This window comes from Balaenoptera acutorostrata, chromosome 1 (genome assembly GCF_949987535.1).
Source record: "Balaenoptera acutorostrata chromosome 1, mBalAcu1.1, whole genome shotgun sequence".
Lineage (NCBI taxonomy): Eukaryota > Metazoa > Chordata > Mammalia > Artiodactyla > Balaenopteridae > Balaenoptera > Balaenoptera acutorostrata.
Window position 1 is genome coordinate 35689216 of NC_080064.1, and position 142490 is coordinate 35831705.

A 142490-nucleotide genomic window follows, 5' to 3' on the forward strand; every position below is an offset into this window, starting at 1 on the left:
TGCCCATTTTTGGATTGGGGTGTTTGTTTCTTTAATATTGAGCTGCATGAGCTGTTTATATATTTTGGAGATTAATCCTTTGTCCATTGATTCATTTGCAAATATTTTCTCCCATTCTGAGGGTTGTCTTTTCATCTTGTTTATGGTTTCCTTTGCTGTGCAAAAGCTTTGAAGTTTCATTAGGTCCCATTTGTTTATTTTTGTTTTTATTTCCATTATTCTAGGAGGTGGATCAAAAAGTTTCTTTCCCTCAAGACTGCTTTGGCTCTTCGGGGTCTTTTGTGTCTCCATACAAATTTTAAGATGATTTGTTCTAGTTCTGTAAAAAATGCCATTGGTAATTTGATAGGGATTGCATTGAATCTGTAGATTGCTTTGGGTAGTATAGTCATTTTCACAATATTGATTCTTCCAATCCAAGACCATGGCATATCTCTCCATCTGTTGGTATCATCTTTAATTTCTCTCATCAGTGTCTTATAGTTTTCTGCATACAGGTCTTTTGTCTCCCTAGGTAGGTTTATTCCTAGGTATTTTATTCTTTTTGTTGCAATGGTAAATGGGAGTGTTTCCTTAATTTCTCTTTCAGATTTTTCATCATTAGTGTATAGGAATGCAAGAGATTTCTGTGAATTCATTTTGTATCCTGCAACTTTACCAAGTTCATTGATTAGCTCTAGTAGATTTCTGGTGGCATTTTTTAGGATTCTCTATGTATAGTATCATATCATCTGCAAACAGTGACAGTTTTACTTCTTCTTTTCCAATTTGTATTCCTTTTATTTCTTTTTCTTCTCTGATTGCCGTGGCTAGGACTTCCAAAACTATGTTGAATAATAGTGGTGAGAGTGGACATCCTTGTCTTGTTCCTGATCTTAGAGGAAATGCTTTCAGTTTTTCACCGTTGAGAATGATGTTTGCTGTGGGTTTGTCATATATGGCCTTTATTATGTTGAGGTAGGTTCCCTCTATGCCCACTTTCTGGAGAGTATTTATCATAAATGGGTGTTGAATTTTGTCAAAAGCTTTTTCTGCATCTATTGAGATGATCATACGGTTTTTATTCTTCAATTTGTTAATATGGTGTATCACAGCGATTGATTTGCGTATATTGAAGAATCCTTGCATCCCTGGGATAAATCCCATTGATTGTGGTGTATGATCCTTTTAATGTGTTGTTGGATTCTGTTTGCTAGTATTTTGTTGAGGATTTTTCATCTATATTCATCAGTGATATTGGTCTGTAATTTTCTTTTTTTGTAGTATCTTTGTCCGGTTTTGGTATCAGGGTGATGGTGGCCTCATAGAATGAATTTGGGAGTGTTCCTTTCTCTGCAATTTTTTGGAAGAGTTTGAGAAGGATGGGTGTTAGCTCTTCTCTAAATGTTTGATAGAATTCACCTGTGAAGCCATCTGGTCCTGGACTTTGGTTTGTTGGAAGATTTTTAATCACAATTTCAATTTCATTACTTGTGATTGGTCTGTTCATATTTTCTGTTTCTTCCTGGTTCAGTCTTGGAAGTTTATACCTTTCTAAGAATTTTCCATTTCTTCCAGGTTGTCCATTTTATTGGCATAGAGTTGCTTGTAGTAGTCTCTTAGGATGCTTTGTATTTCTGCAGTGTCTGTTGTAACTTCTCCTTTTTCATTTCGAATTTTATTGACTTGAGTCCCCTCCCTCTTTTTCTTGATGGGTCTGGCTAATGGCTTATCAATTTTGTTTATCTTCTCAAAGAACCAGCTTTTAGTTTTATTGATCTTTGCTATTGTTTTCTTTGTTTCTATTTCATTTATTTCCGCTCTGATCTTTATGATTTCTTTCCTTCTGCTAACTTTGGGTTTTGTTTGTTCTTCTTTCTCTAGTTCTTTTAGGTGTAAGGTTAGATTGTTTACTTGAGATTTTTCTTGTTTCTTTAGGTAGGCTCGTATAGCTATAAACTTCCCTTTTAGAACTGCTTTTGCTGCATCCCTTAGGTTTTGGATCATCGTGTTTTCTTTGTCATTTGTCTCTAGGTATTTTTTGATTTCCTCTTTGATTTCTTCAGTGGTCTCTTGGTTATTTAGTAACGTATTGTTTAGCCTCCATGTGTTTGTGCTTTTTATGTTTTCTCCCTTGTAATTCATTTCTAATCTCATAGCGTTGTGGTCAGAAAAGATGCTTGATATGATTTCAATTTTCTTAAATTTACTGAGGCTTGATTTGTGACCTGAGATATGATCTATCCTGGAGAATGTTCCGTGCGCACTTGAGAAGAAAGTGTAATCTGCTGTTTTTGGATGGAATGTCCTATAAATATCACTTAAATCTATCTGGTCTATTGTGTCATTTAAAGCTTCTGTTTCCTTATTTATTTTCATTTTGGATGATCTGTCCATTGGTGTAAGTGAGGTGTTAAAGTCCCCCACTATTATTGTGTTACTGTCGATTTCCTCTTTTATAGCTGTTAGCAGTTGCCTTATCTATTGAGGTGCTCCTATGTTGGGTGCATATATACTTATAATTGTTATATCTTCTTCTTGGATTGATCCCTTGATCATTATGTAGTGTCCTTCCTTGTCTCTTGTAACATTCTTTATTTGAAAGTCTATTTTATCTGATATGAGTATTGCTACTCCAGCTTTCTTTTTATTTCCATTTGCATGGAATATCTTTTTCCATCCCCTCACTTTCAGTCTGTATGTGTCCCTAGGTCTGAAGGGGGTCTCTTGTAGACAGCATATAGATGGGTCTTGTTTTTGTATCCATTCAGCAAGCGTGTGTCTTTTGGTTGGAGCATTTAATCCATTCACGTTTAAGGAAATTATCGATATGTATGTTCCTATGACCATTTTCTTAATTGTTTTGTGTTTGTTTTTGTAGGTCCTATTCTTCTCTTGTGTTTCCCACTTAGAGAAGTTCCTTTAGCATTTGTTGTAGAGCTGGTTTGGTGGTGCTGAATTCTCTTAGCTTTTGCTTGTCTGTAAAGCTTTTGATTTCTCCATCAAATCTAAATGAGATCCTTGCTGGGTAGAGTAATCTTGGTTGTAGGTTCTTCCCTTTCATCACTTTAAGTATATCATGCCACTCCCTTCTGGCTTGTAGAGTTTCTGCTGAGAAATCAGCTGTTAACCTTATGGGAGCTCCCTTGTATGTTATTTGTCGTTTTTCCCTTGCTGCTTTCAATAATTTTTCTTTGTCTTTAATTTTTGCCAATTTGATTAATATGTATCTCAGCATGTTTCTCCTTGGGTTTGTCCTGTATGGGACTCTCTATGCTTCCTGGACTTGGGTGGCTATTTCCTTTCCCATGTTAGGGAAGTTTTCGACTATAATCTCTTCAAATATTTTCTCTGGTCCTTTCTCTCTCTCTTCTCCTTCTGGGACCCCTATAATGAGAATGTTGTTGTGTTTAATGTTGTCCCAGAGGTCTCTTAGGCTGTCTTCATTTCTTTTCATTCTTTTTTTCTTTATTCTGTTCTGCAGCAGTGAATTCCACCATTCTGTCTTCCAGGTTGCTTATCAGTTCTTCTGCCTCAGTTATTCTGCTATTGATTCCTTCTAGTGTAGTTTTCATTTCAGTTATTGTATCGTTCATCTCTGTTTGTTTGTTCTTTAATTCTTCTAGGTCTTTGTTAAACATTTCTTGCATCTTCTCTATCTTTGCCTCCATTCTTTTTCCGACGTCCTGGATCATCTTTACTATCATTATTCTGAATTCTTTTTCTGGAAGGTTGCCTATCTCCACTTCATTTAGTTGTTTTTCTGAGGTTTTATCTTGTTCCTTCATCTGGTATATAGCCGTCTGCCTTTTCATCTTCTCTATCTTTCTGTCAATGTGGTTTTTGTTCCACAGGCTGCAGGATTGTAGTTCTTCTTGCTTCTGCTGTCTGCTCTCTGGTGTTTGAGGCTATCTAATAGGCTTGATAGGAGGCTCTGGTGGTGGGTAGAGCTGACTGTTGCTGTGGTGGTCAGAGCTCAGTAAAACTTTAATCCACTTGACTGTTGATGGGTGGGGCTGGGTTCCCTCCCTGTTGGTTGTTTTGCCTGAGGCAACCCAACACTGGAGCCTACCTAGGCTCTTTGGTGGGGCTAATGACAGACTCTGGGAGGGCTCACGCCAAGGAGTACTTCCCAGAACTTCTGCTGCCAGTGTCCTTGTCCCCACAGTGAAACAGAGCCACCCCCCGCCTCTGCAGGAGACCTTCCAACACTAGCAGGTAGGTCTGGTTCAGTCTCCCCCGGGTTCACTGCTCCTTCCCCTGGGTCCCGATGCACACACTATTTTGTGTGTGCCCTCCAAGAGTGGGGTCTCTGTTTCCTCCAGTCCTGTCGAAGTCCTGCAATCAATCCCCACTAGGCTTCAAAGTCTGATTCTCTATGAATTCCTCCTCCCATTGCCGGACCCCCAGGTTGGGAAGCCTGACGTAGGGTGCAGAACCTTCACTCCACTGGGTGGACTTCGGTGGTATAAGTGTTCACCAGTCTGTGTGTCACCCACCCACCAGTTATGGGATTTGATTTTACTCTGATTGCGCCCCTCCTACCTTCTCATTTTGGCTTCTCCTTTGTCTTTGGATGTGGGGTATCTTTTTTGGTGAGTTCCAGTGTCTTCCTGTTGATGATTGTTCAGCAGCTAGTTGTGATTCTGGTGTTCTCGAAAGAGGGAGTGAGAGCACGTCCTTCTACTCCGCCATCTTGGTTCCTCTCCCTATCAATTACATCACCACTGGTGATTGATTCAACCTCCAACCCCTCTCCTGACCCCAGAGGTAAAGGGGGTGGGACTAAATGTTTCATTCTTCTAGTCACATGATTGGTTCCCCTGGCAACCAGCACCTATCTTTGATGCTTTCCAAAAGTCACCTCATTAACATAAGCCCAGCTGTGGTGGAAAGGGGGGATCTTGAATGACAAGACACCCATTTCATTTCATGGCTCTAAAGTGATTTCAGGACCTGAGGACAAGAGGCTAAATATAACAAAAGATACTCCCACTGCTCTTATTGCTCAGGAAAACCCAAGGGTTTTGAGAGCTGTGATCCAGGAACTGTGAATGAAGATCAAATATAGCTAAGAAATATATTTTGGTCAACTGAATGACCAAATATATATATTCCTTTTAAATCACAATATTACATGTTTTACTTCTTTTCATCTCTTTGTTCTATCTCTTGTTTATTTACCCCCTCTTTCTCTCTTCAATGGCATCTAATCTCAAGTTTATCCTGTTCACTGAGGTTTTCTTATTACTGTTTCAATGACCATATTTTTCATTCTGGTATTAGAAATTGTTGTCCAAACTAAAGTTTATCCTGTCCACTGAGTTTTTTATTTCAATGACCATATCATTCATTCTTAATTTTTTCTGCCATCTACTCTTTAGTATCTTATTCCTTTTTTTTGTTTGTTTTGGAATTTCAAGTCCTTATTATATGACTTTAATTATATAAAATTTTTATGAAGTATGTACAAATATTCTCTTTGTTGTATCTGCTGACTATCATTCATATGAATTGCTTACTCATGTGTCTTGTAATTTTGTCTTAAGAGGGACTTTCCTATGAGAAATTTTATGGCCTGAGTTATGGTAGTGTTCCTACAGAGTGATAAACTTTGCATCTTTCTAACACCTCAGAGGTAATATTGACCTGCAACTAATGTAATTACTGGCTATAGGTTTCTACATAATGTAGTTTAAATTTTGGACTCAAAACCAGGGCAAGAGGTAGGCACAGAATTTCAATATCTCAAGAGAAACTTTTAAAACTAGGATCCCAGTCAGAGACCTTATCATTTCCCTGTGATGTGAATAGATTTTTAGCTCCATCTAGATAAGCACCAAAAGCCAAGCCCCTGGTAAACTCAAATTCACTAATCCACCACCCACCTCATTCTAGGCTGCCATAATATCACCTCAAGTACTTACATCTCTTTATATTTTGCATCTGGATATTTCCTTTTCATATCCCATGGTGTGGCTGCACCATAATTTACTTAAACAGTTATTTATAAGTATTTAGATTGTTTTCCTTTTTTTTTACTCTATTAAGCAGTATTGACATAAATATTCTCATAGTTATTGGTTTTTGTGGATATTGTTTAGCATAGAGTTGAAATTAGACTATTAATTTAGTACCAATATTTCAGGTTGTATGAGATTTTTTTTCCAGCAGCATTCAGCAACACAGGGAAGTCAAATAGTTGGAATCGTCCAGGTAGGGGTTCCCCACTCAGGAAAATGCAATAAAAAGATATTCTGGCAAGAGAGTTTAGAACTAGGGTAAGAAAGTCACTGACATTTTGAATCATAGATTCTGAAGTGGGTAAGGAGAGAAATAAAAACAGAGGAATCAGAGTTGGTAGATTAGAAGAAAGTAAGAGTCAGTGAGTTGGAGTCCCCAGGGAAATGGGAGAAATGGAATGATTACACCATAAGTACAGGAAGTAGTGTTCAGAGAATAGAATGTCTGAACAAGTGGGAAAATTTTTCAGTAATGGAAAAGACCAGGTGTGACCATAGGTGGCTGAAGTAGAATATCAGTGGTGGACTTTTTCGTGATAAAGAAATCAAAGAAAAGAGAGGCCAGAGCATTGAATGGGGTCATCTACATGGACACTGAAGTCACTCAGGATGATGGACTCAAGACTAAGACGTTGAGACAAGTACAAAGTTTTCATAGAAAAAGGGTGTATCCAGGAGGTCTAAAGGTGACAATACCAGGAAAATGGTGGTGGGTAGCACCAGCTTCTAAGGAATGAGGGATCTCCTAATTGGAAGGAATAATGGTTTAGAAGGAGTCAGAAGGAACAAGGAGAATACACCTCATTCCCACCCTGAAGTACCTTAGAGTTTGAGGGAATGAACAGTCTCTACTTGAGAGATATACAGGGAAACAATGTCCTCAAGGGAAATCCAGGTTACGGTTAAAGCTGGGAGATGCAAAGAACAGTCAATGAAGAAACAATCTAAGGAATAGGGAAGTTTTCCAGTCATGTAGCTAGACTTCCAGAGAGTACCAGGAAAAGTTTTGTGAAACCTGGGAGGCAAAAGTATTGGGTCAAGGGAGAATAATCAGAATATAATGTTATAAGAGAGAATAGGAGACCAAATGGGAATTATGATTTGGATGGTAATCAAAGAAACAAGGAATGCTAAGCAGAGAGAATTGCTAAATCAGACAGAGGGGAAAGGGAGTTGCAGTAGCCTCCTGAATCATCTGACGTGTAGTTAGGAGTCTCAGGTAGTGAACAGAAAAGTCCAAACCTAGTCATTAGGCACTCAGGAATGGTCAGTCATCCTATCAGCTTTGGCCTTGTGTTTCTTATTCCATATAAGGGTCAGGCAAAATACCAAGTGATCACAAGGACCAAGAGGAAAGCTATATTGTAAAATTCTGCTCTGAAGGACCCCTACAAGATTCTGTCCAGAAACATGCGAGGGGGTCATGATGACTGTCAGTGCTCTGTGTCATTTTGTGCTCCCTCCTGCATGCCCCCTACTTCCTGACTTTGTCACCCACTCTGTTTACCTCATCTTCATGGAGTGATATAAATGATGTGAAAGGGCTTTGGAAAATGTAGTAAGTTAAATACATGGGGGCACTGACTTCTCCCCACTTTGGTCATTTCTGCTTCAGATCCATTCTCTTTGGTCCCAACCCCCAACTCTATCCTAGCCCATGGATCAATCTCTGCCTACTGAGGGGAAAAACTACATGTTATCCCAAGGAATAGGGACTACTCTTATAGCTCCATTTCTTCTCTTTGCCATTTCCCATAACCACTCTTCAACCTAGAAACTGGGACCATTGCTCTGGTTTGTGGGGCCTTCTTATTGGCTCCAAAGGGAGGAGTATGTACGCTTCATAATGGGCATTCCAACATGGGGAGATGCGAGTGGTAGTGTGTGAGCTTCTGCCAGTTTCTCATTTTCACATGATGACTAACGAGACATATGCCATTTGAAAAAATGACAAGAAGTTACCTCTAATTTCCCCATCTCAACCCCAGCTTCCACCTCCTCTTTCTGTTCCTTTTGTTCTCATTATCCAATGCAGCTTCCTCCCTTGTCTCCTCAATCTTTTAGCCCTCAGCCTACTCCCGAGCCCCATCCACCTCTTTCAGACTTCAGCCCTACCCATTTCCCTCCTGCCACAGGAAGTGTCATCCCTTCCTGCCACCCTACCTTAATGACATCCATGTCCAGCTCTTTCCCTGTCCCTTCCATACCATCTACTTGCCACCTGTTCATGCTGCCCCTTTTCCTATTACTCCTTTATCTGTGCCCCTATTCCCCCTCCTAGCCCTTCTTTCTAGTCCCTTGAACTCTGGTCTTCACCTACACTCCAGCCACTCCCAGCCAGACCTGTTGATTCACAAATCTCATTCTGGAGAGATAGTTACTCTACTACTGGGACAGATCTGGTACAGTTCAGAATTGCCAGGACTTTGGATTCCCAGAAGCCTTCCCTAGTGGACCTAGAGAATTCAAGATGATGGCCAAACAACATTCAGCTAGAAGGTAAGCTTAGTTCCTTGCAGGAGTCCTTTTCCATGATGGTGTTTTCAGCCATGAGCAGATCCTGGTTATCTTACTATCTGTATTTTGCCTTCATCCTAATCTTATCAATCCTCTTCAGATGCCAATCGAAATCCTAATAGATATTTTCAGGGAACTCAAAAAGCAATTTATATGGGAAGGCAAAAGGCCAAGAATAGCCAAGAACTGGTAGGAAAAATTTCTGTATGAAATATCATAACCTATTATAAAAATTATAGTAATTAATATAGTGTAGTACTGGTACAAAAATAGACAAATGGCATAGAACAGAGTCCAGAAACAGATTTATACCTACATGAACACTTGATTTAAGACAAAAGTATCACAGAAGAAAAGTAGGGCTAGGACTATCTATTCAATAAATTGATTCTGGGTCAACTGGATACTCTTATGGAAAAAAAACAAAGCTAGTTTCCTACTTCACACTACACTCAAAAATCAGTTTCAAGTAGAACCTAGATTTAAAGTGAAAAGGTAAAAACATAAATCTTTTAGAATTGCTGTAGTCATACTTGGCTATTGAGCACTTGAGATGTGCTATTAAGTGGATTTTAAACACTTGTACTGGATTTTAAACACTTAGTATGAAAAAATAAAATACCTTAATGTTTATATTGAAATGTTGAACTGATAATAATTTGAATATATTAGGTCAAGTAAAACATTTTTAAATTTTATCTGTTTGTTTTTGCTCTTTTAGATACTAGAACATTTTAAATTGTGACTTGCTTCATGTTATTGGACTGCACTGATCTAGAAGGTAATATAAGAAAATATCTTCACAATATCAAATTAGGAAGAAATTTCTTGTGACATTAAAAAGCACTAATCACAAAGGGAAAGACTGATACATTTGATCACATGTAAATTTTTAAAAGACAGTCTTAGTTGTCTTCTAAGTTATCAAAAAGACAATGTTAAGAGACTGAAAAGGCAAGCCATGCAGTGGGAAAAATAAATTTGTAGCACATGCAACTCTCAAAGGGCTTATATCAATAATATATAAAGAACTCCAACAAATTGGTAAAAAAAAAAAAAAGACAAACAATCCAAAAGAAAAATAGGAAAAGATTTGGAACTGTCATTTCACAAAAGAGGCTTTTCAAATGACCAATAAATATACAAAAAATAAAAGTTGGTCAATCTCACCACTCAGTAGGAAAATGCAAATTAAACCATAGTGAGATGCCACTACATACCCACCAGAATGGCCATAATTAAAAAGACTGACAATGTCAAGTGTTGGCAAAGATGGGAACAATAAGAACCTAGTAGAGTAAATCAGTTCCACTATTTTGTAAAACAACTTGATACCATCTACTAAAACTGAACCATAGGCAGTCCCTACAATCCAGTAATTCCACTTCTAAGTATATATCCAACAAAATGTTTGTATGTGTGCACCAAGAGACATCTACTAAAATGTTCATACAGCATTATTTTTTATAGTTTGTATTGAAAAATCCAATGTTCATCAGTATTAAAATGAATAAATAAATTGCGGTATAATCACAAAAGGGAGCACCACACAGAAATAAAAAGTAATGAAACCATAGCTATCTACATGCAACAGCAACGGTGAATTTCACAAACAAAATGTTGACCAAAAGAAGCCAGACACAAAGCATGTATACCATATGATTCCATTTATAGAAAGTGAAAAAACAGCCAAAGTAATCTATAGTGTTAAAAGTCAGGACAGTGGTTACCTTTGAGGAGAAAGAAGAAGACAGTGTTTGGGAAGGGGCATGAGAGAGGCTTCTGGGGTGCTGTCAATATCTATTTCTTGGCTTGTGTGATGGTGACAAATGATTTATCACTTTGTGATAAATCAGTATGAGCTATATATTTTGGAGAAGAACATTTTTCTACATCTATGTGTGATATTTCACAAGAAAAAGGTTTTGTTTTATATTGTTTTTTACATGTGAGTGCTTATCAAGAATTCCTAAATTGGAAATCTGATTTCTGACAATTTATGGTGCCAGGAGGGAAATGCAAGGGTCTCTCATAACCCAGAAGCTCTCCACTTTAACTTTCCTCCTCATCTGCCAGCTGTATAGAGGGGATCATATGGCTTTTCTCTTTTATGTGTTAATATGGTGATATTCAAAATATGGTGAGTATTTCCAAATATTGAACCAACTTTGCATCTCTGAAAAATCTCATTTGGTCATGATGTATTATTCTTTTTATATGTTACTGGATATTATTTTCTAATACTTGGTTAAGAATTTTTGCATCTATATTCATAAGGTATATTTATCCTTAACTGTCCTTTTTGTAATAACTTGTCTGGTTTTAGTATCAATGTAATGCTCATCTCATAAAATGAGTTGGGAATTATTCCCTCAACCTCTGTTTTCTGAGAGAGTGTGTGTAGTATTGGTATTTTCTTCAATTTGTGTTTGACAGATTAATCAGAAAAACCATCTGGCCCTGGAAGGTATGTTGCAGAAAGTTTTTCAACTACAAATTCAATTTTTAAATAGATATAAAGTTATGCATAGTCTCTCTCTCTCTTTCTCTCTCTCTTTTCTGTTCTGGAAATTTATATCTTCACAAAAGTTATCCATTTCATCTAAGTTGTCAAATTTATTGACAAAATTCTTTATGATATTTCCTTTCTCTCCAATTAATGTCTGTAGGATGTGTAGTGATGTCCCACTTTTATTCATTATATAGATCATTTGTGTCTTCTTTTTTTCTCTTGATTAGTTTATCTGTATTGTTGAATTTTCTACAAACCAGCTTTTGATTTTATTGGTTTTATCTATTGAGTACTTGTTTTCCATATTATTCATTTCTACTCTTTATTATTTCTTTAATTCTACTTATTTTTTATTAAAATTTGCTCTTCTTTTACCACCTTCCAAGGTATAAGCCTAGTACATCAATATTGTACTTTGGTTCTTTCCTAGTACCAGCAATTAAAGCTATAAATTCCACTCTAAGCACTGGTTTATATATATTCTAAAAGTCTTAATAGTTGTGTGTTCATTTTTTATCAGTTCAAAATATTTTCTAATTTATCATGATTTTCTTTGATTCAAGACATTTAGGAATGTGTTGTGTAATTTACAAGTAATTTGAATTTTCTATCTTTTGGTAATTGACCTCTAAATTAAATTTGTTGTGGTCAGAGTACATATTTGTATGATTCATTCCTTTTAAATTTACTGAAACTTGTTTTCTGGCATAACATATGGTTTATATTGGTTAGTAGCCTACATGCAATTTAAAAGAATGTGTAGCCTGATATCGATGGGTCAGTATGCTCTAATTGTCAATTAGTTCAAATGATTGGTAGTGTTTTCAAGTCTTCTATATACTCACAGATTTTCTGTTTACTTGCTTTATCAGTTACTAAGATAGAAACTTTGGCAGTTCTGCAGTTTTTGCTTTATGTGTTTCATTTTGTTTTTTAATTTTATTACTTTTTTTTTTTGGCTGCCTTGGGTCTTCGCTGCCGCATGCAGGCTTTCTCTAGTTGCGGCGAGCAGGGGCTATTCTTCATTGCGGTGCACAGACTTCTCATTGCAGTGGCTTCTCTTGTTGTGGAGCATGGGCTCTAGGCGTGTGGGCTTCAGTAGTTGTGGTGCGTGGGCTCAGTAGTTGTGGCTTTCAGGCTCTAGAGTGCAGGCTCAGTAGTGGTGGCTGCCAAGGGATAGGAATAGGAGGCAATGGGGAGTTGTTTAATGCATATAAAAACTTTCTGGAGATCGGTTTCACACAATGTGACTATACATTACTGAACTACAATACTTAAAAATGGTTCAGATGGTAAATTTTATGTGTGTTTACCACAATTTTAAAAATTTAAATAAATAAACTGTAAAGTCCCTAAGGTACTTTTAGGGTTAAGAAAGGGTTATTCTGTCTATATTATCACATGGCTGATATGGGCCAGAATGTCTTCTCAGATAGGAAACCTCCACTGTTTGTGAGACAGACATAGAGGGTCTCAGTTCTGGGCATCTGCTTTAAAGTGGGAGAGGATGGGACTTCCCTGGTGGTCCAGTGGTTAAGACTCCAGCTTCCAATGCAGGGTGCACAGGTTCAATCCCTGGTTGGGCAACTAAGATCCCACATGCCACAGCGCTGCCAAAACAAAAAAACAAAAACAGAAAACAAACAAACAAAAAAACACAAATGGGAGAGGTTTCTGACTACTTCCAAAATCTTTTTTAGGAAATGACTGGCCAAGGTGAGGTCCAATCCTAAGCTTGTTACCTCTCGGGTCTATCACTTCATGGCCAGTCGTTTTCTGGCGGTGTGCAGCCGCGATTCTGTAACCAGACTAGGTCCTGAGAAGCTGGGAAGGTGAGTTGAGCAGCCAAAGGGGCGGGCCGTGCGTTACAAGATTTGGGGAGGAGGGGGGTGGACGGGCAGGAGTGAGGTCCAAGGGAGGAGAGTGAGCTAGCGTGTGTTGCCTGGAGACGGCTTGGGACTCTGTTGCCTGGAGACCTGGCAGCCAGTGAGCGTCCAAAGGGCAGTGAGAGGGGGGTAGGTATTGACCAGACACAGCAGAGCCAAGGCCATGGCTGGACACCAGAAGGAGAAGGCGATCGCAGATGAGGTCCACCAGAACCAGATCCTGCGGGAATTGTACCTCAAAGAGTTACGAACCCAGAAACTCCACACGCAGTATCATGTGAATCCACTCCGCAAGGGTGAGGGGAGCTGCGGGATGGAGGAAGGGAAAGGGAGCGCCCCCAGGAAGGAGCCGGCAGAGGTGCGGGCGGGGTGCTGGGTGGAGCACAGTAGACGCCTCCTGTGACCTCTCATCCCTTCATAGCCTTCAGGAACTATGACTTTGGGGTTGGAGAGGGGTCTCACCCCCCATCACATCGAACGCATTAGATACATTAAAATGCATCCACGTCCTGATTAAGTAACATTTTATTGTAAAAAATTTGAAAGGCTTTTTATAAATTTGCTTTTGTAATATTTTGCAGGTTTTATGTTTTCTTTTGCATGTGTTTTGGTTTGTTGCTATTAAAGGATTTCTTTCCATCTTCTAACATTGTCTTAAGACCTTCAGAAAGTTCAAGGGGAGCAGACTCAGGGTCCAACGTGCCCCTTGATAAAATGGCCGCACCCCCACTCCTCACTTTGCACATTCCTGGGCCGGTTTCATCTGGTCCTGTAACATCAGCTCCCCCTAAATGCCACCGAGTCTCAAATGGAGCCCCAGACCCACGTCCCCAGCCACCTCCTGGCTCCCTTCCCCTGGACATCCCTTAGGCACCTCAGACGCACCGGTTCAGAAAACCGGGCTCATTCCGCACCCCTCCCCCACCTGCAGCTACTCCAGAATATTTGGTTTTAGCCAAAGGCACCACAGCCCTTCTCTCTCCCAAATTAGAAGCTTGGGAGTCATCCTCAGTCCCTCTCTCCCTCCCTCCACACAGCTGAGTAGGCACTGTCCTGTTTGTTCCTTATCCTTTCTCTCACATGATGGTTCCCATGTTCCCGCCTCAGTGGGAAACACCATCATGCATGGCGAGGTCTCTCTGCCTCACCGCACTTATCTCCGCTCTCTCTCCATCCTCACTCCCAGGCCCTCGTCAATCCTGCCTGCATTGGTCTGATGGGCTCTTAACTCTCTCTTTCCCTCCAGGCCCAGCTCTCCAACCCTCCCCTACACCACTGCTGGCGAAAGCTGTGCTAAAGGGGATTTGATCATCCAGTCTCTCTGTAAAATCCTCAGTGGTCCCACAGATTCTGAGCTAAGGTTTAACCTGATCAGTACCTAAGGCCCCCGTGGATCTAGCTCTGCTGCCCACCCAGCTTCATCCTGACTCCCCTCCCAACCCGCACACTGTTCCTTTAATAAAAATTTTAGTGCCTGTTCTGCACCAGCCACAGCTCTTTTCTATCCCACCATATTTAGATGCATGGATTTCCTACATCATCTTCAGTTTCATAAATATTGTTCCTTCTTTTCGAACTTCTCCCCCAGTCCTGGACCTGATTAACTGTAGTCCACTGCAGCCCAGCTTTGTAAAGAAAATGTAATGTTATTTTTTAAAATGGAATTTGCATATAGTTAAGGTGTACCACGTGATGTTTAGATATACATATACATATACACAGTGAAGTGATGACGACAGTCAGCTAAGGAGCATATCCACCTTCTCACGTACTTACCTTTGCGGGGGGCGGGGTGAGAGTACAGAAAATGTACATCTTCATTTAGCTTATAACTAACATGGTTTTCCTCTGGAGCCGCCAACTACTAATTCCAAGAAAACCACTTAACGTCCAATTCTGTTTAAACTTGGTCTATTTCAACAATTTAAATAATCCCTTCAAGCGGCGTCCAGGCTTCCTAGGAAAAGCGCTTGGTCTCCCAGCTCATGGTCCTTGGGCACATGATTAATATGATCCATTGGGATTAAGTGAGGAAATATTAGAATTTGTATCTATGTTTACACTTATGTATAAAGAAAGAAATGATGCTTTGTTAGTATATGACAATAGTGCCTAGAGACTATATAAATATTCACATGCGGAAGTTTTTTTACTGGTAGGAGTTTGAGATAAAACACTTGGAGATCACTGGTTCCTTCTGGTCTCTGCTCATTTACTACTACTCTTCTCCTAGCTCCTTCCACTAGAGTTACTCTGCCTCTCGATGTTTCTCTAACTCACCAACCTCACTCTTGGATCCTTCCCACGTATCCTCACACAGCAAATTTATTCAGGACTCTGCTCTAATGTATGTCCTTAGAGACATATCACCCACACTACACCCCACCATCAACATGGGTTTACCCATGTAACCTGCTTTATGTTGTTGTGCATCCCATTTATATTTGCTTGATATTATATATCTGCTTATTGAGTGTCACCACAAATAGAGTGGAAGCCCAGGGAGTACGGGGACCTTCTCTTTCTTGTTTGCAGCCCTATCTCCAGTGCACCAGTAATTACGGGCTGAATAGATGTCCGTGGATCCTACACCTCTGTTATCACATGGCCTGCTGGGTATATATCACTATCTCTGGCTGCCCGGGATGTCTGCATCCCCATAGACCAGTCTGTCCCAGAGAACATTCTGTGATGATGAGTCTCTATCTGTGCTGCCCTAAATGGTAGCCAGTAGCCACATGTGGCTGCTGATCACTTGAAATACAGCTGATGGGACTGAGGAATGAACTTTCAATTGTATTAAATTTAAATTATTCAAGTTCAAGTCGCCGCATGTGGCTGGTGGCCACCATACAGGACAGTGCCTCTCAGATTGTGAGGTCCCTGAAGGTCTTATGCCCTAGTGCCCAGCACAATACCTGACACATGACAGACGCTCAGAAAATGCTGACTGGGTGTCTGGCCTAGGGTGGGTCTTGGAGAGGCCAGGAAGATCATTTTTTAACTTGAATCTGTGATGCTGTTTTTCTCTAGTTCACACAATCGCCAGAAAGCCCATGTCTTGGCATGATAACCTGGAGGAACCTGCAGATGGTAAGTCTGGGGTCTGAGAACACCGTTGAGATAGAGCATAGAGAGGCAGGCAGCTGGGAGCCTCTCAGGGCAGTGGTTCTTTGGGGCAGGCCTCAGTCTTCTGTTTGATCATTTGAAAACGGGGCTCATACTGACAAAGCTCACAAGAGACTGACACATTCAAATAAACAGCCAGTTTATTAACCGTCAAACCAAAAAACATGTTCCTATTGGCCCTGACATTACGGTCATTCATCCATCCAATACTTAGCTGTTACAAGCACAGGTTCTGGAGTCCTACTAACTGAGTTTAAATCCTGGTTCTGCCACTCGTTAACTGTGTGACTTCGAGCAAGTTTTTTAACCCCTCTGAGCCTACCTGTTAGGGGCATTGTGAGGATTAAACAGAATAACCCAAGTGCTTAGAAGAGTATCTGGTACACTGGCGATCAGGACATGTTATTATTTTCATTATTACCATGTGATAGTCACTAGGATGGGGCTGGGATCTCATACCATAGTCAAGGAGACAGACTAGTCAATACACAGGTAAACAGAGAACAAGACTGGGATGGCAGCAGCATAGAAAACAGGTGCCCACCTCAGGCAGTGGAGTTCTGGGAAGTCTTCTTGGAGGAGGGAATAAGAGGGTGAGGTGGAGTATGTCAGGGTGAGAAGAATGTGGAAGGACATTCCAGGTATATGGAAAAGCATAGAAATGAGATACCAGCATGGCCCACAGACTGTGAGTAGTTTGGCATGGCTGGAATGTACGGGTGAATAGGGGCCACGTTTGGGAATGAGGGAAGAGAGATACTTGACGGGAAGCCTAATCCTTCCGGCAAGCTCTCCTCCTTCCCCTCTACCTTCTTAGAGTGGAGTTTGATAGAGGAAAGATGTGTAATTTTTGTAGAAGGACAGGGTGGGAAGTGAGGGGTGGGAAGGAGGAGTCAGGATCTCATAGCATCACAGAGACAGACAAGTAAATAGACAAGAGAACAATCCAAGAAAGTAAGGTTGTTATCTGCAGTGGAGACATCAGCCTGGCTAGAATAAAGGATAGGAGCTGGAGACTTGCAGCAATAAGGAAAATAACAGGTGGTGAGGGGCTCAAACACCAGGCAGCAGTTCATTACTAGCTGCCTTGTATTCAGGATGAGCTCAGCCCGAGGCCAGGTCCTGTATTCACAGTCCTTCATTTACTTCTCAGACATCTTGCTGAGGTAGATATTTTCCTCGCATTTTGCAGATGAACAAAGTGAGACCCAGAGAATTAAACCACCTGTCAAGCTAGTAGTGGAAGGGTCACGAATGCCCATCTACAAAGCCAGCTTCTTCCCCTTGTCAGACTGCCTCTCTCAAATTGAGACTGGATAGGGTAGATTGCAAATGAAATTTGTGTAAGTCCTTAAGCCGTGGAGTTACAGATACACCTGGTGTTGACAGCCATGCTGATTTCAATCCAGAAGGATCTGACCTCACTTGGTACAGCCCAGCTCCTCACTCTCTCTGCTGCAGCTACATTGCCCAAACTCGCTCATGCCCCAGGACATTTGTTCTTGCTGCCTGTGACGTGCTTTTCCTCTGCCTCTCTCAGGGCTGGCTCCTGCGAGCCTTCCTACTGAGTAGCCAGCCCTGCCCCGAAATGCCCCTTTGCCAACTCCCTTCTTCAGAGTTTGCATCACTGTCTGCCACCACTGGGTTTGTTTTTATAGGTGTATATTGTGTCCCCTGTCCCCTCACCTAGACTACATCTCCAGGAGACCAGGGACCATGTCTATCTCACTCTGCTCTACCTCCAGGGCCCAAACAGTGCCTGGCACAGAGTTTGTGCTCAACAAATGTTTGTTGAGAGATGAGTGGAGGAACCAGATACCTGTGTCGCGAGGCCTAGGCAAGCCTCTGAGGCCGATGCTCTGCCTCTAAGAAAGGATGTGCCGGAGTCAAGGGCACAGGATCTCTCGTTTGGTCCCAAAGCCTGACGCCTTCCTAACTCGTGCCTCGTCTCCCAGCCAGGTTTCTAAATCTTATCCACCATGCTGCCCAGGGACCAAGGAAGAAATACCCCGAGACACAGACTGAAAGTCAAGAGATTGGATGGGACTCAGAGCCCTTGGTAAGTGTGTCTCCTTCACTTGGAAGGTCAGAGGTAATCCAGTGGTGGCTCAGAGAACAGAGTATGGAGCTGACCGCCTGGGCTTGACCTCTGGCTACCACGTACTAGCTGTGTGACCCTGGTAAGCGACTAAGCTCTTTTGTGACTAAGTTTCCTCCTAGTACAGTGGAGATATTACAGCACTTATCTCATAAGATTGTTCCGAGGCTTAAATGGGGTGGTGTTTGTAAGGTGCTTAGAACAGTGCATGGCATGTAGTGAATGTTGGTAAGTGTGGATTAAGCAAAGCTTGCTGATGACAGAAGGCCTGAGTTTGCTCTCCCAGGTGTTAGTAGAGTGGTCTCGGGCATATCACCTACATCTCTAAATTCTGTCCCCTTCTCTGGAGAATGCAAATGCCCGTAACATATTTGCCTCATTGATTGGAGCAAGGAGCCTGGCAAACGCAGTCTTTAGCACATGATCTCCCTAAATGATATAGGGCTTCTGTTCCTGAGGAAGAAATGCAGGATTTTGAATAAACAACTTGAAGAGCTTCCTGCTACACTTGTCTTTCAACTCTGATTATGTCTTTCCTCATATAGAAGGTTTTAATTTTTAAGTAGTCAAATGTGCCAATTGTTTCCATTTTGGCTTCTGGGTTTTGTACCTTACTTAGGAAAACCTTCAAAAACCAGTTACAAAACACCTAACTTTGCTCTGTATTTCCCCCTAAGTTGTTATTACTCTTGTTGTTGTTAACATTTGGCTATGAGCCCATCTGTTTCTTTTGTGGAAGATGTGAGGCTGGAGACACTGTTCCTCAACTGTGTCAGAATTTCCCTCATTACCTCAAAGGCACCAAGACCTGCACAACCTGTCTTTATATTTGCTGCCCTGCCGATGCCTCCTGGCCCCCAGCCCTCACTCCTTGAGAAGTCCCACTCACCCTTCATGAAATCCAGGAGTCACCTCTTCCCTAAAGCCCGTTAAGACACTTCTGTCCCCCACTTCCCCTGGGCTTCTTGAGCACCATGTGCTCCTGCTGAGCTCTAGCTCAGTATCAGTGCATCAGTGTAACCTGGCGACCCTGGAGCCAGACAGCCTGCGTTCAAATCCCAGCTCCAACGCTCTCTAGCTTCGTGAACTTAACCTCTCTTAACTTCCATTTATCTGCCTTAACATGGAGATAATAGTATCAACACTTGAAGGTTTGTTGTGAGGATGAACTGCGACATATATAAACTGCTTAGGATGGTACCTAGCACACAGCACGTGCTCAGTAAATGCGGGCTACTGTGATGCAGAGGGGAAAGAATAGACAAGAGGGCACGGGGCCCAGCTGAGGACCAGCTCGGTGCTTCTCCTGGCCTGTTGTCTTAATCCCTGTTGTCTTTATCTGGTGAGTAATTTTCTAGCGTGCTCCCTTCCCAAGAACTCCCCACACCCTGTAGTCCTCATATTTCTACAGGCGCCTGTCTTTCTCACCCATTTATACAACTCCGGTCTGGGCATGGCTCTGCAACCCCTGGTTCTGCGCAGGGCTACTACATGGAGATTGGAATAAACAGCTCAGTGAGTCGGGTTTTACCAGTGAAGAGCGCAAATAGCCGCTCATTTGTAATAGCCCCTCTTCAGATATGGGGCATCGCATTGGAGGGAGGAGACTGTGTAAGACAGGGAGAGGCTTCCAGCAGGAGCCCTCACCTCTTACCCAAGGAGGACTGCGTCCAGAGGGAGAGGCGCTGTGGGGCAGCTGGGGAAGAGATAAATGCTCAAAGGGTAAAGGAGGAGGATGGGAGGCGGGCCACATAATTTACAGTGAATAAGGGAATGGAGAGGGGGCTTGTGAATGAAGAAAGGCGGAGTGAAGAAAAAATCCTCCAAGTGAGATAACTAAGCAATGTAGAAAAATATCACAAAGCACAAGTCATCTAACTCACTACTCTTCATTTTCTTAAAGAGAAAAGGCCTGGCTCCCATGGGTACAAAGTGTATGGGTAGAAGTGTTGCATCTTTGACCAGCACATCTCAGGGCAGGCCCACCAGCCATGATAGGAAGGAGAAGTGAGACTGGCTTGGCCAGCCCTGCCCTGCGTGGGCCTCCAGATCACTAGTCACTATGGGGTCTCAGAGGGTCTGGAAATACACCACGCCTGTTCATTTTAAACCTGGGGACAATGCCATCAGATGGCACTGGTGGCAAAGTAAGAAAGCGTACCCAGAAAACTTAGATCCAGGGGTCATGCAACCATAAAAGGTAATTAAGCTTTCAGAATGATGTGTTTGGGGGCGGAAGAGGTTTGATCAGCCCCAACTTAACACAGGGCTCCTGCCCCCAGCGGCACCTCGCCCCACACAGGCAGAGAACTCCAACCCCAATACTGGGACTCTGGGGAAGCCACACTCAGTGAGTATCACTCAGCCTCTGGTCTCCTGGTAACATTTGCTGAAAGTATAACCTTTTAGTTAATGACACAGTGTAGCTTCTGTGAGATTTGTGTGTCCCGGGGCTCATTCCTACTCAGTTCTCTGTGTAACTACTTCAGCAACATCCAATCTTTCATTCAGCAAATATGTGTTGAGTCCCGTGTGTGTGCTGGATACTGTTCCAGGTGCGGGGATACAGATGCAGCACCTCCCCTCAAGGAGCTTCCATGCCAGTGCGGGGAAGAGTCCACAGGCCTCCACCATAGGCAGCGGGAAAGGGCAGTGCAGCAACTCTGCACAGTTGAGATTCTCATGCAACCCTGCAAGTCTTTTGGTGGAAATGTTGTCTTCATTTCACAAAGAGGGTTTAGCAAGGAAAAGCACCAGAGGCTGCACATCAGGAGACTGAGGCCTGATTCAAGTCCAGGTCCCTACAAGCCCAGGTCTTCCCCCTTCCCCACTGGCTTCTTTCTGATATCTGCATTCCCCTCTCTAGGTCAACCCGCAACGCGATGACCACAGGCTGAACCACTTCAGGGTCTACAATGACATCACTCTGTACAAGGCTAAAATGTGGAGCTTGGGAGATGATTACCACAAGTAGTATTCCCGCAGTGCTGTCAATCACTGTCATTAATGCCCAAAGTGTGTGCTTCCCAGGTAAAAAAAAAGACACTTTAAAGCCTAGGTCTGACTTTTAGTGTCCTGAGTCTCACATTTCTCCCTTCTGGTTCATATCCTTAATTTAATAAACTAGGGGGAGAACTCCAGTTAAAGATGGCAAACTAAAGGCCTACAATATCTCCTCTGCCTTCCGGACCCCAGTAAAGGATAATACATGGATTTCTTAAAAGGTATGAACCCACAACAGAGAAAATGAGAGAGACACATTAGCAGCCAAGAAGACTGAAGCCATGTTTAAAAGATGGAAGGCTGATGGAAGAGGGTGGAGGAAACCGCGAGCGCGACACCTTTGAGCACAGAGCTCCGCCCCCCAGAACTCTGGAGGGAGGTCAGGACTCTGGACAGAGTGGGGTGTGTTGGAGGGAACTGAAATGGCCACTGGGAGGGGGTCTGCAGGGAGTCTCCTCCACACACCCCAGCGCCAGGCGTGTAACAGCTCCCACGCTGGAGGTTTACTCTTGGAGAAATGGGCAAAGCCCAGGGCTCAGGGACACTAAGTAAGACGTGGGGTAGGAGGGAGGTGCAAGGCTGCAGACAACGGCCATCTGTGAAAGGAAGGTTGGACCCCTCACCCTGCACATGCTGCATTCTTACTCTGGGTTTGAAGCTAGAGGGCTCCTTTCTGAAAAAGTGAAACAGCTCTAAAGAAAAGACCCCCCCACGTGATACCATTTGAAGGTCCTGGGGAACAAGAACCGGGGAACGTCCAGGCGGGTGGACACACGAAGGTGCCGGGAGAGTCACTTGCCCAGGGGGGGCGTGGACGCCCTGTGCACTGCCCCCACCCTGTCCCCAAATCCCTTGCTCTCTGTATCTCTTCCATCTGGCTCTTCCTGACTTATGCCTTGAAGGGTGAAGCCATATATTGCTGCGGTCACTCCTGCTTTTGTATCCTGACAAGATTGAATGGAAGCTCCAACGCTGAGTGGCCTCACCCTGACAGCCATTTGCATACAAGACTGGACTAGACCAATTATTAATGACTACATGGGAATCTAGAAGGGTGCTCGTAACTGTTACAACCTTTTTGCTCTAAGGAATCCACGGTCAATGACCAAAGGGTGACCTGTGATATCATAGAAAGAGATTTGGTCTTTTCCTGGTTCCTGACGCAGAGCTCCTAAATCCTCTGTAATTTCCTAAAGGATAGGGGTGGTAGGAGGGTCTTTTGTTCTAATGAGGTGACTCTTAGCAGCCTCTAGACAGCTTCAGCATAGGGGCTGCTCCCCAGGAAGACCAAGCCTTGGTTAGAAACTTGCAACTTTCAGCCCCACCACCCAACCTCTGGGGAGGGAGGAGGAGCTCAAGATTGAATTAATCACCAGTGGCCCATGATTTCATCAATCATGCCCACATAGTGAAACCTCCAAAGACCCCCTAGACTGCAGGGTTTGGAGAGCTTCCAGGTGGGTGAACACATCAAGGTGCTGGAAGGGTGGCAGTGTTTTAACTATCAGGATTTGTGGCTTGAGTGTGCCTGGCATTTGGATGCACCTGGTCTTCCTTTAAGGTAGTGTAGATTATTGCTAGATTACTGGATTTTCTTGAGTGGTCATTAGCTTACAACAGTCTCCTGAATGCCTTTAAAGTTCCCTCTCTTTAATCCCCTAGTGGGATTTCTAAACGAATTATCATACTCTATCCCTATCAGGTTCACCTCCAACATTTTATCATTTGTACTTCCAATGCCACAAAATATCTCCAAGAGTCCCTTTAATGTGAAGTTTTCTGCCAGTGTCACTTCCTCTGGGACATCATCCTTTCCATCATTTTCCTCATTCTGTTAAGTTCACATTCACTATTTCTCTGGCTGCATCTCTATCTAGTCTCTACAGCAGCAGCCTTGTCTCCATTCCCTCATCACCTATCTCTCCTATAACTCCATTTGCATTCTATTCAATTTTACTTCCAACCTTACCACTTTTCATTTCTTTGCTGCACTTTCATCTGTTGGTCAATTCCCTCTTTCAATAACTTACTTTTGTAAAATGCCATGTGGGTTTATCGCTGGAGATGAGGAGACAACACAACTGCACTCTTTGCCACCTGTGCATGAACTAAGTAACAGGTGTGCAGTGACCAATCACCCACATACTTCAAAAGAAGTGATATTTGGTCACTATTCATTATGTATCTTTTATGCAGTGGTTTATGGACTGAAGAGCCAGCAGCAAAGTTTCTACTTTCTGCAATTACTTGGTTAACAATACTTTGGTAACTGAAACATGAACAGTCTTGTCGAGAAACACTGCTGCTATAGCTGCACCTTGATAGCTGAAGTCCACATATATGGGAACAAAGCAAAGCAGGAACAGCCTGCACTCGGTAATGGGAACTGCTAGCTCCTACTTATCTTTCAATGCATGGAATTGCATTTTAAAGCAGTATGAGGGCTAATGCTGGGTTCTATAAAGTATACCTCTGAAATTAAGGAAAGTGATTCCATTTGCTATAAAGAAAAAAAAAAAAGGAAAGAAGGTACATCGTTTTCAAAACCTTTAGAAGTACTCAAATCAGTAATTTACTTTTGTCCCTACCAGTGTGAACTCTGGCAATCTGTGTTCACCTTTCTTAAAACTCTCAATATGTTCCACATATAATTCAAAGTCTCTGAGCTGAAGCTCCTTATTGGAATTACTATACATTACCCCATTCACTGCTATTGTACAGATTGTCAAAATAGGTCAGGGTTAAACACTGTGGTCTTCTGAGAACATGACTTGTTTGCTTAGAATTTGGTTCACTGAAATTAGTTTACAAAAACTAAATTCATTCTTTTTGTTCTAGAAACTCAATATCATAGGAAACCAGAGAGATCCTTTTTTAAGTCCCAATGATGCTACAAGGAAACAATGTGAAAATTAGTTGTTTTTTTCTGCCTAAGCATATAGAGTTCTCAGATATCTGTAGCCTCCTTAAAGTATGGCTTCTAAACTGGAATAGAGACAGGAGGGCAGGGAAGCTGTCTTCCTTTCTCACCTTTCAAGACACAGGAAAGCCCAACACGTAACATGGCCCGCTCACCACATCCAACCTCTGCACAGCTCCCAGCCAGCAATGGAGAAGCTTCAAATATGCACCACCATGGCTCAGCAGACATTAGGGAGAGCCACCCCACCCAGCAAAATAATCCTACGCAGGTATACACTCTCATACGGCAGGCAGTATCCTAAGCATTTTACACATATTAACTCAATGCTGACAGGAACCCTCTTTGGTAGATACTATTATCATGTCTACATCGAGATGACAAAGCACAGAAAAATTAACTTGCCCAAGGTCAAGCAGCAAGTATGCAGCAGAGCCAGGTGTCAAACCGAGCAGTCTGGCCCCAGAATTCATGCTTTTAACTTCCACAGGGCTCATTTATTTATTACCAATAAATGGCAGTATTATTTAATATGTAAAAAGTAACTTCTAAATCTTTTAGTCCTGAGTTTTTAACCAAGAATACATATTTCTCTGAAAATTTTTCTTTAGTTTATTGAAAGAATTTTTACAAAAGGAAACCAACAGAAGGGATCCAATTGCACTGTGAAATCCCAAGTCTCCATCCCTTTTTCTTGGTCTTTGTTTACAAAGATGCTGCTTATTTAGCGTGTTCTGCTCTTCATTTTCTCTCTTGTCCGTTTTCCGGGTCTCTTCTGCAGAAAAGGAAGCACCACATGTATTCACACAGCAGTTGGCCTTCTGCCCCAGGGTCAGGATACAGGGAAAGTAAGGGAACGGGGAGGGGCGGGGTGGGAGAGGAAGCTGCTCTGGCCCCTCACCTGCGCCCCCGGCTCACTTACATTTGATCCTTTCTTTCCAGGCCTCTTGAGGCCCTTGCCATGAGCTGTCTTGGCCCGGAAGCTGGATACATCATCATAGCTCTCACGAGTGTTCCACTTGGAGCCTTTCTTCTTCCCACCATAACCAAACTTCTGGTTTTTATAGCGTCGCTTCGCACTGGGCCTGGAAAAAAGCGGTCTTACACGTTACCCTCAGCACTGCAAATCCTGATGAATGTAATGACCCAACAATACCCTCAGTTTCCTATCTGTACAGGTACTACTGTACCTAGAATCTCATCCTTGGCCCTACATTTCTACTCTACAAACTCCCCAGGCAAGCTCATCTATTTACAGTCTTAACCACCAAAGCAGGAAAACAAAGCAAGAATCAGGAAAAGACCCAGATATATCATGTGGCTTACCACTTATCTTCAGAAACCTTTCTATTTAAACTAAATCTTGCTAAATCATCCTCAGGTGTTTCAATTCCTCTCAAGGATATTAAATGCAGTTAACATTCAGGTGTAATACATTTTAAAACTGGTCATCCCACAGGAATCTCAATTCACCATATCCAAAGTCACAGGTCACCTCCGTTCTAGACTGGTTTCAGCTCCTGTATCTATGTCCTAACTTGAGGCTGGTGGTCCTACCATCTACTCAGGCACCCACACTATGAACCTGGAGTGGGCCTTGATTCTTCCTTCTTTCGTTCTCTACACCCAGCTCAGCTACCGAGACCTGCTAATTTAACCTCTTGAATATTTCTTCAACCCATTTTCTCTTCTCTACCCCTGTTAACACTTCTAGGTCATTATCCTTGTTCTCTGGACTTCTGTAACAGTCCCCGCCTCCCTCACTTACACAAGCAACACTGAAATATTTAAAACATGAACATGACCTGCTCGCTATTTTGAATAAAGCCCATCAGCGGCTCCCCACTGACTGCTGGATACAGCCCAGGCTCCTCACAAGGCCAACAAACACTGCCCTGTACTCAGCCCAGGTCCCCCCAGCTACACCACGCCACTCCTTGCCCACACTGTATCCCTGTGATACCAAATGCTGGCTGCTCTCATCTCTATGCTTTTGCTCATTAGTGTTCTTCTTTCTTCCCGAAACCCCGTGTCTCTCCCGTTCTCCTGGTTAATTCCTTCCTACTCATGCTTCAGACTAAGCTCAGGTGGACCCTCCTCCAGGAAGTCATCACCTGACCCTGACCCCTGGACCATGTCACATATTTCTAAAATGTGCTTCCAGACTACTCTATCTAACGCCTCTATCACAGCATGTACTATATTATACAGAAATGACCATTTCCCCCAGGATGGGTGTCCAGAAATGCATAAAGGTAAACGAAGAGAACCAATAATAATATCCAACATTATCCTCTTCAATCTTCCTAATATTAAGAGGCACTTACAATTTTCTCATTTTCATAGATAAGGAAATTAACATTTAGAAAGGTGAAGTAACCTGCTCAAAGCTACCCTCCAAATGAGTGGCGGAGTCCAGATGGGAACCTTAGGTCTGCACGCTTAACCGTCACACATGAGGAATCAACTTCTACCGAGTGTTTGCTCAAAATGTGCCAAATCCTGAAATCGCCTCATTTTAAACTTCAAAGACTGATGTGGCTGAACGGGCCCATCACACGGCCGGTAGCTGTGGCCACGCTCTCTGCACTGAGGTCACACCGTGAACTGTGGCCCTGCGTGCACCACCACCAAAACAGAACCCGGCACCCATACCCCTTCTTCATCTGCTGGCCTTTGGCTCCTCCTTTTGTGCTCCGTGCGACAGGTTTCTGATCTCCCTCAAGGAAGTCCAGTTTATCAGAGAAGCCTGGGAGTGAAGAAGTACTTTGATCAGCGCCATTGCATTTTAAGAAAAGATTAAGCTTCAAAAGAAGGATGTTACTTATGGAACTGGTATTAAGAGGCCCATCTTGCTCCCCACACCATTCCCAAACTTTAGGTCCAATAGTTCCAAATCAATCAAGCCTCTAGGGCACTATGTGTTTGTTAGAATTAGCAGGTACCCCTGCTCCCCTGCAGCCTTAGGAGAGAATATACTCACCTTTCTGATATTTCTTAATGGCACTCATCATGTGTGCTTTCTCCCGCTGCCGCTTCTGAAGAACTTCTGTTTGCACCTGGACGTGGACACAGGACTGTTAAACCCACTCCAAGCCGGCACTGCAAGTGTCTACATTCTCTCAGTAACCACGCTGTGACATTACCACCACCGCTGAACACTGACCCAGTGCCACAACTACACTAAGGCTCTAAGGATATTCTCCATTTCTCGTCTCAACCACCCAGGGAAGTAGAAATTCTTATGACCCCGAAACTGAAGCACAGAGAGGTTACACAACTTGACTGAGTCACACACGAGAAAGTGCGGAGCTGAGATTCACACGCAGGCAGTCTGCACCCTTACCCCATGACACAACCTGCCTACAAAACTGCACAAATCATGTTTATGTCTACATCCAATTCTCCCACTAATTATATTTGGGCAGATTAAATATCTAACCTACTGTTGCTAGGCATGAAAGTACCAACAGAGAAAACAATCTCCGCGAAAAACAAAGAAAAAAAGCTTTAAGGGCAAAAAGAGATGATTAAACTCTAAGGCAGCACTCCTCCATCTCAACACCATGACAGCTTGGGCAGGATCACTCTGTGTGTGGGAGCGTGGCCTGTCCTGGGCACCGCAGGGTGTTCAGCAGCCTCCCTGCCCTCTACCCACTAGCTGCCAACAGGACGCTCCCCACCAGGACGCGAAGACCAAAAATGTCTCCAGCACTGCCAGATGTTCCCTGGTAAGCAAAACTGTCCCCCACTGAGAAACACAGCCCTGAGGTTTCCTCATATTAGAAACAAGGGGCTAATGGGCCCGATAAGTTATTCTTTCCTTTGATAATTTAGGTTATGTTAAGCCAATTGCCCAAGTCTTTGAGTTGATCTCAACCACCAACCACATCCATCCAGTAGATCCACAGCTGCCCTTGTGCAGAGCCCAGGATGCTAATCTGCTCATACCCTGCTGAGGATCCGTCAGTGAAATAACTGCAACTGTGCACCCAGATCACAAGTGTTTATGTCCAAAATGTTAACAAAGTCTTAACACCCATGCTGACTCTCTTCACGGTCATTTCTTCCCACAACCCTAAGTTTAGTTCCTGTCATCTTCCTTCTTAGGTAACCATGAAATAAATAAGGAAATCAAGAAAAGTTTCATGGTACGCCTTCTGGTTTTACATTAGAACTCGGTCACAGTTCAAACATACTGGTGCCGTTTTTTCTGATTGGATAACAATCAATAATATGACTGATTCCTTCAAGGACTTTACAATCATCTAGGCCAGTGATTCTCAAACCAGGATGTGTATTGGAAACATCTGAGAAGCGTTAGGGGCAAGGGATGAAAACACACAGATTCCGAGAGTTCCCGAAGCCTAGAAATCTGTTTTGAAGTTTCCCCAGTTGACTGTGCTGTGAGGCCACGTTTGGAAACCATTGATCTGGACCCAATTCTCTGCTGTACAGGTGTGCAAACTGCAGCCCAGAGAGGCGCATGACTTGCCGGTAGTGACCACACTACCTCTGGCTACACACAGGTGTCCAGGAGGGACTGTGCTCGTGGACACTAGCACCCACGCCACTGTGAAACAGTAAACACACGATGGAACACACACGGGGCACGGAACCAACTCAGACCAAGCAATCTCCTGACAAACACACTTGGCACCATCCCATCCCCGCTCATTTTCCTTCCCACCTTCTTTCCGTATTTCCTAAGTGCTCGAAGCTGCTTAGCCTTTTCCGACTTCTCCATGGCGGCCTGTTTAGCCTGCAGCTTCTGTCGAATCTAAAACACAAAATATTATCAGCTTATGCTATTTGAAAATGGGATGACTGCTGCTTAGGGTGCACTGCAGCAGGGAGCAGTTATTCCCAGCTCTGCAAACTACGGGGCTCCAAGGAACCTTGTGAATCATCTACTTCAAGCCCTGTGTTTTACACACAAGGACAATAAGGCCCAAAGGCTGACCACTTTGTCCAAGACACCAAAAGTCTCAGCCTTGGAGCCAGAACATCAAAGCGACCTCCCTCCTCCCAGTGTGTTGTTTGATCCATTACGCAAAATGGCGTTGTACCAGGAGAGAAGACTAACTTCTCTCCATCCCTACTGTCGGCAGACTGTGGTTAAACCAGTCTGCAGCTTCAGCCCCCTTCTCCAATACACCACATACACAATAAAAGCTCAGACAGATATCAGGTACCTAGCAGCCTGCATTAAACATACACATTTCAGTTAAAGGATGAACAGTTGTCAGTTTGAATGTGCAGAGATGGGTCTGGGCTCGTCTCTAGATTAGCTTCCCTGAGTACCACTGAGACAAGAAAATCCAGCTTGAGACCCAAGGGAACTACTTAGGTATATCTTGGATTAGATGTTGGTAATTCTCTGCCTCCCAAAGTTGAATGAGGACCAAGTTCTACCTAACTCTACATTATATCAAATCTGAGCCATATATTAATCCTTCATTTTACAGAAGAGGAAAACCAAGGCCCAGAGAAAGGTAACTGTCTACAAGTTATAGTGCTGCCCCCAGGCATTGGCAGAAAAGAACTATTGTCTTTTCCACGCATCATGCCATGACCAAGCCAGTTAGGAAATGCATAAAGGCCATCTTTACTTCAGGGACCACACTTCTTACAGTACTTTCCTCCCCTTAACTGTTTAAATTAGGAAAAAGTCATCCTTACATTTATCCAGCTGGTGGTGATTGGCATGAATCTGATGTAGATAACTGAGATAATAATTGTCCACTGACAACCCGTTCCCTATCAGTGGGCTTATGCCTATGTTTGTTTAAATGTTAAAGGAGACAAGCCAGCTGAATACACTTACGAACAACGCCTCAGCTATCCAGAGAAAACCATTTCTGTTTCTCACCTTCTGCATCTGCTGATCAGACTTGGCCATCTCTGCAAAATAATCCGTGGGCCGCTTGGTAGGGACTTTGAGCTGACGCAGGCGGGGCAATACTGCAAGCACTGCTGCCTGGGCCTGAGAGTAGCTGAGGATGTAGGACAAAAGTGTAAAATAAGCTAAGGGAGAGAGGCCTTACACCCTTTTCACTGCCTCTCATGAGGCATCCAAGGTCAGAAGGACTCTCAACATCTGACCTCCACCAGCAAGAACACACACACAAACAAAAACAGTAATAAAACCTCATTAACTTAATGGGAGAAATTGAGATGTACACTCTTTTTAAAAGGAGTGGAGAGTATTGCTAAAAATAAATTAGTAGTTTAAGAGAATGACCACTTTAGAAGTGCCCATTAACTTACAAACAAATGCCAATTACACATTCTTATTTGGTCACTAAGAAAAGCCCATATGAGGACCTTCCATAAGCAAAGTTTTGTTCTAATAATTAACTGCACACACACACACACACAAACTTTAAAACTGAGTATTTGAAAATAAACTGGACTTTAAATTGTGATTGCTGGACAAAGGGGCTCTTCTCTCAACCAGGGAGAATCTCCTAGCTCTTCAGTCCAAAGACTTCCTCCCTACACCCCGGCTTACGACACCTCTGAGTACAGGCCCGCGGCGTCCCCCTCTCCAGCACAGGAACCCACAACCTCTGCCACATCTGAAAACATACATACAAGTTCATCTCACGCTGAAAGTCATCTTCTGGATCAACAGCTTTCTGATCCTTGTTCTGAGATGTTGCCTGAGGTCCACGGATTCCCGGTACCGGACCCAGGGTCACATCAAGCCTTTCAACCCATTCCAGATCCCGCTTGAATTCAGCCAAACACTGCTTCAGGCCATTCTAGGAAATTCAGACACTAAGCTCACAAGACAGTAATAGGCCAGTGGACGAAGAGCTAACCCCCAAGACCCCGACAGGTAGTTGACCCTCTTGGCAATACGCAGGTCGTGTCTTTCCTGGGACTAGAACGCAGCCTCCCGAGCACAACGGTGCCTCGCGCGCATCCCAAGTCCAGCACCCTCCAACCGGGCGCCCGAGCTCACCACGTCGTTCACGGCCTTCTTCGGCCCCTCTAGCACCACGTTGAGGCCTGGCTTCAGAAGCCCTCGGGAAAACGCCTCCTGCAACTACAGGGCACGATCGCTGGTCAGTACCGGGGAGTGAGGACCCCTCTCCCGCGCGCAGCCCCACGAGCTCGGATGACACCTACCTCTTTGTCTGTGACAAGGGAGTCGTCAGAATCCGAGTCCGAACCTGAGAGCGGGGGAGTGTCCATCTCGCAGCACGCACGTCCACACCCGCCGGAGGAAGCGAAGGAGCCCGAGGCCCCCGCGCCTGGAAAAGGGCTCCCCTCGTCGCCGCCGCCGCCCGCTTTCAGCCCCCTGCCCTCCCGCCCGCGGCTCCACGTGGACTCGAACCGCACCAGCTCCTGACAGACCCCAGATGCAGCTGAACTTTCTGATCGGAGTTCCGCTTCCGGTTGCTGACACACTTCCGGTTCCCCGTTGCTATAGGAACCGCTCCGGCGTCTGTGAGTGCCGCGTTGCTTGGGATTCGTAGGTGTAGTACCCTGTATACACGCGTGCTCTGGTGATCCAGAGAGCAGAAGCGACAGGTGGGAAGGGTCCCTCGGGGTCATCCGGAGGAGCAGGAAGCCACGAAGGCCAAAGGAAAGAGGAGACGCAGGAGCGGGGTCGGGGGCGCGAGAGAAGGTTGCTGCGGGGAGGGGGCGGAGGAGTCGTCCAGGGGAGGATCTAGGGGCGTGTCGCGGGGGCGGGGACGGTAGTGTGGGCGGGGTGACGCGCTTCTCCACGCTCACCAGCTGCGCTGCATCTTTAGCGAAACTCCTTACTGGGACCATGTCCACTGTGGTAGCTCAGTCGCTGCATGTTTTTGGTCTTCGATCCCACGTGTCCAACAATGTGTTCTTCTTCGATGAACAGATCATTATATTTCCTTCAGGAAATCACTGTGTGAAGTACAATGTGGATCAGAAGTGGCAAAAATTCATTCCAGGTAAATCTCTTTCCAATATGACACATACATAACCGTGTATGCCAAATATAACCCCATAATACCGACACGACGATTGAAAGGAAACTTTTTTGGCCAACTTGAATATATATATAGTTTTATAAATGCATAGATTAATGAATCACAGATACATAGTTAAAATCACATGTAAAATCATGTTAATTTAAAAGTACTTTTTTTCACTGTGATTTAATGAAAAAAATTCTTTTAAAGAGTTTCATGCATCTTCAATATCATTGTCTTTGTCGTCACCAGGGCCACTTTTTGAGTTTTCTAACAGTTTTCCAGAGTACACCACTTTCATGACAACACCTTTTGAACCCATGTATGGTGAAGACACTGGAGATTTCAGCCCAAGTCACACATAACCGTTTGTATACTGTAACAGTTGGTTTTGTTCGCATTGGTGCTGCTAATAATATACATGATTTCCACAGCTTAACCACCTACTCTCTTTTTCCACTCTTTTTTGCACTCAACATGTTTTATTGTGACTTGCATACAAAAGACTGTACACTACATATATGTAATATTTAAAGAACTATAATAAAATGAAGATCTGTGAACCCACCAACAGGAGAGCAAATAGAACATTACCAGTTCCAGTGTTTCTCCCTGACTTCATTCTTCTCACACATGCAGACTCTCACTCCATTCTGGACTTTGTAATTATTCCCTTATTTCTCTACGTAATTTTACCACATCTCTATCTGTGTGGCCTTATGTAAGATATCCTTTTTCTTTGTGCTCTTCACCAGCTTTATATAAATGTAACCATAGTGTATGTTTTCTGTGACTTGCTTCTTTTTTTCAACGACATACTTTTTTTTTTTAATTAATTAATTTATTTATTTATTTTTGGCTGTGTTGGGTCTTCGTTGCTGCATGCGGGCTTTCTCTAGTTGCGGCGAGTGGGGGCTACTCTTCCTTGCAGTGCGCGGGCTTCTCATTGCAGTGGCTTCTCTTGTTGTGGAGCACGGGCGCTAGGCACACGGGCTTCAGTAGTTGTGGCACGCGGGCTCAGTAGTTGTGGCTCGTGGGCTCTAGAGTGCAGGCTCAGTAGTTGTGGCACATGGGCTTAATTGCTCCACGGCATGTGGGATCTTCCCGGGCCAGGGCTCGAACCTGTGTCTTCTGCATTGGCAGGCGGATTCTTAACCACTGTGCCACCAGGGAAGCCCTCAACGACATACTTTTGAGATTCATGCATCTTGATACATATTAACTGAATTCATTTTATTACTCATAGGACTCTAATTCTCAAGTATATTTATCCATTCTAGTGTTGATGGACATTTGAGAATGAACTTTTTTTTGCTATTTCAAATGATGCCACTATAAACATTCTTGCACACATGTACTCATCCACTTGTGCAGAGATTCTCCAGGGCACACACCAGGACTAAAATTACTGGGTAATGTGGCAGTACCAATTCACACTGCCATTCCTCCACAACCTCATCCCCCTTTGCTATCTTTCTAGTTTCTACTTCCTAATTTTTGCTCATCTGATGCTTGAGAAAGGGTATCTTATTGTGGTTTTAATGTGCATTTATCTAGTACTAATGAGGATAAAAACTTTTCACACAGTTAAGAGGCTACTCATTCTGTGAAATGTCTTAAGTCTTTTATCCATGTTCTGTGTTTTTGGGGGGTAATTTTCTTACTGATTTATGGGCACACTTTATATTTTCTGTATGTTAACTCTTTGTCAGATATATATATATAAAACAAATAATTTCTCCCAGTTTGGAGCTTGTGTTTTCTTCCTCCTTATGGTATCCTGATGGACAGAAATTCTTAGTTTTAATGAAGTCAAATGTGTCAACCTTTTCCTTTTTGTGTCTTGTTAAGGAATCATCCCTTACCCCAAGCTTATTCTGTATTATCTCTTCAGTGCTCTATACATTTGCCTCTCACCTTCTAGGCTCTGGGTTAGGAGGGTGCTGAGTGTGTTAGGGGAATAGCAAGGAAGCCAGTGTGGCTGGAGTGGAGTAAATGGAGGAGGAGTGAGAGGTGAGGCAGAGTAATGGGAGCAACGTCACATGGGCCTTGAGGTCAAGGGCTCCTACTCTGAGTGAAGTGAGAAGCCAGCGGGAGGGGGGATTCTGAGCAGAGTGACATGATCTGACATGTTTCAACAGGTTCCTTCTGGCTACTGTACAGAGAATAGATTTAAGGAGGGGCAAGGGAGGAAGCAGGAGACCAGCTGAGAGACTATTGCTATTAATACAATCCAGGTGAGAGAACATGGTGGCTCGCAGCAGGTGGCAGGCAACAGGGTGGTGAAAAGAGATCAAAGCCTGGCTGTGTTTTGAAGGTGAAGGTGACAGGTTTCCTCATAGACCTGATGTAGGTGGAAGAGAAAAGGAAAAAGCAAGGGTTTTGGCCTGAGCAACCAGAAGGATGGAGTTGCTGCTAACCGAAGCAGGAAAGACTTCAGAATGAGTAGGCTTTGTGGAGCGTATCAGGAGGTTAGTTTTTGACATGGGAAGACTGAGATGCCTGCTAAATATGCAAATGGGATCCTAAGCAAGCCCTTTGATGTCAGGTCTGGGTTCAAGAGAGAGAGAGGTCCAGGCTGGTGATAGAAATTTGAGGGTCATCAGCATGGAGGTGAAATATTAGGTCCTTAGAATGGATTTGATCCCCCAGGGAGTGAATATGTTTATGAAAGAGAAGGTGAAAGATTGGGCTCTGGGGCCCTCCTACATATAGTGCCAGGGAAATGAGGAACAACCTGCAAAAGAGTCTTTGGAGGAGTAGCCAGAAAGCTAAGAGGAAATCCATGCAAGAGGTGAACATATTTCAAGGAGGAATCAGTCACTGGCTGGGTTAAAACAATGCAAAAGCATTTACAGACTCTGCAGTCAGTCAGCGTATATCGGTGGCAGGCGCTGGTGATTGAAAGAATGAATAAGCAAGAAAGCCAGACCAGGAGCTCTCACTATTGTAGTGGGGACAGGTATGTATTCAAATGAGCGGGACTATGTAAATGAGCAGCACACCTGCTAGGCCAGGTACAGCCCTGGTACAAAAGCGCAGAGGAGGGAGTGAACTGTTGCCCTTTCCGTCCTCCAGGCAATCTCATCTACGTGCACACTTTCAACTCCCCGCCGTGACTTTTTAAAAATTTTTTTTCTAAAGGCCAAAAGTAAATATTTCTTTTATTGTTTTATACAGTGTTTGTTTGTATACCAACTTTTTGTTAACTGTTCCTTCTTGTTTCTCCATCTTCCTTTTTTTCTTTTTTTTTAATTTTTACTGGGGTATAATTGATTTACAATGTTGTGTTAGTTTCAGGTGTACAGCAAAGTGAATCTGTTATACAAATACATATATCCACTCTTGTTTAGATTCTTTTCCCATATAGGCCATTACAGAGTACTGAGTGGAGTTCCCTGTGCTATACAGTAGGTCCTCATTAGTTACCTATTTTATATATAGTGGTATCTATGTATCAATCCCAGTCTTCCAAATGATCCCTCCCCCTGGCTTACCCCTCAGTAACCATAAGTTTATTTTCTATATCTGTAACTCTATTTCAGTTTTATAGATAAGTTCATTTGTAGCCTTTTTTTAGATTCCACATATAAGCGATATCATATGATATTTATCTTTCTCTGTCTGACTTATTTCATTCAGTATGAGAATCTCTAGGTCCATCCATGTTGCAGCAAATGGCATTATTTTGTTCTTTTTTTATGGATGAGTAATATTCCATTGTATATATGTGCCACATCTTCTTTATCCATTCCTCTATCTATGGACATTTAGGTTACTTCCATGTCTTGGCTATTGTGATAGTGCTACAGTGAATATTGAGGTGCATATATCTTTTCCAGTTATGGTTTTCTCCAGATATATGCCCAGGGTGGGACTGCTGGATCATATGGTAACTCTATTTTCAGTTTTTTAAGGAACCTCCATACTGTTCTCCATACTGGCTCTACCAGTTTTCATTCCCACCAACAGTGTAGGAGGGTTCCCTTTTCTCCACACTCTCTCCAGCATTTATTGTTTGCAGATTTTTTTTAACATCTTTATTGGGGTATAATTGCTTTACAATGTTGTGTTAGTTTCTGCTGTATAACAAAGTGAATCAGCTGTATGTATACATATATCCCCATATCTCCTGCCTCTTGCGTCTCCCTCCCACCCACCCTGACCCACCCCTCTAGGTGGTCACAAAGCACTGAGCTGATCTCCCTGTGTTATGCGACTGCTTCCCACTAGCTATCTATTTTACATTTGGTAGTGTATATATGTCCATGCCACTCTCTCACTTCGTCCCAGCTTACCCTTCCACCTCCCTGTGTCCTCAAGTCCATTCTGAACGTCTGCGTCTTTATTCTTGTCCTGCCCTTCTTCGGTTCTTCAGAACCTTTTTTATTTTTTTTAGATTCCATATATATGTGTTAGCATACGGTATTTGTTTTTCTCTTTCTGACTTACTTCACTCTGTATGACAGACTCTAGGTCCATCCACCTCACTACAAATAACTCAGTTTCGTTTCTTTTTATGGCTGAGTAATATTCCATTGTATATATGCACCACATCTTCTTTATCCATTCATCTGTCGATGGACACTTAGGTTGCTTCCATGTCCTGGCTACTGTAAATAAAGCTGCAATGAACATTGTGGTACTTGACTCTTTGAATTATGGTTTTCTCAGGGTATATGCCCAGTAGTGGGATTGCTGGGTCATATGGTAGTTCTATTTTTAGTTTTTTGAGGAACCTCCATACTATTCTCCATAGTGGCTGTATCAATTTACATTCCCACCAACAGTGCAAGAGGGTTCCCTTTTCTCTACACCCTCTCCAGCATTTATTGTTTGCAGATTTTTTGATGATGGCCATTCTGACTGGTGTGAGGTGATACCTCATTGTAGTTTTGATTTGCATTTCTCTAATAATTAGTGATGTTGAGCAGCTTTTCATGTGCCTCTTGGCCATCTGTATGTCTTTGGAGAAATGTCTATTTAGATCTTCTGCCCATTTTTTGATTGGGTGGTTTGTTTTTTTGATATTGAGCTGCATGAGCTATTTATATATTTTGGAGATTAATCCCTTGTTGGTTGTTTCATTTGCAAATATTTTCTCCCATTCTGAGGGTTTTCTTTTCTTTTTGTTTATGGTTTCCTTTGCTGTACAAAAGCTTTTAAGTTTAATTAGGTCCCATTTGTTTATTTTTGTTTCTATTTTCATTACTCTAGGAGGTGGATTGAAAAAGATTTTGTTGCAATTTATGTCAGAAGTGTTCTCCCTATGTTTTCCTCTAAAAGTTTTTTAGTATACGGCCTTACATTTAGGTCTTTAATCCATTTTGAGTTTATTTTTGTGTATAGTGTTAGGGTGTGTTCTAATTTCATTCTTTTACATGTAACTGTCCAGTTTTCCCAGCACCACTTATTGAAGAGCCTGTCTTTTCTCTGTTGTATATTCTTGCCTCCTTTGTCATAGATTAGGTGACCATAAGTGCATGGGTTTATCTCTGGACTTTCTATCCTGTTCCATTGATCTATATTTCTGTTTTTGTGCCAGTGCCATACTGTTTTGATGACTGTAGCTTTGTAGTATAGTTTGAAGTCAGGGAGCCTGATTCCTCCAGCTCCGTTTGTCTTTCTCAAGATTGCTTTGGCTATTTGTGGTCTTTTGTGTTTCCATACAAATTGTAAAAATTTTTTGTTCTAATTCTGTGAAAAATGCCATTGGTAATTTGATAGAGATTGCATTGAATCTGTAGATTCCTTTGGGTAGTATAGTCATTTTCACAATACTGATTCTTCCAATCCAAGAACATAGTATGTCTCTCCATCTGTTTGTGTCATCTTTTATTTCTTTCATCAATATCTTATAGCCCCATGACTTTTATCTCAAATCTGTATTTCAGTCCAAACATCTCCCCCAGCTTTCATCATATCCAGCTGCCTGCTAGACCTCTTTACCTGAAAGTTCTACAGTATGTACCTCACGCACAATATATCCAGAATGGAATTTATCATTTCCTTTTTTCTCCCTCTTTCCTTAAGCACCTACTTTGCCAGCTATCCAAACACATGATAAGGATATGATTACAAAAATAAGCTAGTCCTAGTATAAATATCCCAGAACCCAGTAATACACACATAAATGAATACAATGGATAAGTGAATTTAATACAACATAAAGGTGGCATTAGTAATTAGTGCTGAGATAACCAGTTAGGTATTGATATTTGGGAAAGGGGAATCATCATGAACCTGAGATGGATTAAAGACTTAAGTGCAAAAAAAAAAAAAAAATGAAATCATAAAAAACTGGAAGCAAATAAGCATGATTAAATCAGAAATATTTGCATGGACTATTTTCAGTGAAAAACAGTGGACGTGACCTTCACCATGGCCCCTAGCTCCCTTAGCCTGTGTTCCATCCCAGTTGTTACCACCACTCCCATCACCAAACCAGAAACTTAAATGTCATTCATTGCTCCTCTCTCTCCATCAGCCCCTCACCCTGCCTTCACTGAGTCCTCCTGGTTTTACCCCTTAGCATTTCTCTAACCTCCTGTTCCCATCACCCCTACTGCCTTCCTGTTGCTCATTACTGCCTTGTGTCCCGATTTTTGAAATAACCTGCTGAAGTTTCCTTCCCTCCAGGATTGTCTTCCGTACAGTTGCTAGAGGGATCTTTCTACAACACACATCGGACCTTCCTAAAATTTCCCAGGGCCTTCCCATTGGCCTCCCTGGTAAAGTCCAAACTCTCACGCAAGGCTGTCAGTGACCCAAACCCTGGGTTCTTCTCAGAGGTGCAGGTACTCCCTGCAGCCCTTCCAGAGAAGCCCGCAGGCTGGTCCAACTTGTTGTGGCTTGTGTGACGCAGCAGCATGGAGTCCATCGTGTCACTTTCTAGCACAGCTTCCCCTGCCTCTCTCACCCGCCCTGCCCGGGGCTTGTATCAGGCCAAATTACTGTGACGCACAGCCTGGGGCCCGTGATGCTTTTAGGGACCCAAGAAAATATTTTAATTTTAATTTATTTTAAAATCAGGAACAAATGAATATAATACTAGTGAATCCAGCATGGATTATATTCTTCTTTAAACCAATGAGTCATAAAGTATAATTTTTACCATATTTTAATGGAGGAAGGGGCCCATGAAAGCAGAAGTGCCTAGGGCCCATGAAAATTATAATGCAGACCTGATTACATTACCCAAATAAAGCATTTGCAGTTTAATCTTTACATCAGGCTCTGCTCTCTAGAGGCCCATGGCCTTCATTCTCACGCTTGTTACCTCATGGACAAGAAGAGTGCTCGACCACCAGATATCACCTCTTTATTCCTGAAAAATGGATAGAATGCATCCCTCCTGGTTTTGAAGGAAGCATGGGCTTTACCATAAAGCCCATTCAGCAGACCTCTGCATCTGTCTCTCAGCCAGAATGTCACATAGATCACTTAACTGCAAGGGAGGCTGAGGAATCCACTGGTTAACATCCCAGCCTGGAAAGTGGAGGAAGAGTATTGAGTGCTGACTGCTCAGGGCATAAAGGCCTCTGATCTGACCCTACTGCATGCTCCAGACCCATCTTTGGTCACCCCTGGCTCACAGGGGATGCTCAGCCATCTCCCACCATGTGCAGTTCCCCCTCCGTCTATACCCTTTCTCACATCCACACCTTTGCCCTCCCTGACGTGCCCCACCCCCCCCGCCACACTTCATCTTCCTTCAGGAATCCTTCCCTGACTTCTCCTCCCACCACGGCCTCAGTGAGGTGCCCATCCTAGTTATTTTCATAATAGCCCAGACACGTTGCCCCGAGGGACACAGGGATTGACAATTACCTGTTTCTGCACTTTTCTCCTGTTGCCTCGGCAGTGCCCACCACGGTGCCTGGTTCATGCTGAATCTTGGTGAATGCATGATCTCCCCTCACCAGCTCCTCTCCTTTGTTTGCAGGCTCAGACAAGAGTCAGGGCATGTTGGCCTTGTCCATCAGTCCCAATCGGCGATACCTCGCTATCTCCGAGACTGTGCAAGAAAAACCCGTCATCACCATTTATGAGCTGTCAACCGTCCCTTGCCGAAAGCGCAAAGTCCTTAATAATTTTGACTTCCCAGTTCAGAAGTTCATTTGCATGGCTTTTTCTCCAGACTCCAAATACCTCTTGACCCAGACGTCACCTCCAGAGTCAAACCTTGTCTATTGGCTGTGGGAAAAACAGAAAGTAATGGCCATCGTTAGAACTGATACTCAGAACAATGCTGTCTACCAGGTACCACCCAGCATGACAAGTATGGTACAAATTATTAAAAAATAGTACAAGCTGTCCCTCATTGAATGCTTTCTGTGTGTCAGGAATAGTGCTAATTTCTTAAAATGCATTTTAAAATTTGCCTCACAACACCATATAAGGTATGCATAACTATTGTCTCTGTTTTAAAGATGAAGGAACTGAGGCTCCAAGAACTTAGCAGGGCCAGGACTCCCTGACCCTGGGGGCTGTGTTCTTCACTTTGGGCCAGAACTGCTTTCTGGTCCCAGGTCAAGCCCAGAGGCGGGTTGATCAAATTTACTGTCTCTCCCTGGTCCTGGCCTCTTCCGGGCAGCATTGCGGGGCAGTGGGAAGACTTCAGGAAGGTGGTGTGAAGTGGTAGGTCTTTAGGAAGCTGTCTATGAAATTGCACTTACGTGGGGAGCAGAAGTTTCTATCGTGGTTTGAGGGCAGAATGAAGAGGATGTGTCTGGGGGCTGGTTGGGGCCCAAGGAGGCTTTTCTTGGAGCAATCAACCTGGTCTAGGATCTAGTGCTCAGTTTTCCAAGTCCAAGCACTCAGTTCTGTTCACGTTCAGAGATATTGGCTAGTCAGCATCTCGGGCACAGACTCCGTTATTCTCACAAGAGTCTGGCTTGTGAACCAGCATGTCACAACCAGAACACACAGCATTTATCCAGTGTATATCCTCCCTGGTAACAGAAGAGTCCTTGGGAGATGAAATTAGTAGTCAGAAGGTTGCTTGGTGATCACGGAATCAGAGCAAAGGCAGGTAGAGCCCGAAGATTATTTCACCCAGGTCACAGTAAGGCATGATATGACATCCTATTCAGAGCAGGGAGCACCTCCTCTCAGATAGATCCAGGAAACATTCATTGGATGCCCGCTCTGAACCCGGCACTGGGGATACAGAGATGAAAAAGCCACAGCCCCACCAGGTGCTCACCATCCAGTGGAGGTGACAGGTTGACTGCCCATGACTGTGCATTGGGATGAGGGTAGAGATAAAGGAAGTTTAGTCCCTGACATGTGGTTCCTTCGCCCTGAACAGGGCACATAAACCTGCCAAACCCTCATTTTATGCTTCCAGCTGAGCCTTCATTCCATTTTGTTGGCACAGAGTTTGGTGACTGTCAAGACCTGCTCATCTTGCTTTTTGGCCTTTGTCAGATGACTTTTGAAGGTTTCCTAGGTTAAAGACTCATGGGCTGTACAAATATAATGGATATAGATCTGTCCTCTTGTCAAGTATGGTCTTAAAATTATATGATTTAGTGATGTTTAAAGGATCCTATGAGCTACCTGGGATAACTCGTAATTAGTAAAATGGGAAATAATGCCATCAAGTTTAATTTTATATATCTTTTTCTTTAATTCCTTCCCATTTTACAGGTGAGCTTCAATCCCCAGGATAACACTCAGATTTGTGTCACTGGAAATGGGATGTTTAAGCTTCTCCGTTTTGCTGAGGGAACCCTGAAGCAAACTAATTTTCAGAGGGGAGAACCCCAAAACTATCTCGCCCACACCTGGGTGTCTGATGACAAGATTGTTGTTGGCACTGCCACAGGCAGGCTCTTCCTCTTTGAGTCTGGAGATCAACGCTGGGAGACAAGTATCATGGTCAGGGAGCCCACCAGCGAGACGAAAAACCTGGGGGTGATCCAGGAATCCGAGAGGTAATGGCGCCCTCTGGTCAGGAGCTCTTGGAAAAATACACTCATTGTGGTAATAGCATTACACCAAAAACAGCATTCTTTAAAAATCACTCCTATCCCCTCTACCTTAAAAATCAATGCTTTTCATTTTCCCTCTGGCTTTCTAGTGTTCTTCCATATTCAAGCACAAATTTGAAAGTTATGACCGTAACCTAGATACAATTCTTTTTATTTTTATACCTAACCTCATTTTATAAACGTTTTAGTATGACTAGTCTTCAAAACCACAGATTTTCAAAAATATGTTTTCTAATGGCTGCCTGATTTACTGAATCAATTAAATAAATGTCCACCAAACCCTTGCAGTGTGCAAGGCATCTTGCCAGGTGCTGGGGACACAGGTCCATAGGACCTTACAATTCAGTGGGAGGCACCAGACCAACAAGGAAGTGCAAGGAAATGTTGTCAGTCAATCTGACAAAGCATATGGGCTAAAGTGGGGGGTCAGGATAGAGCTGTCAATTTTACCTCTACTGCAACCAATAACAGTCGTATCTCATCCATATTGGAAAGTACCGTTGTGTGTTCTAGACACTGCCTTAAGCACTTTATATATACCCTCATTTGAGTCTTACCTTAAAAAGTATATATTATTATCATGCCCATTGTATAGATGAGGAAACTGAGCCTGAAAGAGGTTAAGTGCCTCACCCAGTATCACAGCACTGTTAAATGACAGGTCAGGATTCAAACCCAGATCTGTCTGACCCCAGAGCCTGAGCCCTCAACCACAATGGCACACTGTAGATGCCTCTTCCTCAGTGACTTTGGGTTCACCCATTTTCACCACCCTCCATGCCAATGATGTCTCCTTTTTTATCGTGATTATGTTGAGAACTTCCTTAAGACCATATGCCCTCCAGTTTTCTGGGTTCACCATCCTTCAGTGGGTCCAGGGCTCCAAGAATAAAGCCTCAGACTCCTGAACACATCCCTGCTGCTCGGACCCTTCTTTACATCTGCAGCATCAGCTCTTGCCTCTGTCTACCGCACATGCTTCGTGCACTCTCCTGCTCCTGGGCTTGGTCTGCCCCCACCCCGACCCCACTCCCCTGGACATAGACACATGCCTGACACAGTCCTCTTTTTCCTTCACATCTCAGCTGGGAGCTCTCAGCCTCTGCTCATCTCAGATAGGTGGTCCTCCTCTGTAACTGTCCTCAGAAAACCCTTGTTAGCTGCTGACTGGATGCTCCCATCCTACTCAGCTGTCCTTAACAGTCCTTATCACATGCCCCCTAGACCATCAGCTTCTCAGGGCAGGAACTGTGTCAACTTATTTACCATTGTTTCACAGAGCTGTTAACACAGCATAACTCCAGTAAATGTTATATGAATGAATGAATGAATGAAAACATGTGTGAATGAATGAAAGAGAAATAATGGAAGGAAGGGAGGAAGGAGAAGGGAGGCAGGGAGGAAATGGAAACCTGGATTCAAATCTCAGCTCTTGGGACTTCCCTGGTGGTCTAGTGGTTAGGATTCCATGCTTCCACTGCAAGGGGCACAGGTTCGATCCCTGGTCGGGGAACTAAGATCCCACATGCCTTGCAGCATGGCCAAAAACAAAAACAAAACAAAACAAAACAAAACCAAGTCTCAGCTCTTCCCCTTACTAATTTTGTGATCTTGGAAACAACCCCTCTGAGCCACTTTTTTCCAAACAACAAAATGAATATGATAATGACAATGAAAACAGTGACCACACAGGTTTGCGAGACTTCCACATAAATGCATAACCTTCCATCTTCCAGGAGCTCGGGTAGCATTCCCAGCCAAAGGGGAGCATTTGGGCCATGGGAAAGGGGCTCATGCTGGTTTCTCCCACACCCAAGGACAGCCCTTCTTTCTCATCCCTAGCAGGATTCATCTCCTTGGAATCGTCTCTGTTATCTTTACATGCTGTCTTCTTTTCCAGCCTGATCGAATTTCCGACAATCACCTCCCCAGCCCCTTCCTACGAGCAGGTCGTGATGGCCGGCAGCCACCACCAGCTGTCCCTGCCCCAGGTGTCTGCCATCGCAGCCTATTCCAAGGGATTTGCCTGCTCTGCTGGGCCAGGGAGAGTTCTACTGTTTGAGAAGATGGAAGAGAAGGAGTTTTACCGTGAGAGCAGGGAAATCCGGGTAAGGAGGGGAGGAAGAAGCAATACTGGGGTCCGACTGGCATTTGTTCTCTGGCAGCAGAGCACTGACAGGGAGTCTGATGCGGGGAGAGGGGCTGAGGGCTGAGCCATTTGTCCTGAGGGGAGTTTTAAAATGGGTTGGACAGAATTGGGGTATAGAATTAGGGAGATCCGGATCTGACTCCTGGGAGAGAGCTTTGGCAAATTCTGTTTTCTCTTTGAAGTTCAGTGTTCCCATAATGTATATTGATATTTAATGTCAAGAAAACTACCTGGTACACAGCAAGCATTCAGTAGATATTTGGGGAATAAGTGATACACACTGTTGTGGAGAGAGAGCTTATCTGGTTGGGGAAGAACCATGAAGGTTTCAAGGTGTTTGAGGATAATCTTTGAGGAAGGGTCGTAGAGGATGGATAACATTTGACAGGAAGAAACAGATCAGGAATTCCAGGTGAAAGGAACAAATTAAGCAAAGGCACCACTGACAGGGAGCAGGTGGTGTGTTTGGGAGACGTCTGTTGCCCAGTGGAGGGACCTGAAGTCACTTGAAGGGAAAGAGAGGAGCTAAGGCTGGTGAAAGATGGCAAAGCCAGCTAGTGGAGTGTGTATGTAAACGGGCAGGCATCCTGCTTTCAGTGAGGAAGCATTATGCTTCAGAAAAGTAATCTGCCGTTGCTGCATGGTGCGGGCAATTTGGGGGCATTGGATATGAAGTGGTTAAATACACAATGAATGAGTCACACTTGACTCTGAGGTTTACTGGCTGAGTGACTTCACATGAGTTGCTGAATCTAGCAAACCTGTGTCTCTTTGTTAAGGAAATAGCCTATCCCTTGTGGTTATCGAAAGGATTAAACGACATCTGTGTAATCACTGATGCAGTGCCTGTGCTTGATAAATGATACTAGTTATTGCCACCGTTAGGAATCAGTTCTGAGGCTTTTTTGTTACTGAAGCGAAAAGGCAGTGAGGTCTAGGATCACAGCAGTGGGAAGCAGAGAGAGCCTTTGTGAAGGTTAAGTCTGTAGGACGTTCCCTGAGCAGATGTGGGAGCCCAGAGATAAGGAGCTCTCAGGGAGAATGCCCAGGCTCTGTGCTGGATGCTGGGAAAGGATGCCACAGCACGAAAACTAGAGGTGAGAGCAAGGTGGGTGGGGGCTCGGGGGGACCACTGTGAGTTTACTTTGCCTATAAAGCAGGTCATTCTTTTGTGTGCTTATTCATGTAACAAATATTTATTGAGTGTTTACTATGTGCCAGGCTCTATGCTCGGGGCTGGGATACAGATGAGAAGTAACCACACTAAGACTTGTCCTTAGAGCTCAGTCAACAAGTAAACAAGCAAATGTGAACAGATTGTTGGATGAGATCAATTCTGTGACGAAAATTAAACCAGGAAAGGACAGGGAACGAGAGGGGCTTCTGTTCTAGAGAGAGTGACCTGGGGAGGCCTCGCTGAGGAATGTTGACATTTGACCAGAGACAAGGATAAAGTGAAGCAGTTGGATATGTGGTTTAGACCTTGGGAGTGAGATCAATATATCCACCACACCCACACACACACACACACACACACACACACACACACACCCATAGTGCTTGGCTTGTATCTGGCACGTAGTCAATGCTTTATTTTCACTATTTTAAGTATTTATTATTGTAATTACCTTACTACTATTGTTTTCACTGAACCCTTACATTAGGTGAAATCACTGAGAGAGAAAATATAGAGCCAAAAAGAGAACTGAGGACAAAACTTAGCATTTCCTAATTTCAAGACTGGGACAGGATGAGAATCCAGCAGGGCACTGAGAAGGTGTTGTCCTTCACTCATTCAGTCAACAAACGTCCGTCGTGCAGCTATCACGGGCCAGGCTCTGGGGTGTGGCCTGCGGTGGGCGAATCAGACTTGGGCGCTTCCCTCGGGGACCTCGCTGTCTGGGGGAGGGCCGTGAGGCCTCACCGTGCAGTCACTGAGCACTGAGCACCCAGGGTTCCCTCTGCTGTCAGGCCCTGCTCCAAGCACCAGGAGACAGACGTGGGGACAGACACAGTCCTCGGTCTGCGGGCTCCCATTCTACTTTACACAGTGTGATGCGTGTGACAGCAGAGGGAACCCCGTGTGCTGTGGGCACATTGAGGGAACATCAGGGCCCACTCAGCCCAGGGTGGTCAGGGAGGGCTTCCCAGAGCCCTTGCTGTTCTGGCGAGGCAGGGAGAGTAGACTTCATGAGGATGGGTTAGGGGGTACATAGGAAGACAGGACTCCAGGCAGGGGCAGGGCAGCACAGGAGGCCAGGGCCTTCTAGGGAGGAAGGTGCCAAGGTCACTGCTGCAGGCTCTAGAAAAGCCCAGAAGATGAGGGCTGAGCAGGGGCATCAGGCTTTGGTGATGTTTATGAGAACAGTTTCAGTAAATGACGCAGTGGAAGCCACATTATAAGGAATTAAGAACTGAGTGGGTGGTAGGGAAGTGGAGATGGTACGTGCAGACCAGACTTTCAATAAGTTTGGTTGTTAGTGGAAGGAGAGAAATAACAGGGAAAAGGAAATCTAGTCTCATAATGTCCACTAGGAACTCCCGGCCCCCTGAGACCGCTGCAGGAGCTGTGGGACCCCTTCTCTTCTCTCTGCCCTGTCACCCACTCCACGTGGTAGAAGGGCTGCCACCTTCCCCTCTACTGCCCTGGAGCACACACTGTGTACCTGGTGCAGCTGGGTGCCCACACTGGGTTCCCAACAGCTGGGCGAGAGTCGGGGTTAGACTAACGCTTGTTGCGAGGGGGGATCTCAAACTGAGATGTACAGATGGATCAGTTTCACCTGTGCCGCTGCCTTGTTATTCAGCCACTAATCACTTAAAGGTGAGTAGGAAACCCACAGGAACGGAGGCCCCTCAAGCCCTCCCTTCTCCACATCTGAGGAGGATCCAGGAAGCATGGTCAGGAGTCTATAAGCTACAGTATCTGAGAGAATCTGAAAGCCCGAGGACACCCTGACATTGTGAGGGCACTGCTGACCGCTGTCCTGTGTCTTGGGCAGATTCCTGTGGACACACAGAGCAATGACCCGAGTCAGTCAGACAAACAGGACGTGCTCTGCCTGTGCTTCAGCCCCTCCGAGGAAACGCTGATCGCCAGCACCAGCAAGAACCAGCTCTACAGCATCACCATGTCCCTGACGGAGATCAGCAAGGTGAGTCTCCCAGCAGCGATTCCTTCCAGCCCGGGGACTGGTCACCATGTGGGAAAATTTTAATCCACTTCCTGAGTGCAGGCTCACTCACCACTTCATAACAGAGCAAAAGAAACTCAAATTTCAAGCTGTCCATGTAAGGGGCGCTCCGATACCCTGGGCGGTGGGGGGAGGGGTGCCCGGGAATGTGATTGCTGCAGCCTCTTTGGAGAACACGCTGGAGACATCTGTCAGATTTAAATTGTACCTGTCTTTAACCCAGCAAGCAAGTGTACTTCAGGTATTTAATGTACTGCTATACCTGCTTCTGTGCACAGAGGTGTATATATGTAAAGGTTTACCATTGCTTTTTGTTTTTAAATAACAAAGACAGCCAGTATGAATACGCTGCAGACATTGCAACAAAAAAGCGGTATTAAAGATAAAAAGAATTACTTTGTACTTATAAAAGGTTCACTTCATCAAGCAGACATTAGTTTTAAATTTGTATGCACCTAATAGCATGGACTCAAAATATATCCAGCAAACTTTGGCAGAGCAACAAGGAAAATAAACCACCTACAATCGTAGGAGATTTTAATATATCTTTCTCAGTAATGGTGGTTTTCTAAATAACAGCTGTATTGAGTTATAATTCATTATACAATTCACCTATTTAAAGTGTACAATTCAATGGTTTTTAGTATATTCACAGAGTTGTGCAGCCATTACCTCCATCAATTTTAAAACATTTTCATCACTTAAAAAAAAAATATGCCTTTTAGCTATTATGCTCCCACCATCCCATCTGCCCCCCTCCCAGCTGTAGCCAACCACTAATGTCTTGTGTTTGTATAGATTTGCCTTTTCTGAACATTGCATACCAATATGTGGACTCTTGGGACTGGCTTCTTTCACTTAGCACAATGTTTTCAAGTTTCATCCATGTGGTAGCATGTATCAGTATTCCACTCCTTTTTGTTTTTTGGCTACGTCAGATCGTTGAGGCATGCAGGATGTTTCATTGTGGTGCCTGGCATGCAGGATCTTTCGTTGCAGTGCTCGGGCTTTTCTCTAGTTGTGGTGTGCGGGCTTCTATCTAGTTGTGGCATGCGGGTTTTCCCTCTCTAATTGTGTCTTGCAGGCTCCAGGGCGCATGGGCGCTGTAGTTTGCGGCACGTGGGCTCTCTCCTTGGGGCGCGTGAGCTCAGTAGTTGCAGCGCATGGGCTTAGTTGCCTCACAGCATGTGGGATCTTAGGTCCCCGATCAGGGATTGAACCTGCATCCCCTGCATTGGAAGGCGGATTCTTTACCACTGGACCACCAGGGAAGTCCCTTGTACTCCATTTCTTTTCATGGCCAAATAATATTCCATTGCATGGCTGTACCACTTTTGTTGGTCTAATCATCAGTTGATGAACATTTGGGCTGTTTCTACCTTTTAGATATTATAAATACTGCTGCTATAAACATCTGTGTACAAGTTTTTGTGTAGACATATGTTTTTATCCTTCTGGGTGTATACCTAGGAGTGGAATTCCTGGGTCATGTAGTAACTCAATATTTAAACATTTAAGGAAATGCCAGATAGTTTTCCAAGATGCTGCACCATTTATATTCCTATCAGCTGTGTACGAGTGTTCTCATTTCTCTCTATTTTTGCCAACATTTGTTCTTATCTGATTTTTAAATTACGCTCACTCCCTCTTGCAAGAGCACCAGAATCACAACTAACTGTTGAACAATCATCGACTCACCACAAAAGATACCCCACATCCAAAGACAAAGGAGAAGCCACAGTGAGATAGTAGGAGGGGTGTAATCACAATAAAATCAAATCCCATAACTGCTGGGTGGGTGACTCACAAACTGGAGAACACTTATACCACAGAAGTCCACCCACTGGAGTGAAGGTTCTGAGCCCCATGTCAGGCTTCCCAACCTGGGGGTCCAGCAATGGGAGGAGGAATTCCTAGAGAATCACACTTTCAAGGTTAGCGGGATTTGATTGCAGGACTTCAATAGGACTGGGGGAAACAGAGACTCCACTCTTGGAGGGCACACACAAAGTAGTGTGTGCATCAGAACCCACGGGAAGGAGCAGTGACCCCACAGGAGACTGAATCAGACCTATCTGCTAGTGTTGGAGGGTCTCCTGCAGAGGCGGGGTGGTGGCTGTGTCTCACCGTGAGGACACGGACACTGGCAGCAGAAGTTCTCGGAAGTACTCCTTGGTGTGAGCCCTCCCAGAGTACGCCATTAGCCCCACCAAAGAGCCTGGGTAGGCTCCAGTGTTGGGTCGCCTCAGGCCAAACAACCAACAGGGAGGGAACCCAGCCCCACGCATCAGCAGGCAAGCGGATTAAAGTTTTACTGAGCTCTGCCCACCAGAGCAACAGCCAGCTCTACCCACCACCAGTCCCTTCCATGAGGAAACTTGCACAATCCTCTTAGATAGACTCATCCACCAGAAGGCAGACAGCAGAAGCAAGAAGAGCTACAATTCTGCAGCTGTGGAACAAAAACCACATTCACAGAAAGATAGACAAGATGAAAAGGCAGAGAGCTATGTACCAGATGAAGGAACAAGATAAAACCCCAGAAAAACAACTAAATGAAGTGGAGATAGGCAACCTTCCAGGAAAAGAATTCAGAATAATGATAGTGAAGATGATCCAGGACCTCAGAAAAAGAATGGAGGCAAAGATCGAGAAGATGCAAGAAATGTTTAACAAAGACCTAGAAGAATTAAAGAACAAACAGAGATGAACAATACAATAACTGAAATGAAAAATACAGTAGAAGGAATCAATAGCAGAATAACTGAGGCAGAAGAATGGATAAGTGACCTGGAAGACAGAATAGTGGAATTCACTGCTGCTGAACAGAATAAAGAAAAAAGAATGAAAAGAAATGAAGACAGCCTAAGAGACCTCTGGGACATTAAAGGCAACAACATTCACATTATAGGGGTCCCAGAAGGAGAAGAGAGAGAGAAAGGACCCGAGAAAATATTTGAAGAGATTATAGTCAAAAACTTCCCTAACATGGGAAAGGAAATAGCCACCCAAGTCCAGGAAGCGCAGAGAGCCCCCATACAGGATAAACCCAAGGAGAAACACGCCAAGACACATAGTAATCAAATTGGCAAATGTTAAAGAGAAAGAAAAATTATTGAAAGCAGCAAGGGAAAAATGACAAATAACATACAAGGGAACTCCCATAAGGTTAACAGCTGATTTCTCAGCAGAAATGCTACAAGCCAGAAGGCAGTGGCATGACATATTTAAAGTGATGAAAGGGAAGAACCTATGACCAAGACTACTCCACCCAGCAAGGATCTCATTCAGATTCGATGGAGAAATCAAAAGCTTTACAGACAAGCAAAAGCTAAGAGAATTCAGCACCACCAAACCAGCTCTACAACAAATGCCAAAGGAACTTCTATAAGTGGGAAACATAAGAGAAGAAAAGGGCCTACAAAAACAAACCCAAAACAATTAAGAAAATGGTACTAGGAACATACATATCAATAATTACCTTAAACGTGAATGGATTAAATGCTCCAACCAAAAGACACAGGCTTGCTGAATGGATACAAAAACAAGACCCATATATATGCTGTCTACAAGAGATGCACTTCAGACCTAGGGACACATACAGACTGAAAGTGAGGGGATGGAAAAAGACATTCCATGCAAATGGAAATCAAAAGAAAGCTGGAGTAGCAATACTCATATCAGATAAAATAGACTTTCAAATAAAGAATGTTTCAAGACACAAGGAAGGACACTACATAATGATCAAGGGATCAATCCAAGAAGAAGATATAACAATTATAAATATATATGCACCCAACATAGGAGCACCTCAGTACATAAGGCAAATGCTAACAGCTATAAAAGAAGAAATCGATAGTAACACAATAATAGTGGGGGACTATTAACACCTCACTTACCCAATGGACAGATCATCCAAACAGAAAATTAATAAGGAAACACAAGCTTTAAATGACACAACAGACCAGAGAGATTTAATTGATATTTATAGGACATTCCTTCCAAAAACAGCAGATTACACTTTCTTCTCAAGTGCGAATGGAACATTCTCCAGGGTAGATCATATCTTGGGTCACAAATCAAGCCTCAGTAAATTTAAGAAAATTGAAATCATACCAAGCATCTTTTCTGACCACAATGCTATGAGATTAGAAATCAATTACAGGGAAAAAAACGTAAAAAACACAAACACATGGAGGCTAAACAGTACGTTAGTAAATAAGCAAGAGATCACTGAAGAAATCAAAGAGGAAATCAAAAATACCTAGAGGCAAATGACAATGAAAACACGACCATCCAAAACCTATGGGATGCAGCAAAAGCAGTTCTAAGAGGGAGGTTTATAGCAATACAATCCTACCTCAAGATACAACAAACATCTCAAATAAACAATCTAACCTTATACCTAAAGGAACTAGAGAACGAAGAACAAACAAAACCCAAAGTTAGCAGAAGGAAAGAAATCATAAAGATCAGAGCAGCAATAAATGAAATAGAAACAAAGAAAACAATAGCAAAGATCAATAAAACTAAAAGTTGGTTTTTTGAGAAGATAAACAAAATTGAGAAACCATTAGCCAGACTCATCAAGAAAAAGAGGGAGAGGACTCAAATCAATAAAATTAGAAAGGAAAATGAAAAATGAAATGAAAAAGGAGAAGTTACAACAGACACCGCAGAAATACAATGCATCCTAAGAGAGTACTACAAGCAAATCTATGCCAATAAAATGGACAACCTGGAAGAAATGGACAAATTCTTAGAAAGGTATAACCTTCCAAGACTGAACCAGGAAGAAACAGAAAATATGATCAGACCAATCACAAGTGATGAAATTGAAACTGATTAAAAATCTTCCAACAAATAAAAGTCCTGGACCAGATGGCTTCACAGGTGAATTCTAACAAACATTTAGAGAAGAGCTAACACCCATCCTTCTCAAACTCTTCCAAAAAATTACAGAGGAAGGAACACTCCCAAACTCATTCTATGAGGCCACCATCACCCTGATACCAAAGCCAAACAAAGATACTACAAAAAAAGAAAATTGGGCTTCCCTGGTGGCGCAGTGGTTGAGAATCTGCCTGCTAATGCAGGGGACATGGGTTCGAGCCCTGGTCTGGGAAGATCCCACATGCCGTGGAGCAACTGGGCCCGTGAGCCACAAACTGCTGAGCCTGCGCGTCTGGAGCCTGTGCTCCGCAACAAGAGAGGCCGCGATAGTGAGAGGCCCGCGCACCGCGATGAAGAGTGGCCCCCGCTTGCCGCAACTAGAGAAAGCCCTCGCACAGAAACAAAGACCCAACACAGCCAAAAATAAATAAATAAATAAATAAATTTAAAAAAAAAAAAAAAAAGAAAATTACAGACCAATATCACTGATGAACATAGATGCAAAAATCCTCAACGAAATAGTAGCAAGCAGAATCCAACAACACATTAAAAGGATCATACACCATGATCAAGTGGGATTTATCCCAGGGATGCAAGGATTCTTCAATATATGCAAATCAATCAATGTGATACACCATATTAACAAATTCAAGAATAAAAACCGTATGATCATCTCAATAGATGCAGAAAAAGCTTTTGACAAAATTCAACACCCAGTTATAATAAAAACTCTCCAGAAAGTGGGCATAGAGGGAACCTACCTCAACATAATAAAGGCCATATATGACAAACCCACAGCAAACATCATTCTCAATGGTGAAAAACTGAAAGCATTTCCTCTAAGATCAGGAACAAGACAAGGATGTCCACTCTCGCCACTATTATTCAACATAGTTTTGGTAGTACTAGCCATGGCAATCAGAGAAGAAAAAGAAATGAAAGGAATACAAATTAGAAAAGAAGTAAAACTGTCACTGTTTGCAGATGACATGATACTATACATAGAGAATCCTAACGATGCCACCAGAAAACTACTAGAGCTAGTCAATGAATTTGGTAAATTTGCAGGATACAAAATGAATGCACAGAAATCTCTTGCATTCCTATACACTAATGATGAAAAATCTGAAGGAGAAATTAAGGAAACACTCCCATTTATCATTGCAACAAAAAGAATAAAATACCTAGGAATAAACCTACCTAGGGAGACAAAAGACCTGTATGCAGAAAACTATAAGTCACTGATGAAAGAAATTAAAGATGATACAAACAGATGGAGAGATATACCATGTTCTTGGATTGGAAGAATCAGTACTGTGAAAATGACTATACGACCCAAAGCAATCTACAGATTCAATGCAATCCCTATCAAATTACCAATGGCATTTTTTACAGAACTAGAACAAAAAATTTTTAAATTTGTATGGAGACAAAAAAGACCCCGAATAGCCAAAGCGGTCTTGAGGGAAAAAAGCAGAGCTGGAGGAATCAGACTCCCTGACTTCAGACTATACTACAAAGCTACAGTAATCGAGACAATATGGTCAATATGGTACTGGCACAAAAACATAAATATAGATCAGTGGAGCAGGTTAGAAAGCCCAGAGATAAACCTACACACCCATGGTCAACTAATCTATGACAAAGGAGGCGAGGATATACAATGGAGAAAAGACAGTGTCTTCAGTAAGTGGTGCTGGGAAAACTGGACAGCTACATGTAAAAGAATGAAATTAGAACACTCCCTAACACCATACACAAAAATAAACTCAAAATGGATTAGAGACCTAAATGTAAGACTGGGCATATAAAACTTTTCGAGGAAAACATAGGAAGAACACTCTTTGACATAAATCACAGCAAGATCTTTTTTGATCCACCTCCTTGAGTAATGGAAGTAAAAACAAAAATAAACAAATGGGACCTAATGAAACTTAAAAGTTTTTGCACAGCAAAGGAAACTACAAACAAGACAAAAAGACAACCCTCAGAGTGGGAGAAAATATTTGCAAATGAAGCAACTGACAAAGGATTAATCTCTAAAATTTACAAGCAACTCATGCAGCTCAATAACAAAAAAACAAACAACCCAATCCAAAAATGGGCAGAAGACCTAAATGGCATTTCTCCAAAGAAGACATACAGATGACCGAGAAGCACATGAAAAGATGCTCAACATCACTAATTATTAGAGAAATGCAAATCAAAACTACAGTGAGGTATCACCTCATACCAGTTAGAATGGGCATCATCAGAAAATCTACAAACAACAAATGCTGGAGAGGGTGTGGAGAAAAGGGAACCCTCTTGCAGTGTTGGTGGGAATGTAAATTGATACAGCCACTACGGAGAACTGTATGGAGGTTCCTTAAAAAACTAAAAATAGAATAACCATATGACCCAGCAATCCCACTACTGGGCATATACCCAGAGAGGACCATAATTCAAAAAGATACATGCACCCCAATGTTCATTTGCAGCAGTATTTACAACAGCCAGGACATGGAAGCAACCCAAATGCCCATTGACAGACGAATGGATAAAGAAGATGTGGTACATATATACAATGGAATATTACTCAGCCATAAAAAAGAACGAAATTGGGTCATTTGTAGAGACATGGATGGATCTAGAGACTGTCATACAGAGTGAAGTAAATCAGAAAGAGAAAAACAAATATCGTATATTAACACATATATGTGGAACCTAGAAAAATGGTACAGATGAATCAGTTTGCAGGGCAGAAATTGAGACACAGATGTAGAGAACAAATGTATGGACAACAACGGGGGAAAGTGGCGGGGGGGGTTGGTGGTGGGATGAATTGGGAGATTGGGATTGACATGTATACAGTAATATGTATAAAATGGATAACTAATAAGAACCTGGTGTGTAAAAAAATAAAATAAAATTCAAAAAAAAATTACATTCATAATGGATGTTGCTCTGTAGTTTTCTTGTGATGCCTTTATCTGCTTCTGGTATCCAGGTAATACTGACCTCATAGAATGAGGTACAGAGACATGGCGGAAAAGAGAGAATTGCTTTTGTTTTAACATAACAGAGATTTGAGTGTACTTAAAAGCTTGTCGGCTAATATATAAGTCATTATGTTGTATACCCCAAACTAAGACATTTTTATCATTTCACCTGGGGGGACCTCATTCACAAGGACTCAGAAAGGACTAATTTGATGGCTGGATCTCCAATCTGTCCACTTTCTCTGTGTAGAGGGATGAGCTCATTGCCTAGAGCGTCTCTCCCTGCTGGTGGGCAGGGCCTCTCAGAAGGAAGGCTGCGTGGGGAGGAGAGAACTAGACCAGAGACTGGGACCTTCTGTGGAAGGGAGTGTTTCCACTCTCTCTCCCAGGCTGGAAAAGTTTCCTGCCTGTCTCTGCATGTACACTCTGCCCTCCAGCCCCTGAATTACGTTCTGTTTGGCTGCCAGAGTGATCTTCTCAAATCCCAGACGTGGTTATCACAAAATACACATCCTCCACCACCTCCACCGTCATCACAGCTGCGATCCTTCAGTGGCCTCCCTCCTGGTGCTCTGAGAAGAACTGAACTAGGTGCACAGGGCTGGGCAATGTCCGGCCCAGGCTGCCCTCCACAGCCCCATCCCATCATTCCACCTGATAGGACTGGCCTTTCTGATCACCATGAGTCTGCATGTTCCCTCTGCCAAAAGGCTTCAGTATGCTCCTACCTCTGCCTGGGGCACTCTTATACTGTCCCCTTCCCCACATTAGTTCTTGCTCATCCTTCAGGGGGGAAAAAAAAAAGCTAGTAGAAATGTGCTAGTAGAGACAGCGAGATTGAAGATATTGGAGAAAGAAGGGGAAGCAGATGGAGAAGAACGGGAATAATCTGTGCCTACCCCCACCCCAGCCCAGCACCTCTTTCTGACACAGTAGAGAAGGGAAGCGTCTGGATTTGAGGGGATTGCCAGCTCAGCCTTTGCCTTGGCTTGTGAACAAAGTATGTACACCTCATTAAATTCCCCAGTCATCACTCCTCATTCCGGTGTCCCAGGTGAAATGTCTCTGATAACAGACACCTGGAATCTACACGAGCAGTGCAATAGGATACATTTTAACTTAAAATCATTCACCCAACTCTCCTTGCTGCTGCTGGTGGAGTAACATAGTCTCTCTGCCGAGAAATTTGGGAGTTCTCATGAAGATTTTGAAAATCATTCACACCGTTTTGCCCTGTATTCCACTTCTAGAAATATATCTGTTGTGTGGGTCCCAACCTATTGGTGGTGATGCCATCAGCTAGGAATGCCAGAGGGACTCCCCGGGGGCTGTATTACTCCTAGCAAAGGCCCCACATGCACTCCCCCAACCAGGGCCAATGCTGTGGCCTGACTGGCCCTTTGGTTCTTATTGTGATTGTAGGATGTACTTCATCAAAAATCATCAGGGAACTTTGAGGAACAAGATTTCTTACTCACAGGTCCTGGAGGGTACAGAGCAAGCCCAAGGGCCACACAGTGAGGCCATGGGTAAAGAGAGAGGTGGACCTGGGGCTCTGCCTTTATTAGGGTTTGAAAGTGGGGTGTCTAGGGTTTTGCGAGTTCACTATTTATTTATTTAATGGTCATTTAGCCATGAGAGTGGGAATTAGGGCACAGGAAGAGAAAAGTGGGGTCACTCAAGAAGTCAGTTATTTAAGTTATCCAGGACTTTCTACAAAAGGGGTCTTCAGGGGTGGGGACGACTTAATTCCTTGGCAGGTTATTTGGCTGGTAGCTGTGTCATACAACTGGCAATATGTTTATTCAAGATGGATGTCCTTTGAAATAGATGCCTTGAGACTCAAAAGCTTAATGTCAGGCACTTACCCTACAGTATCTAAGGAAGTAATCAGAGAGGAACACAGACTTACATGCAAGAATATTTAGTCTAGTGTTACCCCTAACTAACAAAAATCAGAGACCACTTAAATATTCCTATAGTAGAGGATAGATAAATTAAATTCTGGTATATTCATAGAATAAAATATTTTATTTCCATTAAAATGATGTTTTAAAATAATAATGGTATGGGAAAATATGCATAATGTTAAAGCAGTTTGCCCACAGCCTGATTTTTGTGCATCTGGGCTAATTAACGTCCATAAGTAGTAATGAGAGCTGGAGTGCATAACCAGCCTTTTGCTTCCTCTGCCTGATCTCATTCTGTATGATTTCTCCAGGGGGAGACTGCCCACTTTGAGTATCTGATGTACCCGTTACACTCAGCATCCATCACTGGTCTAGCTACTTGCATCCGCAAACCCCTCATTGCCACCTGCTCTGTGGATCGGTCTGTTCGCATCTGGAATTACGAATCAAAGTAAGGAATGAAAGGCTTTGCTACTGTGATATGCACGATTTCAGTTGTTAAATTTTCCATGCGAATTATTTTAATTAGAGGTTTGAAATTTTAATTACTTAGAAGCTTTCAGTTGGAAAATTTTTGTTTTAATCAAGTCAGTCAAGCTACCTTATTCTCTTTACTATTCACTCCTGCATGAGCTAGAAAATCACTTTGTACTTTATTCAGTACTTGCTACGTGCCAGACACTATGCTTGGCACGAGGGACATAAAGAAACATCCCAATATCTCCCGTCCTTACGTACCCTCCTGTGTCCTTCTAGCTTTCCCATCCCCTCACCCCCACTAGACCTGCTTTTTGTCCCATGGAGCTCTCCAGACCATTGATTCGCCCTTTGAATCCAGATCACTGCCCCAACCACTTTAGGCTCCCAGTGATTTTATCCTCCTGGCATAGCTTCCTTGAGAATCTCCAGCCTAGATTGGCCCCATAATGTAACTTCTTTGCTCTTGTATATAGCTGCTGGGGCTGCTGGAAAAAAAATTGTGCAATACTTCTGATTTGGAAATCTAAATGGAGCTGTGCCTTCCACATCTCTAGACAACCCCATATTCAGTCCCCCTACTTGCCATACTTGCCATACTCATTGCTGGACACTATCCCCAAGTAACCAAAATCTAGAAAAAGAGGCACCAATAATTGCAAGTAATAAAGTATCTCAAACACTAGGATAAAAATATGTACCAGATACAATGGAGGACTTGAGGGACTCAGTGGGCTAGACTTATATTCAATAATGTATCTTTTTCACAGCACCCTGGAACTATTTAAGGAATACCAAGAAGAAGCTTATACAATCAGCCTTCACCCATCTGGACACTACATTGTAGTAGGGTTTGCTGACAAACTACGCCTTATGAATCTACTCATTGATGATATACGTTCTTTCAAAGAATATTCTGTCAGAGGGTGCAAAGAGGTAAGAACTGCTGGACATAAAGGTCCAGTTTCTTGGAAAGCCAGAGTTGAAATATCAAGAACTAGCACAACTGGGGAGGTAGGACCAAAGACTGTCTTAGAGAATTCTGGTGGCTTAAAAAGAAATCCAATTCTCCCACCAAACTTATTGAGTATGTTGGTTCTATCCTCTTTCTTTTATGCCCACCAAAATATATCACTGAACCAAACCATGTGAGATCCCACCTGTGATCAGTCCTCTCTGTGACTGTGGAGTAATTTTTTTTTAAAGCATTAAAAAGAAAGTTATCACAGAATCGGAGTCACAGCTGGGAAGGTGAGTTTGGCGATTGGGAGGGGCCAGGGAAAATGAGCAACAGGGAGAGACAATAGCCCATCAGATTTCCCCCTGAGGTGACTTGTGGAATCAAGACAGTGATTTGAGGAATTGCTCCCCTGTTCTGAAACTTCTTCTGCAGACAAAATGAGGGTTCTATTCTCTGATCCAAGCACCTTCATGATTCGTGCACATGGTAGCGTCAGCATCTTGGCCAATATGAGCTACAGGAATAGTGAAAGTGAAGATGTCAGCCACTTCTCAGTCCTATTTGCACCTTCCCCTGATTCCCAGTCCTACGCATGGTTTCACCCTGAACTCAACTGTAACCTCCAGATAGACTACTCTGTCTTTCATTCTTGCTCTCTTCCTGTATTTCCTGGTAGTGTTGCTTTAGCAATGGAGGTCACCTGTTTGCTGCAGTCAATGGGAATGTGATTCACATTTTTTCCACCACCAGCCTGGAGAACGTCTCGAATCTGAAAGGACACACAGGGAAGGTAAGTGAGTGAACAGTGTCCAAGGAAAAAAGGACACAGAGCCAAGCATCATGCTAGCCAATGGGGTATAAGTGAACAAAAGAGAAGTGATTCCTTTCGCTTGAAGGTCCCTGTCTAGTTGGGGGAAATGACAATAAAACAAATGCACAGACAGATTTAAGTACTAACTGTAGTAAACTCAGTGAAAGAAAAATATGGGTTGTTATGAGAGGAAGTGATGAGGAGTGGGCATGATGAGGGAAATTGGGATGTTCACAAAGGCTTGGTCCTAAGGAGTGGGTCGGAATTAATCAGACAGAGCTGGTGGGGAAAATCATTGCAGATAGAGATCCAAAGACCCTGGGCTTCCCTGGTGGCACAGTGGTTAAGAATCCGCCTGCCAATGCAGGGGACACGAGTTCAAGCCCTGGTCCAGGAAGATCCCACATGCCGCAGAGCAACTAAGCCCGTGTGCCACAGCTACTGAGCCTGTGCTCTAGAGGCCGTGAGCCACAACTACTGAGCCCATGAGCCACAACTACTGAGTCCGTGTGCCACAACTACTGAAGCCCACACACCACAACTACTGAGCCTGCGTGCCTAGAGCCCATGCTCCGCAGCAAGAGAAGCCACCACAATGAGAATCCCACGCGCCGCAACCAAGAGTAGCCTCCTCTCACCGCAACCAGAGAAAAGCCAATGTGCAGCAACAAAGACTCAAAGCAGCCAAAAAAAAAAAAATAAACAAAGACCCTGAGATGGGAGATTTCTAAGGGTATAGGAGGAACCATCTGTGAGGCTGAAGCATAGGTATCAGGAATGAAACTGAGATTGGTGAGGTTAGCAGCGACCCAAGTTCATGGAACCTTGTTCATGGAACCTTGTAGGCCTTTTAAGGATTTTATACTTTATCCTTCTTGTTCCATGAAATCATTGAAGACTTTTAGGACAAGAAATGATATGACCATATTTGCATTTTAAAAGATTACTTTGGCTGCAGAATAAAGATTGTATTGAAAAGGACGAGGGTGGAAATGGTAAGGAGATTGTTATCTACATGATGAATGATTTTAGACCAGGATGGAGGTGGTACCAATAGGAAGAAGTGGATGGATTCAAAAGATATTTAGGAAGTAAAACCAGTAGTTCCTGAAGATAAAGTAGATATGGAGCACGCAGAAAAGGGAGAGACTAAAGATTGAAAGGGTAAGAAGTCAGCAGATGAATTTGGAGAGAACAAGCAATGGGAAAAGAAAAGCATTCTAAGCAGCAGGATGTGTTGTAGATGAAGGAATGGGAGTATAGAATAGGATGGTGGTTTGTGGTTTATAGGGCACATTTAAGGAGTGATAGAAAGAGGAGCTGGAGAAGTTTGCTGCACCACGGAGTGTGTATGCCATGCCAAGGAATTGAACATTAGTCTGTAGGTGATGAGAAACAATTGGAAGGATTTAAGAAAGGAAGTAATGGTATCAGAAAGATAATTCTCCGAACAGTGTTGAGGATGGATTAGAGGAGAGGGAAGTTGGAGTGAAGGAGATCAGCTAGGAAATGAGGGTGAAAGAGGAGCTAGGAACTAAACCTGGCTTTAGTAGTAGGGACAGAGAGAAAAAAGATATTAAGCTCCATTTTGGACATGTTATGTTTGATGTGTCCAGGAGTGTGATATATGAGTGCAGAGGTCAGCAAGAAGTCAAGGCTAAAAATTCCAATTCAGGGGAGTAGGTGGTAGTCAGTAGAAGTCAGAGGCATAGATTAGATCACCAAGGGCTCATGCAGAGTCTGAGATCTTGGGCAGGAGATGAGTGACCAACATTTAAGGGACTGGTAAAGAAGAGATAGATTGCAAATGAAGGTACAAAGAGAACCTGGAATCTAGGAATTGTATCAAAGAAGCCAGGGAACTGGTTTCCAAAAGGATAAAGTAGTCAGTGGTATTAAATGTCAGAGAGTGGGATGTGGATACTAAAAAGTGACCACTGAGTTTAGCAATTAACAGGTCATAAACAAAAGTGCTGTTAAGCACAAGCAGTACTGAGAGTTGCTGAGCTTCCTCAGCTCCAGCAGTGTGACTGCGGAGATGCAGAGGAAAGCACACCAGGTAAATGTGATGCTCTTTCCAGGACCATGCACACCCCCATAGGAGGCCCTACCTCACCAACCCAGGAGAGCAGCCATGTTTCATCACTTTACAAGAATTTATAACACTTGTCTCCAACCAGGGATATATGTTAGGCTTACATGTGTAATACTGCAAGAAAAAACAAAAACAAAAGAAAATATAGATGGAGCATGCAGCTAAAGCCATGCATACAGGGAAATTTATAACATTAAATACATGTATTGGAAAAGTGAAAAAGATGAAAATCAGTGATATAACCATCCAGCTCAATAAATTAGGAATAGAACAGCAAATTAATTCAAAGAAAACAAAAGAAATGATGTCATCAGGATAAGAGCAGGAGTTAATGAAACAGAGACATTCACACAGTAGAAGATCATCAAAGCCAAAACTTGATCTTTTTTTAAATGTTTATTTTTTTTACATCTTTATTGGAGTATAATTGCTTTACAATGGTGTGTTAGTTTCTGCTGTATAACAAAGTGAATCAGCTATACATATACATACATCCCCATATCTCCTCCCTCTTGCGTCTCCCTCCCACCCTCCCTATCCCACCCCTCTAGGTGGTCACAGAGCACTGAGCTGATCTCCCTGTGCTATGCAGCTGCTTCCCACTAGCTATCTATTTTACATTTGGTAGTGTATATATGTCCATGCCACTCTCACTTCTTCCCAGCTTACCCTTCCCCATCCCCATGTCCTCAAGTCCATTCTCTATGTCTGTGTCTTTATTCCTGTCCTGCCCCTACGTTCTTCAGAACCTTTTTTTTTGTTTGTTTTCTTAGATTCCATATATATATGTGTTAGCATACGGTATTTGTTTTTCTCTTTCTGACTTACTTCACTCTGTATGACAGACTCTAGGTCCATCTACCTCACTACAAATACCTCCATTTCATTTCTTTTTACGGCTGAGTAATGTACCATTGTATATATGTGCCACATCTTCTTTATCCATTCATCTGTCAATGGACACTTAGGTTGCTTCCATGTCCTGACTATTGTAAATAGAGCTGCAATGAACATTGTGGTACATGACAAAACTTGATTTTTTGAAAACACAAAATGAACAAACCTTTAGCGTAACTGATTAAATGGAAAAAAAGATAGAGAGAAGATATAAGTAACCAATGTGAGGAATGAAAAGGGGATATCACTACAGGTCCTATAGACATTAAAAAAGATCATAAGAGGATATTATGAACAACTTTATGCAAATAAATGTGAATACATAGACGAACTGACAAATTCCTAGAAAAATTGAATCTGTAATTTAAAACCTTCTGACAAAGAAAACTATCACTGGAGAAGTATATCAAATTTTAAGGAAAACATGACACTAATCTTGAAAAAACTCTTCCAGAGAATTAAAAAAAAAAAAAAAAAAAAGCAAATACTTCCAAAATTGTTCTAGGAGGTCAGCATAATTGTGATACCTGTCAAAGACATCACAAGAAAGGAAAATGATAAGCCAGTCTTTTGTATGAACATTAAAAGTCCTACATAAATTATTATCAAACCAATCAAGCAATATATTAAAAGGATAATACAGCATGACCATGTTGATTTATTCCAGGAATGCAAGGTTATTTTAGATTTTGAAATCAATTAATGAATACCACATTAACATAGTAAGGATGAAAAAGCATATGCTTATCTCTATAAATCCAGATATAATAAAAATCTATACCATTAACATGCATTCATGATTTTAAAAAACAAACTAAAAATAATGGGGAACTTATTTTATTATAAAAAAATTTTAGGTACTTTAAAAAAATATTTTATTTATTTATTTGGCTGCACCGGGTCTTTAGCTGTGGCACGCTGGATCTTCGTTGCAGCATGCGGGCTCTTTGTTGCAGCGTGCAGGCTTCTCTCTAGTTGTGGCACGTGGGCTCCAGAGTTCAAGGGCTCAGTAGTGGCGCACAGGCTCCCTAGTTGTGGCACACGGGCTCTAGAGAGCGCAGGCTTTTTGCCCTGCGGCATGTGGGATATTAGTTCCCTGACCAGGCTCGAGCCGTGTCCCCTGCATTGAAAGGCAGATTCTCAACGACTGGACCACCAGGGAAGTCCCTAAAAATCTTATATAAGACATTTACAGGGACTTCCCTTGTGGTGCAGTGGGTAGTACTCTGTGCTCCCAATGCAGGGGGCCTGGGTTTGATCCCTGGTCAGGGAACTAGATCCCACATGCATGCCACAACTAAGAGTTCATGTGCCACAACTAAGGAGCCTGCCTGCTACAACCAAAGAGCCCACGTGCTGCAACTAAGGAGCCCACCTGCCACAACTAAGACCCAGTGCAACCAAATAAATAAATAAATATTTAAAAAAAATAGAGGTGCGGCCTGGAGAAAAAAAAAAGACACAGAAAACCTACAACAAACAACACGCTTGATTATGAAATTATGAAAGCATTCCCTCTGAGATAGAGGACAAAACATGATGCCTTCTGTTAGCCTTGTACTGAGTCCTATCCAGTGCAATAAGGCAAGGACATGAAATATGCATTAGTCCATGGGGCTGCCATAACAAAATAGCACAGACTGGTTAGCTTATAAACAACAGAAAATTTTCCTCACAGTTTGGAGTGTGGGAAGTCCAAGCTCAAGGTGCCAGCATGGTCAGGAGAGGGCCCTCTTCCTGGTTGCAGACTTCTTGTATCCTTACATGGTGGAAGGGGCGAGCTAGCTCTCTGGAGCCTCTTTTATAAGGGCTCATGAGGGAAGCACTCAGGACCTAATCACCTCCCGAAAGCCCCAGCTCCTAATACCATCATCTTTGGGGGTCAGGATTTCAACATATGAATTCTGGGGTGAGGAGGTAGCGAGAGACACAGACGTTCAGGCCATAGCAAAATAAAAGGCATGAAGGTTGGACGAGACGAAATAAGACTATCACCACAGACATAATCGGGTATGTTGCAAATTCAGAGAATTTGCAGATAAACTATTAAAATTAGTGAATCTAAGAATATTGTTGGAAATAAGATAACTATATTTAAGTGCATTTTTACATGATAGTGGAAAACAATTAGAAAATGCAATTTAAGAGGTAGAGCTGGGACTGAGACATGGCTAGGTAGAGCTAGGACTGAGATGTGGCTGACAGGACTGTAGTCATGGGAACAACCAAAGAGGTAACCAGTGGGTCAGCAGGTTTGTTACTTATAAGGAGATTGAGAGAATCCATTAACGTATTGGAGTTCATGGGAGCCAGTCTCTCTCTATTGGAGAAAGGAGTTACAAATACGAAAAGGGGAAAAGGCTAGAATGTTTTTATTTGGTTGTTTTGTTTAGTAACTTGGCTGAACTAATTCTGAGAAATCTTTTTTTTCTCCTGCACAGTCTCTGTTCCTACTGAGATTGAGGAGATTTTCCTGAACGAATGTTTCTACATTTGCTGCATGCCCTTAGGACAATTTCCAAAGACTTTAAATAACTGTTTTTATCGTTTTTAACAGTTACCTTATTGTGTGGGGGGTAGGTCAGCTGAGGTACTTACTCTGCCATCTGGAAGAACCCTCTGTGCGATTTGTGCAACTCCCTGTGAATAGATAATTATTTCAAAATAAAAAGTTTTTGTAAGGGCTTCCCTGGTGGCGCAGTGGTTGAGAGTCTGCCTGCCAGTGCAGGGGACACGGGTTCGAGCCCTGGTCTGGGAGGATCCCACATGCCGCGGAGCAACTGGGCCCGTGAGCCACAGCTGCTGAGCCTGCGCGTCTGGAGCCTGTGCTCCGCAACGGGAGAGGCCGCGATAGTGAGAGGCCCGCGCACCGCGATGAAGAGTGACCCCCGCTTGCTGCAACTAGAGAGAGCCCTCGCACAGAAATGAAGACCCAACACAGCTAAAATAAATAAATAAATAAATTTATAAAAAAAAAAAAAAAAAGTTTTTGTAAAACATAGCAATGATTGATTGTAGCATTAGAGGAGCTATTATGATTCCGTCTTTACACTCATAAAGTGAAATGGAAATGGGAATGTTTCATCTTCAGTATTTTGCAAGCATCTGAGAAAATAGAATGTTAACTTTCCCACAAAGCTATGATTAGTGTTTACTGAAGGGCATGTACCAGGAAAGGACATTCTGCCTCAGTCTAGTGGAACACGTAAGAAGTTATCCTCCTTTCCATGAGAGGGGTGTGTGTGTGTGTGTGTGTGTGTGTGTGTGTGTGTGTGTGTGTGTACACACTCCTAACTGGGTATGTCTTCATCCCCCATAGATTCGTTCAGTTGCGTGGAATACAGATGACAGCAAACTGATTTCTTGTGGCACAGATGGTGCTGTATATGAATGGAATCTGTCCACAGGAAAGAGAGAGACAGAATGTGTGCTCAAGTCCTGCAGCTACAACTGTGTTACCATCTCCCCTGATGGCAAAATCATCTTTGCTGTTGGATCAGACCAGACTCTCAAGGAGATAGCAGATTCTTCAGTAAGTCTGCACCTGTCCCTCCTCTGGGCTGCTGCCCTGATCTGCAGAAGAAGAAACACAGAAGCCTCCTGTGTTTACAGCAGAAAGGAATGGAAAGGGGGCCTGTGAGAACAGCGTCCCTTCTTCATGGGATAACACCTGGCTCCTCATTCCTATAGGATCAGCTCAGTAATTGTTACTCCTGGAATTTCCTGCCCAGCGTCCAACTGACTGGGTTAAATTGTGGGGCCCTTTTCCATTTCTACTTTGCTTGCTGTCTGTAACTTCTCTCCTACCCTCCAGGGATGGAGGTCAGCAGCATCTCTAAACTGTGCTCTAACCCTTGATCTGCACATGCACTCGTGGGGTAAAAACAGAACTCTAGTTATTGCTATCACCTAAGCTTACTACCATATTTGTTTGGAAATCCCCAAACTACTCTGAAATTTTAGAATTAGCACGTTGGCTCCAAATAGTTGAGAGAGGAGAGAAGAGCTCAGCAAAGACACTTCCTGCAAATGTGGCTGTGTCCTTCTCCACAAGTCCAGCTGAGAGTAGGGTGTCTCTCCAGTGTGCCCCCAAGTAGCTTGGTCCTGACTCTGTGGTGGCTTCCACAGTGCCGCACCAGAACAAAGCTCCTTTAGGGCAGGGCCATGGTTCACACCTCTTGGTATCCCTACTAGCTAGCACAATGCATGGCCCACAGCAAACATTCAGTAAATGTTTGGTGGCTAGATGGGTGGGTGGGTTGATGAGTGAATGAAAGAGCAAAGGAATGAATGAATTCCCTGATAGAATAGTTTTTTGTTTATCTAATGGACATTAATAAATGTTTGCTAAATAAACTTAGGACCCACATCCCATTCTTAGTTTGAGATACATGGTTAGAATAGCAGTCAAGAGCATAGTCTTGGGAGCCTGACTGCCACCTAGGAGGTGGTTGAGTTGAGGCAACTTACTTAGTATCTCTGTGACTGTTTCACCATCTTTAAAGGGTTTTTGTGAGGATTGGATGAGTTACAACCTATAAAAGCCATAGAACACTGCTTGGCACATGCTTTATGAAGGTTTCCCTTTTTTAGTATTATTCCTAACTCCTAGAGCTGCTTACTCATCGGTCAAGCAGCCAAGAAATATTTAGTTTGTGCCCCTTATGTGCTGGACGATATGCCAGATGCTAAAAGAAATGGAAAAAACACATTTTTTAATCCAGAACTTGCCCTAATGTTGCTATTAGAAGCAAGGAGGAGAATGACATGGGGACAGTGGGTACACGGCTCAGCCCCTCAATCTGAACAGAGCTGGCTGTGTTCTAGGTCCTTCGAGAGATGTCAGCATTTGACGTCACCTACACAGCCATCGTCATCTCCCATTCTGGGCGCATGATGTTTGTGGGCACCTCGGTGGGAACCATTCGTGCGATGAAGTACCCGCTGCCTCTGCAGAAAGAATTCAACGAGTACCAGGCCCATTGTGGTCCTATCACCAAGGTGAGGGCAACCGTCTCCCCTGGGGCCCAGTCCCAGATCCAGCTCTCAATAGATCCACCTGGTCCTGCCCTCCACATACCACCTTCATCCCTTCAATCTCCCAGCATCTTTTCTCTCCCTTTATTTATTCATCCAGCCAAATGTTCAATAAACCTTTATTGGCTCTTAATACTCTTTGTTTAAACTACTCCCAGGAATTTGTTCTAGGAGGTAATCAGAGATGCACCTAAAGATTGAGGTACAAGATTGTTCATCATAATATTTTGCATAATTATGGGCCATTCGAGAGATGTTATAGGCCCCCCGACCACAGCTGTCCTCTACAGGCCAGTGCCCTCATGTCCCAGCTGCTGAGTGTTGGCTACTGAAGGCTCACAGCTCTCCTCGTCCTCCACAGAGTCGCTCTGGACTAAATGGAGTCATGGCCCGGGAGATGAGCCCCTGCCCGTCCCTGGGGGTCATAGCATGAGCACACATTTGTAAATTGTCCTTCCGTTCCCCCTTGTAAAAAAGCAGTGTCTATGTATACATGGGCTCCTGAAGAACAGGCACTGGGAAAATGTGTTCTCTCTCCCTCCTCGCCTCTCTTATCCCCAACTGAACGATACCAACACCTGAGGTTTTTAATTATGTCCCAAACTCTATACTGGCTTGCCTGCAGACACCATCTTTACTAGGAAAGGCTTTTTCATTATAAACTGGAACATTCCTGTACTGAGCCTGAGTCTTGGGTCCAAAGCAAATTACTATCACATATTCCCCCCTTTTGCTTCAGAGCTACTAAGTTTTGTGGATAAGATGTTTACTTTTCTCATTATAAAAGCAATACATGCTTATTTTAGGAATAAAAATCCTCATAATAACATTATCATTAATATAGTGATGCATTTTCTTCTACTTTTTTGTGCATATGCTTTAAATAAAGACCATACTGTATGTATGCTCTTGTAGGCTGCTTTTTTTAAATTGATGCTCTTATAAGCATTTTTTGTATGATTAAATATTCTTCAAAAGCATGATTTTAGTAGCTATTCAAATAACCTGTCACAATGATGGAACATAACTTATTTAACTCTTCTCTTACAACTGGGCATTTAAATTATCATGAAGTCATGAATATCCTAGCCTATAGATTTCTCTGAGCATCTCTGATTATTTTCTAAGGCAAAATGCCTAGGCAGAGAGCGAATCCTGAGGGAAAGAGCATTGCCATTTTTAAGGTTCTTGACACATATTGGTGATTGTGAGAGGACAGTTTCCATAGTTGATTCTTTACTTTTCACTTTTTATTTTGGAGTAATTATAGATTCGTAGGAAATCTGAAAGATAGCATCAAGGTCCTGTGTGCCCTTCACCCAGTTTCCCCCAATAGTTACATCTAATGTAACTACTGTACAAAGTCAAACCAGAAAACTGACACTGGTACTTTATGTGTGGGGTTCTGTATCATTTTTTCACATAGATGCATAAATGTGTGTTAACCACCACTGCACGCAAGACACAGAACTATTCCTGCACCACAGCAGCTCCCTCATGCTACCCTTCATAGTCACCCAACACCATGCCTCGTCCTCAGCAACCACTAATTTGCTTTCCATTTCTATAATTTTGACATCTTGAGAATTTTATATAAATAATCATACAGTATGTGACCATTTGAGAGGAACTTTTTTCACTCAGCATTAATACTCTTGAGCTCCATGCAAGTTATTTCATGTATCAATACTTTATTCCATTTTTGCTGAGTAGAATTCCATGCTAAGGATGTACCATGATTTGTTTAACCATCTACCTCTTGTGGGATATTTGATTTTTTTTCCCCCCCAGTTTTGGGCTATTACAAATAAAACTGCTATGAACAATTATGTACTGGCTTTTATGTTGACATGTTTTCATTTCTCTGGGGTAAATGCCCAGGAATACCATTGCTGGATCATATATTACAAGTGTGTTTATTTAGTTTTTTAAGAAACTACCAAGCTTTTTTCCATTCCTACCAGCAATGCATGAGAGATCCAGTTTCTCTGCATCATTGCCAGCATTTGGTATTATCACTATTTTTTGTTTTAGCTGTTCTAATAGGTGTATAGTGACATCTCATCATAGTCTTAATTCACATTTCCCTAATGGCTAATCATGTTGAACATCTTTTCATGTGCTTATTTGCCATTTGTATAACTTCTCCAGTGAAATGTCTCTGTGTCTTTTGCCCAGTTTCTAGTTGGATTATCAGGTTTTTTTACTGCTGAGTTTTGAGAGTTCTTATATAGTGTACATAATAATTGACTCTAAAGATTCCAAAGCCACAGAGAACATATACAGAGTCTTATTCTTTTATTCGTTCCCAGAAGCCCGTGAGGGTTCTTGTCTCATTTCTTTTCTAAGATAGAGTCTTCCTCCCCAGGAGGCTGTACCCAGGCTGGCACGGAGGGAGGGCTCGCACAACAGCTGGCCCAGTCCTGCTCTCCACGGCCTGCGAAAGCCTCCCGTCTGCGCTCTTTCACCTCAGATGTCGCTCACCTTTGATGACCAGTTCCTGCTGAGCGTCGCCGAGGATGGCTGCCTGTTCACCTGGAAGGTCTTTGATAAGGATGGTCGGGGAATCAAGCGAGAGAGGGAGGTGGGCTTTGCTGAAGAGGTGCTGGTTACCAAGACGGACATGGAAGAGAAGGTAAGAATTGGATCTAGTGAAGAGGGACATGAAAATTCCGTACCAGGCTGCATCCAAAGTCCTGGGACCAGCACAGAGCCCTTCTCTAGCCCAGCTTCCCCTGTGCCCAGCACAGACCCCCACAGCTCCCTGTACATGCCCGCCCACGCCACGGCCTCTGCATTCTGTGTCCTCCCCACCCCCACCTGTCCTTCTGCCACGTGATCGTCTTGACTTACACTGAGCTCTACTTCTAGCCTGTGACCTATCTTTCCTCTCTTACTCTTTGAGGGCAGGAACCACGACATATAATTCGCTTGTATGACCAACAGTTTCCAGCTCGTGCTAGGCGTAAATAAATATTTACATAAATATTTCCAATAAATATTTACAAAATTAAAGTGACAACCTTGTATATTCCAGTTGTATCTGTGAAACTTAATAACTGCTGGTATCTGGAACCTTCTTTAAAAAAAAAAAAAGATATTTATAAAACAGTCCTGGGGCTTCCCTGGTGGCGCAGTGGTTGAGAATCTGCCTGCCAGTGCAGGGGATATGGGATCGAGCCCTGGTGTGGGAGGATCCCACATGCCGCGGAGCAGCTAGGCCCGTGAGCCACGATTGCTGAGCCTGCGCGTCTGGAGCCTGTGCTCCGCAACAAGAGAGGCCGCGATAGTGACAGGCCCGCGCACCGCGATGAAGAGTGGCCCCCACTTGCTGCAACTAGAGAAAGCCCTCGCGCAGAAACGAAGACCCAACACAGCCATAAATAAATAAATAAATAAATAAATAAAATTTAAAAAAAAAAACAGTCCTGAAACCCACTCCTCTCAATAATAAAACAATAACAGTAATAATAACCAATCACCAACTTCTTTTTAGGTTAGCCACGAAGCAGACACTGTGCTAATTACTTTATAAGTATTTTCTCATTTAAATCTCCCAATATCTCTATAGCGAAGATACTGTTGTTTTCCCCATGTTTCAAAAAATGTTTTTGGAGAGGTTGGGTGACGTGTCCAAAGTCACTGAGCTAATTAGGAGTAGGCCCAGAGTTCCGATCCAGATCTCATCTGGAACCCACTCTCCTAATCATGACCTCGGAGCGCCTTCCCTCCTGTTGATGCAGCTAACAGTCCGTTAAGATGTGTTTTGAGCGCTCTGAGGGCTGCGCTCCCCGAGGGAGAAACCGAATGGGTGGTAACCTCACGGGGCTTGCAGAGGGTGCACAGCTGCGAGCTCACTGCCGTTCATCCAGAGTTTAAAGCGCATTCACTGAGTACCTACTGTGTGCTGGTCACTGTGGACGCATGTGGGAGAAGACAGGATGGGCCCTGTGATCAGGAAACTCACAGTCAAGTGAGAGACAGAGACAAGCGAAACCAACAGGACCACAATGCCACAGTGGCCCCAGAGCAGGATGATAGGCCCCTGGTGATTGCTGGAGAGCCCTCCTAGAGCTCCCTGGAACTTTCTGCAGGAAAGGGAAGTGGGAGGAAAGGCTGAGGGAGAGCCTGTGAGAGTTAGGAGTCTGACCTCCTGCAGGCAGGCAAATGTGTCTCCTCCTCTTCCTTCTTCTCTGTTTTCTCTCTTCTTCCCCGAGAGGAGGGGAAGACACCAAGTAGAAGACACCAGGCTGCACCAAAAGCCGGAGGTGTCTGGGCTGACTCCTGACCTCAGCCCCCAGCCCCCAGCTAGGCCTGACAGCACGGCTGCCAAGCTGGAAGTGACTAGTGTATGTTCCGCTCACTTCTTGAAATTCCCTTCTCTCTCGGGCTCCAGGAGACCACACCACATCATTGCCTGTGTGCCTCTCTGACTGTTCCTCCCCAGCTCCCTTCCTGGCTCTTCCTTCAACTGGCCTTAAAAGCCACATTGCCCAGAATTCCCAGCTCTCTCTTTTTCTTTACATTCTATGACGTTCTATGTAACTATCGTGATTTACCCACTCATTCAGTCATTCATTTATTCATGCACCTAACTAGTATTTGCAGAGAGATGTGCTATGTACCAGACACTGTGCTAGGTCTGGGATTACAGAGATGAAAGACATAGATGGTCCTGGAGCTTATATCATGGGAAGAGGTATAGGTAAAATTTTAAAAGGGAACCAAGTGTGTAATGAGTGTTATGAAGGAACTGTGCTGTGGGAACACGGGGAAGGGACCCTGACCCAGGCCAGCTGGTGCCAGAGGAAGTGAGCCGTGAATGGAGCCTCCAGAACAAGTTGGAAAGGGCCTTCCACCCCGAGGAATGAGCGGGTGCAAACGGACGAGGGGGGATGCTCTGGGGAGGCTGCTGCCAGCTGGCGGGGCTGGAGAGTAGAGGGGGTGCCGGAGAGAAGCGTTGGAGATGAAATGCAGAGATAGTGAGGGGCCTTTGACACCATGTTTTAGACTTTGGAAATGGTTCCTAAGGCCCCACTGATGATCTAAGTTAGGGGATGACTCAGTAGATTTGTGTCTGAAGAGACTGCTCTGTAGCAGCAACGTGGAGAAGGATGGAGAAGGGCAATGAGCAGGTGCCTCCAATGCAACCTGCCAGAACCAGGTCATTCCCACCAAAATGTGTCCCACTCATCCACGGCGGGCCCCCAGGGCCATGTATTCATCCAATACATATTTGTTTAGTGCCGGTCCTGTGCTGGGCTCCCAGGATAAAGCAGTGAAGCAAGACAGGCCAATGCAACCCTCAAGGAATGGTCTGGGCCGGGGAGACGGTCTCCATCCACAGTCCTCTCACTTCACCCCACAACCCATCAGGCACCACGTTCCCTAAAATCTCTTTCTCTGGAATCTTTCCCTTCTGCTCTGCTCCCCACCTCTGGTCAGGCCCTTACCATCCCCCACCTGAACTATGCAGACCCCCCCCAACCAATGCATCCGCCTTCAGTCCTTCTCTACCCTAGCCTGCATGCACACTCCCTGGCTTTGGGCACTTATCACAATTGGTAATGTTATGTCTCCTTGGCTGTCTCAGTAGACTGTAAGTTCCATGGGGGCAGGAATCATGATTCAACAAATATTTTTCGAGTGCCTACTCTGTGTTCGGCACCACTCCAGGCACTTGGGGTACATCAGCATACAAAACCAACAAAGATCTCAGCCTTCTTGGAGATTAAATTCTACTGGGGGATGAAAACAAAAGATCATAAAATAATAAGCAACATTTAAAAGTGCCAAGATTTAAGGGAACAATAAAAAAGTAGAACAGAGTAAGGGGGTGGGGGGAGTCAGAGGTGCCGGGAATGGGAAGGGGAAGGAAGCAGGATTAAATCATGTGGTCTGTGTAGACCTCACTGAGGTGACATCTAAGCATAGTTGAAGGAGATGTGAGTTATTAGCATACTGCCTGTTGCACAGTGGAGCTCACTGATTACGCGTTTTGAGGGTAGAGGAAGAAGCTCATATTTCTCCTAGTGTCTGGTCTGTGTGTCTTGTGCAGAAAGATGACACATGCGTTGGAGGCTGAGCAGAGCTGTAGGTCTCAGAGAGCTCAAGGCCACGGGTTTAAATAGTCTGATTCACCCGCACTGTGATTGTTGTTGATTCTGTGTCCTTCTCCCAAAGGTTCAGGTTATGTTGGAGCTGAAGACTCGTGTGGAAGAATTAAAAATGGAGAATGAGTATCAACTTCGACTAAAGGATATGAACTATTCTGAGAAGGTTAAGGAGCTAACAGACAGGTTCCTCCAGGAAATGGAGTCCTTGAAAACGAAAAACCAGGTCTGTTGAACCAACAACGGCGAATAACAAGAAATTTCCTGCTCACTCAGGACAACTGGCACACGCTCAAACAATAAGACATATGATAATGTGTGACTTTAAAGCATAGTTGATAACATCAGAAATGCTTACAACAAAGTGCTAAGTGGGAAAAAAAAGCAGAATATAGAACTCTCTATAGTGAATGCTATTAATGATGTAAAATAAATACACATAGAATGATTTTTAAGAAAATAGCTAACAGTGTGATTATCTCTGGAAGCTGGGATTGTGAATAGTTTAAATTTGGTTCTTTATGCTTTTCTATAATTTCCAAATTCTCCACCATGAAAATATATTACCTTTGTGGTCAAGAGAAACTTATTTAAAAGCAAAATGAAAAGTAACAAGAAAAACAAAGTACGGAAAGAGAAGAGCTAGCAGAATATTGACCTCAGAAATGTCAGTAGGTTAAATAAAATTAGTCTAAATTGGCTTCCTTGGTGGTGCAGTGGTTGAGAATCCACCTGCCAATGCAGGGGACACGGGTTTGAGCCCTGGTCCGGGAAGATCCCACATGCCTCGGAACAACTAAGCCCGTGCACCACAACTACTGAGCCTGCGCTCTAGAGCCCGCGAGCCACAGCTACGGAGCCCGCATGCCACAGCTACTGAAGCCTGTGTGCCTAGAGCCCGTGCTCTGCAACAAAGAGAAGCCACCACAATGAGAAGCCCACGCACCGCAAAGAGTAACCCCCGCTTGTCGCAACTAGAGAAAGCCTGCACGCAGCAACGAAGACCCAACGCAGCCAAAAAATAAAATAATTAATTATTAATTTTTTAAAAAATAGTCTAAATGGGCTTCCTGTAGTTAAAGATGGTCCAAGACTCTCCCAGAATGATTTCTCTGTTCTGTACAAATCTGCCTGGCCCTTCACCAGAACAGCCAGTTTTTTGCTCAAGTCATATTTGTTCTTTTATGTTATCTCCATGGGTCTAAAAACACCCTGGCAGTTAATTTTATTATTTCATTCATTTAATCAAAAAACATTGGTGCCTTCTGTAATCTGAGCACAAAGTTAAATACCTCCCCTTCCTGCAAGGAGCTTTCCTGCTCCATTAAAGAAAACACTTTCTTAGAAGCTGATACATTAACATAGCCAAGGATTTCCTTGAGAGCAATGTGCTGACAACAGAGAATTCAAATCAATCCTTACCTTTTCCACCCAAAAATCCATTTGGTGCATGTCCAAAACTGAACTCATCATTGACAAGATTCATTGCGTAGAAGGATCTAAATAGAGATAGTATAGAACTTTCAGAGCAGAATATAATGCAAATAAAATGATAGCTTGCATGTTGCTTGTAGAACAGTGCTCGGTGCAAAGGGCTTGGGAAATGTTTGTGAATGAAGGAGGCTCTCACTTGTACAATTGGTGCTTCTCATGGTGGTGCTTTCAGCAGATGTGTAGAAATGAGAACATTTTACTCTGTGTCTTAGGTTTTAAGAACAGAAAAAGAAAAGCAGGATGCACTCCATCGTGAACGCATGGACGACCTCCTGGAAAAACAGAGCCGGGAACTGCAGGACTTGGGTGAGGCCATCAGTGGACGCCACTGGGCAGAGGGCAGTTGACTGGGAGCAAAGTCTGAGAGTCCTCCAGATTCAGCAGAAGCCCCAGTCTATAAACAGCCTACATTTATCCCCTGGAACTCACCGTGGTTTTTGCTCCTGTGTATTTACTCATTGATTAAACACAAATTAAACACCTACTGCATGCCAGTAGGAGATAGGAAAAGTGCGGGTTTGGAGCCTGATAGGCTGCCTTGGGTCCCAGATTCACCTGGACTTGCTGGGTGCTCTAGGGAATCACCTAAGCTCACCAAGCCTTAGTTTACTCTTCCATAAAATGGGGGTACTAGTACCCGTTTTGCACACTCAGGGCATTCTTCTTGGCCCTGAACCCCCCAAATACCCCTCTGCACTTTCCTGGAAACCTTTCTGCCTAGTCGGTGAAGGGAGGAAATCGGGCTGCTAGATAAGACGATGGCGTGGGGGGCCCGTGAGGAAGACAGGTGTGCATTTGTATCTCGCCTGTGGAGGCAGAAGCTCTAGCTGGTGCTGGAAGGGGGCCCAAGGCTGGAAAAGCACACAAGGCTCCCTGGGTGTCCCTGAGGCTGATGCTACTGTCCCTCCTGAAATAACCTTCCTTGCTTCTCTCCAGAATGTTGCAACAACCAAAAGTTGCTTCTAGAATATGAGAAGTACCAGGAGTTGCAGCTCAAGTCCCAGAGGATGCAGGAAGAGTATGAGAAACAGCTTCGGGATAACGAAGAGACCAAGAGCCAGGCCCTGGAGGAGCTGACTGAGTTTTACGAGGCCAAACTGCAGGAGAAAACCACCCTCCTGGAAGAGGTACTCGCAGGAAGCCGAGCTGTGCCTGCCTGTCACGGTGCCGTCCTGCAGACCTGGCCTGGGAACAGCCCAGAGAGCTGTGGGAAGCCTCGCTTGACCTCCATTTCCTTCCCCACCTTCCTTTCCGAGTGTGTTTCGTTTGGCCTTGTTTTGTACTGTTTATATATTTGTTTCCCTGGCGGCCAAGGGACTCCCTGAGCTGGGAGGTGCTCAGCTTTTGAAACTAAAGTTCCTTGGATAGACTAAGTTCATAACTATTGTTCTCTCCTAACTGTACCTTCGAGCCTTAAGCACTGGGGAGAGCTTTCTAGAAGAAACCTATAGAACTGGAGAGGAACAGGGACCTGAACCATGGGAAAGGTGGTTGCCTGAAACCCCTTCATAACTTCTTATGTCTTGCAAGACATTGTAAGCCAGTGAAATCATTCCTCACTGACTCAACAAACACAGACTGTGTCTTATTGGTTTACCAGCCTGAGTGCTGGGTGGTGAAACGAAGTGAAACATGGGGCCAGGTTCTCAGTGGGTGAGAAAGGCGGTCACACAGGCTGATATTCATCAAGGTGTAGACGGGACAGTGGGGAATGCAGACACAGAGCACCCACCCTGGCCTGCAAGGTCTGGAAAGGCTGGCAGGAGCTACCGAGATCCAGGAGGCATGGAAGCTGGAACGAACCAGGAGACTGGGAAATGCAGGAGGTTAAGAACATACAGGCAGAGCAAAGTCATAGAATATTCAAGCAGCTGGGTTGCCAAAATATCTCGTTTCCGAAGATGAAGGGAAAAATGAGAGAGGCCAGATGGTGTCCTTTTTGGCACGAAATTCTGGCAGACGTTGTTGCTGACAGTGAGAGGGCAGCAGAGTCACGAAAGTATGGAGTGATTTTTGAAGGGAATGAGGAAGGGAGTGAGCAAGAAGAGGACGGGCAGGTCTGTAGCTGAAGGCCCAGCTGAGGTCTGAGAGGCGGGTCTGGCGGCGTTCACCCCCCAGGCTGTGCGCTTTTCCACAGCAGGGCTCAGCAAATAGGTGTGTGAGACAGGAAGGCATGGAGCAGCCCTGAGCCAGAGCTGGGGCTTCTCTGAGTGGTGAAAATAAAGGTCGGCTGGTGACCTGCCACGGGGTCCAGGCCAGAGAGGGTCAGTAAGGCACCAAGGGTCAGTGGAGGAATCAAGACCAGGCGAGGGGATGCGATGAGGTGGAGAGCTGGGATGGCATACCTGGGATCCAACAGAGAAGTCACCTGTGCTCAAAGAGCAGGGCCTGTATTTTAGGACTTCAGAGGTGGCACCATTCCAGGGGGTGGACCTGAGAGAGGGTGCAGGAAGATAAGGGTCAAAGCGCCAGGAGACGTTCTAGGGTCCTCTGTAACCACCCTGGTGGTGGCAGGGAAGACGGTGAGTCGGCATCCAGAAGTCTTCGGTGAACAGGGAGGGTGACCAGGCAGTGGGGGATATATAGGTGGTGAGGAGTAGAGGGTGGAGGCCCCGCAGACCTGGCAGAGGCTGAGCTCTGATAGCAGAGGGGGAGCTAAGAGATTCCACCCCCACCTGAGCCCGGCCTGCTTCCAGTTCCACGGCGTGAGGAATGTTCCTTCACTGCCCTGCCCACCTCCCCAGCCCCATTTCCAGCTGCCCCTGTCCAGTGAGGTGGAGCCTCTGGGAGCTTCCTGCACACCCTCTGAGCCCCTGCTCAGGATAGTGCCTCTTCATCTAGGCACTTGTTTGCCCCCTCAGGGGCTCAGGACAAGAGCCAACTCCTTGACAATTCTTCCCTAACCCTCCCCTCCCACAGGGCTAAGCATCCCTCCTCTGCGTTCTCAGCGCCCCCGGACCCCTTTCGCCCATGTGGCTTACACAGCAACATCATGGTTTGCTGGGCTCTGCTTTTAGGGTGAATGGATCGATCCTCCCAGAGGGGAGAGAGGCCAGCCTTCCTCCCAGGACCTCTCACAGTGATGACAAGGCTTTTCTTCTTTTGAGTCAGTAAGATTTCAACTCAGAACCTTCCTAGGGAGATTCCTCCCAAGTGCCATCTTACTACCGGCTGGGCTGCTTCTACTTTTTAGCAACATCTCCCAGACCAAGAGCAGGGGCTTGCGGGCCCCTCTAGGCTGCAGTCGGAGCCGACCTGGCCAGGCTTCTGTCCAGCAAGGGTCTGGTGACGTGATGGGCAAAGAGAAGCCTTTCTCAGGAGGCCATTGAGCCCAGTTTTAAAACCACCTTGTCTCACTCAACCTCCAAAACACTCAGTCTAGGGATGGTACGTGCAGCCTGGGAGAAAACCAGGGTCAGTGTGAGAAGAAAGCCATTGACTCTACCGTGATCTAAATGTCCACCCCTGGGCAGCAGTGAGCAAGGAGGAGCCCTGCCCCAGTCCCTCCCCAAACTCCACCAGGCAGAGCTTGTTTTCCCAGCATCTGGGCTCTAGGCTTTTCCTCATTCAGCACCGACATGTACCAGATACTGTGCTGGGTGTTCACTGCGGTGGGTGGAGATGTGGCCCTGCCGTCAAGGAGCCTCCGTGTCAAACAGGCATTTACAATATAATGTAAAGTGATGGGGGATGTACAGTGTCCACACGGGAAATGATAGCTGAACCAAGAGCCAGAGGAAGAATAGGAGAGAGCCACGGGAAGACGCTGGAGTCAGAGGGACAGTGGGTATCAAGGCTCAGCAGCTGAGCGCCATGCACACTGGGGGAACTGAAGTTAGTGCACACTGGTGAGAGCTTGGGGTGGGAGTGATGGCTGAGGCCAGGGAGATGCACCGGAACTGCCTCCTGAGAGCCTGTGGACCCGTTTCAAGAGTCTGGACTCTACCGTGAGGGCAAGGGTGAGCCAGAGAAGGCTTCCAAGTGGGGAGTGGCATGACCAGAGGCAGGAGGCTGGCTAGGAGGCTGACAACAGAACAGGCAAGAGAGGACAGGGGCCTGGGCAGTGGCAGAGGCATCAAGTGGATGGATTCAAGAGGTGAAAAGGACGGGATTGGTTGGATTAAGGAGGGAGAGGGTGGAATTAAAGATTTACTCATTCATTCAGATATTTATTGAGTACCTACTGTGTGTCAGTGTGCGCTGTACACTGGGAACTCCTGGTGGGCGTGAGAGACTGGGGTTTTACCCTCGAGGAACTTACATCTAATGGGAGAGACAATCAAGTAATTCCACAAATAAATATAAAGTTACAAGTGTCACAAGTTTAGTGAAGGAAGGATAGAAGGGGGCTGGTGTCAGTGTGAAGAAGACCAGAGGTAGAACAGGGTCGGGGGGTGTTGGTGGGACAGTGGTTGAAGTGATAGAGCCCAAGGCCTGATCTGATAGGGAAAGGGGGACAAACAGAAGGACAGGAAGAAAGTGGAAGGGTCAAGGGACCCATGGACTTGGTTTCCACTTCTGTACTAACATTCGGTCTCCTATCCCCGTGATAGGCCTCGTGTGTTCACCTCGTCCCAGGCCCTCTGAGCATAAGGGTGCCGCGTGTCCCCTGTCCCCTGGGCACACACTCTCCCTCTCTCCGAGCCAGGCGCAGGAAGATGTCAGGCACCAGCTGCGCGAGTTTGAAGAGACCAAGAAGCAGATTGAAGAAGATGAAGACCGTGAGATCCAAGATATCAAAACCAAGTATGAGAAGAAGCTTCGGGATGAAAAGGAATCAAACCTGCGGCTCAAAGGAGAAACGGGCATCATGAGGAAGAAGGTACCGGGCTGTTCGCAAGAGGCCTGGGGGCAGATCAGGGCCTCACTACAGAGAAAGCATGGGGTGGGCAGACGGACACGGAGCCGGCTGATAGCGGCTCTGCCCCGGGATGACCTGGCAAGATCCCACCTGAATGTCCTCATCTCCAGCAAGCGGGTTCGGAAAGCGGCACTGGCCGGTGTGAGGGTTCCCCCTGCCCAGACAGGCAGACAGATCCTCACCACATCCTCTGATGGGGTAACCATCGGGGCTTCCCCTCCTCTTTCCTGTTTACAGGGACAGTGAGGTTCACCGTGACACTGGTGGACACCCTGGGCTTTCATTTATTGGCAAGTGGGATTTAGAGTTTTCAGAGTTAAACATTTAAAGTGGAAATTAGGTCTTTGGAGGTGAGATAAAGTCTTCGCCTGGAGGTGTCCTCAGGCTCTCAGTGCAGGGATTCAGGCAGTGCTCCTTTTCAGACTCTGTGGGTGGGAGAAAGATTGGGAGTATAGGATGCTTATGTTATAAGGCAGGGGAGATGTTTGTAGTCACTGATGGCTGAGTGAGGAGGCATTCAATTCATGGATCCTTATAGAATTGCCAGTTGCCCCGAAACGTTTAGCCTTAGAGAAGCCAAGTTCAAAGCAAGCTCATGTTCTTTCCTATTAGAAATCACACTGCTAGTCAATCCAGGGGGCAATCACATCTTCCCTTCTTGGACATGACTACGATGGCTCATCAGTTAGGGCCCAATCTCTGCAACCTTGATGGGGCATGGATCCCAGCCTTTCAAGGTCAATGTGGTCATGGAAAACTCTGGATCTGCTGGGGGAACTGGTCTCTCTGGAGCCTCTTAAGGCAGACAGCCCTTCTTCACATAAGGGGACGGGACTGGATCTTGTTGGACAGAATTGTCCCATTTGGCCTGGGAAATTCCTGACTGTCCCAAATTCTGATGCGGAGCTCTTAAAATCTACAGGCAGTCAGGAGGAACAGAGATGAGTTCACAAGCTCTGGTGGTCTCTGTTGTTGCTGTTTTTTCCTCTAGTTCAGCAGCCTGCAGAAAGAGATTGAAGAGCGAACCAACGACATTGAGATTCTGAAGGGAGAGCAGGTGAAGCTGCAAGGAGTCATCAAGTCCCTGGAGAAGGACATCCTGGGTCTCAAGCGGGAGATCCAGGAAAGAGACGAGACGATTCAAGATAAGGTAAAGGCGCATGCTGTGTCCCACCTCAACTCCAGCCTAGATGGACCCAGGCAATGAGGACAAAGCTCAAGAGACAGGGTCCCTGCCTTCCTGGAACCCATTTATTGAACTTGATGGGGGGGTGAAGTGCCTACTGTGTGCTTGGCACTGGGCTAACTGCTGTAAACACGTATTCAATTCCCCCAACAACCCCAGGGACCATGAGCAACCCAGTTGTATAGCTCAGGAAACTGGTTCCGAGGGGTAAGTATCTTGCCCCGGGTCGTACAGTTTATAGATGACAGACTTGGGGTAACAACCTGAGTGCTGACTGCCAGGCCCCTGCTCGCCACTGCGCCAGGCATCCCAGGGTGACCATCCCATGGACTGGGGGCAGCTCACCCACCCCATCGCCCATGTGGTCCCCCTGGTCAGAGAGGAACTCCCCCGTGGTTGGCCCTGTAACCACTGGATACCCCAGAAAGTGGGATCAGTTTTCTGGATGGCTTTCTCACAAAACACTAAAACAAACACATCACATTTTGTGAGGCACACCACCTCTGTATCCAAAATCTCATATCCTCCTCCTGAGCAAATCCAGGCTCTGTGCCCTCCTCTCCATCCCCTCTGCCATTGCTGCCTTAGTTGGACACAACTCCTGGGTGGTTGAGAACGCAGGTTTCAGCCTAGTGAGCTAGGTTCCAGGGCAGCCTCTGCAATCGGCCATAGGACCTCAGGCAACTAATCCAAGCCTTGTTTCCCCACCTGTGGATGCGGCCCTCAGGGGCTCTGATAAGGATGAAATGAGACAGTGGACACATATCATTTCTGCAAGTGAGTGTTTGCGTTTGTATCTGGGCATTTTTTAGGGAGGAACCAAATCCCTTCGAAGATTCTCAAAGGGTTTTTTTTTAAATTTAATTTTTATTGGAGTATAGTTGATTTACAAAGTTGTGTTAGTTTCAGGTGTACAACAAAGTGAATCAGTTATACATATACATATATCCACTCTTTTTTAGATTCTTTTCCCATATAGGTCACTACAGAGTATTGAGTGGAGTTCCCTGTGCTATACAGTAGGTCCTTATTAGTTATCTATTTTATATATAGTAGTGTGTATATGTCAACCCCAATCTCCCAATTTACCGCTCCTCCCAACTCAAAGGGGGTTTTTGACAAGAAAGAAGTTAAGACCTCTAGAAAATTGCACCAGCCTTCTAACGGGTCTAACGGCCTTCCTTCCCACTTCCCATCCGGGCTCCCTGCCACCACACTCTGTAATTATTGTCACTCTTCCACTTAAAATTCTTTCACACGTCCCAACTGCCTGTGGCAAGGGGCAGCAAAAATTTTTTTTCTATAAAGGGCAAGGTAGTAAATATTTTCACCTTTGCAAGCAGTGTGGTCTCTGCCACAGTTGCTCAGTTCTGCCGCAGTAGCATAAAATCAGCCATAGACAAGACATCGATGAATGGGCTTGGCTACGTTCCAATAAAACTTTAGGAAAACATGGGCTTCCCTAGTGGCGCAGTGGTTAAGAATCTGCCTGCCAATGCAGGGGACACGGGTTCAAGGCCTGGGCCGGGAAGATCCCACATGCCGTGGAGCAACTAAGCCCATGCGCCACAACTACTGAGCCTGTGCTCTAGAGCCTGTGAGCCACAGCTACTGAGCCCGCGTGCCACAACTACTGAAGCCCGCACACCTAGAGCCCGTGCTCCACAACAAGAGAAGCCACCGCAATGAGAAGAGTAACCCCTGCTCGCTGCAACTAGAGAACAGCCTGCGCGCAGCAACAAAGACCCAACGCAGCGAAAATAAATAAATAATTTTTTTTTTTAAGTATAAAAAAAAAAGCTTTATGAGAACAGGCAGCAGGTCAGATTTGGCCCGAGCACTATAGCTTACCAACTCCAGGCCTCCTGGATAAATTCTCAACTCTTTAACCCAACATGGAAGACCCTTGCCTCTCTCCCCTCCTCCCCTCCAGACTCACATCTCATTGTCCCCATGAACCACCACCCTGACTCACACAAGTTGTTCTCAGCACCCTCAATACACACCACGCCTTCCATGTGCCTCCCTCTTCCACAATACCTGTCACAGTGTAGCTTTACATTTGTTGACACATCTGCTTTCCCAGCTAGTGTGTTTCTCTGTAAGGGTAGGAACTGTGGCATATTTCTATTTGGAATCTCCAACCTTGGCAAAAAATCTTTGTGCAGTAAATGTGTGGTAATGGATAGACCTACATTCCAACTACAATTGCCTTGCAACAAATTACCCCAAAACGTAGTGGTGAAAAACAACTGTTTTATTATGCTTGCAGATTTTGTGGGTCTGGAATCTGGATAGGGTACAAGGGGTTGGCTTGTCTTTGTCCCCGATGTCTGGGTCCTAGTGGGGCCTCAGTTGGGCGACTCCCGCAGCAGGGGGCTGGAAGACCAGCATCCAAGGTGGCTTCTTCATCCCCATGTCCAGCCCCTTGACCAGCATGGCTGGGAGGCTGAGCTTAGCTGGGACTGTTGACAGAGCACCAAACATGCTCTCCAGCCTGGAGGTCTCAGTGTAGGAGGACTTTTCACATAGCAGATGGCCTCCCAGAGCACGTGTTCCAAGAGAACCAGGTGGAATCTGCTCGGCCTTTTCCAAGCTAGCCTGGGAAGCTATGCAGCATCACTTGAGTTTCATTCGTTGGATACAAGCAAACCATAAGTCCAGCCAGATGCAAGGGGAGGGAATTAGACACCACCTCCTGATGGAGAAGCATAAGAAGCACGCTCTTCTCTTGTAGAAGAGCATGTAGGACAGGAGATGCTGCCCAGGTGAGCTTTGGAAAACACAGTTGATCAAAACCTATGTCTGAATGGGTGAGTGAATGAATGAAGTCCTGGCACAGAAGCCAAGAAGTCAATGGTTCCCCCTGGTGGGGGATCCGGCCTTTGTGTCCCCAGCAAGGGGAGAAGTCTGTGACCTCCTCAATCAGGAGGTCACAGGATTTGTGCACTTTGCCTAAAAGGATTCCGTACCAGGGCCTCCTGGTAGCTCTCTCAACTTCTCTCTCCTCTCACGCACAGGAGAAGCGAATCTATGATCTGAAAAAGAAAAATCAAGAACTAGAGAAATTCAAGTTTGTGCTTGACTACAAAATAAAGGAGCTGAAGAAGCAAATAGAACCTCGAGAGAATGAGATCAAGGTGATGAAGGAACAGATTCAAGAGGTGAGAAGCCATCTGGACCCCCTGGCCTCCTTCCCAACCATTCCTGGCCGGCCAGGAGGGAATGAAAGAAAGCTCTCCTGGGACTTCCCTGGTGGTCCAGTGGTTAAGACTCCCATGCTTCCACTGCAGGGGGCGTGGGTTTGATCCTTGGTCAGGGAACTGAGATCCCGTATGCCGTTCAACGCAGCAAAAAAAATTTTTTAAAAAAAAGAAAAGAAAAGAAAAAAGAAAGGAAGCTCTCCTCACAGCCCCTCCCTGCTCCCAGGGTGTGGGCAGCATCCACTCCGCAGAAGAAGCCACGGGGAAGGCCCAATGGGGGTTCGGTGGTGCAAAAGCAAAGTGCTTTGGGATTTGGCTTCCCCCGGGGCCTTGGGGTGGGCTTTGGACCTATTTGGACCACGGTTGCTGGGCCTTCAGCCACCAGGGGGCGATGTGTACTCAGCCACCAGCCTGTCCACCAGAAAGTACACCCCTCCGGATTCAACACTTTTTTCTCAGACTAAACATGTTGGTGGGGGCCCTATGCAAGGCCATGGTGTTTGGACTTCATCTGATAAGGAGTAGGAAGTCATCAAAGGCTCTTGAGCAGGAGAGTGGCAAAATTAAGAGTGTGCTCTGGGAAGCAAACAGGATGAAGGCAGAGAGGAGGGAGAGCAGAAACAAGGGACAAGGGCTTCTGAGAGCCCAGTGGGGTACAAGTGTTCCCCTTCAGCCCCTCTGCCCAGTACACAGGGCATTTCCTTATGACGTGTTTATCTGTCAGCCCCCCCACCCTGGGCGGTGAGCAGCTGACAGTGGGGTCCACGGTTCATCTGAACGAGGGTGGTCCTGACCTCCCCCTCATCCAGTTTCCCCATTTCTCAGTCAGTGGCACCACAATCCACCCAGGTGCTTAACGTAGAAGCGTGGAAGTCTTCTCGGTTCTTCCCTTCTCTTAACTCCTATATCCAAGTCACCGATGCCTGTTGGATCCATTTCCAGACGATATCTCAGATCCAACCCTCCTTGCCCTCTGCTGCCATCACTGCAGTCCAAGCCTCCATCATCTCTCTTCTGGACCTGACTCCAGCCTCCAGTCTGGTCTCCACATAGAGACCACAGCAAACCCCCAGGGGTATCTCCTCCCACCTAGAATGAAGCCCAGACTCCTTAAAGAGGCCCCCTGAGGCCCTGCGTGATCCCACCTCAACCAGCCTCTCTAGCCATATCTCCAGGCTCCTTCCCCGGCTCCAGCCTGCAGGCTTTCTGACAGTTCCAAGGACAAGCACCTTTGCCGTGCTGCTCCCCCTGCCCGGAAGGCTCTCAGATCTTCCCATGACTGGCTTCTTTGCGTCTTTCACGTCTCAGCTCATGTGTCACCTCTCCAAGGAGGTTTTCCCTGCCACCCTCTCCAAAATAGCCTCCTGCTCCCCCTCCATCTTCTCTAACTGTGCTGAGCAAAGCTAAAAGGGTAGCAGAGTGTACTGATGGCCCAACTAGAATTGGCTCCACAAGCGCTATCGTGGAGAAAAGCAAAGCCTTTTCTCCAGGAGGCCCAGAAAAGAGGCCACGTGGTGGGATCAGTCCAGGGCTGGGGCATCCAGAGAGGATATGTCCTCTGACGATGACTTTTTCCCTGGCCTCTGGGATAAGGAAGGATGTTCCCAGCTGACCACAGAGCTGCCTCCTCTGGCCCTCCTGCCATTCTTGAGTGGCCTCAGGGCCCAAGAATGGCAGCCTGAGAAGATGAGAAAGAGCAGGGGCCCTACCTGCCTGGGAAGCGGATGTGCTGCAGGCCCCTGGCAGTCACGGCCCCACTTCTCCCGCCTCACCTCACATATTTGTCAACTGCACTTAAGGTTGGGTCGGTTGCCTTCCACTGCAACACACCTGAGAGATTATTCACGTTCCCTTCAGTAACTGGACCAACCACGGCTTTGATCCTCAGCAGGGAGTATGCCACCCCCTTGGGAACGAGCCAAACAGGACCCCTCCTGCCCCACCCCAGGTGCCAGTTGCTGCCAGGGCTGATGTCTGGGCCCAGTTCCTTCCCCAGGGGCCTGTGACCTGGGGGCTTCCCTCTGTGGGTCAGACACCCATTTGGCCCACCTGCTGTGGACCTCCTGTGAAGTTCCTTTCGCTGCAAGAAGGAAGCTGCAAGCCCTTGGCTCCTTTGTAGAACTGAGACGTCCGTGCCTGAAAACAGAAAACTTCCCTGACTCAAGTGCCTCCCCTCACAGACACTCTTCCAGCTTCTCTTTGATGAAACGTGACTATCTCCTTCCTGGGGCAGGAGTTTCCAGAGCCTCATCATTTTACTTCACACTCTTTTATTTCTTCATCTAGTGCAGGTTTTCTCTGCCTCGGCGCTATTGGCACTTTGGGGTGGATAAATCCTTGTTGTTAGGGGGCAGTCCTGTACACTGTGGGATATTTAGCAGCGTCCCTGGTCTCTACCCACTAGAGGTAGAGACAATCCTCCCCCAGGGGTTTGTCCTCCCCCTCCCCCAGATATGACAACCAAAAATGTCTCTAGATGTTGCCACATGTCCCCTGGTGGGGCGGGGGTCAAGATGCCTCTCCCCAGCCCCACCTCCCCACTAAGAATCTCTGAATGTGTTGAGTACCACCTGGAAGAGTAGATGGAATTTCCACTCCAGGAAAAGGATGCTTGTTCCCATTCACTGGCTAGTGTCCTGGCTGACCAACCAGCTACTCAAATTTGACATATTTCTATGTCAATCTTTCTATGAAATAGATTCTTTTTACTCTCAGCGTGGTTTGAGGCTTTGCTTATATCACTTCCTTTCTAACCTAATCTGGTCATTGCTGACTTTAAGACTGTAGAGAAAGAGGCAGAGCCGGCTGCAGGCACTCAGACCTTGGAGAAGCCCCTTTCTCTCTTGCAGCGGCCGTTTCCTTGGTCTGGGGCACCAGCATCTCACCTGGGCCACAGCGGCAGCCCCCTACCAGGCTGCCTGGCTCCAGTCTTGCTCTCTCCGGTAGAGCCTCTGCATCAGGCCTTCTAAGGTGCACATCAGATCATGCCACTCCTTGGGTAAGACCTGTCAGTGGCTCCCTGAACTTTCAGGATAAGGGCCAAACTTCTGACCTATTTAAACTTCTTGGCAGGATAAAGGCTGAGCTTCACAGCATTCGAGCCTCAGCCCCAGGGTCCTGCATGACCCAGCTCAGCTGACCTCTAGCTCCTCTCCCACTTCTTCACATGCACCCCTCCAAGGTCCAGGGGTGGCTGGACCACTTGCAGCCTGCAGAGACATGCCAGGCTGCCCGCGCCTCTGGTCCTTTCTGTGCATATGGCTGTTCTCTCTGCCTGAGATTCTGCTTCCCAACTTGTCCTTAAACCCTATTCCTCCTACAAAGCCCGACTGAGCGTCCCTCCCCTGGGTGCCACCCCTCAGCTCCACTGGGCACGCACAGGGCCCTTTCTGCCCTGCCTGCCGATGGTGTTTATCCTGCTCCACGTGAACTTCTCATTTACGTCCCTCTAATCCCTCTAGACCCGGGGCTTCTTGAAGATGGAAACTGCCTCTCAGTCAGGTCTGTATCCCTATGCCTGTGACAGCCTGCCAATCCTTTCTAAGGGATACATTCTTTCGTTAGCTGTGTAAATATCCACACTTGCTCTGTGTCCTCTACCAGGCGGCTCCACATAGCTCTGCCAACATTGCATGTTTATCTTATCATTCTTCCAGAGGCAGGTTGTTTCAGGCTCTCCTCCCTTCCCCCACTCTTGCTTCCCTCGGCCTTCTATACCTTCGATGCATTCATTTATTCATATGAATATTTATTGAGAGCCGCCTTTATGCCAGGCATTGGGTCAAAGGGCTACTCTGTTCGTACAAAATGCTTCCAGTAATTAGGCTAACATTCTTCCAAACGCTGCCCTTTCTTGTCCAGGATGCAGCTCCCTAGGGCCTCCTGGTACCCCAGAAGTTGGCCGGGAGCCTTGAAATCTGGCCAAAGGGCCTGCGTTAAGCTAGAGGGGCTACTCCATCCAGCCATGAAAAAGCCCAGTGAACTCCCCATCCCCCTCAAAATAGTCAGCAAACCTCTCTAATAACAGGAACGCTAGCATCCACCAGATCCGGCGTGTCAGTCAGGCTGCACTCCTTTGCTTTTGGCAGGAATTAAATCAACGGAGAGCTCACCTACAGCTGATCTCATTCTAATCAGAAGCTCTGATTGTTACTCACATGTCTTTGGTTGATACCAATGTAGCAATGAATAAAGAGTCAGAAGCTCATGGGTAGCTTCTTTTTTTTTTCTTTAAGATGAGGCCCTCTGAAGTTGTACTTTTTAGACCTTTTCAACAGAATGATGAGGCAAAGATTCCTTCTCAGCCTCCTCTTTCCTGTTTTATGCCTTAGACTGGGGACACCTGCATGCTGGTCCCTCAAAACTTTCTGCTTGAGGTTCGGCCCTGATGATTTGTGGCCCCAGAGGGTCAAGATTCACTCACACAACTTCACAAAGTAGAATGAGGAAGCTGCTTTTCTGCAGAACCTTGCCTCAGGTTACAGGTTCCAGTCAATTTATAAGGAATTCAAGAAAAGAAGGAAGGAACAGGGAAACTAAGGGCAAAAAATTCATAGCCGGGCTATAGAAACACATGATCTGGGTTAACATATCAGCCAAGGGGTGGGGAGCTTTGGGGACGGCGAGGCATAAGAAGAAAGGTTCCTTCCAGTGTGGGAACTAGAAGGGAAGTGCCCTGGTAGCAGGGGAAACATTCCCACTGAAAGACTTCAGTTCTCAAATATAATTTTCATTCTCTGACTTTCTTCATTGAGGTACCATTGGTTTATAACGTTATGTAAGTTTCATGTGTACAGCATTATATTTCTACTTCCATATGTACTACAGTGTGTACAGTTTCCATCTGTCGCCGTAGAGTTGCTCCCCTTTACCCATGTTGCCCTTGCCCTGCCCTTTTCCCTCTGGTAGCCACTACTCTGTTCTCTGTATCTATGTGCTTGGTTTGTTTGGTTTGTTCATTTATTTTGTTTGTTTTTTGTTGTTTTTTTTAATTGAAGTATAGTTAATTTACAATGTTGTGCTAGTTTCAAGTGTACAGCAAAGTGATTCAGTTATACATGTAACTTTCAGGTTATTTTCCATTATAGGTTATTATAAGATATTGAATATAGTTCCCTGTGCTATACAGTAGATCCTCATTTACCTATTTTATATATAGTAGTGTGTAGATGTTAATCCCAAACTCCTAATTTATCTCCCCCCCTCCACCCCCTCTATCCCCTTTGGTAACCATAAGTTTGTTTTCTATGTCTCTGAGTCTATTTCTGTTTTGTAAATAAGTTCATTTGTATCACTTTTTTTAGCTTCCACATATAAGCAATATCATGATATTTGTCTTTCTCTGACTTACTTCACTTAATATGATAACCTCTAGGTCCATCCATGTTGCTGCAAATGGCATTATTTCATTCTTTTTTATGGCTGAGTAATATTCCATTGTATATATGTACCACATCTTCTTTATCCATCATCTGTCGATGGACTTTTAAGTTCCTTCCATGTCTTTTATATCCCAAATGTGAATGAAATCATATAGTATTTGTCTTTCTCTGTTGGGCTTATTTCACTTAGCATAATACCCTAAAGGCATCCATCCATATTGTTGCAAATGGCAAGATTTCGTTCTTTTTTATGGCTGAATAGTATTCCATTTGTGTGTGTGTGTGTGTGTGTGTGTGTGTGTGTACCAAAGTTTCTTTATCCATTCCTCCACTGATGGGCACTTAGGTTGCTTCCATATCTTGGCTATTGTAAATAATGCTGTGATAAACATAGGGGTGCATATATCTTTTCAAATTAGTGTTTTTGCATTCTTTGGATAAATACCCAGAAGTGGGATAGCTGGATCCTCTGTTATATATCTATTCTTAATTTTTTGAGGAATCTCCGTACTGTTCTCCATAGTGGCTGCACCAATTTACATTCCAACCAATAGTGCACAAGAATTTCCTTTTCTCCACATCTTCTCTAACCCTTATTATTTCTTGCCTTTTTGATAACAGCCATTCTAACAGGAGGTGATATCTCATTGTGGTTTTGATTTCCATTTCCCTAATAATTAGTGATGTTGAACATCTTTTCATGTGCCCATTGGCCATCTGTATGTCTTCTTTGGCTTACTTTCTTATTCTTGACTCTTTTTCCCCTGTTGTCTATAGATGGAAACTGAACTGGAGCATTTCCATAAGCAGAACACACAGCTGGAGCTGAACATCACAGAATTGTGGCAGAAATTAAGAGCTACTGATCAGGAGATGCACAGAGAGAGACAAAAGGTGTGAGGATTTTCAGAGTCTGGCAGCTCTTGGATTCAGGAGCTGGCGCCTGTCTGCAACGGGCAGCTGGCTTCCAAGAGACAGAGCCAGCCCATAGCTAAGATACACCCATTTTAACTAGCATTCTTCACTTGCTCACAGCCCTGCCCTATTTCAGGCTCATGTAAATTTACGTGACTGAATCCATCTGAGACTATAAAATGACTTTGGGTATAGTGATCAAGGAGGTGGGAAGCCAGTGTTACAGGAATGCTCACAACATTGGCTTGTGTGGCCTGGGAAGGAACATGCTCAGAGAGGTCATCTGTAGTCGGTGGTTAAAGCCTTGACTACCAAAACAATGTTGAGCTAGGAGGACCTAGAAATCACCTATTCCGGTCTCTCTATGTAATAAGCAGGGAAAGCAAGGTCAGAGAGATTAGGAAGTTAGAAACTTCACCCAGCACCCACAGCTAGTGAGCACATACAGAGCCAGGGCTGGGAACCCAGTCTTCTGGTCCTGGGCCAGGACTTGGCTGCACCCTCACCCCCTGGCACAGAGCACCTCGTAATGTTGGTAGAATCAGATTGAATTTTTCCACCCCTCACGTTAAGGATTGACTCTGTACTAGGTAATACTAGAAGCTGCAGAGCTATCAACGTGAACTGATACAGATCCTGCCCTTCACAAACTGAAGAGGTTGACAGGTGATTTGTGGCATGTGCATAGTAATTATCAGCCAGCCAAGGCTGAAAATTATGGAACGTGAATAAAGAGCTGTGGGAGTGAAGAAAAAGGAGAGGCTCTCTAGGTCAGGGGTAAGGGAAGATGGGTATCTGAGAAAGCACGATGGAAGAGGGAGGATGTAGCCCAAGTTTGCAGATGAACCAGTCTGCTCAATTTTGTCATTATCTTCCCTACCCGCTCACAGCAGCCCTCAGGCAGGAGAAACACTGGGTGAGCTAACAAAGGGGCAGGGAAGCCCTGGCACAGGGATCTGCAAGAGAGAATCAATGCTGTCCATCTTGGCTCCGAAAGGAGTAGGTGACCGCTTGCGCCTCTTTTAGTCTTTTAAGGCCTGTGGTCCTGGAAGGAATCCAGAGCCAATAAAGGAATCAGTGTGTGCTGCCTCCTAAAAATGCAACTGTTCAGGCCAGGGGCACAGGAGTTTTAGGGCCTCTCCCTCTGGGCTATGTGCCCATCCAGGCCTCTGGGCCCTGTGTGGCCCCTGGTGGTCAACGGTAAGTCCTAGATGAGGTGTCTCTTGTCCCTTTAAGCAGCCACAAGGCTGCAGCCCCTGCCCCTGGAGAATCCCTATGGGGCCAGAAGTAAATGCCTCTGCTTGCAGGAGCGGGACTTGGAGGCGCTGGTCAAACGGTTTAAGACGGACCTTCACAACTGCGTGGCGTACCTCCAAGAACCCCGGCAGCTGAAGGAGAAGGTCCGCGCTCTCTTTGAGAAGTACGTGCAGCGGGCAGACATGGTGAGCTCTGCCTCCCTTTCCGCCCTCCCCTGCCCTCCAGGCTCTCCCCTCCCTCACGGTGAGCCCCTCCTGCCCCATCAGGTGGAGATCACAGGGCTGAACTCGGACCTGCAGCAGGAGTACACCCGTCAGCGGGAGCACCTGGAGAGGAGCCTGGCCACTCTCAAGAAGAAGGTGGTCAAGGAGAGTGAGCTGCACCGCGCGGATTATGTCCGCATCATGCAGGTACCCGCACGCGCCCCTCAGCTCCCTCGAGGCTGGGCCGTCAGACACAAGAGAGCCTGTCAAGGGCCCCTCCAAGACCACTGTCCTCAGGGTTCCCCAAATGTCCAAGGGACCCACTAGCTTTCTCCAAAGCTCCTTCTTTGACCTGTCTCCTCTGACCCCCCAGAGCTTGTCCTGGCGGTGACCATGGCCCAGAGCCCCACCAAGGAGGTTTTCTAGGCATTTCCATGCCCACTCCTGCCCCTCCAAGGTTCGTTCATTTCTGCCCCATCTCACTTCACCAGCCACCCGTTTCTTTTTTCTACCCCCATCTTTATCCAAAGCACTCCTGCATCCTGCCTCACTCCTCTCCTTGACCCCTGTCCCCTCTGGACTTCGGCCACGTGACTTTAGCTCTCCAAGTTACTCTCTTCCTTCTCCTCTTTTCTGTTTCCAGCTCTTGTTTCACCTTACTTTGTTTTGCTGCTTTTTATTCTGCTACCTGTATCACATGGTCCCTGCTGGCCAAGTTCTCTCCTGGGAACATGCCCATCTCCTCCCACCTCCTCCAGCTTTTCTGGTGCCTCAGGTCCCTACTCTTATCTCTCGGGTCCTGAGCCAACCACACCCACCCTAAGTGTTGGCCTCCCCAGGCGCGCTTTAATGAGCTCTCCAAGCCCACCTCCCCGGACTCTTCCTAGGGCCGTTCAGAGAGCCTAACCCCATTACTGCCACCTCCACTTATACACACTATCAGACTGCCAGGCAGGATTCTGCTGCCAATTTCTCTTTGGGTATCCGTATCACCTGAGGCAATTAATGTGACTTAATATCAAAAGAGAACATCAGAATCACATTTATAAGGCATGTACCTTTTCATGTTTCTATTTCTTTAATGCTGTAATTAAAATGCTGGAATGGGGATGGGCTGCAGTTGGATTGAAACAAATCAGTTCCGAACACAGCTGGGCAGAGCACACTGCAATTCAGGCCAACCCCAGGCACGGCAGGTCTCATGCCACCTTACAACCAGCCCCTGCTTAAAAGCAGCCCACACCATCAAGCAGCCCACTGCCCAGCTCCTGAGCCATGAAAGCAGTCAGAGGCCCAGAGATAGGAGTAAATTCAATTGGTGGGACCCTTAGGCACCAGCAGCTGATACACAGAGCCATTGCTAAGGGTCTCGAGCGCTCCCAAGCATGCAGAGTCCCCAGGGGCACTGCAGTGCAGCCTGCGGGGCAGGGGGACCATGGAGACTGCAGGAGTGGTTGTCAACTGGTGACATTGCTGAGCTCTTATCTGTGACTTGCCACCAGAGCACAGGCCTGAGGGGTCCTCCAAGGGTCCCTTTCTCCATGCCAACAAGACACCCAAAGCAAACGTCAATCCTAGGAGAAGAAGGAAAAGGAAAGAGAGTAAAGACCACAGCCTAGGTGAGGGTGTAAGCGTCAGCACGAGGCTGCTCAGGACAGGCAGAAGGGCCTCTTTTGCTCCCCCATTCCCCAGGGGCCACATGCCCACTCCTGCTGGGCCAGGGTGAGAGTCGGGGTAGCGGGAGCAGAGGAGACCCAAGCAGGGCTTCTGCCCAGCGCTACCACTCCCTGGTGGCTGGCAGAGGGCGCCATCAGCAGGGAGAACCCCGGAGAGTGTTTGCTCAAGCAGCATTGTAAACCTGTGTGCTGCGGAGCCCTGTGGAAGCACAGAAGTGCCACAGACAACTGCAGGGGGCAAGAGGGGGGTCAGGACGCAGGGCTCTGGGTGCCCAGCACCTGCTCAACCAGGGAGACTCCTTGCTTATTGCAGTGGGCTCTGCATAAGATTTTGTTTGGAAGACGTAAAAAAAGATAAGCTTTCAACACTACTGTTCTGGATGATAAAAATTGTTTCCTTCTTTGGTCTTAAGGGCCAGGCAAGGTGGCGGGCCTGGAGAAAAGAGCACAGCCCTGTCTTGGTACAGACCCAGTTTACCCTCCTGCTGGCCAGTCTTGCTCGGTGGCGGGGGGGGGGGGGTCCTGAACTTCTCCAGGAGCCGCCTTCCTATCTGTAAGAGAGGAAGAAAACACCAACCTCAGCTAGTTACTGCAAGGACTGAGTGAGCTAACTAATGTCAAGCGTTGGCCACTGGCCCTGTACAGAACAGGTGCTCCAAAAATGCTATTTTCCTTCCCTTCTTCCGAGCAAAAGACTTACTCAAGAACCAAGGCAAAATCTAGTAAGAGAGCCTGGAAGGCCATCACAGGATGGACTGGGAGTGCCCATGGCCTTGAGGCACGGAAGATGGGACAGTACAACTGATCCCAGACCCCCCAGCTGGTGGTCCGGGGTGCCCGTTGCTTTGGTATGCGTTTGTAAGGAGCTGCATCTGCAGGTACCAAGGCCCTGACACTTAAGTCTCAAAAGGCTGAGGAAGGCTGGGGCAGACATGGCATCTGAGAGAAACTTGTTAGGAAACATAGGAAGTGAGGTCGCTGTCTCATTTATATGTTCAGATAGGAGCACGGGGCCTCCTCGTTCATTCTCCAGCATGATTGCCGATACTAAAATAAGAGTTGCAATGGAATACAAACATCTAGGACACGTACTTTATTCATTCAGGACACGTATTTTGCGGGCTTCTTACATGCCAAGCTGCGAGCTGGCCGTGGAGGATTCCCAGATTAATGTGATGGCTTGCCTACTCTCAGGGAGCTCAACTAGGGAACTTGAGCCAGACACAGATAAGCACTGCTCCATACAGCGCATCCAGGGCGGTAAGCTCACCGGAGAGGGGGGCTTCAGCTAGGGGGCATGGCATTTGAGCTGGGTCTTGAAGGGTGAGTAGAGGGGGTCAGGGAGCAATGGGGGAAGAGCCTTCCAGGCCGAGGACACAACCTGAGAACAGTCAGAGAAGAGAGAGGCCTGTGGGGTGTTTGGGGACCCAGGAATCCCCTGACGTAACTTTACTGCAGAGCATGGGGGCAGGGAGGAAGGGCCCTTTGGAACAGTAGGTAGCTTAGGGTCACGTTGAAAGGGCTTTCCGTGTCACACAAGAAGCATGAAGTTTATTTTATAAGTTGGTGCCCCCTAAGGTTTCTGAAGTAGGTAGGGGTGTTATCTGTTCTGGAAAGGTTACTTCAATGGGCAGGGGGGAAAGACAGGTGGGGAAAGGCAAGTGGCAGGAAAACCCTTTCGAAGATGACTCTCATGTTAAAGGGAGATGACAGGCCTCGGGAGGGGAAAGTTGTGATGTCAGATGTTTCAGAGCAGAGATGATGAATAGAAGTGTCTGGTTAGATGTGAGAGGAAGGCTGAAAGAGGAGTGGAGAAATGGTTCATTTGTGCAGTTAGGCAGATGGCGATCCCACCAACTGTGGGCTCTGGAAAGACGCCACTGAGTGGGGCTCCCAAGTTATCGGAATAAATCCATTGCCTGCTTTTTCCACACTAACCAGACCCTGCTGCATTCTTAAAGGTGTCAACTCAAGGTAGGCCAGTAGGGGGTGCTCTAGGCATTTCCTTTCTGCGCCCTTCTCCCTCGGAGTCCGAAGTTCTGTCAGTCGGTTCCCGTGTGAGGCTCTCTGGCATTGCCCTCAACCAAAGGCAGTCCTGGACAGCTTGGCATAGCCTCTTTGTTCAGAAGCCTTTCTTTTTTTTTTTTTTTTTTTTTAAAAGAGGCAAAGTTTTTTTTTTTTTTTTTACTTGATTTTATTTATTTATTTATTTATTTTTGGCTGTGTTGGGTCTTCGGTTCGTGCGAGGGCTTTCTGCAGTTGCGGCAAGCGGGGGCCACTCTTCATCGCGGTGCGGGGACCGCTCTTCATCGCGGTGCGCGGATCGCGGCCCCTCCCGTCGCGGGGCACAGGCTCCAGACGCGCAGGCTCAGCAATTGTGGCTCACGGGCCCAGCTGCTCCGTGGCATGTGGGATCTTCCCAGACCAGGGCTCGAACCCGTGTCCCCTGCATTAGCAGGCAGATTCTCAACCACTGCGCCACCAGGGAAGCCCTCAGAAGCCTTTCTATATAAACAGACCTTAGTATCCCCGAGCCAGCCTCTCTCATATGCCCCAAGTTCTGGCGCTCGATGGACCCAGGTCAGATTTTCCGTGCCAGAGGAGCTGGCTGGGGGTCTGGAGGATCAGAGGGGCCTTTGTAGGCCGTCCTGACCAAGCGGGCATCAAGAACAGAAAGCTCGGGAGTCCTTAGTGGCGCAGTGGTTGAGAATCTGCCTGCCAATGCAGGGGACACGGGTTCGAGCCCTGGTCTGGGAAGATCCCACATGCCGTGGAGCAACTAGGCCCGTGAGCCACAACTACTGAGCTTGCGCGTCTGGAGCCTGTGCTCCGCAACAAGAGAGGCCGCGTAGTGAGAGGCCCGCGCACCGCGATGAAGAATGGCCCCCGCTTGCCACAACTAGAGAAAGCCCTCGCACAGAGACGAAGACCCAACACAGCCAAAAATAAATAAATAAAGATTTTTATAAAAAAAAAAAAAAAAAAAAAAGAACAGAAAGCTCAGCAAACCTGTTGCATTCACGTTTTGACTTCACAAAACTACCCAAGGCACTCACAGTTGACCTCAGTGTGGCCTCTGGACTCCTCAGAACACAGACCACCCCAGAAAGCCCTCTTAAGGCCGCCCCACTTGTACTTTTCAGGGGCTCCCTCGGCCTCCATACTATGTGAGGTGTTGACGGAGGTGACCTACAGCAGAGGTGAGAGAGTGGAGTCTGGGAGGCAGCAGTCAGAGGCATCAAGGCACCTGGGGGCGGACGCCACCAGATTCGAATCCCAGCTCCGCCACCCATGCACGGCCTCGGCTTCCTCATATGAAACTGAATCCCATAATACTTCCTCCTGAGGTGGTTGAAGGGATTATACGAGGCTGTGTATGCAAAGTGTCTGACACAGTGCAGGAATCTAGTCCACCCTTGGAGTTGTTATCTTGTTATTATCATCGTCATCAGGCATTTGGCGGCTCAGACCCTGCTTGCTCCCTCTTGGCTCGGGGCCTGAAACACTCTTCCCTGCACCGCCCCTCCCCCAGGCTCCACAGGGAGGCTTCCTCACACTGGTGACCGCCCCGCGGGGCATCTCTCTGCACTGGATCCAAGCTGGGCCTCCCACTGTCTGGCACAATAAGCACCTAATAGGCTTTCTGTTTTTATGAATGAACGAATGAACAGAGCAGAGGAATCGGGCTGCATTGAGTCCTGGGCCTCAATCACACTCTAGTGAGGCCTGAGTCGTGTTCTGGAGACCTGTCTTAGGTGACCAGCCTCATGGAGGTGTCCAGGGCTGGCAGTGGCGTCAGAAACATGCATATCAAAAAGGTACCAGGAGCCTGAAGTCCCAATCGTGGCGACAGGGTTGTCAGGGTGGAGAGAATGGCGGGGGCTCCACGTGGGGCCATTACAGTAGTAGAGGTGAAAGATGCTGAGAGCTGGTTATGAATGAACATGAGATTCAGTTCAGACACAAAGGCGACAGGATTGAGTGACAAAGTGAATGGAGGTTGACCGGGAAGAAGTACCTAAAAATGTTTCTGGAGAGAACTGGGGAAATGGCACTTTCAGTCTCCAATCTTTATTCTGATTACTATTATTTAATTGAATGAAGCAGGGGAAGTGAAGCTAAGTGATGCCAGCTAAGAGGAGGGGTGGGGAGAGCCCCTGAGTAGGCTGGGGTGCCCAGGAGTTCCCTGTGGCTCTCCTAAGACTCCCTTCTGTCTGGTCTCCCCTGCTCAACGTTTACCCCCTGGTTTGTAATTTCCTGGTTTACAAGATTCATCTTATTCAACTTGGTATCCACTGTGTTAGTTATCCATTTGCTTATCCCTTCCACAAATATTTATTGAGCACCTCTTACAGGCCAGGCAGAGTCCAAGGTCTTAGAATCCAATAAATATGTACTTAAGTGATTATGTCATGATATAAAGTCAGCATGGAGAAATTCCAGGGGGAGGAAACAGAGCATCTGGAAAGAAAATGTGGGCTATGCATCACCAAGGCCTGGGCTGGTTAAAAGGGTAAAATATCAGGAGAAAACCTGCTGACTTTATAGAAAAACAGGCACAAACCCGAGCCTGTGAATGAGGGACTGGTAATAATTGGGCATTTCATCCAATGAGGGACTGGTAATAATTGGGCATTTCATCCGGAGAACATTTTTTTTTAATGAGGAAGAGTGAAATTAAGCAAAATACCGAAAATCTGAAGGTAGATCTGATCTGCCTAATTAAAAAGGCTCTGGAGGGAAGAACTCTCGGGGTGTCTGCAGTTCACATCCCCATAACAGAGAAGGCTTGTCCTGCTCGCTGACGGCAGCGCTTGGCATCACCCTGTCCTCTGGGCTCAGACTCCACACTCACCACTCCAGAGACAGCGTCCCAAGTGGAAGCACAGTTTGTTTCTGGCACAGGTTCGTCTTATGTAGATTTGGTCAGTGTTTGCCTTTGTTGGTACTCAGACCCTCGAGGGCCTTGCTACTACCCAGGGCAGCATCTCCTGGGACCTGGTTAGAAACGCAGAATCTCAGGAGCAGCTCCAGGCCTGCTGAGTCAGAAGCCACATCTAACCGGATCCTCAGGCGATTCGTGCATAGTCCTATGAGGGGTGCTGTGGCGGACATGCTGAGCACTGAGGCCGTGGGCTCCAAGAGCAGAGCGGTCCATGGTGGGAGGGACGCCTCCATGGAGCCTCCCCTGGGGCTCCTGTGCTGAGTGTGAAAAGGAAGGCAAGGCAAGAGAGAAGAGACTGCTTGGTCCCAGAGCGCAGAGCCCCTCCACCTGGCCTGCAGCGGGCCCTGCCCCACACGCCTCTCTACTCCTCTCACCTCGCACTCCCGTGACACAGAACTGCTGCAGGTCACCCCACACACCTGCCGTGTCATTCTGTGCCTTTCTCCTGCCATTCCAGTGATCTGGGACCCCCTTTACCTTCTCCTTCGTAACTCTGTCAAGCCTCAGCCCAGGGGTCAGTTCCTAGGAATCCACCCCGGTCATTCGGGCAGAGCTAAGTGCCTTTCCTCTGTGTCCCCCTCCTCCATCCCAGCAAGGTGGCCTCCTCACTAAAGTGTGCCCAGACCCCTCACTAAACCCTAAACTCCTCAAGAACAGAGGCCAAGTCTTACTTTCTCTATATATACGCCTCAGGATCAGCACAGTGCCTGGCACATAATAAGTACTCAATAAACATTGGATGGATGGATATTTATCAAACACTAACGAGAGAAGTGAACTTCCAGTGGCTGTAGCAAATGTTAATTATCCATTTACTTTTCTTTATTCCTCAGTAAACCGTATGCTGCTGAGAGCAGAAACCATGTCTTATTTCTGTCTGCATCCCGGGGATGCAGCAGATACCATATAAATGTAGGTTCAACAAATGAATGGAAAAAAACAAAGTGTAGCACAGTACTTAAGAGCTCAGAGCTCTGGAGCCAGACTGGGTCAGAATCCTGGCTCTGCCACTTGCTATCTATGTAATTTGGGTAAGTTACATCACCTCTCTGTACCTCAGTTTTCTCTAATACTGTGGTTGTAATAGAATCTATGCATAGGGTTATTATGAAACTTCAATGCATTAAGTTCATGAAAAGTGCTTAGAAAAGCATTGCTGTTGCTACGGATGGGAAGAGCCTGGATGGATGGGAATGGTGCACACTGCCTGTAGCTAACTTTGCCAGAGTCCACCTGAAGGTAAGTCAGCTGTTAGCTCAAGAGGCTGATCCATGAGCCAGGATAAAGACTCATGCAGCAGTAGAGGCACCAGAGACGTAATCTGGGTCCAGGACCAACATTGACTCTTCCCCACACCCTTAGCCCCAGGCCAGAGCAGGTCCTGTGCCCACTGACCACTTATCCATCTACACTCACTCTCTCCTCCTTCTTCTCTATAGGAAAATGTCTCCCTGATCAAGGAGATTAATGAGCTCCGCAGAGAGCTGAAGTTCACCCGCTCCCAAGTCTATGACCTTGAAGCAGCCCTGAAACTGACCAAGAAAATTCAACCACAAGACGTTCCAGAGACAGGTAATGTCACCAGTGGTCAAGAAAGATGGGCACTGGGATCCAGGGACCAATGGCAGCCGCGAGCAGGTCTCCTTTTGGCTTTCAAAGCTGCCTCTCCTGAGTTTCCTCCTGTATCAGCTCACATCCACCCCATGGCCTCCTGGGCACCTCTGCATGCCACGCGCCTGCTCTTCAAAGGATTTGTGAGGACCCTGCCACATTCAAACACTCACAAATCCAGAATTCTTGGGGTTAGCAAAGGTTTCAGAATTCAGAATCTTTCAGATCTTAGGAAGAACATACTATTCGGTAGTGAAACATATGAATATTCGCACTAAACTTCATGAATTTAAAAATGCTTTCCATTTTTAAAGCTTTTTGCATTTTACAATTGTGGATCAAGGATTGTGGACCTGTACGATGAAAATAAAGGCAAAAATAAGGACCAGAAACAACTTAAAGGGAGAGGGGAAAGAATTATATTAAAAATATTAAATGAGTTAGTTATTGCAGTTATAAAATTCCTCTGAATTTCTGATAGCCAAGACAAAAAGGGAAAAAATATGATAGTTTACATAGCTCTCATATGGGGAAAGGAAGTTTTTTTCTGGAGGAACAAACCTTTCCCTGGTACTAAGTTCTGTGAGAAACTAAATACATGGAGACTTACAAAAGGGATATTGAACAACATAATTGACAGTCTTTAATGGTAGGTTTTCAGACAATAAAAAACATTCTTCAGATGTCCATTTCTTATCTGGACAGTCAATAAAAAACAAGAGTATACGGTATTACTGTGGAAAATTAAGCCAACGTAGTTCAAGTATATTGTTTTCTGGTGGTTTACCTTCAGGAATAAAGCTTAGAAACCCTAATGAACTGAAACATTCCACAGCTGTGGACTGGGTCTTTCAAATATCAGCCACCTCATGTAATATGGTTATGCAAGATATTATCATTGGCGGAGGGTAGCTGAAGGATACACAGGAGCTCTGCACTATTTTCATAACTGTTTGTGAGTCTTGAACTGTTACAAATTTTATATATATATATATATATATGTATATATATATATATATGTATGTGTATATATATATATATATATATATATATATATATATATATATATATATATAATTGTTGTCTCATACGCCATTGCCGTTAGAGTTGAACTTGATAGGGTGAACTCTGTGAGTAGTACCCGAAACAATATTAGCTCTGAAGAACTGACATAAGAGCACAGCATGTGTTAAAAAGACTGAGAGGCTTCTCTGGTGGTGCAGTGGTTGAGAGTCTGCCTGCTAATGCAGGGGACACGGGTTCGAGCCCTGGTCTGGGAAGATCCCACATGCCGTGGAGCAGCTGGGCCCGTAAGCCACGATTACTGAGCCTGCGCATCTAGAGCCTGTGCTCCGCAACAAGAGAGGCCACAATAGTGAGAGGCCCGCACACTGCGATGAAGAGTGGCCCCCGCTTGCCGCAAGTAGAGAAAGCCCTCGCACAGAAATGAAGACCCAACACAGCCAAAAACAAATAAATAAAATTAATTAATTAATTTAAAAAAAAAAAAAAGACTGAGAACTTGGGAATTCCCTGGCGGCCCAGTGGTTAGGACTCTACGCTTTCACTGCCGAGGGCCAGGGTTCAATCCCTGGTCAGGGAACTAAGATCCCACAAGATGCATGGCACAGCCAAATAAATAAATTAATTTAATTTAATTAATCAATCTGTTAAAAAAAAAAGAAAAAGACAGAACTTGACTTCTTAGAGGTGAAACCATCTTCAGTTGGAGGTGAAGCATAGATGTGTCTGTGAACAATCACAAAACTTCTCTTTTAAAAAAATATTTCAAATATGCCCCAGTGGCCTAGCAAATAACTGGTTGAGACCTCCTCAGGATGCTGTATGATATAGCCAGGTTCTTCTTATTACTATGATGGAAACTATCAGACAGACAAAAATTGAGAGAAATTCTAATGAATCCCCATGAATTCATTCCCTGACTTGAACAACTGTCGCTCTTGCTTCATTGGTATCACCACGCCCCCCCCACCCAGTTATTCCCTCCCACACCCATAGTAGATTATTCTGAAGCAAACCAAACATCATGCCACTTGTGTCATAGAGCTTTACTCAAGGGAGGTTTCATCGATAATGGCTGAAGACAGGTACTACCAATTGTCTGCCTTGATCATGAAGAACCTAAGTCTAGCTTCTGGTTCTGAACATGGGGCCTCCAAAACAAGTTAGCTCAAAATATACATTCCTATGTTGTTTAAAACTGACCAATTCAGTTAGTTTGAAGAATTCTGTATCTGAACAGGAGAGGTTATCATCCCCAACCACAATTTTAGTTTTAGCAACATTTATATTGTCATTTACACAACAATTAACCAACAGGCCTAATAGACACACCTGCTTGGTTTTCAGTTATTAAAACCATATTACTAGAACGTCTAATTAAAGATGGCTAATTGAAAACCTACTAAAATGGCATAAATAAACCAAAGAAAACACAATGGAAACAAGAGACGTACAATTTTGAAAGCTGGAAAATGGATAGATGAGTGGTTACTGACTTCATAGACCCGAGAAACCTGAATCCTAAGCCAGGAGTGGGGAACCTAGAAGAAACCTGATGAACCCCTGAAAGGCTCAGGAATTAGCAGAAGCAGCTATCTCTGGAAGTGGGGGTGAAGGTGTGACTGAAAGCAAGAGGGAAAGTCTTTAAGAAGCTGTTAGATCTACCTAGTACCCAATACAGTGGCTAAAAATAGAACCATCAGGTCCATCATCATGAAATTCTAGAATACCAGAGGGCAAAGAAAAAAATCCTAATTGCGGGATATAAAGTCAGCACACAAAAATCAGTTGCATTTTTATACACTAACAATGAATAATTTGAAAAGGAAATTAAGAAAACAATTTAACTTACAATAGCATCAAAGAGAATAAAATACTTAGGAATAAACTTACCAAGGAGGTGAAGGACTACCTGTACACTGAAAACCTACAAAAAACCACTGAAAGAAATTGAAGAATACACCAGCAAATGGAAAGACATCTTTTGTTCATGGACTGGAAGATTTATTAAAATGTCAATACTATCCAAAGTGATCTACACATTCAATGTAATCCCTATCAAAATCCCAATGACATTTTTTTTGCAGAAATAGAATATCCATTCTAAAATTCATTGGGAGTCTCAAGGTACCCCAAATAGCTAAAACTCTTGAAAAAGAACAAAGTTGGAGGCCTCACACTTCTTATTTCAAAATTTACAGCAAAGCTATAGTAATCAAAACAGTATGGTACTGGCATAAATATAGACATATAGACCAATGGAATAGAATACAGAGCCCAGAAATAAACACTCACATATATGGTTAAATGATTTTCAATGTGGGTGTTAAGACTATTCAATGAGGAAAGGACAGTCTTTTCAACAAATGGTGCTGGGAAAACTGGATATCCACATGCAAAGGAATGAAGTTGGACCCTTACCTTACATCATATACAAAATTTAACTCAAAATGGGGGCTTCCCTGGTGGCGCAGTGGTTGAGAATCTGCCTGCCAATGCAGGGGACACGGGTTTGAGCCCTGGTCTGGGAAGATCCCACGTGCCACGGAGCAGCTGGGCCCGTGAGCCACAACTACTGAGCCTGCGCGTCTGGAGCCTGTGCCCTGCAGCAAGAGAGGCCGCGACAGTGAAAGGCCCGTGCACCGCGATGAAGAGTGGCCCCCGCTCGCCACAACTAGAGAAAGCCCTCGCACAGAAACGAAGACCCAACACAGCCAAAAATAAATAAATAAATAAAAATAAAATTTATTTTTAAAAAAAAGAATTTAACTCAAAATGAACCAAAAACTTAAACATAAGAGCTAAAACTATAAAACTCATATAAGAAAATATAGGGGGAAACTTCATTATATTAGATTTTGCAATGATTTCTTAGATATGACATCAAAAGTACAGACAACAAAAAGAAAGTAGATAAATTGGACTACATCCAAATTTAAAGCTTTTGTGCATCAAAGAACACTATCGACAAGTGTGAAAAGGCAACCCATGGAATGGGAGAAGATATTTGAAAATCACATATCTCATAAAGGGTTGACATCCAGAATATATAAAGAACTCCTACAACTTAACTACAACAACAACAACAAAAATTTTTTTTAATAAGCAAAGGACTTGAATAGACATTTCTCCAAAGAAAATATAGAGATGCCTATAATACGTATATGAAAAAAGCAGACGGGGAGGTAAACAGAAACTAGGCAGAGGCGAGTGATGCAGGCCCAAGAAGGTGGATGGGCTGGTAGGTGGACGGGCTGGTAGGCTTTTGTGTGCTGTACCTTCCCAGGGGTGCTACTTTTCCCAGGGCTCCATGGCTGGGCCACAGCTTGACTGAGGAGATGGTTACCAGGGACAACCAGTAGCAGAAGGAGGATGAAGGGTCAAGACCTAGAAAAGAGAAGCAATCAAGAGCCTAGAAAGATCAAGAGTCTAGAAATTGCAGTAAAGGAGAAGAGGCAAGGAGCAAAGGCAGACAGAGAAGGATCCAGACTTCTCCTGGGAAGGATGGGATAAGTCGAGTACTCTGAATGCTGGCCCCATCAGGTCAATTAGAGGCCAAGGCAAGGCTGGCCACTGGCCACTGCTGACCACTTCCTCTTTAAAATATTCTCTTCCTTGGCCACCATCATCTGTTCTTTTCTAGTTTTTCCTCCAGGGAAGGGGTTGGCAGAGGATAGGAAAGAGACCCCTCTTCCACTGAGAGAAGCTTGACTGTGGTGAGGGAGTTGGAGACACAGATCCTCAGTGAAGAGGGTGGCAACGTCATCCATTAAGAGCAGAGGAGAGGATGGATTTGGCAATAATTTCTTGGATATGATATCAAAAGCACAGGCGACAAAAGAAAATATATAATAAATTAGACTGTCAAAATTTAAAACTTCTGTGCATCAAAGAACACAATCAACAGAGTGAAAAGGCAACCTATGGAATGAGAGAAATCATACAGCTAATAAGGGGACAATGTCCAGAATATATAAAGAACTCCTACAACTCCAAAACAAACAAACAAACAAACCTGATTTTAAAATGGGCAAAGGACTATAGACACTTCTCCAAGAAGATACACAGATGGTCAACAAGCACATGAAAAATGCTCAGTATTACTAACAATTAGGGAAATGAAATCAAAGCCACAATGAGATACTGCCTCACACTCATTAGGATGGCTACTATCAAAATACACCAAACCAAAAAGAAAAACCAAACCAAAAAAAAAAAAAAAAAAACCCAGAAAGTAACAAGTGTTGGCAAGGGTCTGGAGAAATTGGAACCCTGGTGCACTGTCGATTGGAATGTAAAACAGTACAGCCACTATGGAAAACAGTAAGGTGTTTCCTCAAAAAATTAATAACAGAGTTACCATATGAACCAGAAATTGCGCTTCTGGGTTTATACCCAAAAGAAGTGAAAGCAGGGTCTCAAAGAGGATATTTGTACACTCATGTTCATAGCAGCATTATTCACAGTAGCCAAAAGGTGGAAGCAACCCAAATTTCCATCAATAGATGAATGCATAAACAAAATGTGGTCTATATATGCAATGAAATATTATTCAACCTTAAAAGGAAGGAAAGTCTGACATATGATACAACATAGATGAGCCTTGAGGACATTATGCTAAGCCAGACACAAAAGGACAAATACCGTATGATTCCACTTACCTGAGATACCTAGAGTCATCAAATTCATAAAGACAGAACGCAGAATGGTGGCTACCAGGGGCTGGGGGTGGGGGGACTGAGGGGCTGTTTAATGGGGATGGGGTTTGAGTTTTTCGAGATGAGAAGAGTTCTGGAGATTAGTTGCACAGCAATGTGAATGCACTTAACACTACTAAACCATACACTTAAAAATGGTTAAGGGACTTCCCTGGTGGTCTGGTCGCTAAGACTCTGCGCTCCCAATGCAGGGGGCCCAGGTTCGATCCCTGGTCAGGGAACCAGATCCCACATGCCGCAACTAAGAGTTCTCATGCCACAACTAAAAGATCCCACATGCAGCAACAAAGATCCCAAGTGCCGCAACTAAGACCTGTGCAGCCAAATAAATAAATAAGTAAATAAATTTTTTTTTAACGGTTAAGATAGCAAATGTTATGTTATATAGATTTTACCACAATTTTTTTTTCTAAGTAGGGCAGAGGAGTTGGAGTAAAGATTGAAGTTCCTAAGTGCTGCTGTGGGGAATGAGAGTTTGCTGACTATGGACATAAAGTCCGTCTGGGGTTGGAAACCAAGAACTTGAATCTCGTGTGTTACTTTTATCGGTAACGCGCAGCAGGCCAGATGTGAAAGTGGCGACCCTGGATGCTCAGATTATCTTGGATGTAGGCTGGGCAGGGTACCTGGGGCAGAGGGACGAGGCATCTAGACGGGAGAAGAAACTCACTGTGGGTCTACCTGGTCAGAAAAGGAGTGAATCTAAGAGGAACCCATTTGGTAGGTAAAAAATGGAGTTGTCCGGGAAGATGAAGTCTAAATTCAGTCTAAGAAGAGGTGAATGGAGCGCTAGAGTGAAAGATCCTGGGCGGGACGAGGGAGGGGAAGCCACAGAGTGGGTGTGGAGCTGGCGTGCAGGCCAAACAATTAATGCTGAGAGTTTAGCCTCGTGAGGCCAGGGAGTGGGGTGAGCCGTGGACCCTCGTGGACACCAGCATCACCCAGGACAGCACTGAGGCAGGAGGATGGCTGAGAGTCTCGGGGGACGTCCTCAGGGAACATGAGTGAGTGGCCACAGCAGGAGGGCTAGAGAGGGGTCTCCGGAGCAGGTTTACGTGAGGAGGAGGACTGGCAGCTTGGAGGGCAGCCCGGGTCAACAGGAGAGTGCCACTCTGCTTGGGGTGTGGGGACTGAGCAGCCCCCAGTGGAAGGGGCCTCGGGGCAGGCACACTGTGGGGCTCAGGAGAGGGGCCGGGCTGAGGTCAGGTTTAGCATTTGCCTTATCACTCCAAAGCGTGTCTCTTCGTTTCTCCTGCTCTGCTAGACAGTGAAATGGCTCATCTCCATCTCGCTAGCATCTGGGTTGGAGTGTCTACCCCATAGCAGGTGCTCCATAAATGTGTGCGGGGGTGGAGGTTAGAGGCGGAAGGGAGGATAAGCTTTGCAGCAGCCCAGTAACAGGCCCACACTAGTCCTGCTCTGTCCCCTACAGAGTCCGGCAAAGACTTGCCAGGCATGCCTCCCACCGTGAGACTGAATGAGCAAGAAGAAACTGGGAGAATCATTGAGATGCAGCGCCTGGAGATCCAGCGCCTCAGAGACCAGATCCAAGAACAAGAGCAGGTCCCAGGCTTCCACCCCTTTGCCGGGATGCGGTTGCCTTCCCTCCTGGGGGCAGAAGCAGACTTAAAGCTGCAGACCAAGTGACCCCCTCTGGTGAGCCGTCTCCAGCCAGGCCGGAAGAAGCACGGTGCTCCTGTCGTCCCCAGCCTGACTCTGGGCTGCAGCCCCTGCAGCCCTGACCACACCAGCCTCTCCCTCCTGCCCTGGGGAACCTGGGACACGGGCAGAATAAAGGTGTTCTCCCACAGTCACGTCCAACTCTCTGCTTAGCCAGGGAGCTGGGGAGGGAGGAAGGGAGAGAGGGACCCTGAGGCCCGGGGGGCTCCTGCTCGTCCAAAGCCACCACTGCTAGTCCCTGCCCAGGCACAGGGCTGCCTGTCGCTGCAGAGATCCCACGCCCCGCCCCGCCCTTCTCTGGACCTCAAGAGCAGGGCTGCCTGTCACTGCAGAGATCCCACGCCCCTCCCCACTCTTCTCTGGACCTCAAGGGCAGGGCTGCCTGTTGCTGCAGAAATCCCACGCCCCTCCCTGCTCTTCTCTGGACCTCAAGGGCAGGGCTGCCTGTCACTGCAGAGATCTCACGCCCCTCCCCGCTCTTCTCTGGACCTCAAGGGCAGGGCCGCCTGTCGCTTCTGACCTGCCTTCTCCCCTGCCAGCCACGTCAGGACCAGACAAAGCCTCCTACGTTTTCTTCTTACTTATGAAACATAATGAGGTTTGCTGAGAATTTTCACAGCTGTGTGAAGGTGAGAGTAAAATCATGAACATGGCAAAGTTGGTAGAGTTCCCCCACATCTTCCATTATCTGCAGACCCTGGTGTCACGACTATAAGCAGAACTCTGCCCTTCTTCCTCTTACCTCCATGCCTCTCTAGACTTGTCATCCTCGGTCTGCAGGGCCCTGCCCTGCTCCTCCATTTCTGGGGGGCACCTCTTCCTCTAGACCCCATACTGGGTGGCCCAGCCACACATACCAGGAGAAGTGGTTTTTTATGCACTAAGAACCCAGATGTCCCTGTCTTCTCCCACCTGCAGAAGCCAGACACCCTTCTAATACCCAAATAACAAATATTAAGCCCCCGGTCTCTCCTGGTGTGTCATGGAATCTCAGGGCTGAGATACAACCAGACCTCAAGAAGGACTTGAACTAAGACCTGGGACATGGCGGGAACCCCCTCTCCCTCTCTTATTCTTGCCTCTCTATAGACCAGCCTCCCATTGCCAGTACAGCTGGCAGAAGGGGACCCTTAGCATCCCATAAGTAGATGCCCCAAGGCTGACATGGAGTCTCTAGTCTAACTTTAAATTGCCCAAGGAGAATATTTGGGGCCTATCTTGAGTCTGGAGCTCACCGCTATCCAATCAACTGTACCCATAGGGGTGGGTCACAGAATAGAATCCTGGTTACTGGGGTTCATCCCTGTAGTGAAGTTGGTCATTGTGAGTGGAGCAGATATTCCAAAAGATGTCCGTCTGGGGCAACTGTCAGTCATGGAACATGGGGTGGGGGCAGGTGACCTGGAGCCATTGAAGACCTGGTGTTGCACCTGTGCTTTAAGCCCTTTATTCTCCAACTGCCTTTCAGGGTGGCAGGGATGGGACCTCTTTTGCTCACCACTGTCTCCAGCATCTGCACAATCCCTGGTCCAGAGAAGGGAAACAGTAAATGTTTGCTGGATGGATTATATTATTTATCGCCTCCCCCCCAACTATTTAGACTAGGTATTATTGTCCCCATTTTACAAATGAATAGACTGGGACCCACGGAGTTTAAGCCATTTTTCTAAGGTTGCAGAGCTAGAGCTGGGACTGGGACCTTCAAGGTCAATCTAGTTCCAAAACCAATATTCTCTCCACTGTTCATGCTTTCATTCACAAGCATTCCTTGAACACGTATTATATGCCAGGCCTGTTCTAGGAGCTAGAATGCATAAATCACTCCGTTCAAGAAGCTTATCTTCCAGGGCGGTAGACAGACAATATTCCAGACAGATAAGAATATATAGCATATTTGACAGCGACAAGTGCTAAGGAGAAACATGAGAGAATAAAGGAAATCAAAGAATGAAGGGCAGGGAGGTAGGAAGTACGGGGAAGCCTGTGATTTTAGACACAGGAAGGAAGCCTCACTGAGAGGGTGACATTTGAGCACCTTCCTGAAGAAAGGTGAGGGAGGGAGCCATGTGGGAGGAAAGAGCTCCAGGCAGAGGGAACAGCCAGTGCAAAGGCTCTGAGCAAGCACAAGCAGAAGAGGGACAGCGGGGGGTGAAGTCAGAGAAGGCCTTAGAGATTGTGGGAGGACTCTGGCTGTTTCTCTGGGTAAGACAGGCCATTGGAGGAATTTAAGCACAGCAGTGACTTTACCTGCTCTACCTTATCACAGGATCACTCTAGCTACTGGGTGGAGAATAGCCTGAGGTGGGAACTTGGCTGAAGCGGGGAGGCTGGGCTACAGGGCCTCTCCCTTCTCCTGGGTCCTCCCACCGTCTAACACAGGGGTCCCCAACCCCCGGGCCACGTCCAAGGCCTATTAGGAACCGGGCCGCACAGCAGGAGGTAAGCAGTGGGCAAGTGAGCGAAGCCTCATCTGCCGCTCCCCACCGATCCCCATCGCTGGCATTACCGCCGGAACCATCCCCCCACCCCACCCCCAAGTCCGTGGGAAAATTGTCTTCCACAAAAGCGGTCCCTGGTGCCAAAAAGGTTGGGGACCGCTGGTCTAAGGGATCAGTTAGAATCCACACCTCACGCTCTCTGCCCACTGCCACCTCCTCCCCCTGCCTTCAGTACCGCCCATCTGAGCTGCCTCAGCAGCCTCTGCTTTGGGGACAGAGTTCAACAGCCCTGTGAGGAGCCTGCCTGTCCACTTTAACTCCAAGTTATTCGATAAGACCCAGAATGAGAACAAAGTCTCACCCAATCAATGTTTAAACTGGAAGCTTTTAGGCTTTGTTCCCTCCACCCAAAAAATTCCCTTCAAACCCGCAGGGGAAGCCGGTGGAGGGCAGGGGGGCGTGGATCTCATGACTTCCCCCCGCCCAGCTCTATCCAGGACAGCTGGACCCTGGATGGGTCTGGCTGGGACCGGTCCCTCCTTGGGACCAGGAGGAAAATAAATGTCAGAGGGGCAAGAGGAATACACAGTCACTGAGCCCTGCCAGGCCCCTTCTTCCCCGCTCACCCCAGGGCAGGGAACGCCTCTATAATGCTTTGCAAAGTGGCAAACCCACATGTTTGTCCCCAAGATCCAGCCTGCCCTACCTCTCCTTGAGGGGAAGAACCATCTAGTAAGGGATCTGCAAGCCACACGTGGCGAGCGTTAGACATGTGGCTAGTCTGAGCTGAGATGCACTGTAAGCATAAAATACACAGCGAATTTTCAAGACGAAATAAAAGACTGAAAGAGCTCAATCCCTTGTGTATTAAAATGAAAATATTTGGGGCTTAAATTGAAATTTCACTGTATTAATTTCACCTGTTTCTCTTTACTTTTTTCACATGATTACTAGACGATTTTACATTTTAAAATTACATATGTGGGGCTTCCCTGGTGGCGCAGTGGTTGAGAATCTGCCTGCCAATGCAGAGAACGCGGGTTCGAGCCCTGGTCTGGGAAGATCCCACATGCCGCGGAGCAACTCGGCCCGTGAGCCACAATTACTGAGCCTGCGCGTCTGGAGCCTGTGCGCGGCAACGAGAGGCCGCGATAGTGAGAGGCCCACGCACCGCGATGAAGAGTGGCCCCCGCTTGCCACAACTAGAGAAAGCCCTCGCACAGAAACGAAGACCCAACACAGCCATACATACATACATACATACATACATACATACATAAAAAGAATGTAAGCAGACAAGAATATCATTAAAAAAAAAAAATTACATATGTGGCTCGTGTTATATTTCTATTGGACGGTGCTGCTCTAGAGTTATGACCAGGCCCCCAATCATCTCCACCGAGCAAAGCAAAGAGAAGCATGGACAGGTCCAGCATAATTATTTTGTGAGCTGATAATGGAAAGATAACTTTGATTTTGTTTTTCTTGTCTATTTCATACACACCAAAAGGAGAGACAGCAGGAGGCATTACAAGGGGTTCAATCCAGGCGACAACCACCTCCAACTAGCCTCCCCGCCCCCCGCCCATCGTGTAGTGTGTGGTACCAGATTCGCCTGTTAGAAGCAGAGCCCTGGCCATGTCCTCATTATACTTTGGAACCCTCCATGAGTACCTCAGATGAGTCCAAATGCCTCACCAAGGCATTCAAGGCCCTGTGCCACCTGAGCCAAACTTGCCTTTCCAGCTTCCTCTCACAAGCTCCCTGCGTAGCCCCACATCTGGCAGTTCACACGTTCATTCATTCAACACATGTTTACTGAATACTTCCCATGTGCCAGGCACAGTGCTGGCTGCTGAGCTCATGAGGGTTAGCAAAACGGGCACTAAATCTGCACCCACTGGGAACCCCACGTCTAGTGGGGGATGACAGGTGAATAAATAGGGCAATCACAGCACATGCAGTAAGAGCAGTTGTGGGGGAAGCATGGGGGCCATAGGTGCCCCAAAGAGGCACCTGAACCAGCCTAGAGGTCAAGGAGGGCTTCCTGGAGGAGGTGACATCTCAGTTGAAGAATTTGAGTTAGCCAGACCAAGGCTGGGGGTGGGGCGTGGTAAATATCCCAGGGAGAGAGAACTCTGAGTTCAGAAACTAAGCGGAAGGGCAGAGCAGTGCAGAGCATACATAACTGAAAGACAGGCATTCTGCCTGGAGGGCAGGGGCCAGGGGCAAATGACTGGCCTGCTGTGGATGGCAGGGGTTCTGTGAGCCTTGTAAAGGAATATGGCATTTATCCCCAAGTGTTTATTCTGCAAGTGTTTTAAGCAAGGGAGCTCCTGTTTCCCACCTGAAAAGCCTTTACCCCCTCCTCCCTGTGCACTCAAATCCTGCCTCCTCAGGGGGGCCAAAACGTGGGGCAAACCTACCTTGGTCAGGCCCTTGAGGCTTTGAAGGAGAATGGGCTAGGGGCTTGTGGGGCTCCGGCCCAGGGGAAAGCACCAAGGGATGGAGTTACTGGGGCTGAGTTTGGGGGCCAGCTGGTGTTGCAGTTTGGGGCTGAGGCAGGATTTGAGCTTGGAGTCGGGATTTGGGGGCTGGATTCAGGAACATGGGTCAAGGTTGGGGCCAAGGATGAGGCTGCCATCTAAGATCTAATTCCAGCATTTGGAGCTGAGGTTTCAAGCCAGATTTGGGGTTGGGATCTGGGGCTGGGACTGGAACTGGATTTGGAAATGGGGCTGGGGCGTCGGGGCTGGGGCGTCAGGGCTGGGATTTGAGATTCAGGGTTGGGGCTGAGATGTGGGGTAGGGGCCTCGGTTGGAGCTAGGAGTTCTAGTTAGGGTTTGAAACTGCAGCTGGGGCTGGGATTGGGTTTAAGGCTGGAACTAAAGCTAAATTGGGTTGGAGCTGGGGGATGGGCTCAGGCCCCGGCTCTGGGGCAGATGGACAACATTCCTCCTGCTGCCCAGGTCTGGAAATTGCATTCGTGCCCTAACAGCAAGAGACAGAAGCCCCTCCCTTCCCAGGAATGCCTCAGCCCAGCAGAAGGAGCAACGCCACGTCAGCCAATCGGCTCAGGCCCTGCCTTGGAAACACCTGTTGATCCTCCTCCCCCGCCCCCCCCCCCCCGCCCCGCCTGAGCTCACCCAGGTGCAGGTCAGGCAGGTGAAGCGCCTCCCCGGAAACAGAGCTGGACTGCCCCACCTGCCCGCCCTGCCTGCTCAGATCGGATCCAGCACCTCCAGGCTTCTTGTGAGTGCCCTGTGGTCCCCCCTACCCCCACCATTCACTGTCTCCCACTGGCTTTTCCCCTGAGCGCCTCCACCCCACCCCCAGCCTGGCCCCATGGTGCCGGCACACCTGTGCAAGCACTTTCAGACCCATGAAGTCACAGCCCTGGGGAATGCTGGGACTGATTCCAGGGCCCCTCCCCCGGCCCCTCCCCCACCTCCCTTGGGGGCACCTGCAGCTGCCCCTCCTACCTCGTGTGCCGGGCAACCCCTGCTGAGGGATTGTGGAAGACGGACACCTCATCAGAGGTGTAACCCACGTACAGCCATGAAGTCATAGTCCCGAATGATCCAGGACCTGCGTCCTATATATAAAGCAGGTGTCCCGTCCTAAATGGGAGGAGAGAATGTTGTGTTCTTTTATTCAGAAAGCATGCTCTGGGCATCTATGCGGGCCCTAGAATTCCCACTGGAATTCTGACCTGGAGATTTTAATGCCCCCACCCCTCAAGATAAAAGTTATCGTCCTCACTTTTCAGATAAGGAGCCTGAGCTCCAAGAGGTGAACTTGCTGGGGGCTTCTCTGACCTCCCCCAAGCCCCTCTTCTGACTAACCCACAGCCAGCACTCATCACAGGAACACACCTGCTATAAACTGGGGCTCCCTGAGGGCAGGGGCCGGGCTGCTGTACTTTGCCCAGTGGGAGTCACGCTGACTGGCCTCTGGAGGACGTGTTCAATGAGGAACCACTGCGAGGTCCCTCGCCCACGTACCCACGGTGGCAGGGACTGCAGCTGGGGGTCCAGTCCAAAGCCCTCCTTCCCTTTGTACCACTTTAGAGAAATCGTGGAGGAGGATGGCATGGGAGTGCGGTGAGAGGGAGAAGAGTGGGGGAAGCAGGAAGACCAGTGAGGAAGTTGAGGGGAGGGAGGTTGAAGCGCAGGAGGATGAGGGCAGAGAGTGGGATAGAGAAATGTTTAGAGGTGACATGCACAAGGGAGAGACATGAGAGAGGAGGGGGTTTGCAGGAAGATGACGAGCTTGGGTTGGGAGCTGTTGCATCAGAGGTGCCTGTGGGACATCAAGGTGACAATTGCCTTATGGGTCTTGGAGCTTGGGAGGGAGATCTGGGTTTGAGAGAGAGAGGGATTTGGGAACCAGCAGCCATGCCTGTGAGGTGGGATGGAGTGTTGGGGGTCAGATCCTGACTCGCGGAGAAGGAGTCGCAGCCCAAAGAGAGATGATTCAGAGTCAGCCAGCTGGTTGCAGAAGGGTTAAGTCATAAGCCCCCTCCCTCCCCACAACCCTCCCCGCAGGAGCCAGCGGTGACAGCTGAGGCCATGTGAGTCAGATCCTGAATGAGGCTTTATCTCTGGGTCTCCGTCCAGTCCCATCGTCCACCGTGGCACCAGCTCCCTTGGCCAGCCGGGATGGGACAGGCAACTGAGACAGCCAGAGCCAGAGAGGTCAGGGACTGGGCAGGGGGTTCCCTGGATGGGTGAGGGTGCTTTGGGTGGAGGGAGCTCTCCTGAGATCTCTGGAGAGGCATTCCCGAGGGGGCAGTGCTAGGGAGGAGGTTTTCCTGGGGGCGGGGGGGTTGGTTGCAGGGGACATGGGAGGATTCCCAGGGACCATCCCCAAGGCTCCCAGGAGAGACCATAAGGGGCAGGTGGGCCGGGGAGATAGCAAGTGTGATTCTCCCCCCTGCAGGTGATGGTGACCATCCCCTGGACCGTGCGAGGAACAGGACTCTGGGCCTCTGGCTGCCGCGCAGGTAGTGGGGGCTCCAGGCCATGATCCGTACCTCTGCCCCCTGACGCAGCCCTCTGCCCTTACTCGTGCCCGATCAGCCATGTCTGAGAGAGAGGCTCAGGCCCCGCCGGGCCGGGGGCTGCCGCCGGATGTGCTGGCGGAGCAGGTGGAGCTGTGGTGGTCCCAGCAGCCGCGGCGCTCGGCGCTCTGCTTCGCCGTGGCTGTGGGCCTCGTGGCGGGCTGTGGGGCGGGTGGCGTGGCCCTGCTGTCCTCCACCAGCAGCCGCTCGGGCGAGTGGCGCCTGGCGGTGGGCACAGCGCTCTGCCTGCTGGCCCTGCTGGTCCTGGTTAAGCAGCTGATGAGCTCGGCCGTGCAGGACATGAACTGCATCCGCCATCCTCGCCACGTGGCCCTGCTCCGCAGCGGCGGCGGGGCTGACGCCCTGGTGGCGCTGCTCAGCGGCCTGGTGCTGCTGGTCACCGGCCTGACGCTGGCAGGGCTGGCCGCCGCCCCTGCCCCCCGCCCGGCCGCTGGCCGCCATGCTGTTCGTGGGCGTCACCCTGGCTGCCTCAGGTGCGCTCTTCCTGCTGGGCCTGCTGCTGTATCAGGTGGCCGTGAGCGGACACTGTCCCCGCCCCCGTGCGGCCGCCCCCTCCGCCCGCAGTGACCGCAGTGGGAATGGCAGCGTCTTCAGCATCTCAGGGCGGTTGTCCGCTGGCCAGCGTCACGAGACCACGTCCAGCATCGCCAGCCTCATCTGACCGAGCCCGGGCCCTCCTTCCCGCGACCCGCCTCAGCCTCCACAGAGCCGTGCCCGGGCGCGAGTGAGGGTGTGTGCCAACACGTGTGCGCACACGCACCAAGGGGAGAGTGACTGCGTGGGTGCCCCCAGGACTGCCCAGCCCTCTGAGGGACCGTGTGACCGTGATGAGGGGCCGACTTGCACCCACACGCCCACGTCACAAGGAGGGAACTGCTTCTCCTTGGAGCTCGTGGAACCGTCAGTCTGCCTGTCTGTGTCCGGGGCCTCTAGGCAGAGAAGGGTCTGGGATCCCTGAAGATCCCTGGCCCCTATCCCTAACACCCCTCAAGGGCAACTCTGCCCTGTAACACCTGTCAGGGATTTCCCCAGGAGAGGCTGCTGCCCGCCCCAGAGGCTGCGCCAGTGAGCCCCTTTATCAAGGAGACTGAATGGTGACAGAGTGGACAGAACACAGGCTCCGGCGTGACAGGCCTGGGCTGCAGTCCCCCCCTCTACCACTCACCAGCTGGGGGCCTTGGGCAAGTGGCTTAACCTCTCTGAGCCCCGGTTTCTTGAGCGTCATGGTCACGGTCATCAATTGTTAGGATCAAATGACATTATGTATAGAAGGACCGGGCACACGGCAGATGTGCAATAAAAGTGGTGGCTGCTGTTAGTGGTATTGTCTTTATCTCACCATCTCACCTAGAGACCTTCCCTCCCCTCCCCCTCCCCTCCCCTCCCCACCAGCCACCCCTCCCAAAGGGAACACGTCGTGCCTACCTCAGGCTGACCTAAGGTGCCTTGAAGGTGTCCTCAGCCAGACCTGTGGTCTCTCCTCATAGGTACTAGGAGGCCTGAGGGGAGACGGGATGAGGGGATGCTTAGCCTCAGGAAGGTAGTGCGTCTCTGGTCCCAGGGAGAGGGTGTTGTGGGCAGGGGAGGATGGTGAGTCCTCATTTGCTTATGTGCTGGTTCCAGATGAAGCCTGAAGTATTGGGGTTTTATCGCCTGGTTTCTCTGGAGGCTGCAGCTCCTAACCCCACCTCTGAAACCAGAACATCCTGTTCTGTGTAGTTGCAGCACCGGCTGACCTACCTCTGGGTTTCCAGGCACGGGAGGGGTGTTGGATGCCCGCTTGGGCATGAGAGTACCTGCCTGATTGGGGTCAGCCCTGGAAGGGCTCTCCCTTTCTGGATGCAGGGGCACTTCCTGTGTGACAAGGACAGAGGTCCACTGGAGGAACGCCCAAGAGCGCCAGTTACTGTTTCATCACTTGCTGCTTCACAAAATGAAGATTATAGGAGGCCCCACGGGGGACACCAAGAGAGGCCGGGAAGCCAGACAGACGTGTTGCCTAGGAGGTGTTAAATGTGGAGCTACAGAGGCTCTGACAGGAGAAAATTGCTTTCAACTTGCCAAGATCAAGGCAGTTTCCTGGAGAAAACACTAAGCCGACGGATGAGGGAAAGGGTGTTGCCAGGCCTGGGAGGGAGAAACGTGAGCAGAGAGAATAGGGCAAGTCCAAGTGCACCGGGAATTCCGTGCACCTCAGACTCCGCATATTCAAATGTGAGCCCCTCTCCTCTCTACCCTGACCTAGGTCCCTGTCTCACCCTCCACCCAGCATCCAGGTTAGAGACCTCAGGTGCCGAGGTTCCCCCCTGCTTATGCAGGCTAGTGTGCAGAACCCCCAAAACGACAGGCCTCCCTCTCTTCTCAGCACACCCACGAGCCAGCCACGCTGCACCATTGTCGTGACTCCACCACGGGGGGTCCTGGCACGGGCCTGGGCACATGGTAGGGTGTGAATGGGCGGATGAAGAACTCGGCTTGGTGAGACCCACCTATAACCGGGAAGGGTAGGGAAGTTAGGCCATTGTCCGCTGTTGGCCCTGAATCTTTCCCTCCTGAGGCCCCGCACTGTCTTCCCCAGAAACTCTCATTCTTCCCGGGCTCCCAAGAGGGAGCTCTCACTATCACCTAATTCCTGGGCCATTAGAGGACCACAGAATGCCTCTTCCTCCTGTTAAACAGGGATAAATCCTGTTTCTTTTCAGCTAAGACAGGGTTAGACTCTTTCACGATATTTCTTTTAAGAAACTAAAGGAAAACAGAAACACAGAAAATTAGGAGGGGGGAAGAGTTACACAGGAAAATGTCTAGACGAGCAGCTACTGTAGGCCAGGCCCGTGTCAGCCTCTCCTGGGAAGGATGCCAGATGAGGAGCATGGTTAATGCCCACAGAGGACACTGTGGACCTATTCCAAAGGGCAGTGGAAGTCGGCATGTACACACCCAGCTACAACATGAGAAGGATGGTAGGAGCTGGGTGGAGGCCCAGGTGGGGCAGAAATGCTAATACTTCCTGATTCACTAAAGCCGACCCCACAACCTCCCACCTCCAGCTTGTGTGCTCAAAGCTGTGCACTAAACCCCATCTTGGTCCCCATGGCAACCAGTCATCCACTGGCCCCTCTGCTCTCTCTCTGTCCCTCTAAAGCAGCCCATTCTGTTTTCATCTCCCATCTGGCTCAGATTCTGTGACCCATCATGTCACCCACTCCTTGACAGAGTCCTCAACAACTTAGCCCCCTGACCTTTGGTCCCACCCTCCCGGCAAAATCCCCTCCTTGGATAAACCCTCACACCGACCAGCTACTAGAGAAATCTGCACAGCTGGGCAGCCTGTTGTCACCGTGATTCCCCATCACCAACCTCAACCAGGTCTGAAACTCGGCTCACCAGTTACACTGTTTCCCCGGCCAGCTCCTGCTCCCACATAGCCCTCAAGTTCTCTCCACTCCCTTCACACCACAACATCACCCCTTCACAGCCCCCAACACTGCTCTCTGCAGACGACTTGGCCTCCCTCGCTCCCCATGAGAAAATAAGAGTCGTGGGGTGGGAAGCCTCCACCTTGCTCCTGTGAAATCATGCCTCCTTTACTCCTGTCTGTCAAGTGGTCTTGTCAGCCCAGCTGAGGAATGTGGACTTTGTCCTCGGGACACTGAGAAACATGGAAAGATTTTAATTAGGGGAGTACTCTGAGCAGAATAGGATTGGGGACTCGCGGGCTGCAGTGTGAAGCTGGGATTGGTCTTAGCAGAAAAAAAAAAAAAAAAGACCAAACAGCCCCAGAAATGCCATCTCAGCTGGCCCCTGAGGGATGAGAATCAGCTGGCCAAGAAGGTTGGGAAGAGAATCCCAGAAAGAAGGAATAGCAGAAGGGCCCAGAGACAAAAGAATTGGTTCCTTCGAGGAACCACAGAAGGTTTGGGTGGTGGGAACATGGAGTATCAGCTGGCAAGGGGCAAGGGTGAGGCTGGGGGGATCTCTGGGCCCCTCCCAGGTTTCAGAGGCTCCCTAGCAGGTAGCACAGTTTCTTAAGGCCAAGAGGAATCCAGTGAAGGATTGTAAGCAGAGGGATGGCCTGGCCGGAATTGTATTTTAAGACAATTAGGATTAATTGGAAGGGGTAAAAATGGAGGCAGGGAAATCAGTCGGTGGATTGATGCCACCTCCAGATGCGAGATGACGCGGCTCGGACAAGGGGGTGGCGGCTGGGACAGAGTCAGACAGGACAGGTTTGATGGATGCTCAGAAGGTGGGACCGACAGGTCTTTGTGACTAACTCCCTGGAGGAGCTTTTTTAGGATAGGACAGATGTGATGGGTCCACGTTGATTGAAAGAGAAGTTGAAGACACAAGGCAGAGAAGAAGCCAGTCTTCAAGTCCCTGAGCGGGGAGGCGGGGAGGGTGGATCCGAGCCCACAATGGAGGGATTGGGGTCATGATGCTATTTTGATTTTGATTTTGATAGTGTTTTTGACTGTGGACAGGAAGGTCTGTGGGTTTTGTAGCAGGAAACTGACAACTACTCTCTCTGTGAGGCAGAGGCCATTTTAAGGAGCTGCTGCCGAGAATAACCAAGAAAACAGCGAGGTTGCTGAAGGCTCTGAGAGCCCGTGGGAGGCTGGAGAACAGGCAGGAACGGAAGCACGGCCTGGGCGATGGGGGCAGCGAAGGGGGGGTTCCTCAACAGCACGCGGAGGGCGGGATGCAGGCCTCAGGTTGGAGTGTCACCTGGAGTGTGTAATGGTGACATGACAGGGCAGGTAAGCTGAGGATACTAGCAAGAGGGAGGCTGACATAAAGGGCCCTGTAATCTAAACTGATGCTGGGGGAAAAGACAAGAGGAGCTGATGGAGACGGCACAGAGAGGTCTGGATCTCCTAGAAGCTCCCACTGGGCGGCAGGCAAGGTGGAGGGAGAGAGACCTGCCACATGTTCCTCCTGGGCCACCTGGATGCTGGATCCTGGAAGAACATGTTCCTGAAATTTCCAAATGTGTTCCAGTCCAGGTGGTCCTTCCATCATATTCAGTCACACCCCACCTGAGACCTCAGGCCCCCCTCGAGGAGCTTCCTCCAGGCCTCGGGGGACCAACACAAGCTCAGTTCTTGCACACTGACTGCTCCCCAGGACCTGTGAGACTGCCCTGGGCATAGCAGAGACCAGCCCACTCTGGTCCCCTCCCCAGCCAGGGATGGGACATACCACTTCTACCCTCACAGCCTGCTCTCCCAAACCTGGAACTTCTCGGCCCCCATTCACACGGGGCAGAGGGGCGCCAGCCCAGGCAGGGTGGGAACAAGTCCAGCTACCAGGAGATTCCTTCACTGGGTCTGTTTGATCATGACTTAGAGGTGAGATAAGGGCGTTATTGCTGAGTGAAGCAGGCACGCTGCAGTTAACTTGTTTAAGCCTCAACTTCTCAGTCTATAAAATGGGGTGCCTGCCTAGCAGGGCGGTTGTCAGGAAGTGCTAACACATCAGTATTATTATTGTTATTGTTGTCGTTATTTTTATATTCTACAGCATCAGAACTTCTAATTCAAGTCCTTTGCTGTTCTGAACTGGATCTTCTGACCTGAGTCCTGGGAAACAGAGAAGTTCAAATCCCAGCCTGGAGAGAGTGAGGAGGAGGAGGCATGGCGAGCTCCTCCTTCAGGATTAAGACTGATCACCTGTCCTGGGGAGCAATTGCCCTGGCGGTGCCCATACAGATATGGCTAATACTTGCAGATGCTTGCTCTGTTCTACTTTACACGTCACTCATGCAATCCTTCTAAAATTGTGTGAGGCAAGTACTATTATGATCCTCATTTTACTGAGAAGAAATTGGAGTGCTGAGGGGGTAAGTAACTTGCCCAAGGTCACACAGCAGGAAGATGGCAGAACTGGGATTTGAATCCAGATAGTCTGTGCTCTCAACTCAGTTTACTGCTCCGCTGGGCTTCTTCAACTTCATGTCCGTGGCTTGTGTGACCCCTGTCTTTGGCCTCCACACAAGGACAATGGATGTGGCCTTACTCTGGGGGCAGCAGGATGAGACAGCCAGGAAGCTAGGCTGTCCTCTGCAGTCAGGTCTAGGTTGGGGCTCCCTGGGAAGAGAAGGTGATGCCAGCTGCTGAGGGGTAAGGACAGGGTGCAGGGCTGGGGGCAGAGATGGGCTGGGATCAGGGTCTGAAGCCAGAGGAGGGCAGACCAGAGGGAAGCCTGGCTGAGTGCCAGGTCTCCCAGCAGTTCCAGCATCCCTGGGCCTTTGAACCTGTGGACCCAGGTGGTGCTCCCTCTTCGTGCCTGGGGCCAGGCATGCAGAGCTCAGTGGGAACCATTCCTCAGGGGAATCCAGCAGGGCTGCTCTCAGGGTCCAAGTTTCCTGCCACCCACAGCAGGTTCTGAGAGGAAGCCTTCCCTGCCAACCCTTCTTGGTGCTGGGCTCAGAAAAGTGACTTCTAATCTGGGGTTGGGCCCTTACCTCCTCCTGGATCCCTCAGAGGTTCTGACCCAAGTCCCCAGGAAGATGTGAAAACGGGGACAGCCGAGCTCTTTCCTAGCCCCGAACTGCAGGCAGGGCAGCCCCTCCAGGTGGACCTTGGGAACGCATGAGGGCAGGGGACAGACCCACCTGGGTTCCCAGCAGCTCCCCCACCGGAGGCCAGGACACGCTCTGCTACTCAGCCTCCTCTCCGGGGTCTCGGGCTGGGGCCCACACAGGGCCTTCCCGGGCCTGCGAGGGGGGCAGCTGTCTCGGGACTGAGGAACAATGGCTGGGGTTGGGCTCCCCTCCTCCCTGGCGGCTTCTCGCCAAGCTCTCCTGCCACATCCTCCTCTGCGGACGAACCCTCCTTTGCCAGTGTTTCCCTGCTCAGTCCTCAGCGCCTCCGCTACCCTGCCCCCTCCCTGGTGATCTGATTCCCTCCCAGGGACTCAGGGACCCTATTGTCAATGATTCCCAAGTCCACATCTACAGACCGGCCTTCGCCCTGTGAATCCAGCTGCCCCAGGCATCTCTCCCCCGGAAATCCCATGTCTGGCATTGAACCCTCACTCCCCCGAAAGCTGCTCTTCCTCAAGTGCCCAGCCAGCCAGTCAGAAACCAGGGTGGCTTCGCTGATTCCCTACTCCCCATGTCCAGCAGCCAGAAGTTCTGTCAACCACCCCTCCCATCCGCCCCCACCCCTTCCAGATGTGACCCTGCCTGTCACACCTCTGGAATCTCTCTGTTCCCTGTACCACACCTTAGTCATGTCTGGGTCTCTCCCCTGCAATCCATCCCCACGCACGGCATCTCCCTCTTCAGCTTCATCACTGGCGCGGGCCCCCTGGACCCTACACTGCAACCCTCCTTGACCTCCTGCCTTTTCCTCAAGCACCCCCCTGTATTAGCCAGCCCTCACTTTCCTTCTCTGCTGGCTCTTTCCTCAAAGGCTAACACTGCATCCGGTGGACACATGTGAGTGGCTGCCAGGTTCCCGACGACTTCCCCTTTTCTGGCTGGGACTGACCTGGAACAAACAGGTGGGCTCCCCAAATCACAAGTGGACTACAGGAGCCTGCCCCCACTGGTCAGAACTGGGACAGAACTGACTGACAGAACTGGTCAGTAGTAGATACTTTTCTTTTTTTTTTTTTTTTTTTGGCTGCGTTGGGTCTTTGTTGCTGCGCGTGGGCTTGTCTCTGGTTGCAGTGCGCGGGCTTCTCATTGCAGTGGCCTCTCTTGTGGAGCACGGGCTCCAGGCACGCGGGCTTCAGCAGCCATGGCGCGCAGGCTCAGTAGTTGTAGCGCAGGGGCTTAGTTGCCCTGCGGCATGTGGGATCTTCCCGGACCAAGGCTCGAACCCATGTCCCCTGCATTGGCAGGTGGATTCTCAACTGCTGCACCACCAGGGAAGCCCCGCAGTAGTAGATCCTTGACTCAAGCTGGGCCAATCAGATTCTAGCACCTGAATACTGGAGACCCAGAATCAAGGGTGTGGAAGTCCCAGGCATGGAGCCTCATAAGTGCCCATAAATGACAAAGCACTAGAGGTCCCATGCCTGACCTCAGGCGGCTGGGACCACCTGCTTCCTGCCCTCCTGAGTCAGCTGTCCCTTTAATTCACCCCCAAAACTCCTTTCCATTGCTTGCAACCAAAGAAGCTTAACTCAAGTCTCTGCCATCTTGAAACTGCCTCCCTTGCCCCAAACTCCCCCCCAGCAACCATGACTCTGTCCTTCTCCTCTCTGCCAAGGTTCTTGATAAAGTCTTCCACAGTAGACTCCACGGGAATTCAACAAAGTCAACAAATATTTATTTAGCATCTGCCGTGTGAGAGACTCAGAGGACACAGAAGAAGGCGCAGACTGTGGCCTCAGAGAATTCACAGTCTAGCCCGGTAAGGGGTTAGTGCAAATTGTAATAAAGATTAAAATTAAACGTGGTAAGAGACTGGTAGGGAAACTCACAGGTGGTAAGGAAGGGAGGGGCTCTGGGAAGGTGTCCCAGGGAGGGGATGTCCGAGCACTGTCATGGCTTTGAGCGACAAGGGACATGTTTATGCACAAGTTTCAGTTCAGGAAAATAAAAAATGAGTGACTTCTTCCTATTTTTATTTAAAATGAAAATAGATTTATTAGTATCTGTGAAAAACATAATATATTATAACTATTTAGATTACCACTTGATTGATAGGAAAAAAATCTCCCTAAGAAACTTGGCACAATGATTTTCACCTGCTAAGATGTTATCACCTGGGCACATTTGAAATGCTGGCAGGTAGGCAGGCCCCATGGGGTCTACTGGCCAGGGATTCTCATCACTGTCATAAAGGACTTGGGAGAAGAGAAGGGCAGGGAGACAAGGGAAGAGGGTGAGCAAAGGTCCATGGAGAAACAGCATGGTAGGTGGGGGAGGAATAACAAATAATTGGTTAAGTAGGGAGTAAAGTAGGGAAAGGCAGGAAAGGAAACCAAAGGCTGACAGAGGCCTGATTTCATAGCCAGGGCCTTGGTAGGCTTTATCCCAAGAACAGGAGGGAGCCATTGAGGGTTACTGAGCAAGAGAGGGTCATGGTCACTTTGGTAGCTAGTGTCAAGGAAGGGAGGATTGATCTACCCCTGGTCAGCCCTTAAGCCCTAGCCACCAAGTCCCTGAGGCTTGCGGTTCCCACAAAGTATCTGCTGACCTTAAGCTGTCAGGCATAGGGGTGCGTGGGGGGGGTCCGAAGATGAGGGCTCAGAGGGAGAAGTGGTCCCTACTTCCCTCCGTCCCCAGCCCACCAACCCCAGGGTGAATGTAATTGTCCTCGATGAAGCCATCGTCATCCTCATCTTCACCCACCTCGGGGCGGACCCCTTTCCCTCTCCCAGACAGCGGGCGGTGCTGGTAGCCGGCACGGTATTTGCGGCAGAGGTGGCATTTGGCGGCAAGTGCGATGAGGAGAGAAAGGACCACAGCCCCCAGCACGACCCCTACCAGCACAGGCCATGCCCGGGCCCCGCTGCCCAGTCCAGGGGATACGGCGGATGCTGTGGGGAGCTCCGAGGGCCCCCCAGTGGCTGCAGAGAAAGGGACAGTGTTAGGGATGGGGCCCCGGATTGGCTCCCTGGTGAAACTGAGAGGAGTGGGGCAAGTTCCTCCCCCCAACCTCAGCATCTAAGGGGTACCCAATCCCCTCCTCAGCCTCCCTCCCACTGTCACTCACTTCGGTTTGCCTCACTCATTGAGGGGCCAGAAGACACTGGTGAGCCTCAGCCGCTGCCAGAAGAGCCCTGGCTCTGAGGAGACTCCCAGACGCCAGGCAGTCGCAGGGCACAGAGTCCTGGAACATACACATACGTTTGGATGTCAGGGATGGCCACAGGGCGCATGTTCCAGGCCACACTCACAGCTGTGTGAGGGCGCTGCACAAACTCCGGAGACTGGACAATTGACCATAACCAGTTGCCCGCAGGAGAAAAACAAGCCGAGCCACGGAAATTGGCTGTTTGTAAGGGAACACCCGGAAGTGGCTGGAAAAATAACTCAATGCTGGAATTTACTGAGCACAACTTATGATTCAGTCAACAGGCAACGTGCTTACAGGACCTTGTAATGTGGGCATAAACATTATCCCCACTCTCCAGGTGAGGACTCTGAGGCCCAGAAAGGTGAATTAACTCAGCCAAAGTCCCAGGACTTGAACCCAGGTCTCTGATGCCAGGGCCCAGAGCCCAGGCTGCTCCCCTGCTTGGTAAGCTGAGGATGGTAGGTGGGGCAGAGGCAGGCCTGGCTTCCAGGGGTTGGACGACAGCAACTGCTGGGAGGTAATGGGCAAAGTGGAGACCACGCATGGAGGGCGGTGCTGGGCTCCACCCAGGACAGGAAGCTCCAGACACAGCCTGGCCCCTCTGCTCCTGAGTCAGAAGCCCTGCGTCCACACCCACCACCGCTACCCTCAGCCCTTCAGGCACATTCCTTGTCCTTTCACCTCTGCGCAGTAGCCAAATGTAAGTCAACTGGATCAGGAAAATATCTGGCTGAGAATCACTAGGGCTGGGAAGGATCTAGAGAAGGACGAGCATCTGAATTAAGGGAATATCTGGAGGAAGGTCATATAGGCTCAGGATACCTGGAGGAAGAGCATCTGGGCCAGAGGAGTGTCTGGGGGAGCAGCACCTGATTCTGGGGAGTACCTACAGGAAGAGCATCTGGGTTACAGAAGTACCTGGAGGAGGAACAGCTGGGGCTGGAGGTATCTGAATCAGAGGAGGACCTGGTAGGAGTGTCCAGGCTAGGAAAGCACCTAAGAGAGAAGCACCTAGTTTAGGGGAGTACCCGGCCATACTCTTTAATATCAATACTGTCATGATGCCCTCCCTCCTCAACTCCACATTGTCACCAAGCCCCATGAGTTCTTCCTCTCAACATCCCTAGAATGCCTATGCCCCTCCTCTGCGCCCCGCCGCCACTGCCCCAGTCCAAGCCACCTTCATCTTGTACCTCAACTCTTGCAATAACCTCCTAACTGGTCTCTCCTCACCTCTCATCCATTCCTCAGAGTGATGGGCCTATGGCTCAAATCTGACCCCATTACTCCCCTGCTTAAAAATCCTGCCCAAGCTCCCCAGGCCCGCAAGGCTGCGTGCAGATTCCTCAGCACATCCTTCAAGGCCTCGCAATCCAGCACACAGCCCCCAGTTCCCTCCCCGTGCTACCCACACACACCTACACACACACGCACACACACACACACACAAACACACACACACACACACACTCACACACACACCCTGCCTTGCCCTCTTGTTTCTCAGCCACCCCCTCCTCAGTTTTTTGAGTCCCTCATCCCTCAAGGCCAAATCAGACCATACCTGCCTGTGAGGTTGTCCCAGGGCCCCCCTCATCACCCCCTTCACTGCCCTGGCCAGTTACTAGATGGGCAGCTCCCTGGTCAGGGGCTGGGCTGAATAGCGTGCACCCTGGCGCTGGCAGAGAGCTTAGCAGTCAGCCGCTCCGCACATGTTTGTGAGATGAGTGAATATGGGGGGAGGGTAGGTGGGGGGTCATTAGAAAGGAGGAGTAAATCATTCACTCATCCATTCATCAGCAAACATTCATTGGGTGCCTACCACGAGCCCGGCACTAGGCATTGGGTCCTAAAAAAAAAAAAAACAGAAAGGATTTTGTTAAATTGAAATGAGTTGAATTCAACCTGACATTTTTAAGATTTTACTCCTACTCCTTTCCTTCCTGCCCTGTCCCTGTGAATTCTTCCCAAGGACGGACGGACACACACACACACACACACACACACCCTCAGGCTGTCACCCCACCCCTTCTGGTCACATTTCTTCCACCGACAAACACACACCCCACCCTGATTTGTAGCTCCTTTCCTGCTCCCAGGAGCCCTCGGGGATCTGTGGGTTCCCCATCCCAGGCCCCCCCAGTGTCTTTCCCTCTGCTCCCCACCTGTAGGAACTGCACAGTCCGCGGAGGAGCTTCCAGTTAGAGCAGGCAGGACCCGGCCAGGTGGGCGGGCCAGAACTGCAGCTTGACTCACCTGCGGACGCAGCAGCCAGGCGGGGCCGAAGCCGCAGGTGAGGGCGGAGAGCAGAGCCTCCAATAGGGAGGACTAATGCTACATATTCCCAAGAATTGCGGAGAACCTTCTGGCGCAGGCCTCACCCCCACCCCCAGTGCCGGGGGCGGGGGCGGTTGGGGGGTTAGTGCTGCTGGGATCCAGGGAGGGGGCAGTCTTCAGCAGGCAGCTGCTCAAGCTGGCGGCCCTGATAAACAAGTGAATTTCCGGTGACAGGTACGAAGTCCAGAGTTGAAGAGGGACGGCCTGTGAAGGCGGCCGGCCGGAACCAGAGGGGAGGGGGCTAGGCATTCTCCAGGCAAAGCCAGAGGGGCCAAGAAGACGCAAAACTGCCTGCAAAAGTGTATGTAAGCGTGTCTGTGTGTGTGTGTGTGTGTGGAGGTCAACGGGGAGTGTGAGTTCAGAGGCCTTTTGAGGAGTGTGTATGTGCCCTTGGGGGGGTTATTGTGTGTATGTGTGTTTACCTGGACAGGGTACAAGCCTCTATCTGGATCTCAAGGATCCTGTGACCCCACAAAGCTAGGCTCTGAACCTCTACCTTTTGCCTTATTCCTCTTCGGAGTCACGTTCCCAGAGCCCTCCGTCTAACCCAGCAAGCCCCGCCTCCACCCTGGCAAGCCCCGCCTCCACCTGGCAAGCCCCGCCTCCTCCATCCCCAGAGCACCGTCTGTCACAGCATTGCTTTCACGATCTTGTAATTGTTTCTTCCTGTGCTGCCTCCCCAACTAGATTAGCAGGGGAGCTCTCCCAGGGTGGAAACAAGTTTGACAGTCTCTGGGTTCCCAGCACCTGCCGCAGGGCAGGCTCTCAATAAATATCTAAGGGAGGAAGAGTTCCATGAGCTAAGCCATGCTGGCACAGGAGTTCACAGGAACCCGCAGGGCACAGCGGAGCAACGGCTGCTGCCAGGGCTTGCAAGTGGGGCACGGTAGAACTGTGGCTGGAAAGTGGAGGCCAGTTCATGCAGGACCTTGAAGATCTTGGCTCCGAGTCTGAGCTCCTACCACCAATGGCCCCTTCCTAACTCTCCCACCTACACCTCGCACTCTCTGCTGCAGTCACACCAAACTGTTCCCTATTCCTAGAACCCACCATGCTCTCATCTCCCAGGCTTTGCATGCGCTCTTCCTGGGACCCCTGCTTTCCTCCAACCTTAACCTTCATCCTCTCCCCCCACATGCCCACCTCCCGCCTGGCTGACTGTTCCTCCCATCACATGGGCCCCAGCTTAGGTCCTCTTTATCTAGATGCACCCTAGTCTGGATCCCTCCTCCCCACTCTATGCCCCCTGAAGACCCTGGCCCTTCTCCCCCATAGCCCTGACCACACAGCATTGTGATTTTCTCTTTACTTGTCAGAGTGCCCTATGAGCCTGTAAACTCTGGAAGTAGGGTCTGTGAGTGTCTTGTTCCCCTTCAAATCCCTAATATCTAAAATGACAACAATAAATACTCCTGAAATAAATGAGAGGAAAGTGGAGATTATCCTGGATTGGGCAGTGAAGAGCCTAGGAAGTTTTAGGGTTTGGGTTTGATTTTGAAGCAAAAGGAAATCACAGTTTTCAAAAGATATTCATTGAGCACCTACCATGTCCTGGGCACTGTGCCAGGTGGTTTTGTTGTTGTCCTTGTTGTTTTAATTGAGGTATTCACATAGCATAACCTAGTTCACATAACAAAAAATTCACCACATCAGTCAATTTCAGTGCACAATTTAGTGGCATTTAGTACATTCAGAATGTTGTACAACCATCACTCTATGTAGTTCTAAAACATATTCTTCACACCAAAAGGATTCTCCCCACTCATTCAGCAATCACTCCTCATTTTCCCCTCCCCAGCCTCCAGCAACCTCTAATCTGCTCTCTGTCTCTATGGATTTGCCTATTCTGGATATGTCCTACAAATGTAATCAGATTTGGGCCAGCTTTTTAATGAATTATTTCATTTAATCCTCCTGACTGTACTATGAGATAGATGTTAATTATTTCCTTAACAGATGAATAAAATGAGGCCATGAGAAGGTAATTTGAGTGAAGTCCCACAGAAGAAAACAAGTAGAGGTCTACCCATCCATTAGTCAGCCATTTATTCAATGAATACTTACTAAATGCCCACCACAGAGCCACAGCCAGCCCATATGGCAAGCATTGCAAAATAGCAAAAGGCCACCTGCTAGATGCCCCACAGCATGGAGAGCAGAGAGCAGGCTGGATACTGGCACCCACCGGCCCATCAGCCAGGAGCTCTGGTGCAGTGAACAACCTTCACAACCTTCCATGGCAGCCCTGGCAACCACGTGGTAGGCTCTGTGCTAGCTGCTGGGGAGAGTTCCTGCTGCCATACAGCTTTCATTCTGGTGGTGAAGGTTGACAATACACAAGTAAAGAAATAAATACGATCATTTCAGATAATGGTTAGTGCTATGAAGAAAGTAAAATAGCTTCGAGTGATGAAGTTGTGGAAGGGGCTGCTATTTTTTTCTTTTTTAATAGCTGTGACTTCTATGGGTGACAGTCTTTTTTTAAAATATTTATTTATTTATTATTTATTTTGGCTGTGCTGGGTCTTAGCTGCAGCACCCGGGATCTTCATTGCGGCATGCAGGATCTTTAGTCGTGGCATGCGGACTTCTTAGTTGTGGCATGTGGGCTCTTAGTTGCAGCATGCATGCAGGATCTAGTTCCCCGACCAGGGATCGAACCCAGGACCCCTGCATTGGGAGTGCAGAGTCTTATCCACTGGAGCACCAGGGAAGTCCCGGGGCTGCTATTTTATATTAGTTAGTCGGAAAAGGGGGGGACTGGCTGAAGGGTGATGTTTGAGCTGAGATCTGAATAAGAGTGAGTGAGCAACCATGCCAATATCTGGGGGAAGAACATTCCAGAAAGAGGGAACAGCCAGAACAAAGATGGAGAAGCAAGAGCATGGCTTGTTCAAGCAACAGAAAGGAGGCCGGCTGGATGGGGTTCAGTAAGTGGGGAGAGATGGGAGGAGCTGCATGAGAGGCCTGTCCAGAGCCAGCTCAGGTGGTGCTGCACTGGGTCCTTCCCTCCGTGAGATGATGGGAAGCCACTGATGATCGGAGTCGGGGACCAAAGGACTGGCCTTCTTCGGCTTCTGTGTGAAGAATGAACTAGAAGAGGCCAAAGCAGAAGTGGGGCGGCCAGTTAGGGAGCCGTTGCTATCATCCCAGAGAAGGGGAATGTGGCATCAGGGTGGTCAGGCAGAAAAGGGGAGAAGTGCTCAGATTCTGGATGTACCTTGAAGGTGAAGTCAACACGATTTGCTGACTGGATATGGGGTTTGAGAAAAAGAAAGGGAGCAAGAATAACTCCAAAGTTTTGACCTGAGCAACTAGAAGGATGGAGTTGTGGGAGACTGCGGAGGGGACAGCTTTGGAAAGGCAATCTGTACCTCAGTTTTGGACATGTTACTTGTGAGATGCCCGTGATTCATCCAAGTAACGTACTAAGTAGGCAATAGCATAAACTAGCCTGAAGGCAGCAGAAGGTAAGGGCTAGAAATATAAATTGAGGAACCAGTAAAAAGTGGATGGTTTTTTAAAGCTGGTCATCTCAGTGAGGCCCCAAAGAGAAGTGCAGAAAGAGAAGAGGGCTGAGGGCTGAGCCCTGGAGCACTCGGGCAGCAGAGGTCAGGGAGTGGAGGAGAAGCAGGAAAAGAGACTGGGGAGCGGCCTGCGTGGTGAGAGGCAGACAGGCGAGGGAGGTGCCCTGGAGGTCAGAGAAGAAAGCGCTTCAAGGGCAAGGGCTTCACCAACTACGCCAAATGCTGAGGCTAGGTCAACTAAGACAACACGAACTGAAAATTGACTTTGAATTTGGCCGTGTAGCCGTCACTGGTGACCTTGACAAGGACAATGTCACTGATTTGTCAGGGACAAAGGCCCAACCGAGCAATGCATGGGTATGGGAGCAGAGGAAGTGGAAACAATGCCTTCAAGGAATTTTGCTATAAAAGAAGCAGAGAAATGGGGCCGACATGGGAGGCGAGTGTGGGATCAAGGAAGGATTTTTTCAAGGCTAGGAGGTTTTAGACCACGTGTGTATGCTGGTCAGCATAATCCAGGAGAGGGAGGAAACTGATGATGCAGAAGGAAGAGAGGAGGAACAGTGGGGGTGGGAAGTCCTTAATGGCATCGAGGGGTGTGGGGTTGAGCACACAGGTGGAGGGCTGGCCTTGGGCAGGAGCAGGGAGGTTCCCTCTGAGGAAGGAGGGGTGTCAGGTGAGTGATATGAGCCTTAAGGAGTTTTCTTCCCATGGCTTCTGTCTTTCCAGAGAAATAGGAAGCAGTGTCATCAGCTGAGAGTGAAGAGTGGGGAGCGGGTGCTGGGGTTCAAGGAGAGAAGAGAAGGTGTAAGTTCATCATCCTGGGGCTTTGGAGAGAGAATGGAGTGTGGTAGGCTTGCCAGGCAGCATCAGGACCCCCTTGAGATGAGCGGCATGAATTTAAAGTGATATCAGTAAGGGTGGCTGAATGTTTTGTTTTCCAGCCACTCCAAGTGTGCAGGTGGGGAGAAGATGGAGCCTGAAATTTAATCAGGATTGGGGCCTTGCCAGGCAAGTCTGATAAAGCCAGAGAGGGGCAAGAGGGCTGAGCTGTAGGCAAGGCAGTGATTGACATGATGGCCCAGACAATCAGGCCAGGTAAAGAGGGAAGTGAGGATGGGGTCCCTCCCCATGGGAGGGTTGAGGGAGGGGTAGGATTGATAGATTTTAGGAGCGATTACTGACGTACTAGAGAAAGTTGAAAACATAGAAGGTGGTGGGCAGATGACGGCATACAGAAATGGAGGTTACCCAGGGGATACAGACAAGCCCTAGGACATGAACCATGGAGTGGTCCTGAGGGAGGGTTTACAGACCAGTGGTGGTTTTACTATTACCTGAAACATATCAACTCAACCTGCTGAATCAGAGGTCCAATGATTATGTGCTAACAGCTCTATGAGTACATGGCAGAGGCAGAATTTGAACCCAGGTCTTCTGCCTCTAGGTCCAGCACGTTTCCAGATACATCCCCACTGCTCCTATGAGTAACACTATCAAGGTGTTCCATTCCTCACAATCATTTGAAGTGACAGCAATCACTGCTTTTCAAAGATTTGCTTATATTTCCCAAAGGAGACTCGGGGTGCTGCTACTAGAAGAACCAGGAATGAATGCTGAGCAAGCAAAAGAATGAGGTGTCCCAGTCCCCAGCCTGCACCTACTTCCTCCTCCACCTTACCCAACCCCTCCCTGTGGCAGACCCAAGGCTCTTAGCCTTGGGGTAGTTGCGTCCCCTTTAAGAAGCTGATGAGAGCCCCAACTGCCCTCAGCCCACACACCAGCCAGCTCCGTTAGGGTGACCTGCAGCCCCACCGTCGTGATTAGTGATAATGAACCAGGTTATGACCTGGATTTATTTTGTATACCTAATCATTATGCTGAGGATTTGGAAAAGGTGTTTATTCCTCATGGACTAATTATGGACAGGACTGAATGGCTTGCTCGAGATGTGATAGAGGAGATGGGAGGCCATCACATACTGGCCCTTTGTGTGCTCAAGGGGGGCTATAAATTCTTTGCTGACCTGCTAGATTACATCAAAGCACTGAACAGAAATAGCAATAGATCCATTCCTATGACGGTAGATTATCAGACTGAAGAGCTACTGTAATGACCAGTCAACAGGTGACATAAAAGTAATTGGTGGAGAGACTTCCCTGGTGGCGCAGTGGTTAAGAATCCGCCTGCCAGTGCAGGGCACACGGGTTTGAGCCCTGGTGCGGGAAGATCCCACATGCCACAGAGCAACTAAGCCCGTGCGCCACAACTACTGAGCCTGCACTCTAGAGCCCACGAGCCACAACTACTAAGCCCGCATGCCACAACTACTGAGGCCCAAGCGCCTAGAGCCTGTGCTCCGCAACAAGAGAAGCCACCGCAATGAGAAGCCCACGCACCATAACAAAGAGTAGCTCCCGCTCGCTGCAACTAGAGAAAGCCCGCGTGCAGCAGCGAAGACCCAACGCAGCCAAATAAATAAATAAATAAATAATTTTTTTAAAAAGGTAATTGGTGGAGATGATCTCTCAACTTTGACTGGAAAGAATATCTTGATTGTTGAAGATATCATTGACACTGACAAAACAATGCAAACCTTGCTTCCCTTGGTCGAACAGCATAATCCAAAGATGGTCAAGGTTGCAAGTTTGCTGGTGAAAAGGACCCCTCAAAGTGTTGGATATAGACCAGACTTTGTTGCATTTGAAATTCCAAGCAAGTTTGTTGTAGGATATGCCCTTGAGTATAATGAATACTTCAGGGATTTGAATCATGTTTGTGTCATCAGTGAAACTAGAAAAGCAAAATACAAAGCCTAAGATGAGAGTTCAAGTTGAGTTTAGAAACATCTGGAGTCCCATTGAAATCACCAGTAAAATTATCAAATGTTCTAGTTCTGTGGCCAGCTGCTTAGTAGAGCTTATTGTATGTATCTTCTAAGAATTTTATCTGTTTTGTATTTTAGAAACATCAGTTGCTGCATTCCTGAACTCTTTATTTGCACGATGAGCCTATAGACTATCAGTTCCCTTTCGGTAGATTGTTGTTTGACTCGTGAATGAAAAATCCCTTAAACCACATCACTATTGAATGAAAATATTGAAATTGTATCTGTAAGAAACATTTAAAGCAAAGAATACATTAGTTTTTAAATTGGTATTTTAATTTTTATATATTCAGGAAAGAACAGAAGTGATTGAATATTGTTCATTATACCACTGTGTGCTTAGAAAAGTAAGAAGCAGTCAGTTTCATATCAGTGACAGCATTTAGAGGTATCATTATGTTCGATAAACCATATGTCCTGGAATTATTTTAGTAGGTTTCAGTAGTATTAACTGTATTTTCCCACTGGTTCAGATTATTTCCGGTGAATCTTTGTCAACAGTTCCTTTTAAATACAGATCGATAAGTTCCAAAAACCTGCCACTTTTTTGAGCCTTCAATGTAAAATCCTTAAAATAAAGGCTGTCTCTTTAAAAGAAAAAAAAAGCAGCTGATGAGAAAAACAAAATGCATTTGCACACCCAGTCACAAATATGCTCACAGGCTTGGCAGGGAGTAAGGGCTCAATAAAAACTTGTCGAATGAATGAATGGTTGGAATTCCAGGGGTCTCACTTGCTCTCTTGGGGTTAAGAACTGGTGTTAACACACCAGTTCCTGCACACTGTGTGTGCAGGAACCTCTATTCTATTGTAAACAGATACCCCTTTGATTAGGTGGAGCACCTCTTCTTTGCAAGCCTCTGAGGGGTGGCTGCCCATTTCCTGCTCCCAGTCGCGTCCAGCCTCCCAGCGGTGGAGGAAGCACCATCCTGCCCTCTTCCTCCTTCATTCAACCCCCATCTTCCCCGGAGGCTGGCTGTTCCCTGCTCCTGTTCTGCCAACGCTGACCTCCTGGACGTGCCCCAGCATTCAGAGCATGTCTGACGTAGTCCCAGCGGGGACTGAGCTTGAGACTTGGTGAAAACAAGCTCTCTGACCTGGTCATCACTGAAGTAAGGTCAAAGGATATATTCCCAGTGGCGCTTCCCACACCTACACCTGAGACTAGGGAAACGCTTGAACATCACAGCTTCTACGGTTTCCTAACTTGCTCAAGGCAGACCAGCCTGTCTGGGGCCATGGTATTCCGCAAAGCCCTGAGGGAGAGCTTGCTAAACCTCCTCTATCCCAGTCAAAGCACCCTGAAACTCCAGTATAATTACCTCAGATGGTTCACATCCAACATCCAGGTTCACGGGACAACTTCCTCCCAAGCCACCAGCTCCAACTTGCCACACCGAATTTATAATTGGACATCACAGGTGCCCAGTGTGATGAGGTAACCATCTGTGACACCCTGTGGTCAGTTATCTCTTGGGTAACTGGATCTGGGAGGAACAGAACTCAGCAGACCTGGCAGAGGATGACCATACCCTCTCCCGAGGGATGTCATGCCCAGGCCAGTGGCCAGAGGTGGCAGAACAGCTGGACAGAGTGGCCCCAGCAGGCTGCCCCTCCCAGCCCTGCCTCCCTGGGTTCCCTGCAGTGGGAATAGTCATCTCTTCCACATTCTCACTTTCTCCTGGGGTCTGGAAAGGAGGAAAGTAGGTCCCACCTGAGACCCCAGGAGTGTTGGAGCATTCCCGAGTGGAAATCCTCTGGTGGCCAGCACCACTCATGCCTGGGAAAAGGCATTTCTTCCCACGGGAACAGGAAGCCCACTCCTGCGTGCTATTGCACACACACCCACTCCGATGCCCCAATCAGAACAAGCGTCCCTTCCTCAGGGTGTGGGCAAGGATGGAGCACCAACATGCCTTCAGGGACAAAGGGTTAAGAAAAGGGTGGGACATCCCTATGACATTGGTGAATGAATCATGAGAGCTAATGGGCTTGCGTCATCACTACTCCTTATCCTCAAATAACATTTGAAGTGAGATTGAGCAGCCAGGAAGCCATCCCCGCTCTTCAGCCAGGATACGGATCCTGCAGGAAGGAAGGTGTGTCTATGGCCGGTGGTGGCAGTTTACTCCCATAAAATGTGCTTTGTATTCTAAGGAGGCTTGCTGTTTTTTGAGGCCAAGGACAATGAGTCATTTGTGTCAGGTGCTAGTGGTTCTAGGATTTCAGAGTGATCTGGGGGTGAAGCAAGGACCTGGTGTACCTTAAAGGCAAGACGCCCTGAAAATTCATGCCTGCCCATCTCTGCCGGCCCATGCTTGCCTTTTAAATGGCCCCCCACTCAATCATGACACAGCACAGAGATGAGCAAATTATTTTTCTGGAATAAAACCTCTAATGCTTTCTGAGTACATAAGGGTTGGCTTTTTAAAATCATTTGTAAGACTTTGGAGGTGACACATGCAGATGGTAGCCACCCACTGTGAATGCTGGAAAAGACTTTTACCCTGCTTGCTACCTAGGCAGGACCATTTAGCAGGCCCAATGCGGAGTTAAGCTCTCTGGTTGTGGATCCAATTGTCTGGGGGTCAAAGCTGAGCTCCACCACTTCACACCCTTAGGAAGCATCAGTTTCCTCATCTGTAAAATGGGGATAATCACAATGAAACCTGCCTCAAGAGGTGGGGAGCCCATGAGGAGGTATCAGTACCTTTTCCTGACACCTGTAAATGTTCAGTAACTGTTAGTCATTCTAATGGGGGTTTGTTGGCGTTCTATGTAAGACCTCTGCTTGCAGTACCGGGTAATTTCATTCTAACCAAGGTCGATAAAAGTCTGTTATGCTTTAAGAAGGTCCTGAGCTTTGAACTATCTGAACCCTCTTTGGGGTGTTGATACCAGCTTCTGGCCTCACAGGGTTCCTCGGGGCCAAATGGCCTTTGTCAAGCAGTTTGTATAAAAGGGACTTCATCCAAGCCTTGTTGGATTAACTGCGGCTTCCTTTAAATAAGGGCTTGTTTTCAGAAGCTTTCTTTTTCCAACAAGGGAAGAGAACACAATGGATTCCAAGTAATCTACGGTCCTCATCACAGCTTGTCACAAACACCTTGCACATCTTTTCAGCCCAGAGTGCAAACACACACGCTCCCTCACTGGCTAACTTCAGGAATCCAGCCCCAGCCTGATGTTCCCAAAGCATTTGCTGACAAACTTCCTCTCACTGTAGAGTTATTTCCTGGAAGAACAGCAAAAACTGTTTTTGAATTGACACTATGGCTTTAGTTGTTGCTGAAGTGAAGTGAAAGTACAATTGTTACCACCTATTTACCTTAAAAAAGACAAACAAACCTGAAAACAATTACTTTTTCTTTTTTTTTTTTTTTCTTTGCTGATCAACATTTTTCAAGCAAAGACAGGACTTGGGAATTGGGTTAATGTGTTGCTTATTTCAAAAAAAGAAAATTTCTTAATGTTTTTTGGGCAACATTTTACTTGGGGCTTCAAAAAGCAATTGTGATGAACAATAGAGAGAGTTAAAGCACTTATGGAATAGACAGACACCGGCATCTGGGGTTGCACATAACAAAGAAATATCTTAAATATTTTTCAAAATATTCTAGGAGCCAAGACACAGGGGCATGCTTTAGGAATGTAATAGGGTGGGGGGCATATTGGAACTACCCATTTCCTTTAAAATCACTGAGGAAAACAAAGCAGCATTCAGCTTCACATACTGACTTTACACAGTTTATATGTAATAGCTTGACTTAAATCCAAGAAGCAAAGATGGAACTCTCACTCGTTTATTTTGAAAAATAATTGCATGGACACCCAGGTAACCCACGCTTGTCAGGCAAGTTTCCTTGGGAGGAGTCTCTCTGTTATTTAGAAGAGGACCAAGTTAGCAACCTTATTTAGATGGCCGTGGTGTCAAATTTTTTTTTTTAATATATATTTATTTATTTATTTTTATTTTTGGCTGTGTTGGGTCTTCGTTGCTGCACACAGGCTTTCTCTAGTTGTGGCAAGCGGGGGCTAATCTTCGTTGTGGTGCGCAGGCTTCTCATTTCAGTGGCTTCTCTTGTTGCGGAGCACGGGCTCTAGGCACGCGGGCTTCAGTAGTTGTGGCTCGCGGGCTTAGTTGCTCCGCGGCATGTGGGATCTTCCCGGACCAGGGCTCAAACCCGTGTCCCCTGCATTGGCAGGTGGATTCTTAACCACTGCGCCACCAGAGAAGTCCTGGTGTCAATTTTGAGGGGCAGCTTGCAGAGACTAATTTTCTTCCCCTCTGTTCACCCAGCTCTAAATTTCACAAGCAGTTTTTTTGTGTGTGTGCATTATCTGCATAACAATTTCACCCAGATGGGTCTCAATTCCACCACCATTTCTGCAAGAAGACAGTGGAACTTGTCTACATATAACATTAAATCGAATTCATGGGTATTTTCAAAAGAGCCTATCAAATGTTTCCACAAATATTTACCTGCAAGCTAAGACCATGGAATGGTTATAAATCAGCTTGTTGTCTGAGCCACCTGTTAAGGGAGGCTAATGCAGCTTGGAGAAACCAGCTTTTCTGTCCCTCTTAAACGTGAGGGTCACTGGATAAAGGTGAACCCAGCCCACTGGGGTGACCACAGGCAATGGGCCTTTACTCTCCTAAAATAAAAGAATAATCAAGAAAATTATGTTTTGACGGGTTTGCCGCTGAGCACTCCCTCCAAAACAGTACTTAATACCACAACCAGACATTCATGCTCCTGAGTTCTCTCAGGGGTAGTAGAATGCTTTTTGCCTTTTTTTAAACCAAGGAAATAAATATGAGGAGCTGAATTGCCATTATTTCAAATTAATTTTATTTTATTCTCAAAAAGGTAATACGAGTCAGAGATCAGAAAAAGATAAGATATACAGTGAAAGTGCTCACTGCCACCCCCCCCGTTCCTATCTACCTTATTCTTCTCACCCCAAGTAATAACATACTTGTATTAATTTCTGTTGTATCTTTCCAGTTTCCTTATGAAGATGCAAGAAGTATGAATATATATTCTTATTTTCTCCTTTCTTAGGCAAAATCCAACATACTATACACACTGTTCTGCATCATGTTTTTTTCACTTACTAGATAGTGTGTCTTGGAGAGCTTTTTAAAATCAGTATATAGACTTAGAGAATTTCTCCAGCCATTTTTTTTAATAAATTTTATTTATGTATTTATTTATTTATTTATTATTTTTGGCTGCCTTGGGTCTTCATTGTTGCGCACGGGCTTTCTCTAGTTGCAGCGAGCAGGGGCTACTCTTTGTTGCAGTGCACGGGCTTCTCATTGCGGTGGCTTCTCTTGTTGTGGAGCACGGGCTCTACACACACGGGCTTCAGTAGTTGTGGCACGTGGGCTCAGTACTTGTGGCTCGTGGGCTCTAGAGCACAGGCTCAGTAGTTGTGGCGCACGGGCTTAGTTGCTCCGCGGCATGTGGGGTCTTCCCGGACCAGGGCTCAAACCCATGTCCCCTAGGCAGATTCTTAACCACTGCTCCACCAGGGAAGCCCTCTATAAACTTTCATAATCACGAAATTGTGTGTTAACGTGTTATCTTTTTCATAATCTTTGCCCATTCATATACTGGATGTTATGTGTCCTTATTGATTTCTAATCTGTAATGATGAGTTACAAATATTTTTGACATTTGTCTCTTATTTTTGCCTTTCAGTTTCTTTTATATTTAGTAAATTTGATTAATCTTTTCTTTTAAGGTCTGTGGATTTTAAATCTTAGTTAGAAAGGTAACCCAATCCAAAGTTATAAGAGAATTTACCCATGTTTTCTTCTGGTTCTTTTGTGGGTTTTATTTTTTTATGTTTAAATCTTAGACCCATTTGGAGTTTATTTTGATATATTATGTAAAGTATAGATCCAACTTTATTTTTTCAGACAGTTACCTGTTGTTGCAACGTCACTTATTAAAAAGAAACAACTTTTCCCACTGATTCAAAATGCCACTTTTTATGCATACTAATTTCCTGTTTGTATTTGGGTCCATTTCTGGATTTTCTCTTCTATTGGTCTATTTGTATGCCGGTAACACATTGTTTTAATTATTGAGACTTTATATAGAATATGTTTTATGTCTTGGAAAATATTGATGTGAAATAAATCACCCCAAAATTTAGTCATTCAAAACAACAATTGTTTTATTATATCTCACAGTCTCTGTAGGTCAGGAATTTGGGAAAGTGTTGGCTGGGTGGTTCGGGCTCGTTCGGTTATCAGAAAGTAACCAGAACTGGAAGTGTCGGAGGGGAGGAGCTGGAGCAACTGGGTGATGGTCAGGCGTCCCTTTCTCACCATGCAGCTTCAAGGTTTCTTCATGTGGTCTCTCTGTGTGAGCTAGTTCACGCTTCCTCACAGCATGGTGGCTTCAGAGAAGACAGACTGTTTACATGGCAGCTAGAGTTATAGTGCAAATGCTTCCAAGAACAAACTAGAAGCTGCCTTATCTTTCTGACCCCGGCAGCATCATATTCTCTGCAATCATTTTATTACAAGTGGGTCAATCTCATCCAAACCCAAGGAGAGGAGAAATGACCCCATCTCTCAGTGGGACAAATATCAAGGTCACATTGTAAGAAAAACAGGTGGAATGGGAGAAAATACTGTGGCCAATTGGGGAAAATACAATCTACTACATTTTACTTTCTGATAGGACTGGAACACCCTTCATTGATCTTCTATTTCAGAGTTTTCCTGGCTATTCTTACCAGGAGAAAACTCTTTTAAGTAGCGTTTTTAGAAATCTGATACTTGAGGTGAATTCACTGATAATCATGTGTTAACCTTTTATCGTTTTCATAATGTACATTTAGTTCTAACTATGGATAAGCTCTCACTATCAGATATGATTCATTTCTAAAAATATGCTTTTAAAAAATTAAATAATAGGGATGAATGTTGTATTTGGTCAGGGAGAGGATGGGTCTAAGATAAAAAGCACTGCTCCTGCCCCATGTGGTAATGGATTAGAGTTGGAGACATCCTTATGAACTGATGTTTAGTTTACTATAAATACAAATTGCTATATATAGAAATATTTATAGATATGTATATATGCACGAGTTGGTATAAACACATATATTTCTTTGCTCTATCTGCTGAGAGGGCCTAGAAGCAATAATACCCCAGTAGCAGTAAGCACACTTGGCACCCAGATTTTGGTTTCTAATATCATTCTCAAATAAAATTAAAAAAACAAAACAAAACAGGGCTCCTCGGAGAGATGGCTCATTCTAGGACTGGAGCAGGAAATATGCAACATGAGCCTGGAGCATCTTGTTAGAGTCAGGAAGTAAGGAAGTGGTAAAGAACAAACAAATAACAACAACAACAATAAAAAACCCTACATTGGTGGGAAAATGTCAAAGGAACACAGGAGACAACTGAAAGCACTACCAACAGCCAAAGCTGGAACAATTGAGCAACAAAATAAATAAAGTAGTATTGGATTATAACCCAAAGTATGAAATAAATATCCATGAGTACATGGTGTTATAAAACAAATAATTGACTAGATAGATAAGTGATAGAGAAGGGGGACATATCTCCCTTTCAGAAGAATTCTGATTAATTTATGTAGATAAATAAATGCCTATGTAGATAAATAATGCCTGCATCTATGTAAAGATACAGTGTGTTCTGAATGATAAGGGGGAAAAGGAGCATATCCTTACAGATGACCCTTCCAAACCCCTGTTGGACTTCCTTGTCTCCTGCGGCCTTCACCTCCTTGCCACTCCCATAGCGACCCCATAGACTCTGCCATAACCCAGAAATGCTCTACGGGTCTCCCCACTATCGGAAAATAAAGTGTTCCTGTGAAACCTTTAAGCTGAAATGGCATAAAGCCAAGAAGCAATTACCTTAGGACACATCTCGCTAACACGTGCACAAAATAAATCGAGATTAAGCACAGATGCTCACAAACGCAGTTCAGAGCTCTGGGGGCTTGATGCTGAGATGCTGAGTATAGTTTCCGGGGAAGGAGCTTGGCAGTCTACCACTCTAGCTGCTCAGGGTGCAAGCTGCCTCTATAAAAATTCCCTGCAAAACAAACGCTGAATGCTATTTTCGCTTTTCACCTTTTTTCATAAAATCGTGAATCCTCCTCGGATTTCTTTTGGTCAGCAAAAACAGGTACTAAGGCAGGTCTCTCATGAAAGAGAAAAAGTGGGGGATACCTGTAACTCTCAAATTCAGACCTCAGTTTTGACTTCAGCCATCTAGCCCCCAACCCTCTTTGTCTGTTACCCCATTAGACTAATGCTACACAAAATGTGGCCAGCGGCCCAGCGCTAGTCTGACAACTGTTACATAGAGACAAGGGCTAAAACCTTGGTCTCATTAACCTGCTCCTAGATAAGGACTACTCTATGGTCTGAATGTTTATCCCTACCCCCCGCCCAACATTCATACGTAGAAATCCGAATGCCCAATGTGATGGTATTAGGAGGTGTAGGCCTTTGGGATAATTAGATCATGAGGGTGAAATTACAGGCATACCTCATTTTATCATGCTTTGCTTTATCATGCTTCTCAGATATTGCATTTTTTACAGATTGAAGGTGTGTGGTAACCCTGCATGAAGCAAGTCTATCGGTGCCACTTTTCCAACACCATTTGCTCACTTCATGTCTCTGTGTCACATTTTGGTAATTCTCACATTTCAAACTTTTTCATTATTATTATATTTGTTATGGTGATCTGTG

At 46.6% G+C, this 142490-nt stretch overlaps 5 protein-coding genes and 1 pseudogene across 13 annotated transcripts; 4 read left to right on the top strand and 2 right to left on the bottom strand.

The window, feature by feature from the left end:
* The first annotated feature begins 13080 nt into the window (after positions 1–13080).
* CFAP144 (cilia and flagella associated protein 144) lies at positions 13081–21118 on the top strand. Its single transcript, XM_007164634.2, has 4 exons — positions 13081–13213; positions 15951–16010; positions 18002–18105; positions 21011–21118. The coding sequence occupies exons 1-4, from the start codon at positions 13081–13083 to the stop codon at positions 21116–21118; spliced, it is 405 nt and encodes a 134-aa protein (XP_007164696.2).
* Positions 21119–24655: 3537 nt separating this feature from the next.
* EBNA1BP2 (EBNA1 binding protein 2) lies at positions 24656–31446 on the bottom strand. The gene is made up of 9 exons (XM_007164633.3): positions 31205–31446; positions 31038–31121; positions 30665–30834; positions 29940–30063; positions 28758–28847; positions 27051–27126; positions 26723–26816; positions 24990–25152; positions 24656–24842 (listed from the first exon to the last, which is right to left on the bottom strand). The coding sequence occupies exons 1-9, from the start codon at positions 31268–31270 to the stop codon at positions 24792–24794; spliced, it is 918 nt and encodes a 305-aa protein (XP_007164695.1). The 5' UTR covers positions 31271–31446; the 3' UTR covers positions 24656–24791.
* Positions 31447–31853: 407 nt separating this feature from the next.
* CFAP57 (cilia and flagella associated protein 57) lies at positions 31854–107799 on the top strand. Its single transcript, XM_007164632.2, has 22 exons — positions 31854–32010; positions 39977–40293; positions 41686–41972; positions 43930–44137; positions 47181–47333; positions 57468–57607; positions 58404–58569; positions 59271–59384; positions 65717–65929; positions 67225–67398; positions 69908–70069; positions 73618–73773; positions 75254–75347; positions 75978–76168; positions 79690–79863; positions 80894–81052; positions 84109–84252; positions 90450–90566; positions 91895–92029; positions 92111–92254; positions 100108–100240; positions 107453–107799. Exons 1-22 carry the CDS (start codon positions 31854–31856, stop codon positions 107665–107667), a joined length of 3753 nt encoding a protein of 1250 aa, XP_007164694.2. The 3' UTR covers positions 107668–107799.
* A 5477-nt stretch (positions 107800–113276) lies between these two features.
* Positions 113277–116539, top strand: TMEM125 (transmembrane protein 125). Its single transcript, XM_057525930.1, is given in 4 exon segments — positions 113277–113390; positions 114686–114835; positions 115080–115638; positions 115640–116539. Coding segments are annotated over 2 exon segments (660 nt in total). The 5' UTR covers positions 113277–113390; positions 114686–114835; positions 115080–115221; the 3' UTR covers positions 115883–116539.
* A 6942-nt stretch (positions 116540–123481) lies between these two features.
* Positions 123482–127611, bottom strand: C1H1orf210 (chromosome 1 C1orf210 homolog). Of its 9 annotated transcripts, none has more exons than XM_007164623.2 (5): positions 127236–127611; positions 126802–126828; positions 125898–125975; positions 124896–125012; positions 123482–124749 (listed from the first exon to the last, which is right to left on the bottom strand). In XM_007164623.2, exons 4-5 carry the CDS (start codon positions 124912–124914, stop codon positions 124427–124429), a joined length of 342 nt encoding a protein of 113 aa, XP_007164685.2. In that variant the 5' UTR covers positions 124915–125012; positions 125898–125975; positions 126802–126828; positions 127236–127611; the 3' UTR covers positions 123482–124426. The 9 variants fall into 9 exon arrangements, with proteins under 9 accessions (XP_007164685.2, XP_007164684.2, XP_007164686.2 ...); XM_007164622.2 differs by lacking the exon at positions 127236–127611 and adding an exon at positions 127145–127224; XM_007164624.2 differs by lacking the exon at positions 126802–126828.
* A 4308-nt stretch (positions 127612–131919) lies between these two features.
* Positions 131920–133662, top strand: LOC103011260 (hypoxanthine-guanine phosphoribosyltransferase-like; annotated as a pseudogene).
* Positions 133663–142490: the final 8828 nt, after the last annotated feature.

Excerpts from the sequence above, each read along its gene's own strand:
- CFAP144 (XM_007164634.2), top strand. The coding sequence starts at position 13,081 with ATGGCTGGACACCAGAAGGAGAAGGCGATCGCAGATGAGGTCCACCAG. Across the intron at positions 16,011-18,001 it reads CCTGGAGGAACCTGCAGATG|CCAGGTTTCTAAATCTTATC; the intron begins GTAAGTCTGGGG and ends CTCGTCTCCCAG. Across the intron at positions 18,106-21,010 it reads GATGGGACTCAGAGCCCTTG|GTCAACCCGCAACGCGATGA; the intron begins GTAAGTGTGTCT and ends TCCCCTCTCTAG.
- EBNA1BP2 (XM_007164633.3), bottom strand. The coding sequence starts at position 31,270 with ATGGACACTCCCCCGCTCTCAGGTTCGGACTCGGATTCTGACGACTCC. Across the intron at positions 30,835-31,037 it reads AGAAGGCCGTGAACGACGTG|AATGGCCTGAAGCAGTGTTT; the intron begins GTGAGCTCGGGC and ends TGAATTTCCTAG. Across the intron at positions 24,843-24,989 it reads CTGGAAAGAAAGGATCAAAT|AAGAGACCCGGAAAACGGAC; the intron begins GTAAGTGAGCCG and ends CCTTTTCTGCAG.
- CFAP57 (XM_007164632.2), top strand. The coding sequence starts at position 31,854 with ATGTCCACTGTGGTAGCTCAGTCGCTGCATGTTTTTGGTCTTCGATCC. Across the intron at positions 70,070-73,617 it reads AGACGGACATGGAAGAGAAG|GTTCAGGTTATGTTGGAGCT; the intron begins GTAAGAATTGGA and ends CTTCTCCCAAAG. Across the intron at positions 92,255-100,107 it reads ATTATGTCCGCATCATGCAG|GAAAATGTCTCCCTGATCAA; the intron begins GTACCCGCACGC and ends TCTTCTCTATAG.